This window comes from Nelumbo nucifera, chromosome 5 (assembly GCF_055504915.1).
Source record: "Nelumbo nucifera cultivar China Antique chromosome 5, China Antique-T2T, whole genome shotgun sequence".
Classification (NCBI taxonomy): domain Eukaryota; kingdom Viridiplantae; phylum Streptophyta; class Magnoliopsida; order Proteales; family Nelumbonaceae; genus Nelumbo; species Nelumbo nucifera.
In genome coordinates this window covers 75,089,684-75,233,862 of record NC_142653.1, presented here as the reverse complement: position 1 = coordinate 75,233,862, position 144,179 = coordinate 75,089,684, and the positions used below count along the sequence as shown (strand labels likewise).

Here is a 144,179-nt window from a genome sequence, read left to right as displayed (position 1 = left end):
CAAAGTGTTGAAAAATATACAATGTTGCTAGATGAACCTGGTGATCCACCTAGAGCCAGTACATTCATTGCTGAAAAATTACATGTAAATATTGATAGTTGGGTTGAAGAACAATGCACCCAAATGGATATTGATGAAACACAATCTGCTGATGATAATGATAGAAATGATAGTCATAATAGTGATGGTGGTGATGATGGAGGTGGCAATGATGAGGAAGGTGGTGGTGGTGGTGGTGGTTATAGTGAAATTCAATATACACCACAAAGAGGCAATGTTGATAATGATAATAGAATTGTATTTACTGGAGAACAATATTTTGATCATGCCACACAAGACCAAGATCATTCTAACAGTAGAAGTAGATAACCAAATCATAATCATGAAAGGCGATCTCATTATTATGATAAAATGATGCAAGACTTTAGTAGTATGAGTTTGTTTTCATCAACTTTGGGATATGATTCATATGGTTATGGTTATGGTTATAATTCATATGGACATGATAGTTCTTACCAGTCTATAGTTAGTTATTGGCTCTTTGATTCTGGTCCTTCTGAGGGATATGGTGATAGTGGTAGTGTATCTTCACGTGGATTCAAAACATAATACATCCCTCAAGAGAGATATCAACAAATTTTGAATGAATTCAGAGATTATGATCGCAATTTTATGAGTTGGGACCAATATTGCAATTACATTAGAAACAGGCATAACATTGAGATTAGCCACCTTGACCCTGATTATCAGCCTCCACGTAGCTCCATGTGGTATTAATGCTAGCTATGTTGTTAAATGATTAAGCCTTTTTATTATCTTCTTAATAATTTTATTTATATGCAATATTTTCTCATTTTTATTTATATATTTTTAGGTCAAGAAAAGTTTCAAATTGTTATATTGAATTCACTTGGGTTGCAGATATTGAACTTCAAAGGTATAATATTATTTTATATAATCTTTGTTTCTTTGTAATTGAAGTGTTTAATAATAAATTTTTAATAAATTAAAACTATGAACATTGTTTGGTAAAATTTGCAATCTTATTATGACATGTACATGATTTAGAGTTAATGTTTATTGTTGGTTATAAGGTTTTTCTTCTTTTAACTTATTAAACTATGCATTTTCCATATGTTTATACCTTATTTATATATAATTCATCTTTAAATTTGATGTTATTAATGTATTTATATGTTTTTTATGCATTTTTAAAATGTATCCAAGCGTTTCTGCTTAAGTCGTGCATATCCATGAGTATCCATATCCGTATCTGTATCCATATCCATATCCGTATCCGATTTATTCTATACGATATGCGACACCGATACTTTAATCCTTGGTTATCACTACAAATGCCCAACAAATTTCCTATCTTGGTCTAAGATAATGGATGCGAGAACCCTATGTAGTCTCACCACTTCCTAGATCACCAATTGGTTCATGTAAAAAGCATTGTCGGCCTTTTGGAAAGGAATGAAGTGAGCCATCTTGGAGACCCTATCAACCATAACTAAAATGCTATTGACATTGTGCCAAGTTTTGGGAGATTGAAGATGAAGCCCATACTGATGCTAGACTAGGGGTGAGAAGGTGTAGTTAGTGGATAGTACTACCTAACATTAGAGGGTTCATTAATAGTTGTTTGGAAAATCATGTAATGCTTGGCAAATCTATCTATTTCTTGCTTCAGCTTCAGCTAATAGTTTTGCTTGGCAATCAGGGTGTAGGTCTTATCTTACCCAAAGTGCCACTCATTATGAATCTCCTATAAGATTAACAACTGCCAGGTACAATTAGGGACACACAACTAGTTATTCTTGAATAAATAGTCATTATGAAAACGAAAGCCATTATGTTCTCCATTACAAATGGATTGAAATTTTGAAGAAAAATAGAGTTATCTACATACATCCCGTTAAAATAATCAAAACCAAGCACTTTTATCTGGGATGTCACAATTAGAAACACCCTCCTACTGAGAGTGATAGCAACCTTGTTCTACTCTTTGAATTTATGCTTCAAAGAGAAGGTGAACTCATATATGTAATTTGTGCACTTACAAGGCCATACATTGAAATGGCTTTACAAGTTTAGATGCTTGAAGGCTTTGAGTGCTAGGATAAAGTGAAGAAAGAACTCTACATCATAGGTATTGTAGTTAAGCTAGGTACTATCAACTTACTACTGAAGTAAGCAATAGGGTTCTTAATCTACATCAAAACTACTCCAATATCAACATTGGACACATAGCAGTCGAGCTTAAATAGGACATTGAAGTTGGATAGTGCAAGGGCAAGGGCGCTAGTGAGCTTCTCCTTGATCTTGCAAAATTCTACTTATGCTGCTACCTTGGTCTACTAGAACTTCTCCTTGATCTTCATGCAAACTATGATTGGGGCCATGATGGTGCTAAAGTCTCACATAAATTGCCTATAGAAGGATGTGAGACCAAGGAAATTCTGAACCTCATATGAGCTATTTGGGGCAAGTAATTACAGATTGGTGCAACTTTAGACTTGTCCACTTTGATTCCCTCAGATGAGAGTTCAAAATTAAGGAATATTATATTTGGTTTAATAAATGAGAACTTCTTCAAATTTACAAAGAAATTCTCTCTACTTAGAACATAAAAATCTTCACACAAATGCTGCGTTGTGTTCAGTGATACTCCTACTATATATAAGGATAGCATTAAAAGTAAAAAATAACAAATTTCACTAGAAAATGCTTCAAAAGTTGAGTCATTTCCCTCATAAAAGTTGATGGTGAATTGGACAACCCGAATGACATAACTAGCCATTCATACAGTCCTTTTTTGGTCTTGAAGGCTATCTTCATTCAGCACTTGGTCTAATACCGATATGAGGGTAACCGTTGTTCACATAAATCTTAGTGAACATTGTGGCTTGGCTAAGTTGATCTAGCATCTCCTCCAATTGAGATATGGGGAATCGATACTTAATTGTTATCTTGTTTGTGGCATGGCAATTGGCACACTATAATCCCATCTTTCTTGGGAATGAGCAAGGTGGGGATGTGGCATGGGCTATGGTTGGGCTGAACACGTCCCTTCTTGTATAGGTCAATGATTTGTCATTGTAGCTTTGCATGTTCTCGAGGGCTAGGTCTGTAGTGGGGTTAGTTGCGTAGGGTTGCTATAGGAACAAAATTAGTCTGATGTTAAATATCTTCTTATAAAGGGAAAGTCCGTCAGGTAACTCTTTGAGGAAGAGGTTTGTGTAATCACTAATGAGAGGTTGGATGAGCATGGGGATTGCTAGGGTGGCCTCATTGGGTAGGGGGGGGGGGGGGTTGCTAGCAGGGCCTACATCAATCCCTCCTTGGCCCCACTCTCAAACACCTTGCAAGACATTGGAGTGAATGTGACCCTAGAGGTTCTCTATTGATCTTGCTAAGGTCACAAGGCTTGATCATCTATTTCACACCTTCCTTAATGTAACTATAGGTTTTCAATAGCCCATCGTGTATAACACTCTTGTCATACTACCACAATCTCCCTAACAGGAGATGACATACATCTATGTATATTATGTCAAACCAAACCCGTCAATATATGACTTACCCATAGTGATACCTATCTAATACTACCTCGTGACTTTTACTTTAGGTCCTTTCAGCCAATGGAGAGAGTATGACTTGGGATGTGTACAGCTGCCTCTATTGATCATGACATTGCACACCTTGCCTCTAATGGGACAAGTAGATATGAAGATGTTGGTGCAACCAATTTTCCTCCTTTCGAGGTGCAATAGGCTCTAACAAATGACCAAAGCCTCTCCTTCCAAATCATAATCCATGAACTCAACATTCTCCTCTACATCATAAAGGGTCATTGTGTCAGGGTTCTACATCATCATAATTGACCCAATTTAATTTGTAATTGTTGGTTGTATGTTCTATCTTGTTACATTTGAAATAGTGAACACTCTTCTATGAGGTCAAAGGTGTAGAGTGCTTAAGAGGCCATTGGGCCCATAGCTTCTCCACTCTTTTCATGAATTGTTGAGTGTTGAAGATGTAGTAGAAACTATAGCTAAATAGACAAACTCTGGTAGTAGTCAAGGGAAATAAACTTTCTCTTCACTTTAGCTTGCATGGCTTCCTAGGTTGTCGCACCAGGTGAGGGTTCGACCTCGTAGATTAAGAGCCACAAGGGAAGGCTTCTTGTCTTATAGGACCATATTGTAATCAAAGAACTTTTCAACACTCCTTGGCTAGTTAACAAGGTCTTCATAGTGTATCATACCAATAAACTCAATAATCCTGTACTTCTTGGTACCAATGGCCTTACCCAAGAGGGGGTGAATTGGCTATAGCTTAAAACTATGGATGTGTTGTGCTCAAAAACCCTTCCCCAAAAAATTGAATCTAAGCCTTCTTGGTATTTTAAAACAAGATGCAACGGAATAAAGGCTTAATTAGTGTATTTAGTAGCTAATCATGAAAATGCTCTCAATGATTAACTTTACTATTGAATGAATAACTATAACTTCAAAACAAATCAATAGCATAATAGCAAATGCTACAGAGGCTAGCAATTAAATAAATATAAAATAATAAGCTCAAATAACTACTTGAAAGTAGATAACAATAGAAAGTAGGGTTTCCAATGGATTAGGTCTAGGTCAAGAAAGGGTAGAACTAGAACTGACTTAACAAGAAATATCAAGGTCTCAAAACCAAACTATACCCTATAGGCTCTATAATTTTAGACCCAGAATCAAATCAAACCATTGAAACAACTAGGTCTAGCCTAATAAACTCAATTATAATAAACCTACTAAAAATATAATACAGGGTAGAACTGGTCCCAAACCGGTAATAATCAAGAAAGTAGATTATAGACCAAAACCAACCCATTGGTATAGAGCCTAGAACCAGAATCGACCCAACAATTTTAGGTCCATCGGGTTAAATACAACCCATCAACAACCTTAGCTAAAAGTAAATATAACAATGAATTAGATGAGTTGTTGTGAGGTTAGTGGTAATACAATTAAATGAAGAATACACAATAAATGTAAGTAACTACAAAATGTAAATGATAGTTGAAAATAAATAGACAAAAATGTAAATGGCAATTGCACTAAAAGTGTGTGTTGAATTTAACAGCTAGCAAGTATGGACCGACAAATAGGTAGCTGTGACATTAGCTACTCAAAGATAATCAACTTGTGATTCAAGTAGTTGCAAGACTACTAATGGAACCTTAAGGACAGATTTAACTGTTCAAAGTAATTGATATAGTTGAACAATAAATAGAACAATAACAATAAGCAACTACAAATGTAAAATAGTTAAATATAAATGGCTAGCATTGGTGAAAAAATACCCAAACGATTGAACCAATAAGTTAGTGTAGTTAGTAAAGTTAGTGAGGTTTGTATCACAAGAATTGTGCCAAGAAATCTGTATCTTGCACATCAAAAGTATGATGAACTAAATAATGTGCAATGCCTACAAAAGTAACTGAAGAAGTTAGTAATGTTAGTAGCCAAGTAACTGCATAAACTTGAAAGAAAATAAAGAAAGATAAGACAAATAAAGCATGGATACAAGGCACATAATATTTATAGAGATTCAATAGAAACCATTGCCTATGTCTTCTACCTCAGACCATCTCTAAGGATTTCCACTAACTAGTTGGACTTATGGGCACTAACAAAAGCCATACAACTAGCAAGACTCTTGGGGTGCTTGCAAAACCTTAAACCAGTAGGGCTTGTGGGTCCCTGCAATACCTTACACCAAAAGAACTTGTGAGTGCATACAATACTTTACAGTTGGACTTTCACCTGCACGTGCCAACAGTACCTTGGTGGTGTTCAAACTAGAACACCTTCTTGAACTCAAATATTGTTATAAGTAAGAAAAAAGTAGTATAATACAATAAGCCTCTAGAATAGTTGGGTATAAAGAATATATAACTCAAAATATATTCAATTACAAGACTTATTCTTAGGATTCTCAAGTCCAATAAGAGACTCTCAATACATAGGTGAGACTGTATGACCACAAAGGTTTATCAGCTTCTCTTACCTCTAAAACTATTGAACCATAGAAATTTCTTTAAAGAATAAAAGACTCTTGCTAACTTGCTCTCTACTAAAATAACTAAAGACTATTTTCACTAAAAGCACAAGGCATTTCTCTTCTTTTTTTTTTCTTATTGGTGTATAAAGATAAGGACTTTATTTGTTGAGGTCTAGAGATTAAGTGACCATTTTCTAGCCGTTAGAGGGTTCTTTTCATTCTTAGTAATGATTCAAATATTCTCCAACATGATAGATGGCTTACCAATGATAGAAATAACAGTTTAAACCTTTAAATGGTCAAATTTCTTCAAAGCAATCGGCTACCAAATTTTTGTAGTCGTCTACTAGATTAGGGATAAGCCTTTTTATCTCTTCTAGTTGATTGGTTGCTCCTATTAGTCGATTGATATCAACTTGAACTCAGTCCATCTAGGTTAGTTAATTATGCATTTTTGGGTAGTCAACTATTACACATGGTATTTTTATGCCTTTGGTGTCATAGGTGGTCAACTATGTGTTTTAGGATTTTTAACAATGTCTCACAATTTGGAAAATCATGCCTCGACTATCATAACCAGTGAGTTATACATTTCTGAATAGTCAACTATGTCTATTAGGCATGCATATAATGCCTCGATTCTCATAGTTAATTGACTATACATTTCGAAGTAGTCGACTATATTATTAAGCTTGGGCAATCTTACCTTATAGATATCCTAATACTTAGAAACTTTGGAAATATTCATCTAAAGGTTTGGAGATTCTTCCTTTGGCTTTCAAAATAGACATTTTAAGATTAGAATAACTAATTTAAGTCTAGAAAAACATAGGAACAAAACCTATTCTAACCATTGGTCTCTAAGTTAGCCTAAATCAAGTTTGGCCTTGTTGAGCATCATAGAGAGTGCATCTTGTGCAACTAATTACATCAAAATCCTAGAAAATGACACTTTTAAGAACAACTTGATGTAGTCTTTGTCTTTGATGAATTGTTGTAACAGTTAACCTTTTAAGTAGCTCCAGACCTTTTGAGTTTTATAGTTTCCTTATTATGCTTAAATTTTCTTGGAGCATCCTCATTGGAGAGATGTGTTGTTGGTGATGAGAGCATAGGGCTCAATCAATTGAATTAGTTAAAACTTCCACCTCTTCATGTTTGGTAGTAAACTTGCTTTAATGTAATTGAGGCTCATAAAGATTACTTAAGATAGTTGTATACTTAATTACACCATTAGTACTCTTAAACTTGCTTTAATGTAATTGAGGCTCATAAAGATTACTTAAGATAGTTGTATACTTAATTACACCATTAGTACTCTTCATAACTTTGTTATCATCAAAACACATAGGGTTAATAGCACTTGATTCCACCATCCCAATGTCAAGGCATAGGTCTCTCAATGGCTACATGACATCTGGGGTGACAACATTCTTGTTCAGGTAACTCCTTGGCAGATCCTATCAATTAAGGCTTCATCATACTTATCTACACGAGGTCAATGGGGTGAATGAGACAAGAAAGGGAGTGGGAGTAGGAGAGCACTACTAAAATTACTCTTGTCATAAAGCTCAAGGACCAAGTTGGCGAGGTCTTAGACCTGAGTTGAAATTTGGTCTAATCTACTGTCATTGTTAGTGGTGCAGTGCTCAAGGTCCCGTATTTGAGGGCTATTCCTCTACAAGCCTCAAATAGAGTTATCTTCAGTACCATTTCCTTCACGCCTAGATGCCATAAACTTCAATATCAAATGGTGCAGCTAGTAGTTTCTAAATGGATTCAGTCTCTCCTAAAACAATTGGTGACAACTTACATTGTGACAATCATGACTAAAGTGGTTGGGCAACACCAAACCTTATGGTTTTGCTACTCATTGAGGGAAGTGACCTTAGTCTCTACACACATATGGGATGTAAGGATTTGGTCTCTGTAGCTCTATAGCAAGTGCAACAAGAGGGAAGAAAAGGATAAATAAACTTGAATTATTCAATTCAACCTTAACCTTACAATGATTAGACACTTAAAAGTAGGGTTGTTCACGGGTCGAGTTGGGTCGGTTTACTAGTGCTTTTTCAACCGACCCGACCTGGTCAGGTTACCTAAAGATTTAACTGAAATTGATCCTCTATTAAGTAAAATTGACCTGGTTGGTTTGAGTCGGTTTGGATTGGTTTGGGTCAGTTTGGGTTTCAACCGACCCCAAGCTTGCACATGAACTCAAAGTGCATATTTTCTGGAAATATATTTAAAACTGAAAAATATATTTAAAACCAAAATATATATACAAATACATCGGAATATATATTTTCTAATTTTTGGACATATATGTTTCGGAAATAAGTAACTAAAAAATTAATGTTAAAAATAAGTGACTAAGTTAGTAGGTAACTAGAAAGAAGTAGGATAGAGACAACCTAGTTAGATGACTTGGTTTGGCTTGGTTCAGTTTCGGTCTTCATCACACATGAAAACCAAAACTGAACCAAATTATCGATTTATCCATCATTACAACCCAAAACCGACCAGTGGTGAAGAAAAACTAACTGACTCAAGTTGGGTCAAGCCAGGTTGGTCGGTTTGGTTAGTTTGAATTTGTTTGTGAGCAGCCCTGCTTAAAAGCTCAAAATCAAAACTAGCGGCTTGGCAAGATCAGTCATGTAATTTGGTTGTTAAGATTCTATTGGTCACAACATGATCATAGCTTGTGGGTTGATTTCGCTATGGCTAAGGGCTAGGGGTCAACTTCAATACTTTAACAATATAAGAATCACTTTGTTTTTTTTTTTTGGTTTAATTTATTCTTAGGGTTCATTTGGTTCTTAAGAATGGGAATATTCTCTAATATTTCCCCTCTTTTTTTTTGTTTTGTAGTGATAGGTCAGAAAGAGGGGGATTTCAAATCGCAAAACCAAGGACATGTAATTGCACCAAAACAAGGTTTCAAGTATAGATATGATACACATGATAGGGGCGTGCCTTATCTGTATCCATGGCCATGGATATAGGATACAACATGACTAGGTATGTATCCCATGAATTTTGCATATTGACATGATACGTTTTTGTATCAGGCCATATCATGCTATATCAATGGATATGGTCCAATATGCACCAATATTAGTGAATAACAGTCTGTGTTGGGCCATATCATGCCTAGTTTGACGAAATTGTATATTAACCACTTTTGAATTGTTTTTCAACTTTAATAAAAACTAAAGATTATATTTATAAAAAATAAAATAACTTGTTTAAGATTTAATTTTCCCAAAAATGTTAGTAAAAGACTAAGAATTATAAAATCATTTTCCAACAAAATAAAAAAAAAACTAAAAATTATAAAATCTGAAATAAAGTTATAATTATAAAAACTAAAATAAATGATTTAAGATTAATTTTCCATGAAATTTATTAAAAAAATGGTTTATTTTATCTACCTTAAATGATTTATATTTTTATTTTACAATTACATGTAAAATAAAACAACATATGTTACAAATAAAAACATATTTACTATTTGAAAAATATAGTAATTATTATATAAAAATTGAAATAGGGTGAAAATTATTGTATGATGTTTACATGTTCTAGAATTCTGCTATTGTTTATGTAGAGAAATAGCTAGTTAGTTTGTGGTCCCACTTATTTATTATTTCTTCTTCATCTCCCCCTCTGATTTCTCTCTTTTTCTCTTATTTCCTTGTTTTGTTTTTACTAAGACAGATTTGATTACCATTGGTTATAGCTAACTTTGTATTAGAGCCAGTTTTGGATGAAGAAGTGTTCTCATGTGGACTTAATCCAACTAGCTACATGAGAATTTTCTTTGGGAGGAGGTTAAAACTTTAATTCCTACTTATTGGAGGTCATTGGAGAGTGCTAGTGGCGCCCCAGGTGTGAGAACTTGGAGATTATCCAATGACTAGGAAGTGTGAGAGAAAATAGGTCAAGTTCGTGATTTAGGGTTTAAATCTATGATTGAAGGTAGTGCTTAGATTTTGGGTAGTTTTCACACTACTATTAAGATCACACCTATTAGAAGCATTTTGAATCCTTTGGGGGGAGAGGTTATCAATTTTAGGCTTTGTCTTGGGCTAATCCTAGGGTTTCCTCTAGGGAGTAATCAACCACTAGTTTCTAACAAGTTTTTTTTTATCAATTTGTTTTCTTTTTCTTGGGTTCCTAAAAGAGTTTCTAGGTTGTTTTCAGTTTTGGAGGTTGTTGAACAGCTCTTGAAGGGATTGGTTTGTGTGGAAAGGAGTGGAATTGTACAATTTTCTCCTAGTCTGTGAGTCACTTAGGGTGTGTACGACATGGAGGGAATGAATCCAAATCATAAGTAGTACTTGTGGGGGCTGGAAGTGTTGTAGATAGCAATTCTTTTCAGATTATGACAGTAAAATTTGATGAAACAAATTATTTGGAGTGGGTTCAATTGGTCATGATGGCTATTGGAGTTGGATGAAGAGGAAATCTAACATATGTTACATGAGACACAAAGACTAGCAAAGGAAGATCCACCACATGCTAAGTGGGTTTAAGAAAACTATCTAGTTATGACTTAGTTGTGCAATTCCATGAAGCCCCATATTAGCAGAAATTATCTTTGGACAAAAACAACTAAAAAGATTTGGAGTTAATATGAAAGAAACTTATCCTCAAACCCTTAATGTCGTTAAACCCTATGAACCTTGAAAACATTATTGCATGAGATTAATCACTTAGAGATAATTGAATGGGAGAACTAGAAAGATGCAATAACATACAGAAAATTAGTTGAGACAAATAAAGTATTTGAATTTCTTTCCAGATTAAATTCAAATTATGACATTGTGAGACAACACAACTCCTTAATTACTAGAGTTAGTGTTACCTTATCCCACGCTTACTATGAGAAAAGTAGGAGGAAGGTAATGTTATAGATTCAATCTATGTAATCAACTTTAGAAGTTGTAAATCCAAAACTTGAAGGTGATAAGGAGAAGGAGGTGAAGAAGGAAGAAAAGAGGAAAGTGTTTTGTGACTATTATAAGAAACCAAAACAAACTTGGAACACTTTTTAGCGTCTCCACCCTTACTTTATCTTCGCAAGGCTCAAGAATAAGAATGGGAATGCCAATGCAATTGTTACTATAGAAGCTCCATCTACATCCAACACAAGGTCCAATTCTTTCGATGCCTTAGTTGTAGCCAGAGATACCTCAAGCTAGATGGAGAGTGATGTTGATATTACTGGCCAATCTTGGTCATTTACTATACCTCCTACTCCTACTTCATCTTTTGCACACTCAGGTACAAAGGCTACTACCTATCATGCCTCAGCCCTATGTAATGCTAATGTTTTTTGGATTATAGATTCGGGTGCATTTAATCATATGACTAGTTTGTTAACTTTATTTTCCTCTTATTGTTTGTCCTCTATAGAGACAAAGTATTTATTGCTAATGGCTCTCTTGTTCCTATTTATAGCAAGGGAGACATTAAAGTATATGCCCATAAACTCAATACTAATATACTTTCAATTAGTAGTATCACTAAAAATCAGAATTGTTCAATGACTTTTTCTATGATCATTGTGTCTTCTAAGATCTAGCAACAAGAAAAGTAATTAGGATTGACATGAGACAAATGAAATCTACTTGCTTGAGCATCCACATAGGAAGAATATATAAACAAGTTGGGAAGTCTTTTGTGTCTTAGTCTATGAATTAGATTATGCTTTAGCATAATTGGTTGGGTCATTTATCTTTTGAGTCTTTAAAGAGTCTTTTTCATACTTTATTTGAATTAGTTTAAGATATTTAGGAACCATACCATATCACTGCTATAAGAGGGTACATATATATATATTGTTATTCATTGATGATTATTCTCATTTTTCAAGGGCTTATCTTATAAGTTCTTGAGATAGAGTACTCTCTGACTCATGCCCTTCACTAAATGGTCTTGTTTCATTTTGAAATCAAAATAAAAAATCTCAGATCTGATAATACTAAGGAGTACTTTGCAAAGCCCTTGGCCTCATATCTTTTTAAGTATAGGATATCCATTAGAGTACCTATCCTCATACACCTCAACAGAATGGAGTAGATGAGAGAAAGAATAGACACATCTTGGAAGTTACTAGGAGCATCGTGATGAATTCTAATGTTCTTATACATTTCTAGGGGGATGCCACTCACATAGGTATCTATCTCATTAATAGGGTTTCTTCAGAGGTTTTAAACATAAAATCTCCCTTTATCCTATTGTATCCTAATAAGGACTAGTTCACTATAACTCTCAAGACTTTTGGATACACTTTCTTTGTCCAAATCCTTGGACCTAACCATTAAATTTGATCATAAGTCAACAAAATGTATTTTTCTTGAGTATGCATAAAATCAAAAGGGGTATTGCTATTATGATATTATCTCTAGAAATAGTTTTGTGTCTATGGATGCTACTATTTTAAGGATGCCCCTTATATCCCAAGTTCATTTCAATGGGAGAGTGATGAATAGGGCATTTTTTCCTAGGAAGTTTCATTGCCTATTGCAATCATTGAAGAGAAGTGTAATGAGGGGAATTATCAAAAGTGCAAAGAGTTAAGGGTGTTTCACAAATGATGGTGGAGGTAGGTTGGTTCCAGCAATGACCAGCTAGGTTGGTTCTATCATTATTATTTCTTTTATATTGTGGTCCCCTTCTCTCATTCTTTTGTCTTCTACTTCTTCTTCTTCTCTGATTTCTTTCTCTTTTTATTTTTCTTTCTTGCTATTTTCTTACTAAAACAAATCTTATTACCATTGGTTACAACCAATATACCTTATTCATAGATAATTCAGTTTTAGATTTAGTGTTATTATTTATATGAATTGTATGCATTTATATCTTTCATCTGTGTCCATGCACTTCCAAAGTGGATCTGCATTTGTATCCATATCTGAGTTGTTTGATACAATACCCGATACCGATATTTTGATCATTGCACCAAAATGGTGCAACTCTGGTGGGCAAAGAAAATCGAAAAACTCATGTGAATTAATTTATTAAGTCCTATGGGAGCCCTCCCTCTTTCCATGTTAGACTATCAACAACCTCCTCCAACAATTGGATCTCTAGAGCCAATTTCCACGTTTCTAGGCAAACAAGGTGATATTTGTAACTTCCATGTTCTTGTGATTTGACGAATGGTGGTGGCCTTTATTTTCCGATCGGTGACTGATATGTATAGTCACCTTGATTGCCATGGATTCTAGCAACGTTGGCTATTATCCAACTTTATACCATGTGTAGTGTTATTTTTACATTTTTATGCCATGCAACTGAGATTTCCCCAAAATGAACTTCCCAAAGCAAACTCTTATTCATTTTCTTCTATGGAATCAGGTAACCATGGAATTAGTCAATGAAATTTTGGTTTCCATTGACCAAAAAACCCATATTCTATTTTTAGATTTATGTGGGGATCATGGAAAAGTTATTTTCCTATATATCACTTACCTGGATAAGTGATACCCATCTCCTACGTGGATAAGTAACTTTCCCACCTCAGGGAAAAGTTGCCAACACTTGGATGGGACAAAATTGCCCCTTTTAATAATGAATTTTTATGATTAAAACCGTTAGTCTTATTTACCTAGGAAATAAAAGAACATGGGTAAATGCACTTACTTGGATAAGTGTTTCCTAGGAACCACTTACCTGGATAAGTTCATTTCCTCAAGCAAATAACTTACTGAAAAGCAAACGAGACCTTTATATTTTCCAACATCCTTTCCTTGCATCTCAATAGTATGGTACTTTCGAACAGGCATTCGTATGGTTTCCATCCATGGGTTATGGTGACCTAGGTGTTCTCCAACCATATATAATGATTTTTCCTTCCTTTATTTTATGATACACATATTTTTCTTCCTGAAAAATGATTGTTTTGACTTATTCATACTACTTTCTAGATTTTCCTACTCTTGGGTGTTTTTCTTTATTGATCAATAGTTAGAACCCATGCACACAAGCTTTGTTAAGAACTGAAGTAAAATAAGCCGCATTATATTTCCAATTGAATTGAAGATCAATTAAATAAAGCAAGGCATAAAGAGTCAATATGACATTCTTAATTGGGTCACATATTATTTTATTTTTATGTATTTTTATAGCATTTCACTTTATTTTCTTATTTATCGTTTTTATTATTATTATTATTATTATTATTATTAATGGTTATGCTTTTTTGAGCATTACATGTTTGATGATTGTTTGTGATTATTATATAGTTTTTTTTATGTATTTATATATGTGAGATGATGGCCTCTTATATGGCCCAATCACAAAGACTGATTTCAGTCTCAATCTTGTCCCCAAAATGACACTGAACATGGCCCAATTTCAGGGACTTGAATTCTGATTTGAACCCTAACTTTCAGTCCCATATGTCTCAAAATGTTGCCCTTTTATGGCCCAATTACAGGGGCTGTCTTCAGCCCATATAATAGCCAATAATGGGGATGCTTTCTGCCCCCATTTTGAATACAAAAACATACCCAATGAATATCAAACGCATATTAAATTTTCTAATAAACAAACATTGGAAAATATATTTTTCCACATATTTAGAAAATGTCAGAAAATAAAATTTTTCTTTCCCATCAAATCCTTTCTCATCCCATTCTTTTCCAACCCAATTTTATGAGGAACCAAGCAAACCCATAACTCGCAGATCGATGAGTCAATTAGTTGTGCATTGAATATTACTTCTACAAGCCTTTTCTATAAAGTTGAAAGAATGCCGCAATCCTTCATTAAAAAATAAAAAGTAAAAAATAAAAACCAAAACCAAACAAATGATTCTTTTCTTTCTTTTTCACAAGTCTTTCTATCATAGCTGATGCATGAAAAGATTCCCCTTCACTATTCTGTTTGTCAGGTAGCGTAAGGATTGTGTGAGAGGACATTAATCTCTCCAATACTGACCGATTCAATGGTTTTAATTAGGCGCTTTCAAATCAGCATCTTTATTTGTTGGAGACATTCAGTGAGGATATCTTACTTGGTCCTGTGATTTTGCATGGTCTACGTTTCTACTTTTTGTGGGCAATCTTAACAGGAAATGGATGAGATATCCTGGCGGGATATGGATATGTGATTTTCTCTCATCAACAAAAATTTAGCTTTGCAGCCGCAGACAAACATATGTAAAGCTCCGTGCCCTCAGGATACTACTGGTTACTGAATACAGAGAAATCTTCTTGCAACTTTGTATTGAGAATATTTTCCTATGAAATAAAGTATATAAGTACGGAGATATTTTCAAAGCCGAACTCTTTCCTAGGATTGAATGTTTGTTATCACAGGAACCTCAGAAATGTAATTCCTTTTGCAGAGGCTGAACAGAACAAGAGATTACAGGACGAATACAGAAAGCAGATCTAACTAGTTGGATCAGCTATATTTATATCTGGGTCATAGGTTTGAGTCATTAACAAGTTGATAAATAGGTCCAAGTGAAGCTGCAAAATAATAATATGACCCCCTTCATTTTTTGTGTTTTGAAGAGGGACTGGGGGGGAGGAAGTTGGTCAATGCCTCGATGGGATTGTGGTTTCTATTGACCAAGTTACCCATGTTCTTATTTTAGAAACATATGGGACCCATAAAAATTTTGATTTTTCGAGGTATCACTTAACATGGTAAGTTGAGTTCCTAAGTAGATTAAAAATGGTCAAAACTGTCCCCACATGATACATTTACTAGGGTAAATTAAACAAAAAAGAACATTGATAAGTACATCTATCGGAAAAAACACAGCAGTGTACATACACACACACATGTATATATATATAGCCGTCTAGACATTTTCTCCTCTTTTTGAATTTTTTTATTTTTTTTATTCCATGTCAATTTTAAAACAACCAATGAGATGCTCTTCCTTCCCATAAAAAATTACCTAAAATCTCTCTCTCTCTCTCTCTCTCTCTCCCCTATTCACGTTCCCAATAACCTAACTAATATCCTCTCCTAAAATTTCTCCTAAACTACCTCTCCCATTATTCTAACTTTCTCCTAAATTATCTCTAATTCCTATTTATCCTCTCCACCACTTTTTATCTATATCCATCTAAAGAAAGTTTAAATTAAAAAATTTAAAAACTATTTAAATGTTCTAATGAAATTATATAATAACATTAAAATATTTATTAAAAACACAAAAAATAACTATAACAGATTTACTAATAATCATATTATTAACACTTTTATATTTTACTTTTTATCTATATCTATCTAAAGAAAGTTTGAATTAAAAAATTTTAAAAATATTTAAGTATTATAATAAAATTGTATAACAACATGAAAATATTTATTAAAAACACAAAAAATAACTACAATATATTTAATAATAGTCAAATAATAAAAATTTTAAATTAAAAAACAAAATATCATTTAAATATTTCAATAACTAAATATCTTGAATAAAAAACATTAAAATAGCTAAATAATTAAAACAAAATATTTAGTATTTTGTAATAACTTTAAAATAAATAAAACTCAAATAACAAAAAAATTTAAATATTTTATATATTGTTTAAATATTTCAATACCTAAATATTGCAAATAACGGAATATTTAACATAACTAGCTTCTAAATAGTTAAAATAACGAAATTATGTAATAAATTTAAAAAATTCTAAAAAGTAGAATAATAATTATAACATAATATTCAATTTAATATTTTACAAAGTTAATAACGGAATTATGTAATAATAGTATAAATTATAATTTTATGGATTATTAAATTCAATAAGTAATTAGTATTTTAAAATTTAAATAATATTATTTAAATAACTAAATAATTTTTTAAATAACTAATTTCACTATATAATTAATAATTATAGAAAATAAATGTCAAAAAAATAATATTTATTAACAATAATTTAAAAATCCTAATCTATATTCATTATATATTTATATATACTAAAATTAATATTTATTATATATTTAGTAATAATTTATTGTTTTTTGTGATAAATATATTTTAAATAATTATGTATAAATTATATTTTTGTTTTGTTATTCAATAAAAAAATCAATAAATGTTGGAGATTAAACTAGTGTTACTTAACTTTTTAAATTTAATTTATTGTACATATTGTATTTATTGTATTTTTGTTTTATTTTATTGATTAATATTTATTAGAGATTAAACTATTATTCAAGATTACACTATTTATTAAACAATATAATATATTTTTATATTTTTGTAATTATTATATTTTTATTAGTTATTTAATACATTTTTGTTGTCAATATATTTTCAATAATTGTGTACTTTTGCTATAAATTTTCAATAATTATTGGTGATTAAACTATTGTTATTTATTAGATATTAATTTAGCTTAAATTAGAAGTGTTCGATTGGTTCGGTTTGGTTGTAAGATGTGTGGCCAGCCAAATGACTTGTCAAGTTGGGGAGTTTGTCACCCGAAACCAACTTACCATTAGTGAAAACAAGCCTACTCAGGTTGTATAGGTTTAGGCAAATTTTCAATTTGGTCAATTGGTTCAAAAGATTCAAACTTAAAAATTAAATTTATGATATAAAATATTTTAGACTAAGAAATATGAGAAGTTTTCCACTTTCTTGTATTAAAAAAATTATATTAACAACATAAAAGATTAATATATCAGGTCGTTCGATTTTGGTTGGTTTACAAATGGCCAAAGCGAAACTGATTCAACCTGGTCAAGTTGGGAAATTATTGAACCAAAGCCAATCAAAAATACTAGAAAAGCAACCAACTAGGGTCGTGTTGGCGGATTGGTTAATTTCATCAGTTTGATGAACAACCTTAGCTGAAATTTACTATTGTTATTTTTGTATTATAAAAAAATTATTAAAAATAGTATAAAAAATATAAATAATTATTAATTATTTAAAAAGTTAAAAATATAAAAAAGTATACTCTTATGTGTTTTTATTGTTTAAACTTTCGTTTAACAAATCCATGCATTGTCCGGGTCCCCGCTAGTTATACAAGTAAATCTAGTGTTCTATAAAGAAAAAAAAAAGGGAAGGAATACCAAATTAGGCCATTGCCGAAAACTGAAGAAACAAGGAGGCATTAGGCCCAGAAAGCCCATAAGCCTGGCCAGGCCTGGGCTTATAAATTAGACCCAAGGTGCAGGCTAGCCTGGACCCAGGCCTAGGTTGAGGCCCTCATAATTGGTTTCAAGCGCAGCTTGGGCCCAACCCAGCCCATGATTACCCCCAATTTAAAACATTTTTTCCTTTGTTAGGGAAAATTTAACTTCAATGATCAAGTAGCTAAAACATTATTACACTTCTACTCGTCTAAATGGCATTACCGCAATTTGCATCACACTTTTCTCTATTTACTCAAACTTTTAAAACCAAGGTTATACTATAAATCCACCAAAAACTCAACCCGATACCACCATCTTCAAAAGGAAGATAGTAAATGAGCAAAAACCTAAAAAAAAAAAAGAAGTAAACAACCAGTAATATAGTATTTTGTATAGAAAGATTAACAGTTCATTTTGATGGTTTTCTTTCAATTTTCAATAGGAAACACAACCAGTAAATTCCAACCGGCTATGATGATCTGAATGATAAAATAAAGAAATTTTGTATCTCACATTTAAGCCTCCATCAATTTAATCAAACCCCATAACCTAAATCACCAAAATCTAAGCATCATACTATGTCAATGAGAATTAGAGAAGATAAAACACTTTTGTTGTCTGTTGATAATCAAATAAGGATCATACTATGTATCCATCTATCTATCTATATACACACACATACACTAAAATAAGGAAATTTTATTCCTTGTCATTTTTATAAACAACAAATAGATAAAGAAAGAGAGAGGTGTTTTTCCAATGTATAGCCATGCCATGTGACACCACAATCCCCTTTACTAGAGCCCCACACTAATTCCCCTCTATTCTCTCTCCTCCACTTTCCCATAAAAAAGGCATTATTTTAAAAAACTCTATCTCCAAAAGAACACAACTATTATTCTCTCAAATTCCCTCTAATTTCTATTTATCCTCTCCCCTATTATCTCATCTACATCTATTTAAAGAAAGCTTGAATTAAAATATTTAAAAATTATTTAACTATTATAATGAAAGTATATAATAACTTTAAAATATTTATTAAAACGTAAAGATAAATATAATAGATTTGACATTATTTAGATTATTAATAATTTAATATTTTTACAAAATTTATGATGAAATTATGTAATAATAATATAAATTATAATTTTATGGACTATTAAATTTAAAAGCTAAACAATATTTTAATACTTTAAATAATAAACATGTTTAAATTTTATTTAGATAATACAATTTAAAAAATAAAACAATTAAAATATTATTTAAATACTTCAAAAACTAAGTATTTTAAATAGCAATATATTAGAAATAGCTAATCAATTATATAACACAATATTTAATATTATGTAATACTTTTAACTTAAAAAAATTTATAAAACAAAACTTTTAAACATTTTAAATGTTATCTAAATATTTTAAATAACAAAGTTTTCACGTATCTAAGTTTTAAATATTTAAAATAAAAAATTTATAAAAAAAATGTTATTATAGTAGATTTTATAATATTCAAATTTATAGTAATTTTATATTTCGCAATATTAATAATAAAATTATGTAGTAACAATATAAACTAAATTTTAAATATCAAAAAATTTAATATCTAAATCATATTTTAAATATTATGTAAATAAAAAATAGATCAAACAACGGAATTATGTAATAATTTAAAAAAAATTATTAAAAACACAAAGGCAATTATAATATATTTAAGAATATTTGATAATAAGAATATAAAATATAAATAAGTTAAAATATTATTGAAATAATGAAAATAGATTAAATAATTTATAGGTATTGAAGCTTCCAAATAACAAAAATGTGTAATAATTTTCAAAAAAAAAATAAAATACTTTTTTAGAAAAATTAATATTTATTAATAATAGTTTTAAAATCTTTATCTATATCTATTATTTATTTACATATACTAATATTTATTGTATTCTTATGATAAATATATTTTCAATAATTATGTATAAATCTATAACCTAAGTATCCTTATATTTGAAGTTTATGGATGTCTCAAGAATGCAAAGGACATGGAGATCACTATTCGACATTTGTCCATACATGAATTAAGCATTAGGTCATAATTTCCCATGTGCCTCCAGGAAAAACTATTGCTTCTTCTAAAGTCTATATTTTGAAGCACCAAAATAAATATGATAATTAGTAAATCTCATTAGTGATAAAACTGTTGAAGCATCAGCCCTTCCAATTATAATTTACAAAACAAACTAGAGAGATGGAAGTACCCTGTATATACTAAGTCAAAGTGTGTCTTGTAAGCCTATAATTAATTAATTAGATACCACAAATTCATAATGATTGATGTTATGTGCATAATGCATATACCTCTAGCTTATTGTACAAATTCTACTAAATCTAAAATCTAAAATGGTTTATCACCTTAGGCTTTTAAGTTTTTCCAATTTTTGGTCTGACGACTACTTCCAACATTTATAACTCACTCCCCAATAATAAGGCTTATGGATTTATCCTTCCAATATGGATTCTCAGCACAAATTATAATATGGAATCGAGTTTGACCCAAAAATGTCACAAAACAACCATTTTCTAGCCGCACCCAAAGTTAGGTGTCAACCAACTTTTTTAGAATTCTCAGATACGCCACGATCAAGCGCCCAACTTCCTATATTTATAACTTCTGGTTTGATTAATTGTTTTGCAAGTGTAACTTGGCATTATGAATATTTCATGACATTTATCAATTAGATACAAAATTTGACCATTTCTGTCACCAAATAACCCATTTTTGGTGGCCTAAAATTGGCTAATCGCCATATATCTTTTTCTAATTTCTCAAGTTCAACATGTCTAAGATGCCGACTTCCAATAATCATAACTTTCAATCCAGAAGTCCAAATGAGGAATTTTGCCTACTGTTTCAAAGAGCTCACAAAAAGGTATTATAGTTAGAATAAAAACTTGGCCAAAAACATTGTCAGAGGGCTAGTTTCTGGTGGCCTAAACTTGGATTTGTTGGGATCCTAATGGCATGGGGTTCCTATCAAAATCATTTTTCTTTCTTAGGAAGTGGTTGAAAACTGGATGTCCGACGAAAAAAACTTCTTCTTGGTTTATATCTAACCTTAAAATGAAAGAGAAAGCAAAACTCAATGATTTAAAGAAAAAAAAAAAAAAAAACTTACCTCGATTGATTGTAGCAGAGAACTCAATCTAATTCAGTCCCTCTTTGAGTCTCCAAGACCTGACTTCATCCTTCATTTGATAGAAAAGAGAAAATGAGTTTTTACATTTGAAAGAAGACTCCTACATTCAAGACTAAACATCTAGGTTTGGTCTTTGTGTTTTTTTTTTTTTTGTTAAAAAGTCCCTCCAAGATATAAAATTACAAGGTAACCCCAGATACCCTAACTAAGGTGGCATTTGATAACATTTTTAAGACCTCTGAAGTCTGAAAATGTTGTTTTTCAAACGTCACCTATGTTTGGGTTGATTCTGAAAATTCAGATCTGAAATGTATTTTTAGATCTGAATTTGTAAGAGGCAAGCCAATGACTTAAGGATGTTTTTCAAACTATGTTAAAAGACAAAAATGCCCATCTTTGATTTCCCTCACCCTCTCTCTCTCTCTCTCTCTCTCTCTTTCTCTCCCTGTCTTCTTGCCACCGTTGCTGCAAAGAGTTGTAGCAGCGTTCGATTTCCCTCACCCTCTCCCTTTGCCTCTCTCTCTCTCCCACCCCTTGTCTTCCCGCCACTACAACTCTCAATAGTGGTGTTTCCCTCTCCCTCTCCTTCTTCCTCTCTCTCTCTCTCTCTCCCCCTATCTTCCCACCACCACTGCAACTATCAACAACGACATTCGAATTTTATTCTTAATAATTTTTTATTATTTTAATTCTTAATAATTTATTTTTAATTTGTTAATTTATAAGTATTTCAAATTTTATTCTTATTATAATAAGTTATTTTTTTATAATTTTTATTTGTATTAATTATTAATTATTAAATAGTTTAATAGGTTTAATTTAATAATTTGATAATTATTAAATATTTTCATTGTTTCATGGACTTTATTACTATTTTTGTTATTATTTTAACTTTTAATAATTTATTTTTAATTTATAAATTTATATATTTTTTTCATTTTTATTCTTGTTTTAATAATTTTTTATTTTTTTTATAATTTATCATAATTTGTTCATATTTTTCAATATTATTTTGAATTTAATAAATTATATTTTATGAGTAATACAAATTGAACTCAAATTACCAAATAGTATGTTCTAGGGGTAAAATAGTAAAATTAAGGAATTTCAGATGCTGAAGGTTTGATTCAACACAAACAACCTTTTCTGTTCAAAGCCTCTAAAAAGTCAAAAAGCATGTATATCTCTTTTCAGATTTCAGACGCCATTAATATCTTTTTAACTTTTCATATTTATCAAACGCCACCTAATTAATTTTTTTTAATATATTACAATTCGTTTATAATGTCCACACACAAATCTTTAATATTTGGGGTTTTTACCGTTCAATCCACACCAAGGTGGAGCCACTACTAGACTAGGGTGGACTGAATCCTGCCGGTGGATTGATGCCAAATTCACAGGCAGATGTGATTTATAGGAGGGGGGGGGGGGCTACTAATAGACTAGAAGGGGGCTGCAAATTCAATTTCTGAGGGGGATTGCAGTCCAAAAATCCCTTAATATTTCCCTTACAACTGACTGCGGGTACAAGCCTCTGAGCAGCCCCTCATTCTAGCAGTTATGGGTAGTATCCATTAGGTCGACAACCATTCAAAGTTGACATCAATGGGGCCACTCCACTGAGATTCTTTACACAATTGAAATCCACTGATCCTCTAAGCATCAATATATACTTTCACCATTTCCAACCCTCTAAAAAGGCAAAACCAACCCCTGCTATGTACTTCTCTACCCACACTCATACTACACCATCCCAAAAGCAACCGTTAAGATGAAGTCAACAAGATGCTTAGTTAAGATGAAGTCAAATTTTGAAATACTTAGTTAAGATGAAGTCAACAAGAAGGAACCTTAGCATTAAGGAAAGTTCCAATTTTGAAATACTTAGTTAAGATGAAGTCAACAAGATGCTTGAATTCTTCATGATTCTCCAAAGCTTGTTTAGCTAACAAAGCTTTATTAAAGCTAACTGTGTTTTTGCAAATTGTACTCCATTGAATCCATTGAATCATTCTACTTTGACTAGAGTGACCCCACCAAAACATTCTTTCTAGTTTAGAGATGCAAAATTAAACAAACAGATTCAGTCAAAGAAAACAGGACATGGAATTAAAACATGCACTAGCAAAGTAGAAGACACAAATTTAAATAGCACCTCCTTACTTTCTTGGGTTAGGGTTTGTTGCCTCTACCATTGGACCCTCCTTGCAACCCTTTCTCAATCTAGTTCACATCTCCTCTCCACAAGGGGCCACCCCACATCGTCCCACAGCACATCCCTGCCATGTACTGCGAACATCTTCCGATGATAACATCATCGGATCTGATACTATCATCGGGAAATGCTCCCATTACACGGCGGAGATGTGATGTGAGACATTGTAGGGTGGCCCCTTCTGGGAAGGAGATGTGATCTCTTCTCAATCAGGTATCCAAAAGGACTATTTGACCTTTATTTGCAGCTTAGGAGGAGGACCAAGATAAATACTCGGGTGAGAAACCTTCATAAATCCAAAGTTTACTCCATCAATTAATCTTAAAATAACTATAATCATTTCTTAATTAATCTACTTTCAAATTTATGAATTAGTTATAAAATTTTTATTTAACTTTTCTTATTTCATTATTTCAAATTTCATAACTTTCTACTTAATAATTTTAAATTTTATTTAAATTATATTCATTTCAATGCCTTAGAATTTTGCTAACTAATTTTAAAATTAATTATATTCATCTATTACTTAAACTTTTATTTTTGTTAATTACTTATAAAAATATTTTCTTTTTTTATTTCATTTATATATAACTTTTTTGCTTCCTTTACTTGGTTTATGATTGAATAGTAATAAAATTGTGGCTGGGGAAAACAGTGCAAGAATAACAATTTTCATAAGCAAGACTAAAGCAAATTGAGTGAGGCACCAAGGGCATTATACCCAACCCAATAATAGATGGTGTTTTTGGTAAAACCCAAAAATAAATAGAGTCTGACGGAAAAGGTATTTTCTCAAAGGGGGGTTTTATTTCATAAACCATATCAGCCTAGAGCCTACCGACATTACATCTGTACTCTTCTACTCCACTAAGTACTCAGACGTAGGGAGGAACTCCTCGCGCCGATGCATATCCGGTCTGCCAACTGCCAAGATGTGCTTCAGCTTCCTTATCAAAGGATGTACTGACAGTTATTGGTGCCCTTGTAAAGGCATCTAGGTTTTTAAAATCAGACCGGGCAGGGTACCGTTCTCTGGGGACCCGTTCCTGGGTCAAACGGCCCAACCATTCGGTTTGAATAGACGGTCCATTCTGATTAAATAAAATAAAAAATGGCTAAAAACTGTTGTTTAGGTTGACAGTTCAACTGCCTGAATCAGTGGGTTACTGACCAAATCAATGAATCATCCGATCCAATCCGATTTTGAAAACCATGAGAGAGAAAGGGCCTTCATACCGTCTCAGCAGTCAGCAAGGTCTTATGCACCTTTTTTAAGGTCTTGAATTGTTGTGGCAATAATTTAACCATTACCTCAATTAGTCACCTCTTCTTATCTGAACATTTCTTCGTCTACTTGGACAAATTAATATGCCTTCAGCCTTCTCATCATCTCATGCCATGCCTTCACAAAGAGGGTTACTATCCAATAGCCAGAATATTGTATGGTGAAAGGGGTTATTGTCTTTAGGGGTGGATTCAAGCCAAGTTGAGCCGAATAGTATGAGGTTCGAGCTCGGCTCAAGACTGTTCTACAAGGTTTGAGTTCGAGTTCGAGCTCAGTTCGAGCCAGAACCTTAAGCTTGAGCTTTGCTCTAGTAAAAAATTCATAAGCTCAAGCTCGATTCTGAGAAAAAATTATATATAAAAATATTTTTTATTTGATATTTAAAAAAATAAGAATTATAATAATTAATAATTATAATATTTTTATTATATATATTATTTTCTATAATGTTATTATATATATATATATATATATATATTTTCGAGCCGACTCGCGAGCCTCACAAGCCGAACTCTAATAGGCTCGAGTTTGAACTCGATTGAAACTGAATTGAGCCGAGCTTTTCACGAGCCAAGCTCAAACAGCTCATGAAAAACGTGGCTCGTTGCCACTCCTAATTGTCCTATAGACGGTTCAAATGGATTACGGTGGGGTGGGTGGATCCCCTCTGCTAGTTGTAAGAAAACTGAGCCACATCAGCTTAGACCAATCCTGTTGGTTGGCACTCACAAAGTGCCCAAAACAGAATTATAGAAAGGCATTGACCCACACTATCTGTCCATCTGCTTGTGGATGGAAGCTAGTTGAAGGATTGATATCTGACCCCATTAACTTAAGGGATCCATCCAGAAGTGTTTTGTGAAGCATGGGTCATGATCACTAATGATAGCCTAGAGCAAGCCCCAATACTTCACAATGTGCTTTTGAAATAGTCAGATTATCTCCTCAGCTATGCAATTGAACCTGGAGAACAAATATACTATCACCATGATGGAGCCATACCTTTTGATTTAGGTAGGGCAGATATTAAGGAGCCGTTTGACAAGTCTTTTTGAGAAGATTTTATAGTAGTTCTGACAGTCAAAATACGTATTGAGCTTTTGCATTAAGATCTGAATAGCCTAAAGCCCGTTTAATTAAAGTGAGTACATATTTCCATGTGAAGATGAATAGAAAAAAAAATTAAAAAAAAAAGCATAAAAGCTCCATTTGGAGTTTCTCGAAAAATCACCGGTTTTGAGCTTCTCATGCCTTTTTCGGTGTGTTGGCTTTTCATGGCTAGATTTACCACGAACCAAACAAATAAGACCAAATTGCAATCTGTTGGGCTTGTAAATAGCCGACAGAGCACACAGAAAGACGTGCCAAAATGCCTGCCCTTATGCACCGTGCCCCTTTACTAAGAGGCTGCTACCTCTGTTTTTGAAAGGCTTATGCCTAACCACCTTGCGCCTCACTTGGTGAGGCGTAACCTTTGTCTAAAAAGCAATAAAACTGAAAAATAAAATAAAATAATATAAATTAGTTATAATATTTCTTAAAATTTAAGAAAATTAATTATTTAGTGTTTGTAAATAAAATAAACCAATTTGTACTAAAAATTTCACATAATACTTCTTTTAAACCAAAAGTATGCCATTTCTTCTAAGAGACTACTGCCTCTATTTTTGAGAGGCTTACGCCTCACCACCTTGTGCCTCAAATTGGTGAGGCATAAGCCTCGTATAAGAACCATTAAAACTGAAGAAAAAAGAAAAATTTAAATTAGTTCTAATATTTCTTAAAATTTAAGAAAATTGATTATTTAGTTGTTTATAAATAAAATAAACAAATATGTACTAAAAAATTTTACATAATGTTTCTTTTAAATGTCATTTGTTTTCTCTTTATTACTAAACGTACACGTCAAAATAAGGTTTCTTTTTCCTAAATCTAATTACAATAATAAAAATTCCCTTCCGATGGACCCCCTTTAACTAGTTTTAATTCTTCATTGGTTGTAAATTAAATTATATGAAATAAATGGGTAATTTTATTTAGGTAAATTATTGCCATAAAGCATATGATTGATTTTGAGACAAAAAATAAATATAAATATAAAAAATGTTATAAAATAAATAAACTGTACCCTTAATGCATAAAATATTATAAATAATTTTAGTATGCATGTATATATTAACTAATTTAGATAAATAGAGTTATAAACATAAAATAAAATAGAAAAAATTAAAAAAAAAACATTAGGTTCATATTAAAAAGAATATGTATGTAATAAAAAATATATAAATTGGCTATATGCATACATATGTACAAGATCAAGTGTTCCTTGATCTTGGATAGCATGGTTCCTTGGAGTTGAGTAATGATGGCAAATAAGCCTTACTTAGGGCTACAAGCTCTACTTTCTTTCTCAAAGCATCAACAAATTTATTATCCCAACTCGGTTTATACTCCAAGGCCATGTCAAATTCTACGAGAAAATATTGCCACCTTTCTTGCTCTAGAATAAGTTTCTTTTGTGAATAGAACGGTATAGTGTGTGTATACATGTACACATATACGGCTCGGATCGGATCGGCGCATGTGTGTGAAAAGCACCTCCAACCCCTCCTCACATGCATGTGAACATATATAGCGCTTTCCTCCTATGGGTTCCTACTCATAGATAGAGCAAGTCTATAGATATACTTAAACTCAACTCCCTTTCCAAGCAATGTGGGATAAAGAGTATTCCCATGCATTTAAATGAGGAAAGAGGAAAAGACAAAACTCATAGAGTACAAGGGAGGGAGGAGAGATTCTTAAAATGTTGAATCACCCTCCAATAATCCCCTACAAGATTCAAAATTACAAGAAGATTGAGAAATCTGAGCATCACAGTAAGAAAAAGTATTCATGGTGATGTCTTTAGGACTTCAATCAACACTTAGGTATGACAGGCTTGTTACAGAGTATGAGTGGAGTCAAACTCCTTCAACATTTCCTCTTTGTCGTAACTAGCAAACCTGCCAACCAACTCAACTCACCAGTTCTTTAGTGGTTCTTTTGCTTTTGGAACATTCCGGCCTTATTCCCCTCTTGGAATCATGAATGTTTTAGATCTCTCTTAGAAGCGGCCACACTCCACACTCACTTAGGTCAATTATTTAGCATGCACTGCACACACTATTCTTAATTGATTAAGAGCCTTAGGCTCAACCTCCTCAAATTGCAATGAGCACTATCTTACTTCGGCATTTGAAATGGGACACAAAATGATAGTGCTTTCTCAAGTCATCTAGCGACTCATTTTTACCCATTCAACATATTTTCAGGGATCTCCTTCCACATAGGTTGGGTGTTCATCATTAATGACTTATGTAATAGGCTTCGGCCCCATTCCTACCGATGTCTCATACACCACTTTAGAAGTTTGTGTTTTGGTTAACGAATATAAAAGGTTCTTCTTAGAGCTCACAAAATCCAAAGTGATTGTACCTTCGTTGAGGTATTGTCTTACCAGGTTATGCCTTAAGCGGATATGTCGCCTTTTACTGTTGTAAGTTTTATTCTTGGCTATGGCTATTGCTACTTAGCTATCACAATGGAGAGATATAGACGGAATCAGTCATGGCTAAAGTGGTATATCTGCCTATTAGTTCCTTAGCCACTCTGCCTTAGACCCTACCAATTCTAACGCAATGAATTTGACCTCCATTGTTGAGCTAGTATTACATGACTGCTTTACCAAATTCCACGATATTGCTCCTCCACGTAGGATAGAAACATATCCATGGGTAGAAGTACTATCCTTTGAATCTGAAATCCAATTCGCATCAGTAAAGCCTTCTAAAACAAGAGGAAAACTTGAGTAGTGTAAACCAAAATTTATATTACCTTTTAAATATTTTAATAACCTTATTAGAGCTTCCCAATGTTCATTTTTTATATTATGTATGCTGACTTAATTTTCCAATAGCTATAGCTATATCTGGTCTTGTGCAATTCATTAAATAAACAAATATCCAATTATACTTTTATACTCCTTTTGTGAAACAGGTTCTCCAAATATTTTCTTAAGTGAATACTATAGTCAATAGGTGTTTTAACAGTCATAGTGTCCAAATTTTCTAAGAATATTCTCTACATAGTGTGATTGGGAGAGAATAAAATTTTCTTGTTGTTTATGGATTTTAATCCCCAAGATTACATTAGCCTCACCCAAGTCTTTTATATCAAATTTGAACATTAGAAATTGTTTTGTTTCTTTTACTACCTCTAGACTTGTTCCCATTAATTACCTTGCATACTTTATTTTCTTGTCTTGGTATTATGAAGCCTTCAAGTTGCTTAATATATATTTCTACCTCTAATTCCCCATTTAAGAAAGTTGTTTTAACATTCATTTGATGAACTACCCGTTTGTAAATGGATGTTATCGTAAACAAGACTCTAATTGTATTTAACCTTGCAACCAGGGAATAAGTGTCAAAGAATTCTATATCTTTCTTTTGTATAAACCCTTTAGAAATTAATTTGGCCTTCAATTTATCTATTGTACCATCTGGTTTCAATTTTTTCTTAAAAATCCATTTACAATCTAATGCCTTAGTTCCAAGAGGGAGATCTACAAGTTCCCAAATGTGATTAGTGACTAAAGAGTCTATTTCACTTTTTATAGCTTCTTTCTAAAATACTACATCATGCGAGGTTACGGCTTCCTGATAGGTTACTAGGTCATTGTCCACCAAAAATGTAAACATTCCATCACCCAAGTTTGTTTCTTTCATTTGTCTTTAATTTCTCCTTAAGTCTGGTTCTTAATTCCAAGACTTAGTGTTTTCTTGACTAAGTGAAATACTGGTTCCTTGAGCATTCAATTATTCTTGGTTTTTGTTATGGATTTAGAAAGTTCCCTATTTATTGTTTCTTTTCTCCATGGAAAAATGTGTTCAAATAATTCTGCATCTCAAGACTTAATTATTGTGTTGTTCTCTACAACATTATCAATTATTTTAATTACAAAGAACCGATAAGCCACATTGTTTTAGGTTCAGGTTTCCAACCTTTGCTAAGTAACCCCAAACTTTTAGGTAGTTTAAACTAGGTTTCTTGTTATGTTGTAATTCAAATGGTATTTGTCATTTGTTCTTGGGTGGTATTCTATTATATAAATGACAAACTATTAGGATTGCTTCCCCCACAAGTTTAAAGGTGCACTTGAATTTATAAGCATAGCATTCGTCGTTTCTTTTAATGTTCTTTTAAGTCTTTCTGCAACTCCATTAAATTCAGGTTGATAAGGGGTTGTGGTTTCATATATGATTCCATTTTCTTCAAAGAATTTCCTAATGGTCTCGTCATCATATTCAGTCCCTTTATCTATTCTAAGTCTTTATTTTCTTTCCTAACTGATTTTCTACTTCAGTCTTGTAAGTTATAAAAGCTTGTTCAACCTCATCTTTTGATCTAACTAAGACTACTTTTGCATATGTAGAAAAGTCATCTGTGAAAGTTATATAATATCTTTTTCTTCCTCTAGCTTCATGATATTTAAGGTCTCCTAAATCAGTGTGTATAAGTTGCAATAATTCAGTTTCTCTTTGTATATTTTATGAGGTTTCTTAGTGCATTTTACTTCTATACATACTTGGCATTTTTCATTTGTAAAATCAATAGAAACATTCAAAACTCCTAATTTACATAATCGTTTTAAATAAGGAGCACTACGTTGTCCTAATATAACATGCCAAATATCAAATGACTCAACAATATAAGCAGAAGAATAAGCATTCTTATTCATGATAATATCATAAATGTTTAGTATAAATAGTCCACCAGCATTGTATCCATTTCCAATAAATACATTATTTTTAGTTAACAAGGCCTCATCTGCTTCAAATGTGAGTTTCAGTCCTACTTTGTTGAGAAGTATTCCCGACACCAAATTTCATATGATCTTTAGCACGAGCAGCACATCATTTAGCATTAAGATTTTTCCCTAAAATCAATTTTAGGAGCGCATTTCCTTTACCAATGACCTTCGAAGTTTATGAGTTTCACATGAAAACTTGTTCTCCCTCAGACTGAGTTGTGTAGTCAAAGGAGCTACGGTCCCCACATATGTGCTTAGTGGCACCTGTGTCCAATACCCACTCCTTCGGTTTATCAACCAAGTGTGCCTCAGTTACCATGGCTGCAATTATATCCTCAATCAAATTGACCTTTGGTTTCCCAGAGCCTTTCTCCTTTCGGTACCGGTAGTCTTTCTTGTAATGCCCGGGTTTGCCACATACATATCATTTTCCTTTCATTTGTTGCTTCTTGAATTTCTTGTCATTTTTCACATTAGATTCCTCTTGAATTTTGTAGTCGTATCCTCAACTTTCTTTTTCTCATCCTCATCTTTCTTTTTGTTCTTTTCTTCTATTTTGCTCCTGACCATTACTTGGTACAAAGTAGTGTCCTTCTCTTATGCTTCATACTTGTTTTGAAATCATTCTATGTATGTGGCAATTTCTCTATGAGAGAACCGACAATAAATTCATCTGATAGTATAATGCCTTCCTTTCCTTGTTCCCCTACAAGTACCTGAAACTCATCTATTTGGGCAGACACGTCCATATCTTCTTTCATGGTAAAATGCAAGAAATTGGCAATCACATATTTTTTATTCTAGCATTTTCCAGAGCATACTTGATGTCTAATGCATTCCAAATTTCATAGACAAAGGTATAGGAAGAGTAGAAATTGTACAATTTATTGGACAAGCAATTGAGGATATGGTTTTTGCAGAGGTGTTCAACAGTAATCCAGTGTTTTGCAACAACAGAATGGGTTGGTTCCTTCATGTTCAGTGGGTTCAGTTCAGTCAAAGCAGAAGCTACCCCTAACTGCTCTAAGGCAAACAGATAGCGTTGTCTCCAACGCTTGTAGTTGGTTCCATTGAAAGGTTCTATCTTAGAGAAATCGAGAACTATTGATAGTATTTGGTTCCCCATGAAGGGGTTAGCAGAGATAGGTTCCATAAATTCAGTTTTAAGATTGTTGGAAAATAACAAAGAAGGCAAAATGGAACTTATCAATAATCACTTTCCAAACCGAGAACTTGCAGGACTATATTGTTGTAGAACTATGAATCTGAGAAATTGTAGAGATAATGAGGGTTGATTAGTTTCACTTGGTCACTCTCCTTAAAACCACATTTTCCCCCTACAATATAGCTGGGTGATTGCAAATCGGTCGCCAAGATAAAATAGCCCACATGCCACTAGTAGGCGTGCACTTACTTACCAGACCTCCACGAACCATAAAGAATGATGCTCAGAGAAGAACAATCAACTGAGAAGAAAAGATTGTGTTTAGTGCACTTGGTGTGTGTTTCTGCGTCAACCAACACACCTTTTATAGAGTGTTATCAATCACTCGAATGGACACATAAGTGTCCTTTCAGAGAGATGTCTCTTCAGAATAGTGTACCTGTTCGAAGAGACACAAATAAGAAAAGACACAAAACAGAAAACGAAAATGTTTATAAATAAATTTTGAAATTCAAAAGTCAAACTAGTCAAAACCAAAATGATTCGGTGTAGCGTGCGTATGCATGTACATGTACCTGTACCTATACCCCATCCTGACCAAGCCCGATTCGACTCGACGCATGCATGTGAAAAGAACCCCCAACCCCCCCTCACATGCATGTGAACATCTATAGTGCTTTCCTCCTATGGGTCCCTACCCATAGAAAGAGCAAGTCTATAGATATACTCAAACTCAAATCGCTTCCCAAGCAATGTGGGACAAGGAGTTTTCCCATGCATTCAAAGGAGGGAAGATGAATGGACAAAACTCAAAGAGTACAAAGGAGGGAGGAGAGATTCTTGAAATTTTGAATATCCCTCTAACAGGTGATCATCTCTTTCTCTTGTATTGTGTATCACTATTCTGTATCATTCAACTTTCTACTTTTATAGGCAATAAGGTTACCTTCTTGTATATAAGCACACTACTTATGGCTAAGTCTGAGGCATTAGTGTAGACTTCATAAGGCTTTTGATGGTTTGGAAGGTGTAGTATGGGCTCCTGCATGATAGCCTTCTTTAAGTCTTCAAAAGATTCTTGGCGCCCACCCAAAGTACCCCTTTATGAAGTGCCTATAATAGTGATGGTCTTTGTCCCACACCTAGTTATCTAAATTGTCTTTTGTACCCCAATTTATCAAACAAGTTTGTAATTAAAGGAATAGGGTATTTGTTCTTGATGATTGCCTTGTTAAGTGTTGAAAGTAGGATTTCCATTTGTTTGTTCAAAGTCAAATATACTTGATTTTACATTCTCTTTAATAATAAAAATTATACTTTTTCATGAGGCATTGATTTATGTAGTTATGATTCTCTATAACTGTTATATCCATAGGCAATATTGTAGGGCATCCAATTAATAGCTGAGTTATATCAAAGGTGATCTAGATAGCCCTAGTTCCTTATAGGCCCAAAGCATTCTAACTACAAGTAAATTTGAACCACTCACTTTAAAGGTTGGCATATAGATAGTTTCAATTAGGTAGAGTGGTGAAATCTCATCAATTGAAGTAAGGCTTCAAATTACCATGTACGTGTGATCTAGGATCACATTGATATGGTTCAGTTTAGAAATTGATTCATGAAAGGACTTATCTATCACTATTAGTTGGATGAATCTCTCTTATGAAAACTCTCTTTAGTGCTTAAACACGAGGAGTTCTAGGATTATAGGATTATGATCAACCACTTTGATATAGAATGAGGTCGATTGCTAATAACCAACGACTATAATACTCCATATGTTGGGTGTCTATGAATTCATAGACAAGAGAAGAGTGTTAATGCCAAGTAGTTGATCCAAATTGGGACTGATGAGGCTAAGAGTCCATGGGGCTCTAGAAAAGGAATCTAAATGACACTAGAATTCTACACAAGTCCTTGAGTAACATTGGAATGAGTATAGGAGAATTCTAGCTAGACTGGGATTCTTAGGGAGGAATCCTTGTTGTTGTAGGACTTTAGTATTTGACTCTCATAAGCCTCTAAGTTGAATATGGGAAGAGTCCTTGTCGCATTAGGACTCACAAGAAAGTTTTTAGGGCTTACAGTATCTTGCTTGATTTAAGAATCTTTGGTAATATCAATAAAGGAACCATTAGTAGAACAATTATCCACTTACATTGTTGACAAGTTCCTATTAATATTCCAATCCATCATATAATCCACCAAAGCATTAGGCTCCATTTGGTTGGCAAGAAGATTTGGGTGAGATGGGATGGGATGAGAAAGTGTGAAATTTTTGCTTTCCATCATTTGGTTATGCAAGGGAAAATAGTAGGAATTTCCTATTCCCATGTTTAGTTGTTTTACGGGGAAATAATTGAGAGAAAAATGCTTGGTGATAAAGAAAAAAATTATTATAATTCAGGGTCCATTTGGTTTATAGATAGAACCGGAATCAAATCCTTCGAAGTCAAAATCGGAATGGTCTATTCCCATAGTCTGTTTGGTTTAAATAGGAATGGGAAATGGGTATCGGAATCAAGTGGACTAAGATTTCATTACAAATAGGAGGGGAGAGAATGGCCATTCCCTCAAATGGGGGAATGCCATTCCACCAGGAATGGGAATAGGATTCCAATTTCGACCAACCAAATAGTTGAAATCAGAATGGCCCATTCGGATTCCGATTCCAGACCCCTATTCCTATGAACCAAATGGGCCCTTATTCTTGACTATCCAAACTCTATGAAATTGCAGATGTAGAAGCTTGGCTTCCCATACAACACATATTAAAAATTACATATGGAAAACAGTAAACAATCAAAGTGCAAAAAACCCAACATTTTCAATGAGAAAATCTTCGCAAGCTTACCACATTGGAGCTACTATCATAAAAGGCTGAAGCTTATCAAAAACTTAAGAACTATGGTAGGTAAAACTTTGTAGAGACAATTTGACAATGACAGCTAATGTAATGGCCTCAAGACCCTTATATAGCAACATTCAAAAGATGTAAAACACCGAAGCAAATAACAAAATAGCATATTTCAAGAGAATAGCAAAAAGAATAATGTAGACAAGTTGCTCTACAAACGTGTGCAATTTCAGGTTGTGATTACTAAAGATTGTATTCTTGTTCCAATTGTAGAGGAATCTTGGTGATGAGGGAGGCAAAGGCATCATCGTTGGAGGGCTTACTCCATTGGGCCTTCTAGTACTGATGATCTACTAGACCATGCATTCTTCCAGCTTCTGAGCCATGATAGCAAATAATTGCTCTTCATATTCTTCGACCACAACTTCTAGTTTCCGACATTAAACAAACCTTGTGTTTTCCCCAAAATACAAAAAAAAATGACAAAATTCAACAAAATGTAGCAGAAAAATAAGAAATTTTGAATCTCTCCTCTCCTCATTCTCTTTTTTATGATTCTCACAAGCTACAGAATCAATACAGAAACAATGCACAAAGCAAATCCAAACTAGAGAGAGTTCTTGTAAAATGGTTTGTTATGATAGATTTTAAGGAGATTAGTTTGGTATTTGATCGATCAAACTTGGTGGCACCTTGAACGTTTGAAGGTGGATGCAGAAGACAGAGGAGCTTTGTGTCTATCAACGTAATGTAGGCATATGCGGTTAGTACGCTAGACACTAACATGTGGTGTCGCCCAAGGGTACCCTTGCCATTCTACACTCCTCTAAGGGCAATAGGGTAACTCCCGCAACATGCCACTATGGGGCATTTATTACAGGCACCATGTTCTTGGTGCATTTACTCCCGACTCACTTATGAAGGGGTAGTGGTCGACCAACACCTCATTCGCTCCCCTCCACGTGATCGCAATTCACGGGATGGTTACTTGCTACTCATCACTCCTCTCCCAAGCAACTCCAATGATAAAAGGGGCATCACAACTAAAGGTACACTTATGCATACTTGAGCTAGCACCTACTCTCTTATTGTGACCTTGGCTTTCCTTTGAGCCCTCAACTAACTTAATCATTGGAGTCTTCGCCCCTGGGAACACTCCCAGGGCCTCTAGCGTCTTTTTACTCTTAACAGATAGGACCCACAACCTTTGGACCTCAAAAAGTACTAATCTACCCTCGACTCCAGATTTGGAAGCAACAATTAGCGCTACCTATGGGATCGACTTAATATCTTCCCCTTAAAGAACTCTAAAATCCCCTTTCACATTTCCAACAATGGTTGACAACCAAGACAATATCCTAGCTGCTTAAAACTTGGTCACACACGAGCAGTTCAATGTTGTACTTCAATGACTAGACCATTTGGCCTAGCAGTTGGGTGAATTATGGTGCCCGAAAATAGGCCTTCCACAAAATAGCTGCCCCACTAGGGGCTATGAACAACACGACAAAAGATTTGCCCCTGCCTCAGTAAGCCAACAACAAGGCGAACGCGATGGAGGGGACCCCTCGGAGTTGGAGGGTAGTAGCCATTGGGTAAGTAGACACCGTTCTAACACCTCCAGAATTCCTCTTAGATAAGGTGCAAACCATCCAGGTTCCCATGGCCATGATGTTCCGAATGATCGCCAAGATCACCACGCAATCTGTAACGCCTCCAACCACAATAAGGGCGACAATAGGTGTACAAGCAACAACAGCCCCCCTTATTGGTCGGGAGTTGGCCGATGCCATGCCTCTCCCCCATAAGTCTTGGACCTTTGCGATCACTTGAACGATCGTCGTGCTCATAAATCTGAGGACCTAACCGACTAGAAATACTCTAGGAATCGCTTAGACTTCTCCCAAGTGAAGGAGGCCCGTGAATAGGCCAAGATCTCAATGCCTCAAAATTAACTGATGTCTTGGAGACCCTCAAGCACACACCAATGCCATCCAAGACATAATCAGGTAGGTTAAGGAGGGCAAGGGTAATGCCTACACTAGTCAACCCAACTCATCTAGTCGAATAAAGGCTTTTACTAACTCCATTACCTCAGAGCCGCTCCCGGTGAACTTCAAGGTGCCCACTCTCAAGACATACGATGGAAGTATGGACCTGGAGGACAACCAAAAGAGATTTTGAGCTATAATGCTCCTTCATGGGTATTCTGATGCCTTGATGTGCAGGGCCTTTCAAGCCACATTCAAACGAGCCACATGTGGATGGTTTTTTGCGCTCCCCCCTCGATCCATCAATTCTTGGGACCAGTTCGTAGACCTTTTCTTGGCCCATGAACACATGAAGTGATTCAAATAGGAGGAACTTGAGGTTAAAGACCTTGACCCTTCGGTATCCATGGTTGCCACCATCAACAGCCTGTGCTCGGGACCTCTCAGGTCTCAATTGGTCCATTTCCAAGACAACACCTCGGAACAAGGTCGAGTTCCTTAAAAAGGTGCAGAAGTACATTATGGTAGAGGAAGTCAAGGAAAACAAGTGTATGCAAAATCAAGAAGTTGGCCTTAGTGAGAAGATAAGAAAAGATAGAGATAAGCCAAATAACGGCCCTAAATGGTAAGAACGGTGACAAGAAGCCGCCAACACTGTCATTTGACAAACACTCCACTGAACGCTTCCCAAACCCATATCCTAATGCAAGTAGGGAAGTAGTACATAAAATGGCCCACCAAGTTGAAAAGAAACCGTAGGAGGCGGAATCATAAAAAATACTACAAATACCACCTTGGCATAGGCCACGACACCAAAGACAGCTACAAGCTCAAAAAGGAGATCGAGTCCCTCATTTGACAAAGACATCTAAATGATTATGTCAACAGTGAAGTATCAGCATCATCGTCAGCACCAACACTAGTCGATCCCTACCCTAGTTGAACCTTGGCAGAGTCATTGAGGTCATTTCCAGTGGCTCAGCTCCGGGAGGTGTTACCACCTTGTCTAGAAAAGTCTACACCCGACAATTAAACATTGAGCATAGGACACCAAATAAACATAGGCCGGAGGAACTCATCTCCTTCTCCAATGATGATTTGAGAGGGGTCTCCACACCCCATGATGATACATTGGTGGTTTCAATGATAATTGCCAATTATGAAGTAAGAAGGATCCTCATAGACAACGGCTCCTCGGTCGATGTTCCATTCTATGAGGATTTCGAGAAGATGCAGTTGACCCCAAACCGATTACAGCCCATCAATGTGCCATTGGTTAGGTTCTCTGGGGCGGCCATAAGACCAGAAGCAAGAATACCCTACCTATCACAAAAGGGATGAAACCTCACATTGCCACTAAGATTATAGAGTTCTTGGTCATGAAAGTTAATTCACCCTACAACGCAATCATTGGTCAACCAACCCTTCATGCACTCAAGGTCGTCATATCTTCATACCACCTCGCTATGAAGTTCCCCATGGAGCACGGCATAGGGATGGTCAGAGCAAACTAGTAGGCCACTAAATAACTTTTTTAGCAATGGATGGAGGCTTTGTGGAGAAAGCAAAATGGAGGTCAGCTTTGAGGGTAGAGGCCAAAGATTTTCTCTTTGAAGAAATACGGATCAAAGGAAGAATGTGACTGAAAATAAGAGAACAGAAGAGGGCTACGGTTCTTGTGGAAGGCTCAGACATGATTGTCTAGGTGAAGGAATATGTCTTTGATGCAGCAACTAAAGGGAAACAGACAAAATGGAAAGAAAAGTCCTCAGAGTCAGGTAGGAGGTATGTGATGGAGAACAAGGGGAATGCAAAGGGTGCATTCATATCTCTCACTAAATATTTTTCTAAAGGAAGGAAGAAGATGGTTTGCTTCCCTCAAGGGAAGAATGGCAAAGGATGGATAAAGATAGTTGGGATACTAATAAAATTCCAAAATAGATGGGAATTGGAAAAAAAAAAAGAACTATCGGAAATTGGTGAAAGGGAACTAAGACCAGAAACTATAAGATAGATCATGTATAAGGAAGAGGTACTAGAAAAGAAATTTTTAACCATGGCAAACAGTAGGTGGGATCCTTCCTGGATAGCATGTGGAACAGCAGGAAAATGGGAAAGAACACTAGTGATTGAAGTTGGAGGATTGGTGACAGATTGGTGGAAAGTTGCAGAACTACTGAAGCTCAAATTCTGGGGATCTTTTCAGTCTATAAATGGCCTTTTTCTTCAAATTCGAAAGTGTTCTTAATGGAAGATAATGTTACTGTCCGAGTGGTTGGGCTGCCATTCCATCTCTGGAATCAAGAAACTGCAAGCTCAATTGCTTTGTTGTGTGGAGCTCGCCTTGATGGTGTCTTCTGGGGAGATCTGCGAAGTGCAACCATTCTACTAGGTGGAGTAAAACCAGAAGATATACCGAGGAAGGTGACTGTAATTGTGGATGAACTGTTCTTACCAGTTTGGTTAGTGTCCTCCATTGAAGCTAACCTGTGGAGGGATGCAAGGCAGGAGAAAGACGAAAAGGTGGAGAAAATGGAGTTACGTAGTAGCTTGAAGTTGGTTGGAGAAAAGAGACAAGAAAGTTTCACTAAAATGGAAACTCTACCTTTAGGCAGTCTAAAAGATTTGGATCAGGAGACTATTAGGAAACGTGTGACACAAGATAAAGGTTTGACAACCAACAGAACCTTTGCTCAGGTAGTTGCTTGTGGCACCAAACAAAATATATTGAATGATTCAAATGAAGGGTGGGCAAAGGTAGTGGTAGCCTCAGGAATATGCACAGGAGTTCAACCAGCAGGCCCATCTCTAAATTGTAATTTTGGGCCCAATAGGCCCAAAAAGTTAAGTGGGCTATGCTTAAAAGACCCAAGAGTGAGGGGCGCGTGACAAGGTTGGCTCCTCAGGTAGACAGTAAAATCCGTATACCATCATCTTCCTCAAGCCCTTTCTCTCGTTCAAACAGTTCAATGAAGGTCTCCAGCTCGTTACAGCGGAGACCCTCGAAGAAGATGCTGCATAAGGAACAGGAACACCGTAACCCCAGGAGTGTGAAGAGCAACGAGGTTTTCGACTTTGATTCGGAAAGATTGACAGACGATAAAGAACTTTCTAATTCCAATTCAAATTTGGAAGAAACCATTAGCTTGGGAAGTATCGACCTCCAAAAGCCAAGAGATATATTGGAAGAGGGTAGCCTAAACACTAAACTGTTATTCCTAGAGGCGACGGATTCGCAAGATTCTGGAAATATCAAAACGCAAAGAAGAGTGAGCCTTAGTAGCGGAGAACAGATCTTTCCCAAATTGGGTATGCTATACAAAAGACAAGTGGAGTTGGGAACACTGAAAGAGGTAAGGCAGAGTGCATCCCAGCCAATAAATGAGTCCATTCCATATGTGCAGCCTAGTCAGGACATCAGGCCAGAGAGACAGGAATAAAACTTGGAGCCTTACCTAAGGATTCATGTAGAGGAAAAGAGAAGTGAAGTTTCTATGACTGTAGGAGGTGAGTAAGTATTGGTTGTACCTAGTCCTGACTCCAAGAATTGATACCCAAGCCACACCATAATAGTCTTTAGCAATCAACCACTGAATTAGATACTGCAGAAACCCTAGACCTCAGGTCAGTTGACTAAATGAACTATAGAGTTGTCAGAATTTAACATCCACTACCAGCTAAGGCTTATAGTCAAGACACATGTGCCCTAGAACAGGAAGAGCCTTGGCCCTCTTTGACTTTGTATGTGGACGGATCCTCCAACACTAGGGTGAGTAGAGCTGCTCTCAAATTGGAATAAGCACTTTGGTTTGGCTTTCCTACTTCAAACAATGAAACCGAATATGAGGCCTTGCTTGTTAGTCTCCAGTTGGCCAAAGACCTCAGAGTTGAGCACAGTGAAGTCTTCAGTGATTCATAATTGGTTGTGAACCAAGTGAACGGAGAATACGAGACCAAAGAACCCAACATGGCCAAATATCTAAGCAAAGTGCAAGATTTAGTCAGACAATTCCAACATTTCACTTTGCATCAAGTGCCACGTCTAGAGAACTCCCGAGCCAATGTCCTTTCCAAGGTAGCTAGCTCCTCAGGGTCAGCCCTCGGCCACACCATGCACATGGAAAATTTGGAATATTCTAGCACCGAAGAGAAGCAAGTGTGTGCAATTTAGGTTGAGCCTTGTTGGATGGGCCCTATAAATGCCTAGTTGTGGCATTAACAACTGCTAGAAGACAAAAAATGAAGAATGAAGAGTCAGACGACAATCGGCACAATATGTCATATTAGAAGACAAGCTATACAAAAGATCCTTCACATTGACTTACCACAAATGCCTACGTGTAGACGAGGGTGAATATGTATTAAAATAAATCCACGAAGGCATTTGCAACATCTAGGGGGTAGGGCTCTTGCACACAAAGCACTAAGACAAGGATATTTTTGGGCTTCCATATAAAAGAATGCAATTCAGCTAGTTCAAAAATATGACCTATGCCCACAACACTCCAACATATCCCATCAGCCTACCATGACCATCTCGACTTTCAGAAACCCTTGGTCCTTTGCCAAATGAGGGTTGGACATACTTGGTCCCCTCCCTCTAGCTGCGAGGAATAGAAGACACCTCATCGTGGTAGTGGACCTCGACCAACTTTTGAACCTAAGAGAAGAGATCCAACTGATCAATGTCAAAGTTTGGGAAGAACTTCAACACATGGACCTTGCAGTCTTCAAATCCCTCCAGATATGCCTGAGAAGTGAAATGAGCAAAATCTCTTTGGTGCTCATTTGAGGCCTTGTAGTCAGAAAGAGACTTGGTTGTCAACTCCTCGATCTTTTGCTCCATTGAATAAAGGGCTGACATCATGTCCCTCTCCATCTCCCACTTGGCCATGACCTCAGCCTTCTTACAATGCTTGTGCTCCTCGCGAGCCTTGGCCTCAGTTGATTCAGATGCCGCCTAGGCCTCAATAGTCTGGCACTTGGATCGATCAACTTCCTCTTGCACATGCTTCAACTGTTGAATTAGAACCTCCACCTTATCGTAAAGGCTAATGGAATAGGAGACCATCTGCAAAAGAACACAAATCAGACACAATATAAGTCTTGACTTAATTAAATCACAAATTAAAGAGGCTACGACACCTACCTCGTATGCCTTATCCAACAACGAGTCATAGACAAAGTTAGTGGAATGTTGGGTACATGATTGGAGATCTCTATGAAGGATCATTCCTACTACAAGTTGCTAGCCAATGCCGGTGATAGATAGACTGTTCCTTTCCTATACATTCCAGTTTGGCCAAAATACCTATCGTTTAATGAATGGTTCATCATCTAGGGCGTCAAAGGTGGAAGGAGCAACTTGTCGAGACCCGCCAAAAGGTCCCTCAGCCCAACAATCCCTTACTGCCAATTTCTTCACATCCCTCAGGTCTCTCCCTCCTTCAACAGGCCACTTTTGTGCAACTATTTCTTCTTAGCGGCCTCGGCCTCATCCCTTGTCCTCGCCACCTCCCCCTTTGTCTACCTTCAAGGCGTGCCCTTGGCCACACCCTTCTTTATAGTCCTCCTTGAAGCGGATGCCTGCACTAACAAGAGTGCCTTCTAGAAGCTTGCTTAAGTCCATGATCTATTAAGTTTACTTACCATGCTTTCCTGACCTGTAGCAATGAAGCCTTGCGGTTGCTGCATATAGATATCTTCAGTAAGATCCCCATTCAGGAATGCAGTTTTGACATCCATCTGCCAAATCTCATAATCATGGTATAATGCTACAGCTAGCAAGATCCTAATGGATTTAAGCATGGCCACAGGCGAAAAAGTTTCCTCATAATTGATGCCCTCATTCTGAGTGTACCCTTTCGCCACTAGACGAGCTTTGAAGGTCTCAACCCTACCATCGGGGTCCTTCTTCCTCTTGTAAATTCATTTACAACCGATTGCTTTTACCTCGGAGGGCGGATCTACTAGAGTCCAGACTCCATTGGTCTCCATTGAGTCCATCTCTGCTCTCATGGCCTCCACCCACTTCTGGGAGTCTATGTCCAACATAGCTTCCGCATAAGTCACGAGATCCTCTTCACTAGTCAAGGATTCCAACAGGTAACTATCCGGGTCATAACCATAACGGACTGGTGGCCTGGATACCCGAGTGGATCTTCTAGGTTGGTCATTACCTGGAACTTGTGGGACATTTCTCACTGCTCCTGAGCTCTCCTCATCAAGAACAACTTCCTGACGATGGGTGTCTAGGGTGTAATCGGTTTCCAAGAATTGCGCATTTCGATTGCAGAACACTCTCTGCTCACTTGGGTCATAGAATAGGTAACCTATAGAGCCTTTTGGGTAGCCTACAAATAGGCAACGGCTGGTCTTGGATTCCAACTTGTCTACACTCGTTCTTTTAACGTGTGTTGGACAACCCCAAATCTTCAAGAGTCTGACACTTGGTTTCTTTCCGATCCAAAGTTCATATGGAGTATTCGGAACCGATTTGGTTGGAACCCGATTCAGCACGTAAATCGCAGTCTCTAATGCGTAACCCCAAAAGGATGTGGGTAACTCTGAGTGTATGAGAAACGACCGGACCATATCCAATAAGGTCTTATTCCTCCTCTCTGAAAAACCGTTAAGTTGTGGCGTAGCAGGAGGAGCTAATTTTGATACCATCCCATTGTCCTTTAACTAGTCCCTGAATTCGTCAGAGAGATACTCGCCACCTCGATGTGATCGGAGGGCTTTAATTTCTCTCCCTAACTGTTTCTCGACCTCTTGTCTGAACTCTTTGAACTTGTGTCTCATTAGGTACACATAACCATATCGTGAAAAATCATCTGTGAAAGTGATGAAATACATGTGTTGATTCTGTGTCCTAACACTCAGGGGACCACATACATCAGTATGTATTAGGTCAAGTGTGTTTGTACATCTTTCAGGCTTACCGTTAAATGGCCGATTCGTCATCTTGCCTTGTAGGCAAGGCTCACAGGTGGGAAGATCCTCTACAGTTAGAAAATCAAAATGATCATCCTTTACCAACCTTGTGATTCGGTCAACACCGATGTGGCCAAGTCGGTAATGCCACAGACACGTGGGATTAACTGTATCACGGGCTCTTTTCTTGGGGATTTTAGCCGACGTAGTTTCGGTTATGTTAGTTTCTAGAGAATGATGCAGAACATAGAAACCGTTCTCCAGTTCGCCATATGCGATGAATCTGTTATTTCTTTTAATAGTAATCGTATTACTAAAGAAGACAGAATAACCATCTGCATACAGTTTTGAGACAAAAATCAAATTTCTCCTTAAATTCAGTACATAAAGACAATCTTTCAGTACAATTGTTCCTTTCTCTAAAAAGTAACTCCACGGTTCCTATGGCCGCGGCTGCAACAGTTGCAGTAGTCCCCAAGTAGAGTGTGACTTCTTCTTCACTCAACCTTCTGCTTACCTTGAACCCCTGCAGTGAGTTACACTTATGAGTTGAAGCCCCGGAGTCAATACACCAGGACGTAGAAGCTACCAATAAATTGGTTTCTATAACACAAGTTTCGAAATTACCTTTCTTGGATTCCAGGTAGGCAGGACAGTTCCTTTTCCAGTGGCCAGTCTTCTTGCAAAAATGACAGGCATCTGATGCCTTGTCCTTCCTCTGTTTCTTGGGTTTGGCAGTCTTCTTCTAGGGCTTTCTCTTAGCTTTCCTTTTCTTGCCCGATTTGCCAGTTTCAACAACCATGGCAATGGACTCATCCTTTTTAATCAATTCTTCGGCCCTCTGCAACATATGGCTGAGTTCCTGCAAGCTAACTCATCCTTGTAATTCATGATGAATGGATTAAAGGATGGAGGCAGAGAGTTGAGAATAGCATCGATCTGTGTTACCAGATCCAGCCCGGATCCAAGAGCCTCCAGTTCGTTGATATAGTCCATCATCTAGAGACAATGGTCGGGTGTAACTTTCTAGTTTTGTCCATCAATCTCCAAGGTCCAGGGCAATTCTGGAAATCTGGTCCAATTCAAAGATTCAATTAATCCTACACTGTATGTGCCTAGGGTCTCACCCTAGCAGCTGAGACAGGCCACCCCAACTGACTTGGTGGCACCACAGGGTCAGCCTTATCAGGATAGGTCTCCCCAGACCGACCCACTGGCTGTGAACATTCTAAACTAACACGAGTCTCATTAAGCGTCCAGTTTAAGGGTATTACACAGAAACATACCAAGGGAACATGAATCAAATATGCACTTTTATTCATTTACAATAAACTCATAAAATACATCATTCTGATTGAAGCTAAGGGCATACAAAACTGTCTAACAAATATTTTGTTTAACCATTGAAAGTCGATACTTATATAAAATTATCAAGGTGGAATGGTTTTTCCTCGAGGTATCTTAATCAAAATGGTAATTAGCAACACACATTTTCCCATCAACCTTTTTCTATTCTTTCACTAAAACACGTTGCCCTATTTTCTTTATAAAGCCCCTTTCGACAAGCCTTGTTGTGGTCATGCAAATGACTCATCCCATAGTGACTATTGCCCTTAGTATTTTATGACAATAATTACACGCCACCTTATACTCCCTATTTACTTTTATCTTTTTAAAGTAATTCTAAATAATGATGTCATTCTTTTTGTTTTTACCAACAATAGGACATGAGGATAGGTTGAATCATCATTCATGCTTTGAGAATTACTTTGTTCGGGAGATTCAATAGGTGACTCGCTTGAGGAACCAATTGGGATCAAGGAATCATGAACCTTGATTGAAGAATTGATTGCTTCCAATAGGGAATGCGACAAGAGAGGACCTCTCCCTCAGCTGCAAGGAACAGTGTTGCACTCTCTACTCAGATGGATCCCGGGAATTAAAACATTTTATAAACATTTTGAAACCGTAATATTTATGTATATCTTTATATAAATATATTCTGCAAAACAAATTTCAACGATTGAAATCGACTACCAGCAGTCTTGGTTTCCATTAGAGAGAGTGCATCATCGATCATTACCTTTGTTCGACAAAGGGGTTGATCCTGTCACTATGATCACCCACTTAGATGAATTCTCAAACTATCCCAACATACCCAGGTTTTGACCTCCTCTAAGGATCTCACTGATTGACATATCAAAGACAGCCCAATCCGACACCTAGTGCAGTATCATAATCGAGTCTAGGGGTCAGGTGTAACATTCTAGTTTTGTCCATCAATCTCCAAGGTCCAGGGCAATACTGGAAATCTGGCCCAGTTCAGGGTTTCAAATAAACCTACACTGCATGTACCTCGGGTCTCACCCAGGCAGCCGAGACAGGCTACCCCAACACTTGGCGGCACATCAGTGTCAGCCTTGGCAAGATAAATCTCCCCAGAATTATCCAACGATTGTGAACGATCTAAACTAACACGAGTCTCATAAGTGTCCAGTTTAACGGCATACACTGTCTAACAACTCCCACTTGCACTTAGGTCCAATCTGGTATAAGTCGGAGTCCCATGCTTTCCACGTGTTTCTCAAACACTTTTTGTGTGAGTGGCTTAGTCAATGGGTCTGCTAAATTCTCCGCTGATGCTACCCTCTGAATCATGACGTCCCCTCTACCAACAATCTCACGCAGTACATGGTACTTCCTCTCGATGTGCTTTGACATCGAGTGGGCTCGTGGCTCCTTAGTCTGAGCGATAGCTCCATTGTTGTCACACAACAACAGGATGGGTGATGTGCTAGATGCAACTACACCCAGTTCGTGAACAAACTTTTTCATCAACACAGCTTCTTTGGCAACTTCACTTGCGGCAATGTATTCGGCTTCGGTTGTGGAATCTGCCGTGGACCCCTGTTTGCTACTTTTCCAGCAAATAGCACATGATCATATCGTGAAAACGTACCCAGATGTAGACTTTTAATCATCCGGATCCGACTAAAAATCGCCATCAGTATACCCTTGGATCTGTAGTGAGCAGCCATCGACTACCAAAAAAAACTCTTTTGTCCTTCGAAGATACTTAAGTATATTTTTCACAGCGGTCCAATGCTCTTGCCCTGGGTTGGCCTGGAATCTACTTACCACAGTCACTGCCTAAGCAATGTCAGGATGAGTGCGCAGTATGGCATACATGATGCTCCCTACGGCTGAGGCATAGGGAACGTCCTTCATGCCCTCAATCTCCTCATAAGTCTTGGGAGACATCTTCTTGGAGAGAGTGATTCCATGCCTGAAAGGAACATTTCCCTTTTTGGAATTCTCCATGTTGTATCTCTTGACTATTTTGTCAATGTAAGCAAATTGGAATAATCTTATTATCCTCTTCGATCTATCTCTATAGAGTCGAAGACCTAGTATATAGAAGGCTTCTCCAGGATCTTTCATGGAGAATTGCTGTGAAAGCCATACTTTCACCGTATTCAACATTCCTACATCATTCCCAATGAGTAGAATGTCGTCTACATAGAGAACCAAGAAAGTAACCTTGTCCTCACTGGACTTCATGTAAACACAGGGCTCAACCGGATTCTACTCAAAGTCAAACCTTTTCACAATAGAGTCAAACCAGATGTTCCAACTCCTAGAAGCTTGCTTAAGTTCATATATGGATCTATTTAATTTACATATCATGTGTTCCTGACCCGCAACTATGAAACTTTTTGGTTGTTACATGTAGATATGTTTAGTAAGATCTCCATTCAGGAACGCAGTTTTGACATCCATTTGCCAAATCTCGTAGTCATGGTATGCTGCTATAGCTAATAAGATCCAAATGGATTTCAGAATGGCCACGGGCGAAAAGGTTTCCTCATAATTGATGCCCTCTTTCTGAGTATACCCTTTCGCCACCAGACGAGCTTTGTAGGTCTCAACCTTACCATCGGGGCCCTTCTTCCTCTTATAAATCCATTTGCAACCAATTGCTTTTACCCCGGGGGGTGGATCTACTAAAGTCTAGACTCCATTGGTCTCCATTGAGTCCATCTCAACTCTCATTGCATCTACCCACTTCAAAGAATCTATGTCCAACATAACTTCCACATAAGTCACGGGATCCTCCTCACTAGTCATAGCTTCCACCAAGTAAGTATCCTGGTCATAGCCAAAACAGACTGGTGGCCTGGAAACCCAGGTAGATTTTCTAGGTTGGCCAATACCTGGAACCTGTGGGACACCTCCCACAGATCCTGAGCTCTCTTCATCAAGAACTATTTCCTGACGATGGTTGTTCAACATTTAATCATCCTCCAAGAAATGGGCATTCCGACTATAGAATACCTTCTGTTCTCCTGGGTCATAGAATAGGTAACCCACAGAGCCTTTGGGGTAGCCTACAAATAGGCAACTACTGGTCTTGGAATCTAAATCTTCAAATGTCTGACACTTGGTTTCTTTCCGGTCCAAAGTTCATATAGAGTATTTGGAACCGATTTGGCTGGAACCTAATTCAGCACGTATATTACAGTTTCTAATGTGAAACCCAAAAAGGATGTGGGCAACTTTGAGTGCACGAGAAATGACCAGACCATATCCAATAAGGTCATATTTCTCCTCTCTGAAACACCGTTAAGCTGTGGTGTAGCAGGAGGAGTTAAGTATGATATTATCCCGTTGACCTTCAAGTAGTCCCTGAATTCGTCAGAGAGATACTCACCACCTCGATCCGATCGAAGGGTCTTAATTTCTCTCTCTAACTGTTTCTCGACCTCTTGTCTGAACTCTTTGAACTTTTCAAATGATTCAGACTTGTGTCTCATTAAGTACATGTAACCATACTGAGAATAATCATCAGTAAATGTAATGAAATACACGTGCTGGTTACGAGTCCTAACACTCAGGGGACCACATACATCAGTATGTATAAGGTCAAGTGTGCTTGTACATCTTTCAGGCTTACCGTTAAATGGTCATTTCGTCATCTTACCCTGAAGACAAGGCACACAAGTGGGAAGATCTTCTACAGTTAGAAAATCCAAAGGACCATCCTTTACCAATCTTGTGATACGATCAATGCTGATATGGCCAAGTCAGTAATGCCACAGTCACGTGGAATTAACTGTATCACGGATTCTTTTCTTGGGGATATCAGTCGACGTAGTTTCAGCTATGTTAGTTTCTAGAGAAGGATGGAGAACATAGAGACCATTCTCAAGTTCTCCGTATGCGATAAATCTGTTGTTTCTTTTAATAGTAATCGTATTAGTAAGAAGACAGAATATCCATCCGCACACAGTTTTGAAACAGAAATCAAATTTCTTCTCAAATTTTGTACATAAAGACAATCTTTCAGTATAATCGATTATTCTCTAAAAATTAATTCTACGGTTCCTATGGCCGCAGCTGCAACACTTGCAGAAGTCCCCAAGTAAAGAGTTACTTCTCCGTCATTCAGCCTTCTGCTTAACTTGAACCCCTGCAGTGAATTACACGCATGAGTTGAAGCCCTAGAGTCAATACACTAGGACGCAGAAGTTACCAACAAATTGATTTCTATGACACAGGATTCGAAATTACCTTTCTTGGATTTCAGGTATTGAGGACAATTCCTCTTCCAGTGGCCGGTCTGCTTACAAAAATGACAGGCATCTGATGCCTTGTCTTTCCTCTATTTCTTGGGTTTGGTGGCCATCTTCTGGGGCTTTCTCTTTGCCCTCCTTTTCTTGCCCTTCTTGCCAGCTTCAACAAGCATGGCTAGGGGCACATCCTTCTTGATCAGTTCTTCGGCCCTCTGCAACATATTGTTGAGTTCCTGAACGCTGACATTCAGCTTATTCATGTTATAGTTCATGATGAACGGATTAAATGACGGAGGCAAAGAATTGAGAATGGCGTCTATTTGGGTCACATGATCCAACCCGGATCCAAGAGCCTCAAGCTCATTGATGTAGCCTATCATCCGAAAACAATGGTCATGAATTTGCTGGCCCTTAGACATTTGTGCGGTCATGAACTGTTTCAAGACCTTTTGCCGAGTAGAATGATTCTGCTCTTCGAAATGTCCAGGGAGGCAATGATATTGCATCGGGCGAGGGAGTTTTTCTCCTCCCATTCTTGATAGTCCCTTCTCCTGGCCTCAGAAACCCTATCTCTCAGACGCTCCGGGACAGGATTCTTAGTCACCTTATCCAATTTTTCAGAGGTCAAGACCAGCATTAGGTTACGATACCAGTCGGCATATTTTGGGCCCTTATACTTATTGTCGTCCAAAAGCTTTGCAAATTGTCCGTTTGTCATTTTCTGATAAAAAGGCAAACATTAATCCACAACCTAATTTGATTCATGTTATCTACATAGATATGGCTTTTAATCTATCTTTCATTCTCATTTAATCATCTCTGAGATTTCCCTCCTATCTCAATGACAGAGACTGTGAATTGTCTCTGGAAATGTGGGAAATCGCATAGGGTGCAAGCGTGGCGGAAAATACTCATGCGTTATAAAGCAAAAAAATCAAGGACTTATGATGTTTCAAAGTGGCGAAAAATTTATATAATATAAAACAGAGAAATCAGTAATTTATGGTGTGCAAAAGAGGAGGGTGGATGAATTGGTATGGGTAATTCGAAAGGTGGTGGGATGACCGACGCTATTTCTCCGGCTTCTATCCACTACATATACAATTCGTCGCATGTGGGGATGTTTGTGGGTAATAACATGGCAAGTTCCCTCTTGCTACTGAGTCAATGCAGTTCAAACCTCTTTTTCATCTTCTGCTCAAACTTTTGGAAGTCCACCAAATCCCCTGATATATCATCCAACACCGGGATCAACTATCGGTTGCCAAATTGATGGTGTCATCGGAAAGGCACATATGGAACATCCCCAAATAAGCCAGCTAACACCATGCTATGTCGGTATTTAGAGGCCAGCCTTGGTTGTTCACAGTCAGATTGCATTGATTGTCCCGTCTTCCAAACCAACTCCTCCTCCGGATATTCGCTGATCATCTTGAGGTAACCCTTCTGAGTCGGACAAGAGGGTTGTGGGTCAGTGTGTATGATATCAGAGTCATGATATCGGGTCCATTTTACAGGGCCCTTGAATTTTGCCGGGGAGGGTAGGTGCAAGAGTAGCCACAATTGTAATAACTGCAAAGACCCTAGAAACGGCCAACTGCTTTTAACATGTAGCAAGGACAAGGCTCTTAGAAATTGTGCTAACACCATGGGCACCATGGTAGGCCTCTTCTCAATTGGTTGTTGGAATTGCTCCACCACTTTGGCCACTGCCGCGTGCACTCGATGTTGGTCGATGGGGAAAAGCATATGCCCTGCAATGGCCATGAGCAAAGCATTCCTTTGACCTTCGGCTTCCATCTTGAGGGGCCGATCTGGATTTTGGGTTCTACTTCTTTGCAGTAAGAAATCTAAGCTAACTGATCATTCATCTGGCATATCGATGCTTGTTTTCTTACATCGTAAGAATGTTTCCAACTCAACATGGTAATTTGACTTCAAGTAAGGGAAGATGATCTGATCCTTAAGTGGCATGTACAACAAGAATGCAATCTCCTCCAATGTGGGACACAACTGATGTTTACCAAAACGGAATACCATGGAGTTGGGATCCCAATGTTGAAAGGCTGCTTTAAGTAAATGGCCAATCGAGTATGATGCGAGCCAAACCCAAAACATTAGAGAGAGAGAGAGGTAAATGACAATTAATGCACGTTGGGCAAAGGATTCTTTAAATTCTCTTTAGGAAAAATTCACCATTATAGTATATAATCTTGCCCATCTGCCCTTTTCTTCTCTTTCCATTTATTTTTTCTTTTTTCTCTTTTTTTTTATATTTGAAGCCTTTATTGGATTATATATTATTTTTATTTGTAGTTATAAATTTATTTCTTTTTTAATTGTTCATTGTTCTCTCTCACTCTTTCTTTGAATTTTTATTATTTCTTGAAAATTTTGATTTTTTGTCTTTCTTTTTTTTTGGAATTTTTTCTTTTTTTTTAAGAATTTTAATTTTAGTTTTAATTTTTATTCCTTTATATTTCCCTTCCCTTCTTTTTTGATCCTTTTCCCTTTTTTTTCTTTTTCCTTTTTTAATTTTCTTATTTTGGTTGTTTCTCTCTCTTTTTCATTCTTCATCTTTTTTATTATTATTATTACCTTTAGATTTTTTATTCATGATTTTCTTACTATTTAATTAATAACATTGTTTATCCTTTCTTTGTTTTTGGATTTTTAATTCTTGATTAAATTAAACTGATTTCTCCCTTTTTTTACTTTGTATTTTTTTTATTCTTTTTTATTTTATTTTTGATTTTTACTTTTTCTATAATTAATTTTGCAAAAGAAATGTGATTGATTGATTTGTTTTCTCTTTTATTTTTTACTTATTATTATTAATTTTATTTTTTTTAGATTCTTATTTTTCTATTTTACATTTCTTTATTTGTTACAAATTCACACTAGTTTTTTTTTTGAATTTTTTATTTTTTTATTTATTTTTACTCTTTTTAATATATTTGTGCCATTATTAGTCTTTCTTCATTATCCAAAACAAACATGCAGAGTTTTTCTTACTTAAATTATCATTTTTTTATTTTCTTTATAATTTCCCTCTTCTCCTTTTTCTTATATTTTTTCTTCTTTTTCTCCTTTTTTTAACATTTTTTTTTCATTTTGAATGCACATCTATATATATTTTTTGAATTCCTTATTTCATTAGCTATTATCTTGATTTTTCATTTTTTTTGTTTTCTCTTTGTTTTTAAATTGTTTGTTTTTGTTTTTTTTTCTTTTTTTTACAACTTATTTTTGGATTTCAAGAAATTTGTTATTTTACCCCTTTTATATATTTTCTCTTTTTCAACTTTTTTCTTTTTTCTTACTTAAAAACTCACACTTTAATTTTTCTCTTTTTTGATCTATTGATCTAACATTTTATATTTTTTAACTCTTTATTTGATTTTGATTTTTTTATGATGGGAATTTCGATTTTTCTTTTCTTTTTTTATTATAATTTTTTGTTTTTCTTTTTATTACCCCTTTTTTCTCTTTTTTATTTTTGTTTTGGAGATTTTGGATTTTTTTTATTTGTCCATTTTTGTTTGTTTTTTTATGTGTTTTTGTGCTTACCTAAACCTTACTACCCCTTTTTCATTCCAATGTTTTTTTTTTACCCTTTTTCTTATTTTTTATTTTTTTCTCTATTGTTTTTTATTTGTAATTTTATATTTTTTGACCTTTTTATTTTTATTTATTTTTTTGGATATTTTGATTGTTTTAAATAATTTAAGTTTTATTCTTTTCTTTCTTTTTTCTTTTTCTTTTCCTTTTCTATTTTTCTCTTTTTTTGGATTTTTCAATTTTTATTTTTTTTATTTTCTTGAAGGTATATTTGTACCTAACCTTCCTACTCTTTTTTTAATTTTTTTCTTTTTTTATTTTTTTGAATTTTTGGTTTTACAATTATTTTTTATCTACACATATCTTAATGTCCTACACCTATTTTATTTTTAATGACTCTTGACATTTTATCTATTTTTTTGTTTTGCTTTTATATTTTTTTATTTTATGTTACTATTTTAATGTGGCCCCAAAAGGGGTTTGCAAGCAAGAAAATTAGGTGGCTGACATCCTAAATGACTAGGCTGACATGTGGGATGTGATGCATGAGGGGAGGGTTGACACCTAGACTCAAAAGGCTCCAACAAGGTTATCAGCCTTCAAACCTCCACCCATTGGATAATGGGCTTCTTAGGTTGGTGGATGGTTGAGAACCATCGGCGTAGCCAGTAGGTACTTAGATCCTGTGGCTAAAGCTTCTGACCCTCTCCTAATAAGAGAATAGGATCCTAGAATCTAATGCAAGATTATGTGCAAAATGTGTATAAGCATATAGAGAAATAGCATATATAAAGCAGTAAACAACTATGAAATAAGCATCAATAGATAAACAATTATTATTCTAACAGATAAACAAGCAATATATACCAAAAATGGCAATAAAGCCAAACGGGCCCCACCTTTCATCCAAGATCTCCCTAGCAGAGTCGCCAATCTGTGAGCGTCGGAAAATGACTCACTTGCCACTTGGGCTAGAAATGAAGTCGCCACCTATCAGCTATGGAAATGGAGGTGATGGGACCTCCAAGAATAGCGTTAAAAACTACTTCATTTTAATAATGACTCCAATAGCCCGAGGCACCGGCTAAACCAGTCTGGGTAAGCCTTCGAATGGGAGAGGGGAGGGGTTAGGCACCTCCCGAGTCCAATAGGTGGAGCCCACATGGGGAACTAAGAACAAATATGTATAAAACAAAGGAAGAAAAAAAGAAATCTAACAATTCTGCATTAGTTAAAGGACTAAATCATACTATCAAACGAAAATAGTCCAAAAAAAAATAACAGCCTGCCATTACTATAGAGAACCTACAATATTTGTCACTCCGCGTGCTGAACAGATTGGAATAAAAAAAAAAATTATCGAATTCAAGATTATGTAAACAACAACCAAAAATATAAGAAAAATAAAAAGAAATACACAAAGGAGAATAAGAGAGATAAAAAACGAAAGATAACTCAGAGAATATGAAATAGTCATACGAACAATTTGCTATTCGGTAACCACTTCTTTGCAGCAAATTAAAACTATCTATGCCGAATTAAAACTGTTTGCAAAATTGCTATCCATAGTCTGGTGAAATGCAACAAAGAAGGGGACGGTTTGGCAAAACATAAGCTACAGACATACTGATAGTTTGGCGAAATTCATTAGATAAGATTTAAACACAACGAGACCAACACAGTAATAGAGAACATACTAGAAAGTAAGATTTATACTAAGATAATCAAAGATAAATTCCAAAAATAAAATTAACGAAGGAGAGTACGAATATAGCTAAAAAGAAAAAAAAAAAAAAAACAGGAAAGATTCATGCAAGGAAGAGATTAGCATTGCGGGGAAACAGATAAGCAGTTCGGCATCAAAGAGGAGAACAGACAACCATGTTCAAAGCTAATAATCGAACTGGGAAGGATTCGGAAGGGTACATGAGCTTACAAGGTATCGGCTCTTCGCCTTCCTCATCCCTTCAACCATAAATGGATACAGTAATAAAAAAAAATAATTAAACGAAAGAAAATGAGAGAAACGGTCGAGAAGAGGTTACCAGATTGCGCTGGCTCCCATGACGTCGCCGAATACTACAATTACTGGCCGAACTTTGGTGGGAGGAAGGATGGTCTGCTTCTGGTTGTGAAGAAACCAGATTGTCTGGCACGTCAAACACGGATGTTGCACAGGGATTCAGTCTGACTCCTTAGTTTGGCGTTGACGGTGTGATAGATGACAATCGAAACTAGCAATGACGACCGAAATGCTTTTCAAAACAGTAGGAACTAGAGGAAGAGAGAAGGGGTGCGTCGATGGTGGGAGAGCTTCTGCCTCACCGCCACTGTGTTGCCGATTCTGGCGAGAAAATAAAAGAACAAGAAGGATGGAGAGTAAAGGGAAGACTAGGAAAGATGGAGAAGAAGAGAGGGCTAGGCAAAAACGTAGGAGAAAATTATCTCCGTTGCTCGCTGTGCCGCTGGTTCGAACGAAAAAAAAAATAGGGAAAAGACTGAACGGAGAAGAAAGTAAGAAGAGGGAGGAAAGAGGCGAAAACTGAGGAAAGAAGGATGAAGAAGAGAGAAAATCGGGCAAAAGCACAGGGGAACAGGGGTCGTCATTGCTTACTCCGCCGCTGATTCGAACAGAGAAGACAATGAACAGTCTCTCCTTCCTCCTCTCTCGATTAGGTTAAATGATAGTCATCCTTCTGTTTTTTACATGAGGGTGGGGACTATTCTATAATTTCTGAGAAAATTGGGGTGTTTTGGTAATTTTAAGTAGGTTGAGTTAAGCCGGGTCTAGGAGGGTCAAACCGGGGTTTCAGATGAATGGCTAAGATTTTGAGTCAGGAATGGAGGGTTGAGATGGGTCTGACTACAAATGGGGTTCTATGTGTAAAGGGCTAGTGATATTAGCTGAAATGGAATCTTTTTAGATGAAAAGGCAAACAGGGGTAGTTTCGAATGAAATTTCGTAGGACGGGGTTTTTAGACATCTGGGTTGATTGGCGGGGTCAGATTTTTAGACATCTAGGTTGATTGGTGTGGTCAAATTGGCTCGACTGGCCCAGATTGGGTAGATCTGGAAAGGGTTCGATTTGGTTAATTTAAGGGCTCGAAATGAAAATCTTTGTGTGATAAAGGGGAAAATAAAGGTAGTTTTGGGTGAAATTTCACAGTGTACGGTTTCTGGGCAGTCTGATGTGATTGGTAAGGTTAAATTGGGCCTACTGGGCCTGAATTGGGCGGATCTGGAATCCAGTCAATCTGGAGCCTTAAAATGGAATCTTGGTACAGTTGAAGGGTATTCAGAGTTGTTTGGAGATGAAATTTTACAGGTCAGTATTTGGAGGTGTTTGGGATCTGATGATAAGGTTTAATCAGTCTTAGAGGCTCAAGATTATAGGAATTTGGGTCAATGAGATGTTTTAGAGTGGAATTTTGGTTTGATAGAGGTACAAATGAGGGAATCTAGGGTTGGAACTTCGTAGGCAGGTGTTTTGGTGTGTCTTGACTCTAAAGTTGTGGTCTGATCGGTTCGGGTGTGTTAAGATCAAGGTAATCTGGGTTCTGAGTATTTAGGCTAATGAGGGAGATCAAAATAGAATCTTCATTTGATAAGTGGGTAAATAGGGGAATATTGAATTGAAATTTTATGGGTAGGTGCTTTGGAAGATCATGGGTCTGATGGTTGTGTCAGACCTATTGGTTGAGGTGTAAGTAGGGGTCGATTGGGGCCATCGGTTTCGTATCGAACAGGTTTAACGGTGGATCTAAGGGCTCTCGGGGAGAAACTTTATTTTTTTTTTGGGTTTTTTGGTGTTTTGAAGAGGTCAGAAGGGTCTGATCGAGTGTTTGGAGTGAATTGAAGGCTCAGGTGGCATACCGAGCAAAAATTGGGTGCTAATAGTTGCCCCTCTTTCTTGTGAGGTAGGAAACTACAAAACAACAAAAACCAAAAGAAGCACACAGAGATTTTTGCGAATGGCAGCTTGGAAGAGGGCAAGACGAGGAAGGAGGAGGGAAACGAAAGAGAACTCCCATGCAGCATCGTTTCATCATGTTCAGGCCATTTTATTCTTGGCAAAGTGAACATTCCTATGTATCAAGAACCTTCGGAATCAGGGTACATTTGCCATAAAGAAAGAAGAAGAAAAAAATGAATAAATTAAAAAGAATGATGAAGGCTTGGTTAAAATTTCGATGTGCAAGTGTGGCAGAAAATACTCATGTGTTATAAAGCGAAGAAATCAATGACTTATGATGTGCCAAAGTGGCGGAAAATTTATGTGTCATCCAACCAAGATCTCACCCCTGACACATGGCTACGAGAGAACCCATAAAGAGATGTAGCCAACACATGCTATGTTAGAATCCTTAAGAAAAAGAAAATTTTATGTCTAGAGGATCTCGCTATACACGTGGCGAAACCCTAATGGTGTTCATTTGATAGCTAACGTAAAGACAAAGATCCCCTTTGCTAATAGGAGAAGTCCTCTTTTGTACTCATCTCCTTATAGCATCAGGATCACCCCTATAAAAAGGAAAGAGAAGGCAAACCGCGACACAAGAGTTATAAGAATTCACTAGTCGAAGCCCCTTAGCCTATTCCTCCCCCCCGTTCTCTACAACCACTCATCTCCCTCCTTCTCTCTTCACGGCCATTCCCCATGGACTTTCGGGAACTAGACCAACTGCTCAGAGTCCATGGATATTACAACTCCAGCATAAGCCTTTAATTGGATAATTAAATAGTCTAAAAATGGTTCAGTCTGACCTAGGTTCAAGTTGAATCAACCTTGTTAATGTACTCTTATAATTATATTGTCTTATATTAGCCTATTCTCAACTTTGCTGTCCATAATGTGTTGGTAAGTTCAAAACTTATACAATAATGACACAAAATCATAATTATGTTGCAAGTTTGATATCTAGATCTTACACATTTGGATTTGGTCATGAATTTTCTGGTCCACAAACTCATAAGTTAGGCATGGCAATGTGAGTTTACACATTCGCAAGTTTTGGACAATGACCAGTATTTGGATCTAGCATTTTTACCAATTTAGCAACTATTAACCTGTAAAATTGAAACTATATATATAAGAAATTAGCCACCAAAATTCTATAGAACTTCCACAAAAATAAATAAATAAAATAAAATAACCCCTAAAATTTGGGAAATTTTTAAATAAGAAGTTGGAATCCAAATTTTCTAAAAATGATAAGCAATTCATCCCCAAAATTTTCTAAAAAATTTAAGCAATTCAGCCCCCAAGGTCCAACTCCTAGTAGTAGGAAAATTGAACTATTAAGTGATGTAAAGTTGTTTGTAAATATGCACGAAGTCATTTACAAAACTTTGTGTGTTATATAGAGTGAATGACAATGATGGATTGTTGGAAAAATGGGGTTACAAAACTTTGAGGAGAAGCTTTGAGGCATGTCTAAAGACACTGCATTTAGAACGTTATTTGCCCCCACCCAGTTTTACTAGGTTTGTTGTGGAGTTACAGGCAAATTTGTTGCCAGGATACAACAAAGTCTTGGGCAATAATCTACAACCAGCAAAATTGAAAAGTCTTCAAAGAAACCTTGTGTAAGATAGTAGCAAATCGAATTAAGAGAGACGATAGTGAACACTCATAGTCTACAACCAAACCGAAACAATTCATGAACACTCATAATTTCAGATAAATTAATAGTCTCGTCTCTGATAAATAACAATAGTTTAATCTCCAATAATTATTTAAAATTTATAACAAAAATACACAACTATTGAAAATATATTGATAATGAAAAAATACAATAAATGCAAAAATAAAATAAATACTTAAAATATATTAAATTAGTCAACAAAAAGTATAATCTCTAATAAATATTAATCAATAAGTTATAACAAAAATACAATAAGTTAAATTTAAAATTTTCAATAATAGTAGTTTAATCTCCAATAATATTTGAAAATTTTCTGTTAAATAACAAAACAAAATAAATTTATACATAACCATTGCAAATACATTTATCACAAAAAACAATAAATAATTACTGAAATACAATAAATATTAATTTTAGTATATGTAACTATATAATAAATATAGATTAAGATTTTAAAATTATTATTAATAAATATTATTTTTTTTGAAAGTTATTTTCTTGAATTATTACTTGATATAAATGAAATTAGTTATTTACAATATCAGTAAAATATTAAATTATTAGTAATTTCAATATTATGTTATAATTATTTCTATTTTTCAGAATTTTTATAAATTTATTACATAATTTATTTATTTTAACTATTTGAAATCTAGTTATGTTAAATATTTAGTTATTTGAATAATTAAATAATATGTAAAACATTTAAATTTTAAAAAATGAATTATTTATTGAATTTAATTATCCATGAAATCATAATTTATACAATTATTACATAATTTCATTATTAATTTTGTAATATATTAAATTATTCTTAATTCCAATATTATGTTATAATAATCTTTCTACTTTGAAGAAATTTTTTAAATTTATTACATAATTTTGTTATTTTAACTATTTAAAATCTAGTTATGATAAATATTTAGTTATTTAAATATTTAAATAGTCTATAAAATATTTAATTTTTTTTTTTGTTATTTGAATTTTATTTATTTAAATCTATTACATATTATTAAATATTTGAAAAACATTTAAATTGGTAAGCCAGAAGAAACATAATTTAAATTGTTAGAACATAATTTCTTGATTTATTTTGTAAAAGTATAAATTTATTTTTTGTCCTTCTAATAAATATTTTAAAGTTATTATATAATTTCGTGATTTATTTTTAATCCCAACTTTATTTAGATAGATGTAGATAAAAAGTAGGGGAGAGGATAAATTAGAATTACAGATAATTTTGGAGATAAATAAGAATTAGAGATAATATAGAAGATAAATAGGAATTATAGAAGAGATTCTTTAGGATAAATTTTAGGGAATAGATTATTTAAGTTATTGAGAATGTGCATTGCATTGATTGTTTAAAAAATAACATGGAATTAAAAAATCAAAAAAAAGGAGAAAATTTATAGAAAAAAAAAAAAAAATATATATATATATATATATATATATATATATATATATATATTAAAACATTGCAAGGAAGAAATTTTCTCTTTTTTTTGATTTTTTGATTTTTTTAATCCTTGTCATTTTTTAAACAACCAATGAGATGCACTTTCCCATAGCCTAAATAATCTCTTCTCCAAAAATTTCTCCTAAACTACCTCCCCACTATCCCACACTTCTCTAATATTATCTCTAATTCCTATTTATCTTCTAAATTATCTTTAATTCCTATTTATCTCAAAAATGATCTCTAATTTAGTAAAGAGTTCCTCTCCTAAATTATATCTAATTCTTATTTATCCATTCCCCTACTTTTTATCTATATTTATCTAAAGAAAGTTTGGATTAAAAAGTTAGGAATTATTTAAATATTCTAACAAAATTATATAATAATTTAAAAATATTTATTAAAAACACAAAATAATATTTTTTTATTTTTTTCAAAATATATCACAAAATTATGTACTAACAATTAAAATTATGTTTTCTCGAATTATCAATTTAAATGTTTTTTAAATATTTAATAATATGTAATAGCTTTAAATAAATAAAATTCAAATAACAAAAAAACTTTAAATATTTTATAGATTATTTAAATATTTATCATAACTATTTGGTCAACCAAATTGACTTGGTCAAGTTGGGGAGTTGGTCAGTTGAAACCGATTGACCTTTTGTGAAAACCGACCCACTCAAGTTGTATCGGTTTTCACAAAAGGTTAGTCCGTTCAAAAGATTGAAACTTAAAAATTTAATTTAATTTTAAAAATTATAGTGCAATTATTAAAAAATAAATTTAAAATTTATATTTATGAAATAAAACATTTTAGACTAAGAAATATGGAAAATTTCTTACTTTTTCATATTAAAAATTATATTTAATATATATGTCTATGGTTAGGTTGTTAGATTTTAGGCGGTTTACAAATGGCCAAAGTGAAACTAATCGAACTTGGTCAAGTTGGGAAATTTTTTAACCAAAGCCGACCTAAAATACTAAAAAACCGACCAACTCGGGTCAAGTTGATTGGGTTGGTCGGTTTCATAAGTTTGATGAATAAACCTAACTAAAATTAATTATCGTTATTTTTGTATTATAAAAATTTATTAAAAGTAGTATACACAATATGAATACTTATTAATTATTTAGAAAGTTGAAAATATAAAACAATTGTATACTCTTATGTGCTTATATTAGGGTCATTTACTAGAACACACCTTATAGTTTTACATATTTACTTAAACCTACCTTATAATTTTCATTTTACTAAAACATCCCATATATTTTACAACTTATTTACTTAATCAACATTTCCTCATGGAGTGTTTGTTTTGCCATTAAGCCCATGATTTTTTATTCCAAAAATACCCTTAACACTTTTTTATATACAAAAAACAAAATTGGCCAAATATAGCCAATAGAGTGGTTGTCTGTGTCTTATTAAAGGCAAAATTGGTATTTTTATTTCTATTTTCTTTTGATTAAATTTATTAAAATGAACATTAGGGTCAACACTGTTATTTTCCACTATCATCTAATGAAAGATTGATTAAATCCATTGCAAATTATAAGTGGTGTTTTAGTAAAATGCCAACTATAGGTAGATTTTGATAAATCCATGAAATTATAAAGGTATTTTAGTAAATAACTCTTTGTATTATTTATCTTTCGCTTAATAAATCCCGTGTATCGCACGAATCCTTGCTAGTGTTGATATATAAAAGTCAGTTTTTTTTTTATTTTTTTGCCAATATCAAATTAGGGCCTTATTATTTGGATTTGACATGAATTAATCTCTACTAAATCTAACCCGTTGACATTGCAACATTCAAATATTTGTATATTTAGGTTTGATGGTACTTAGATATACTAAATATGGGACCATTGGGCTTGGACTCAATAACTTTTTTCATTTAATCGGATTGGATCAAGTTTACAGGTTGAGCCAAACCTATAGAAGACTTGGCCTGTTGAGTGTTGACATCACCATCCAACAACATTGAACTGCAAACCCCTTTAATGTGACTCATTAGGAATTTACTAAAATGCAAAGGTTAAACCATGTCACATATGAGCTATTTGTTCACGTTCTAAATATATTCTAGTTGGATTTCATTGTTGTGGTTGCGTTTGAAATGGCATGAAATAATGGATTCAGAATAAAGAAGCAGAATATCTCGCCACTTACCACGATACAGCAGAAAAGAGGAGAAAGGACTTAAAAGCCAGCAAATTCCCTATGTTGGTAGAATCCAAATCCTTTATCAATAAATAAAATATTTATGACACACTTGCAAGTAGACCCTTTTGTGAAACTCTTCTAATAAGAGGCATGAAAATGTCTATAATATGAATGCAATTATTATAACTATTTTAGTTAGTGTTTATAGAAAAAATAATAAGAATTTTATAAAGAATAAAAAAAGAGAATTTTAAGTTGCGTTTTTACTTTTGAGTGATTGATATAAAAGGAAAAATTTGGAAAATAAATCAATTCAAAGAAGAGATGGAAATGCTTATGCTAGCGATTGATATGAAAAGAAAATTCGAAAAATAAACATTTTGGTCAAAAATAACTTCATGTATTTTGGATATTTCCATGCTTTATTTTAGAGGATTCTAACAAAGAGATCTACTTGCAACTATATCAGAAATTTCAGGGGAGGTGATTGCAATTACCAAACTTCAGGGGAGGTTTCAACAACAACCAAAAACTCCAGGGGATGTTTTCAGCAATATATTCTAAAATAAAATAAAATAAAGGCAAACCCAAATCCATTCCCAAATGCTCCATTAAGAGTGCAAATACAAATATGTTCGATGTAAAACCTTATATGATGATATTTTTAAACTTATACATATTTGTATTTTTATATTCTCTCTCATCCCAAACTCAATCATAAGGCTGATCATTTCATTTCTTCACCATCGGGCAGGCATTTTACTTAGTTTATAATTCACATCGTTGAATTTAAGAAAGAACTAGTGAGCCCCGTGTGATGCACACGACGGAGAACCCCTTCTTGTCCCTCACCTCGTAACACTGTCCTTGTCCCATCCCCAATTGTGGGATGGGTTTGGGGTGACGCACCCACTCCCAATCAGAGATGGGGGAATCCCCAATTTTACAAATAGGATTATGGGAATTTGGGGGTATTTAAGGAATTAGATTATGACAATTTGAAGGTACTTTATAAATGGAATTATGGGATCCTATGATTATAAGAATAGGAGGGAAACTTAGAGATATTTAAAAAATTAATATTAAATCTAGGGATATTTTACTAATTTACCATTGGGTTTGGGGAATTATATGCAAACCATGTCCTTGATTTGGGACAAAAAATATTTTCCCTGTCCTTGCCCCGTCCTTGTTTAAGATTCAAGAAAACTCGCCCCATTTGGGGTATGACAAGGTAAAGCCCCAATTTTACAAGGAAAATTGTCATCCCTACAATTCTAATAATCCTCTATAAGTAATTAACTAATAGTAAATTAAAAAACAATAAATTATAATATTTTATGATAATTTCCAAAAATTATTGAAATTGTTGCTGATTAGCAGTAGTGTATGTAGCTATTTACAATACCAATAAATTAATATGAATTCATGTAAATTATTTACTTTTTAAGCCTAAATTATTTATCGATGGTGCGCAATCTACTGCTCCCTGTTGGAGAACAACTCAGATGACGGGTTCACTAGTTGGGCTAGCCGAGCTACAAGAAAACTGTTAGAGTACCTAGGGTAGGCATTCCAATGCTTAAGTTAGTGATGAGTGTATTGAGAGAGTTGGAAAGTGAGAAATCAAGAGAGTCGTGGGAGCTAAATTGCGCGTACCTTGTCCGGTTGATGGGATGCCTTTATATAGGTGTAGGTAGTCATAAACTTCATGTAGTGCGTCCGAGATCTCTTGGAGAACATGACTTACCGGCCCACCTCACTTGGAGGTAGTTTCATGCTCGGAGTCAGTTTCCGCATAAAGCGATAGAGCATATCCGGTTACCTTTGAAGTGGGCGGGCGTGAGCCAACCCCATTGGTGAAGCGATGTGATTTCGAAGGATTCATAGATGATAAGTTGCACAAAGTGGAGGCCGGTTGCCATTCATGCCTTAGTTGGGTCAATGGGACCTTAGGGGGAGGTCGCCCCTCATGCCAAGGTCTTTGGATCAGTCTTGAGATCGCCGACCTGATCCCCCAAGGTATCTACAGGATGGCCCTATGCCAAGGTAGCGCCGAAACACTCAAGGGTCTACGAAGTGTATCCGAGGTGGATTCCATCATTTTGGCAAAATCAAGTCACTGCCTATGTGGAAAGAGGTGTTATGCAACGGTTCGGAAGTGCTACATGGCATGATGTCACTAAAGGGCCAAATTATCCCTCATCAATTACTATTAGTCAAAGTAAATGTAATAATAGTAAATTAATGTAATTATGGTAAATTATTTAATTTTAATTAAAAGTAAACCATTTGTTGTTAATTAATGTAAAACCAAATATGATCAAAGTCAACCAAGCGGCCTAGACTGGTGTTGATAGATTGAATAATTTTCCTAAATTGTTTAATAATTATTTATTGAAATAAAAATAATGGATTGTTATTTAAATAATTATGAAACAATTTTTGATAGATTAATTTCCTAATGTAATTTTCCTAAACTTTTTAATAATTATTTAGTTAAATAATAATAGTGGATTATTATTTAAATAGTTTTGGAGAGTATTTTTTTTTGTAGATTAATTTCCTAATTTTTTTTAATTATTATTTATTTAAAAGATACTTATGGATTAGTAGTTAAAGAGTTTCCCTAAGTTATTTGACAATTGCTAACTATAATTATTGATTTTATAGAAATTAGTAAATTATTCTAACTAGTAATATATTTTATCAATAAATAATTATTTTAAAATTTTAAAAAATGTTAAATTACAATGATTAATGTAATTGCACTAAATGTGAAATTTGAACATTTATTAATTAACAAAAAATTATTAAATAATGGATTGTTTATTAATTTTTGGTAGATTATTTTATAAAATTATTTAATTTTTTAAAATAATGGATTATTTCTGAAAAAAAATATTTCATAATTTTTGGTAGATTATTTTCTAAAAATTTTCAATAATTTTCATAACTAGTGGATTATTTAACAATAGATTATTATTTAAGAGAGTAAATTATTATTTGCTAAATAATTACTGAATTACTATTTAATAATCATTGATTTACTATTACTAATTACTAAAATACTAAACATGTGCTGAAATTACTAAAATACAAAACGTGTGCTGAAGTTAGTGATTTTCATTTGAAGTTGGTGAAGTTAATTAAAAACTAATTATTAACACCAGCCCGTGCATTCACATGGTCTCCTTTTTTTTTCAAATATTGGGTGGGATCTTGGCTGTTGTATCCATGACGTGACGAATAAATCACATTCTTAACCTGGTTTTACTCCAATGGTAGTTCAAGCAAAGTGCGACACTAGTAGTGTCAACAGTATTCGAAAATTTGAATTTGAATTCGATATTCAAAATAATCATATTGAATTTGGATAAGTCGGATATCTAATTGGTCGAATTTGGATATTTTATTCATATCGAATAGTTAATTGGATTCGAATTCAGATATGACAGTTCAATAAATCTGAATTCGACCAATTATTTAATTGTTATATATAATATATAAAATATTTAAATGTTTTATATAATTTATATGTAATAATTAAATTATATAAATAATTTATATACCATATGTTTTATATAAATAAAATATTTATTATATATATTAATTTCCTAAAATAATCAATTGGTCGAATTCAATTCAAATATTTGAATATTTAATCAAATTCAAATTTAAATATTAATTTTCAATATCCATTGAATATCGGGCTTTTTATTTGAATTTGAATTCATATATTATATGGTCTCATTCAAATTTGATCCGTTTATACCCCCACGTGACATAGGACCTATCTATGGATGGTTTGAATGGCAAGAAATTGTGGTTGATTGCTAAAACAACGCAAGCGACCAATAGTTCTCACAAAACCGGCATTCAATGGTCGGTGGTCTTATAATTATGGGGTGAATGCTCCCCTGCTACTACACCAGCATCCAATACTTCTAATACTTCTTGGAAAACTGACCATTTCGATGTGAATGGTCGGTGGTATTTAATGTTGAAAAATCTCCTTTTTTTTTCTGTAAAGATCGGTGTTCTTTATACAATTTCAAACTCTGAAGGTTGGTGATCAGAAAAACATATCGGATTTTTCTAAACTTGTAAACGTCGATGCTCCGTCACTATCAAACCGATTGAAGCAATCAAGCCGATTCAAGTTTCAAGAATACATTTTGTAGGAAATAGTTTTCTCCGGTTGAAAAAAAAAAAAAAACATAATAGCAGGAAGGAAATTGAGTATGTCATGATTTCTGATAGTAGCATGAAAGTGGGAAACTCAAAAGTCGACAATGTACGTCTCATATAATGAGAGAGGGAGGAATAAATTCTTTAAGAGAAGATTTGAAAAATAAAATAAAACTTATTTTTAAATTGCAGTTAGAAATAAAAGAAAAGCAACTGGTTAAATCCTTGAAAGATCCAAAAACCCAACTGGAAATAGCAAAGTTCCAAACAAAGTTGGAAAAAGAAATACGCGTTGAGATTTCCAGTGCATTTTGGCTTATTAAAAGGCATGGAGTAAGCCTTCTTTATGAGGAAGAGTTTAATGAAACAAAAATTCTCACTAAAGTCATACCAATTCAGATGAATAGTAGATTATTAGATATTTATAAGAAATAAATTCAATAACTATTAGCAAAAGGTCTAATTGGACCAAGTAAGTCCCCTTGGAGCTGCCTCTAATAAACAGGTTATATGACAGAAATATTTTCTAAATTCGACCTAAAATCAGGTATTAGCAAATCCAAATAAATTGTTTCTTTTGAGGCACTATGAATGGAATGTTATGCCTTTCAAATAAAAAAATGGCCCATCTGAATTACAGAGAATTATGAATGAGATTTTTATTCTTTATACTCAATTCATTATAGTCTATATAAACGATGTATTAGTATACTCTATGTCTTTGAAATCTCATTGGAAACACTTCAATATATTTCTAAAAATCATGAGAGAAAATGGCTTGCCTGCTTCAACTAAGAATATGAAACTGTTTTAAATAGAAGTAAGATTTTTGGGATATCAAATATCCAATGGGAAAATAACCCTTATTCAAAGAGTGATAGAGTTTATAGGTAAATTTCCTAATGAAATTAAGGATAGAACCCAACTCCAAAGATTTTTAAGTAGTCTTAACTATGTAGCAGACTACTACAAAGACTTGGCTAGAGACCGACAACTTATCTAAAAAAGACTAAAGAAAAATCATCTAAAGTGAAATGATCAGTTCACTCAAATAATGAGAAGAATAAAGTAGAGGGTAAAAACCTTTTCATTTCTCAATATCCCTCGTCTAGAAATCCCCAAGATTGTGGAAACCGATGCGCGAAATTGGATATGGAGGAATCTTAAAGCAACATAAGAATGGAAAAGATGAAATCATTTGTTTCACCTCTAGAACCTAGAAAAAAAACATTATATTGTCAAAAATGAGATGCTAAGCATTGCTTTATGCATTTCAAAATTTAAAGGAGATTTGATAAATCAACATTTTACATTTTACTTTGCAAATTGATTGTAAATCTGAAAAAGAAATTCTTGAAAATGACATTAAAAATTTGGTTTCAAAATAGATTTTTGTTAGATGGCAAGCTATCTTATCAATTTCTGATTTTGAAATTAAGTATATTAAAGGATCTGGCAATGCTTTGCTAGACTTTTTGACCAAGGAATTCCTCCAAGGAAATCTAATTAAAGACTTCTTGCCAAACTTTTTAATATTAATTTTTTATTATTTGAATAAAATTTAAATTGAATAATACAGAAAATCATAATTTATATATCATTAGTACATAATGATTTTACAAAAATATAAAATTATTAATAATACAAATATCATTAAATATATTAGAATGATTTTTTTTGTGTTGTAATAAATATCTTAAATTTATTATATAATTTTGCGAGAATATTTAAATAATTTTTAATTTAAAATTTCTTTATATAGATATAGATAAAAAGTGGGAGAGAGGATAGATAGGAATTAGAGATAATTTAGGAGAGAAACCCTCTACTAAAATAGAGATAATTTTGGAAAGAAACTCTATTAGAAATAATTTATTTACAGCAAAAAAATAGAGATAATTTAGGTGATAAATAAGCATTAGATATAATTTAAAAGATAAATAAGAATTAGAGATAATTTAGGAGAAAGTGGGATGGTAGTTTAGGAAAAATTTTAGGAGATCATCTCATTAGTATAATTTAGGTGATAAATTAAAAAATACCTAACAAAAATTAATCAAAACTAAAACTACTTTCAATTGAGAATTAGCATAGCCCCGTACATGACACAGTCCCATTTTTTTAAAAGTGCTTTTTTTAACCCGGAAAACCTAATGTAAAAAGTCGCCTACTTCAACTTGCTTCTGCTAGTTTGCCAATAAAGATCTACTTGTTTAAAGAAAGAAAAGGACCATCTTCGCATCTTTACATTCGGCAAATCGGTCGATCGGCAGCATTAGGTTGGGTCTCCTGCAGTGGCGGTGGTTGTGATAACATGATGGCGCCACCGGCGGGTGAGGGAGGAGCAGCGCAGACAAGAGGGCCAGGTCGAGGGCAAGCGCAACAGCAGCAGCCAGGGTTTGGGCAGACGCTGACGGGAATAATTAGGATCGCTGTGTTTTGGTACTTCGCTTCCAAATTCTTCTCTCCCAAGCGAGGACCCTCTGAGCCATCTCAGCTGATGTCAAATCTCTTCAACAAGGCTGAACCCTTGGTTAGTCTTTCTCTCGCTCTGTTCACACTCTTTACACTGACCCTCTTCTATCAAGAGAGTAAAAGGGAAATTAGGTTTCTCAGACCCTAATATCTATATGAATCCTTATGTTTGGTTATTTTTCTTGTAGAAGTATTATGGTGATATTTAGTTATTGTAGTAGAGGCCTTATTCTCTACTTCAACAGTTCATCAGTTCAATACATGAATCGTATTTTTACCTTCAGTTTGCATTGTCTGTGCTAACAAATCAGCTACGATCTTCTATGGGACAAAAACCACGTAAATACGTTTGCAATTTAATACAGTATTACTGTAGAAGCTTGGCTTTTTGCAAGAATTAGTTGAAACTTGAATAATTGGAATGGCGCCCGATTGTTTGGAAGGGTATTTGAACTAAGTTATAATACAGATCGGATATTGCAACTCTGAAACTAAAATATAAAATGTCAAAATGATGCATTTCAGATGCTTTTATTGGGTCGTTGGTAGCTTGTGAATGCAAGCACCTTGCTTTATATGGCCAGACACCCCATATCTAGCTATATAACCATTTTATGTTTTTTCAAGTTTCACCGAATAGTGTCTATAGCTCAAAATAGTCATTATTGTTTTAATCGCAGTTCATCAACTGCCTAGAGAACCCAGGAACTATGGTTTTCTTTAATTATTTAACAATTTAGGCAAATTTTCCTTTGTCTTTACATAACAAAAGGTATCTTGTTTTTTTGGTTCCATATGGTTATAGCATAAATTGATTGCCATTCTCTTGGATCAACGTGGGTTTGCTTTGTGTTTTCATATTAACTTTTTTTTTTAATTGAAATATTCATGTTTTTTTCTTTATGGTTATGTTCTTCTTCCTTGATTTCTTATCATAGTTATACATCAAACTATATATTGATTATTCTATTTGTAACAGGACATGTGGGTTTATCTATCTGAAAATGAAAAGTTTAATGACTTCACTAATGAGGGTGCACTCATTTGGCATGAGGCAAATATTCCATATGCTGTTTGGGGGCCAGGTTCTAGTAGGTTCTATTCCTTGAAGTATGTCCCATCAGAGGTATTGGCAAAAAATGCTGCAACTGATGTTATCTATAAACTTCCATATATTTCTTCTTTCCTCTTTATGTTTTTGTTTTTCCTTTTGATTTCATAAAAGTGGCATGTCAACATAGTTGAGTGGCTCAGTTATCTTATCAATTGTGTTTCTTCTAAAATGATGAATGCCGTGTCATTTGTTGTAGGCTGTGAAAAACAACGGGAGTCTCTATGCTCATGCTTTCTTTGCACGTTCTGGTTATCCTCCAGACCCCAAGGATCCTGAGTATCAGCCTTATGCTGCCTTTGGGAGGACACATTGTATGTATTCCTTTAAATGGTCACTTGTTCCTTTTAGTAATTAATAGCAATCATATTGCATTATCATTTAATACACACTCATAAATTCATCCCCCTTGGTTTCAGCTGTTGTGACATACTTACCTAAGTCAAAAGCTGATAAAAGGAAAAGTTTGTTAGGGAATTCCAAAGGCTCTGAAGAAGTTGAAGTACCTCCTGAGGTTTGTTTTATGTTTTATTTTTATACACATGGTGGTTACTGTCTGTTTGATACTTTTGCTACAAATGCATTTAATATTTTTGTTTTATGTGCATACTGAGTTCATTAATATTTTTGATTGATTAACTTATGGCCGGATTTTAAATTAGAGGAAAAAAGGTTAGGGTTTAAACATGTTCCCTGTCATTTTTTCATGAATATGAATTTCAGTCTGGGTAATACTGATCCAAAAATTTTCTATTTGGGTAGTGATTGGCAAATTCCTCTTTCCAATATTCAGGGAATAGCCCTGTTTAAAGTGTTTTTATGAAAAGATAAAAGAGCATGGTTTTATGGCAATCCCAAGGTAGTGGTTACCTTGCTGGAATACAGTAAACAAGGATCTTGGAAATACTGTTAGTACTTAAAATAAATAAGAACTCTAGAAGTAGAACTGGAAAGATCTCCAATTGTTATTACCTAAACTCCAGACTTCTGTTGGGAAGTGTTTCTTGGCAAGATCAACACCTGTAATGTACTCCAAGAAAAGAAGTCCAAATAAGTGCCTTTCTCCTTAAATTTGCATTCTTTGCAAAGCAAGCAATGAGACTACCTACTTACTAATCGCCTGCTCTTTTGTGAATTGTATTTGGAGGAAGGTTTGCTCCCTCTTCAGTTGTAGGTTAGAAGAACCCCAAAATGTGGCAAGCTTGTTTAGTCCTAACTTCTTGAGGCACCCTGAAAAAAGAGGTAGAATACTGTGGAGGGCAGCAAGAGCAGCAATATTATGGGTTGTGAGGGAAGAGAGGAATGGAAGAATTTTCAAAGAAAAATGCAACGCTGTGGAGGAGATAGTTTAACATATAAAGATAAAAGTTGCATAACGGGTTAAAACTTTGGAGGACTATGATGAATACTCAGTTGATGATGTGCTGAGAGCTTGGGGTGACGTGGCACACTCTTAAAAAGAAAAAGATAAGGCTATTGTGGAGTGGAAACCACTGGTAGCTCCAAAGGTGAAGCTGAGCTTTGATGGAAGCTCCACGGGCAATCTGGGCCTGACAATAATCAGGGAATTTTTAGGGATGTAGATGTTGCAGTCAGGGCATTGTATTTAGGTCCAATTGGAGTTGGTGATTCTATTAAATCTGAGACAATGGCACTATTGTTGGGGCTGAGAATAGTTCAACAATTGGGGGTCCTTCAATTGGAATTGGAGGAGACTCCAAACTAGTCATTTTTGGCTAAGGAACATTACTTCAGGAGCATGGCCATATGGATAAACGCTAAGGGAACTTGGTACATTGGCTATGAAAGTTGGAGCTACTTTTAATTGGGTAAAAAGAGCAGCAAATGGTATGGCAGATTCTTTGGCCAAGCAAGGAGTCAATAGGGATCAACTCTTTTGGGATGAATTGTAATTGGGAAGGCATACACAAAAAGAGTGTCTGGGAAAATTCCAGCTTCTTTGTAATTATTTTATGTTAAGTTAATAAAATCTCTTATTGCTGATAGAAGAAAGAACTGGAAGTCCAGTGGACTTTTAGGTCAGCAAATGCTTTAGTTGAAGCCATGGCTAGACAAGGGGTAAATAGGGAACAATTGTAATTGGTCATTTTATAATAAGGTCTGTAATGCAAGGCAGGGAAAAGGTGGCACTCACCAGCCTCACTGACAGGGTGCTTTGACAGATCATGCATTATATGTAACTAAGTCTTTTCTACCAATTAATAAAATTCATGTTACCCATCAAAAAAGGAGATAGATCAGAATAAATGGCATTGAGTCAAATGGAAACCTTTAAATCACCAGGAACTAAAGATCAACTTTGATGCATTGAGAGGCAGTACTGCAGGAAGCAACTGTGGGTTGTGTTGCAAGAAATTAGTATGGAGAAACAATCAAATGGAAGTCAAAGCAATTAAGAAAAAACATAATAAATGTTGTAGAAGCATGGGTGGCTAGAGAAGCTCATATAATGGTCAAGGAAAGTGTATGTACAAGGATTTGGATTGAGGGGAACTCAAGAATCGCCATCAATTGCCTAAACAAGAAGGCTTATTCACCTTGGAACATCAACATTATCAAGGATTTGGTTGAATCTGGTCTCCCTTTTTTTTTGATAATTGAAATAATTTTATTAATCAGCAATAGACAATAGTACAAAGTCCCCAAGGAAAGGCACGAGTTGCAACCTCTCCGGGCTAGTTAAGTACAGATTTCCAAATTAATAACAACTTACATAGAAGCACAAAAAAGATCTTCCCTATAAACCCCCTGTTTGGCTAAAGCATCAGCCAAAGAATTAGCAGACCTACTAACCCATTTTACCTCAACTCTCATATTGCTGGTTAACCACTTTACTTTTTTGATGAGATCTTTGTAGCCCCAAATGGTGGTATCCAAATTTAGGAGCCACCTTGTTACCACCTGAGAGTCCCCTTCAACTAGGAGATGCTCCATACCAAGCTGGTTGGCGATCTGAATTCCTTGTACTGCAGCAAGGATTTCTGCCCTTATGGAATCCTCCACTCCCACCGGTCCTGAGAATAAGGAAATTATGTTGCTGTCCTTATTTCTCAGGATACCCCCTATACCTGAAGGCCCTGGGTTGCCTTGGCTGCTTCTATCAAAGTTCAGCTTGATGACACCTTCCAAAGGCGGAATCCATTCTAACAGAATTCTATCCTTCTTTGTTGAAGTGTTAGCTATTACTAGCCAATTCCTCCACAAGTCATCAAAGGAGAAGTGATCAAAGATGTCCACAGTTTTCAGCCAGCTTGATGACACCTTCCAAAGGCGGAATCCATTCTGACAGAATTCTATCCTTCTTTGTTGAAGTGTTAGCTATTACTAGCCAATTCCTCCACAAGTCATCAAAGGAGAAGTCATCAAAGATGTCCACAGTTTTCAGCCAATGGATTGCTCTTGTTAGGATACAATCCTTCATTTCATCTAACCCTCTTTCATTCTCTAAGAAAATTCTTGCATTCCTTTCCTTCCAAAGAGTCTACAGAGTGGCTGCCCTGACACATTTCCACATGACCTTACCTCTTCTAGTGTGCCAAACAAAGACAGATGGGTTGAATAACAAGTTTAAATCAGAAGTCATAGACCACCTACCTCCAAATAAACAAAGGCTCCACCTCCAGATAGCTGCTGTAGCAAAGGAACAGGAGATCAGCAAATGGAAACAGTCCTCATTCTCGGCTTTACACAAGGAACACCAATTTGGGGAAAGACAAAGCAAGGGTCTCTTTTTCTGTAAGTTTTCCAAAGTATTGATTCTCCCATAGAAGACTTCCCAGCAGAATACAACAATTTTTGGGGGAATAGGTCGTGCTCAGACTTTTTTGACAGGGAATTCTTGGGAAAAGGGGTTAGAACTAAGGGATTTTAGAAAAGAAGAGCAAGTAAAAGTACCTTTTGGAAGAGGAGTCCAAACCCTTTGATCAGAAGAAGTGGGGTCCAAGCAAACGGATTCTAGTAAACGAATTAGCTCATTAACACAATTCGACTCACCACCCCTTAATCCTCTACGAAACCCAAAGTCCCAGTTTAAAGATAAGGGGTGTAACGGGCTCGGGAGAAAAGTTGCAATTGGCTCAAGTTTGTGAAGGGAAATGGAATAGAGCGAGGGGAAACAATCTTTGAGGGGTTGAGTACCCTCCCAAATATCCTGTAGAACAGAATAGCATTAGCAGAACAAGCATCTCACCTGATGAATCTGAGGAAGCGAGGGAGAATACCATGTATAGCCTTCCAAGGTGTAGTAAGGGTAGCTCGGCGAGATATCCCGGAATCCCAACAATTTCCTGCACAACCATGAATGCTTGCCACCACCTCATGCCATAATCTCTCTCTCTCTCTCTCTCTCTCTCTCTCGGGGCCATCTCCATAGCCACTTCCCTAGAAGGACTACATTCTTCAGCACTATGTTCCCTATCCCTAAACACCCTTCTTCCTTTGGTTTGTTAACTATCTCCCATCTGATCAAGTGATCCTTTTTCACCTCTCCTGGTTCCCATAGAAAGTCCCTCATTCTTTTCTCTAGTTTCTTAGCCTCCCTTGGAGGAATCCTGAACACTGAAAGGAAGTAGGTTTGAAGGTTGGCAAGTGTAGGTTGGAATCTGGTCTCCCTTCCCTTATGGCCTTTTCATTTGTGCCTCCTTTTTCAACCTTCTTGTCCATTCAGACTCTTTGGAGTGAACTTACTGGTGAAGGAAATTTGTTGTAAACCTATCCCTCCCCTCCTAAAGTACAAGCTTTGTGTTGGGAAGTATTCCTCGGAAAGATTAACACTTGTGATGTGTTGCAAAAAAGAAGGCTTAACAAGTGCCTCTCTCCTCACATGTGTATTCTTTACAAGGCTAGTGGTAGGGCCTTTCCTTGTTTATTAATCTCCTGCTCTTTTGTGTCTTGCATTTGGGCTCTCTTTGGTTGCAAATGGGTTCCCCCTTGTTTAACCCCAACTTCCTGAGACAAAAGAAAAAAAAAGTGGGAGGGCAGTAAGAGAAGCATTGGTTTGAACGATTTGTGGAAAAAAAGAAACCAAAGGATCTTTATTGAAAATAGTAGATATAAGGAGGAACCGATTGAAGTCATAACAGTTAGGAAGATGCGTTGGGTAAAAACCTTGGAGCTCTTTCGAGAATTCTCAACCAATGTCGTCAAGGACATGGGCTGAAGTGGCACAAACAGAAAGACATAAGGACAATGTGGGAATAGAATGGAAGCCTTCAGCTGCAAATAAGCTGAAGTTGAACTTTGATGGCAGTTTTGTGGGCAATCCGGGAAGGGCAGGCATAGGGAGTTGTATTTAGAAATCCCCAAGGAGTGGTAGTGAATTTGTATTCAGGACCAATTGTCTATGAAGGCTCGGTTAAGGCTGAAATAATAGCTCTATTACAAGGAATGAAACTAGCACTATAGCTTGGTGTTGGGGATTTGGAAATTGAAGGAGATTCACAACTAGTCATTGGACTCATTTACTGAACCAAGCAAGTCAACTCAGCACCTTGGAACTATAGACATGCTTTCAAGTTTCAACTAAGTTCATCTGGGTATGAAAAACTGCAAATGGGATGGCAGATATATTAGAAAAACAAGGATTTGATAGGCCTCATTTATTTTGGGCAAAATTGTAGTCCAATGTAACTAGGGCTGGTGGGAATGCTCTAATGGTTGTACTAAGTTTCTGATTTAATTAATCAATGAAATTCCTTTGCTGATTAAAAAAGAAAAACAACAACATTCAAGGATAGCTTGTGAGGCTGGTTATTAAAGGATTAAAGCTGGATAGCTAAATTTGTTCATAGAGTAAGTAGTCTTAATTCTAGTTGTATCTTTCCTTAACAATGGATATGGCATTAAATAGAATGGAATGGTGAAACAGGATTCATGTAGCCGACCCTGTATAGTTGGGATAAGTCTTAGATGATGATGATGATTAGTAGCATCTTTCCTTTAGATGGATTGATGTATGTAAATTTAATTTACGTTTAGGGGATGGCTACAATTATTCTGAAAATCGTAATCATATCGTAAATTGTAAAGAGGTTTGAATCGAATCGTATCGTAAATCATAAGATTTGTTCTGATTTTTCTAAAAGTTGTCAAACAAATATAAGAATACCTAAACCCCTCAAAAATTAGGAAAAAGAATGACTTTGTACTAATTTTTAGCCTATAGTCGTAACATAAATAGATAGTAGTACTGTAGTAGTAGACTGGTAGTGAGTCTGACCCATTGCTCCACTTTCAAAAAGTCATATTTCAATAGATGCCATTGGTATGATCAAGTTCAACTCCAATTTTAAGCAATAAAAAACTATTTTCTTAATTGTATTGCTATTTGATGTGATCATATAATTATATGTTGTAGAGAACACTGATGTGGGCCCCACTGCAGTGGTCCCCACTGTGTTCGTAGGACAGCATGTGTAGTTATTTGTTTCAGTTATAGTAGTGTCAGTTTGAGTCAGTTTGTTAATTCAGTTGTTATTTATTTCAGCTTTATTTACTTTATTTATTATGTAAGTACTAAGGGCAGATGTGTCCTTTCCATTGTGTATTAAACATAACCTATAAATAATAAGAAAGTGGTGGCGGTAGATCTGTTAGAATCTGTTCCTCCTTTCAACCACTTGTGTTCTCCTGTTCCTCTTCTATTCTCTCTTCTTTCTCTCACTTTTCTTCTATTTTGTAAACCTAAAACCTATTAGGATTCAAGACTGATTACAATCTTGATCTTCTACTTGGTATCAGAGCCTATCTAGGGCTTCTCATGTGTGTCTAGTCCAGCCAACCACATGAGAACTAGCTAGGGTTGGAAGCTTTGAAGAAGTATTCGGTGGCTGAATCTTGGAGATTACCAGAAGAGGTTTGCAGCAGTTGAAGACTTGCCCCGGTTTGCAGAGAGTTGGTAATCAGGAAGAAGCAGCGAAGGTTAGGGTTCAGGTAATCCTAGAAGACAGTAAACCGAAAGTACATAAGTGTTTTTTTTATTGAGTTTCAGAGACTGCAATCAGTCGAGATAAGTTAAACCTGTCTAGAAGGAGGGGCCGAACTGTGTTCCAGTTTGTTTCTAGGGTTTGACTTGCCGAACTGTGTTTAAGTTCGTTTCTAGGGTTTGACTGTTGGGCCGAACCCCCCCTCTCAGAGGTGATTAGTTTTTAGGGTTTCATATTGCCCTACGATAAGTCCCACTTGTGTGGACTGTTTGGAGAGTGCAGCTGCGCACTTTTTTCAGACCTACAGTTGAAACCCTAATTTTGCTCTCGCAACAGTGGGCCCCATAGTAGTGATTTCAGAAAATAACATCTCAGATTGACAGGTTGCATATACTGTGATAGGCGATTGTTTTCAGATCAGATTTTGGATCAAATCAGATAAGATCAGATCAAATTTCAGATCAGATCAGATTTCATATCAGTTTTGTGTTGGTTTCAGATCAGATTTCAGACCTGCTTGTTTTACTCTGTTTCCTGGTACATCAGTAGTGGCTCTAACAGTTTGTAGCCACTGATTCTTGATCAAAGATGGAGTTTAAGGGTTAGGGAGAAAGTAGTTTTGGAAACAACAGTTTTGGTGGTGTATCTGAAACCGGGTTTCAGATTACAACTATGAGATTTGATGGGTCAAATTACTTGGAGTGGGCTCAATCAACCATGATGGCTATTGGAGGAAGGGGAAAACTGGGTTACCTCTTGGGAGATGTGAAAGAACCTTCCAAGGAGGACCCAACATACACCAAGTGGGTTCAAGAGAACTATTTGGTTATGGCATGGCTGTGTAATTCTATGCAGCCACATATCAGTCGAAATTTCTTGTGGGCAAAGACAACCAAAGAGATATGGGATGTTGTGAAAGAAACCTATTCCCAACCCCTTAATGTTGCCAGAGCCTATGAACTGAAGTGTGAGGTGAACAACCTTAAACAAGGAGAGAAGCCAGTTTCTGTCTACTTCTCTATCTTGAAATCCTTGTGGCATGAGATTGACCATCTAGAGACCCTTGAGTGGGAGAGTCCCAAAGATGCACAAACTCACAGAAAGCAAGTCGAGACGAATAGGGTATTTGAGTTTCTGGCTGGTTTGGATTCAGATTATGACATTGTGCGACAACAGATATTGACAAGAGATAGTGTAACCCTTTCTCAAGCATACTCCCTGGTGCATAGTGAAGAGACCAGGAGGAAAGTCATGATGCAGCCTCAGCCCTCTTTCCTAGCCTTGACAGCTATTAAACCTAAGCCAGGGGGTGACTCAGAAAGGGACCGGAAGAAGGAAGATAAACGTGATCTGGTATGTGAACATTGCAAGAAACCCAAGCACACAAAAGATACTTGTTGGAAGCTACATCCTCACTTGGTCCCAGCAAAACTAAGAAATAAGAAGGGTAATGCTCATGTGGCTGTGAACACTGATTCAGCATCCTCATCAGGCACATCCCTAGAGACTTTAGCTGCTGTTCGGGCTGCCCTCAAACAGTTGGAAAAGGAAGTTGGGAGTTCAACTCAACCATCTCAGTCACCATCAGCTCCTGCCACATCTGCATTTGCACATTCAGGTACTCGAGCCTCAGCTTACCATGCTTCAGCTCTAGGTAATACTGACCACTGCTGGGTAATAGATTCAGGTGCATCTGACCATATGACTAGCTTGCCATCTTTGTTCACTTCTTATCACTTGTCCTCTGGCCGAGATATAGTGTCCGTTGCTGATGGCTCTCTTGTTCCCATTTCGGGCAAGGTGGACATCAAGCTGTCGGATACCATCTCTTTATCTTCTCTCTTGCATGTTCCTAAACTTGATACTAACCTGCTTTCAGTTAGTAGTATTACCAAACACATGAACTGTTCAGTAACCTTTTTCCCTGACCGATGTGTTTTTCAGGATTTGGAGATGAGAAAGGTGATTGGGACTGGCCGTGAGACGAACGGGATCTATCTGCTTGGAGAGAGTTCTCGTCGGGAGGAGTCAATGGACAAGAAGTCTTTTGTTTCCCAATCTATGAGTTTGGTTATACTTTGGCATAACCGATTAGGTCATTTGTCTTTTAAGTCTTTGAAAAGTCTGTTTCTTGCTTTATTTGAGTCTGTTGAGTTATCAAAGTTGAGGTGTGAGAGTTGTGAGTTTGCCAAACATTGTAGAACCTCTTATTCTTTAAGTAATAAAAGGAGTAATTCCTTTTTTGATATTGTGCATACTGATGTTTGGGGGCCATATCATATCTCTTCGATGGGTGGGTACAGATATTTTCTACTGTTTGTTGATGACCATACCCGGTTTTCTTGGGTCTATCTTATGCGCTCTCGGGATGAGGTTCTTGCTCTGACCCAAAACTTCCATCAGATGGTTCTCACTCAGTTTGGGACCAAAATCAAAGTCCTTAGATCTGATAATGCAAAGGAATACTTTGCTCAACCATTGACCTCCTACCTTCTTAGCCATGGAGTTATTCACCAGAGCACTTGCCCTTATACACCATAGCAGAACGATGTTGCTGAAAGGAAGAATAGGCATATCTTGGAGGTGGCTAGAAGCATTATGTTTACCTCCAATGTACCTATTCGCTTTTGGGGTGATGCTATCCTCACGACAGTTTATCTCATTAATCGAGTTCCTTCCCGGGTTCTTGATATGAGAACCCCCTTTTCCCTTCTATACCCAGACGAGGAGTTGTTCATTGTTCCCCTTAAAACCTTTGGTTGTACCTGTTTCGTTCAGCTTCTCGGGCCTCATCATTTCAAGTTTGAACCTAAGGCCTCCAAATGCATTTTCCTTGGTTATGCACAAACTCAAAAGGGCTCTTGCTGCTATGATCCGGTTTCAGGGAAACGGTTTGTCTCCATGGATGTCACCTTCTTTGAGGAGACACCCTATTATCCTAGGGTTTCTCCTCAGGGGGAGAGCAGTGAGAGTGGAAGTGGGGCTGTTCCTTTACCTATTCCATTGGATGATGAAGGTTGTAGTGGTGAGGGTGGTCAGAGGGAGACGGAGTTGAGAGTCTATCACAGGCGATGCAGGCAAGTTGATCCCAGTCATCGGAAGTCCTGACTAGCTCCAGATCCTTCTGCGGCTCCAGATCCAGAGCCTACTGAGATACCCCTCACTGTTGCCACTTCCTCTCTTGTGGATGACCTTGATCTCCATATTGCCATTCGCAAAGGGAAATGACATTGCACCACTTCTACAACTCACAGCATCTCACAGTTCTTATCCTATGATCGTCTGTCTCCATCTTACCGGTTCTATCTTACTTCCATTGCCGATGTCCCTATTCCAAGAACAGTGCAAGAAGCCTTATCAGTTGCAGAATGGAAAGATGCAATGCAAGTTGAAATGGATGCCCCGTTGAAGAATAATACTTGGGCACTGGTTGACTTACCAAAAGGAAAGAAACCGGTGGGATGCAGATGGGTGTTCACTGTGAAACATAATGCTGATGGCTCTATCGAAAGGTACAAAGTCCGGCTGGTTGCAAAGGGGTTCACTCAGACTTATGGTATAGACTACTTGGAGACCTTTGCCCCAGTAGCCAAGATGACTACCATCCGAGTTCTGTTATCCCTTGCAGCAAATCATTCTTGGCCCTTGTTTCAGATGGATGTTAAAAATGCTTTTCTGAATGGAGATTTACAGGAAGAGGTTTACATGCAGTTGCCTCCTGGATTCTAAGATATTGAGACAGGTAAGAAGGTTTGCCGACTAAACAAGGCATTGTATGGTTTGAAGCAGTCACCTAGAGATTGGTTTGATAGGTTCAGATTAGTCCTTGGAAAGTTTGGTTTTGTACAGGCTCAGTCAGATCATACACTATTCATCAAGAGGGTGGAGTCCTCTCTAACACTACTTGCAGTATATGTTGATGATATTGTGGTGACAGGAAATGACAATCATGAGATTGAGTCCCTCAAACAGCTCCTTCATCAAGAGTTTGAGGTGAAAGATCTTGGTGCACTACGGTACTTTTTGGGTATTGAGGTTGCTAGATCCAAGCAGGGGATTTTTATCTCTCAGAGAAAATATGTTCTAGATCTGTTGGCAGAAATTGGAAAGTTGGGGGTTAAGCCAGCTGATACACCCATCGAACAAAATCACAAGATTAGTGCAGAGGGCGAGGAGCCTCTTGAAGACAAAGTTATGTTCCAACGGTTGGTTGGAAAGCTCCTATATCTCTGCCTCACTCGGCCGGATATCAGCTATGCAGTTAGTGTTGTTAGCCAGTACATGCACTCCCCTAGAACTTCTCATCTTCTTGCGGCAGAGAGAATATTAGCATACTTGAAGAGATGCCCGGGTAGAGGTATACTGCTCAAGAACAATAATCACATGAGGGTGGAAGTCTATACAGATGCCGATTGGGCTGGGAGTGTTGATGACAGAAGGTCTACCTCTGGATATTGTGCCCTTGTGGGAGGTAACCTTGTCTCTTGGAGGAGTAAGAAGCAGAGTGTTGTTTCCCGCTCCAGTGCTGAAGCGGAATACAGGTCAATGGCTAATGGAGTGGCTGAAATCTTATGGCTGAGGTCACTACTTGAAGAGTTGGGTATTGACTATGAAAAGCCCTTAATGTTGTATTGTGATAATCAGGCAGCTATTAATATAGCCCACAACCCAGTGCAGCATGGCAGAACTAAACACATCGAAGTTGATCGACATTTTGTGCGAGAAAGGGTCACATCACAAGAAGTGTGTTTTCCGTACATCACATCTAATATTGCAGCTTGCGGATATCCTCACCAAAGCTGTACCAAGGAAGAAGTTAGAGACAGACCTATCCAAGTTAGGAATGATAGATATCTACTCCCAACTTGAGGGGGAGTGTAGAGAACACTGATGTGGGCCCCATTGCAGTGGTCCCCACTGTGTTCGTAGGACAGCATGTGTAGTTATTTGTTTCAGTTATAGTAGTGTCAGTTTGTTAATTCAGTTGTTATTTATTTCAGCTTTATTTACTTTATTTATTATGTAAGTACTAAGGGCAGATGTGTCCTTTCCATTGTGTACTAAACATAACCTATAAATAATAAGAAAGTGGCGGCGACAAATCTGTTAGAATCTGTTCCTCCTTTCAACCACTTGTGTTCTCCTGTTCCTCTTCTATTCTCTCTTTTTTCCCTCACTTTTCTTCTATTTTGTAAACCTAAAACCTATTAGGATTCAAGACTGATTACAGTCTTGATCTTCTACTTATATATATGAACTTTACATGGCATCGTGTTCATGTCTTCACTCTTCATTCCCAAGGCTCAACAAAAAAGAACTAAAAGGTTATCTAATTTTCTAATTCCTAATGTTTCGTCTTTCAAGTTTCAATAATTTAAGCCAAATCATCAATACAAGAACATGATAATCAAGGTTCAAAGTATCGGAAACGCCAAGTTTATCGGAAAGGCAATTTTAAGAAACGTATCGGGATACGCCTTGGATACACATGCGTATCGGAGAAAAGCTAAGATACACATAGATACGCTTGGAAACACTATAAATACTTGAATAAATCATAAAAATACATCAACAACACTAAATATAAGACCTCAATGAGGTGTATATACATTAAATTAATATATTTTAATGGTTTTATGAAGAAATATATTGTAGTTAATTATAATTTTATTAAAAATCCTATGCTTAACTATAATTTATAAATTATAATTCTTAAGTTTTAATGTTTTATGGGATTGGAAAAACTGAACTCTTCTTTCCAACCATAAAACATGCATTAGCACAACTTCTAAGTGAAAATATAATCAATAATTATTTATTATTTATTTTAAAAAATTATAAAAAATAAATAAACAATATATAATATATTAAGAAAATAGTTATTAAAGAAGAAATTTCAATTGCTTTATGGATATGATAGATCATCCATAGAATTATAGTATATTCAATCATTGTGATCAAATGATAAAATATAATTAATTATTATTTATTTTTTAATTCTGAAAATATAAAAAATAAAAAAATACTAGAGAAGAAATTTCAATTGCTCTATGGATATGATAGATAAATCCATAGATCTAAAACATATTTAGTCTTTATAGGCAGAAAAAAAATTAAATTTTTAAATTTTTTATTAATTTATATTTTCCCCAAATATCTTCATGAAATTTCCATAAATTTATTAATAACACAAAAAAATTATGATTTTGAATGTAAGAAATGTAGATCAACATAAATTTAAACATTCAAGAAAAAAAGAAATCAGAAGATATTATAAAAAATTGAAAAAACTTACCTATTTTTGCCATATTTTTTCAAAATTTGAAAAGTTTTCTAAAAACTTAACAATTCACACTTGTTTCTTGCAAATTTTTGCAAATCTAGCACTCTAGGAATTTAGGAAAGAGGTTTTGAGTTTTAGAGTCATTTGGGGGATGAAAGAAGGCTTATTTCAGGGAAAAGAAGCTTGCTTTTCCCCTTTATTTATTTTTTTTCAGTTTTTGGCTGTATCTTATTCGTCGATATGCTACTGATACACCCCAATACACCCTCGATTCGCCCCTATACGCCCCTGATACGGCCTGATGTGGGTCCGATACGCATGAAAAAAAGACGAGACGTCTGATTTCCATGCGTATCCCGTATATGTTTTTCAAAGATATGATACAATACGCCCTGTATTGGGCGTATCGTATCGAAATTTTAAACCTTGATGATAATTTGAGTCTTTTCAAGTTTTAAGTTTCAATAATTTGAGTCTCATACACATCCAAGAACATGCTAATTCAACAAAATACACACATTAAATCATCAATACAAGAATACAATAGTGAACCAATGCAATTAAAGAAATTAAATTCTGAAATCTAATAATTGTTTTGGTAACTAATACCATTGCATAACTGGGCATAACTCATAAGCACATTCCATTGACATAAACTGCTAAAACCACAGAGATGCTATATGGACAAGTATAGTAAATTACAAATTTAACCAAATTATAAGCCTAACCATATCCACTAAGCCAGCATAAATAAAAACTTACAGACTGAAGCTAACAAAGTAATCCTCACTGATCAACAAGGAATATAGAGTATTTTTTTTAATCAACAACACAGAAAAGATTAATTAAATTAACAGAATGTGTAAAAAAGAAATTGTGGGTAGACAAAAAGTCCACATAAACCCCATTAATTACAATACAGACCCCAACTTTTAACCCAGCAAAAAAATTCATTAGTTACAGACAAGCCCCAAAAGACCCAAACAGCTATAATATAGCCCAGAACAGAGATTGCCTTTGGACTTCTTGCTTGGCTAGACCATCAGGCATTGGCTATGCTATTAGCTGACCTCCTAATCCATCTTATGTGAATTTCCATATCTTTAGAAGCCTGCTTAAAGCACCTGAACTCATTTCTTAATCCCCAGATTGCTCCTTCCTCTTTTTTTCAGCCAGTTTACAACTACTTTTGAGTCCCCTTCAATAATCAACCTATTAATCCCCAACTCTTTAGCTTCTCAACACCAAACACTGCTGCCCTGATGCCTTCAATACTGAATTCACCACATCACCATGCTGGATAGGGCCTAAGAACATGGCAATGGTATTTCCATTCTCCTCTCTTGTTACCCCACCAATGCCTGATGGGCCAGGGTTTCCCAAACAGCTACCATCAAAGTTTAGTTTCTTCCATCCAACATCTGGAGGGGGCCTTAATTCAGTTACAATAGGTCTTCTAGAAGCAATATATGCGATTGTTACCCATTTTCTGAAGAAATCTTCTGTCTTAAAATCTGCAAATATTTTCAAAGTTTTCACCGAATGTGCCACCCTTATAGCTATCACTTCAATAACAGCATCTCTACCTCTTCCTTATCATCAAATATCCTCAGATTTCTTTCCTCCCAGACTGTCCAAGCCACTGCTGCTCTAGTGCATTTTCCCATCACTTTGCCTCTCTTTTTAGAGCACTTGAAAATGTTGGAACTAAAAAGACCTTCCAGATCAGCAGGAGGATTCCATCTGCAACCAACCAGAGAGGAAAACCACTCCCAAATAAAGTTAGCAAAAGGACTGGAGATAAAGAGGTGAAAAGCTGTCTCACCATTCAACTTACATAAGGAGCACCAGTTTGGGGACCAACACTACTTTGGTCTTTTTCTCTGAAGCAAGTCACAAGTGTTGGTGGAACATGGAAAACTTCCCAATAGAAAGCACTGACTTTAGGAGGATTGGGTTGAGAGAAAATGCCCTTAACAGGGAAAGGAGAGGAGGAGGTGGCAACAAGAGAGTTCAAGAAAGATTTGCAAGAAAAAGAACCTGATTGATTGAGGGCCTAGACTCTAGAATCTGAAACACTATCCCCCAAAACTATTGAATTCAACAAGTTAACCAAGGTAGAGATACTAGAGATTTCAGATTCTCTTAGATTTCTAGTAAAACCAAATTTCAACTCAAGTTTGAAGAGGAAGAAGAAGAGCTGATAAATTCACTAATAGGTTTTATCCTTGACTCTGGAAAGAGCAAAGAGGGAAGGGAAGGCCCCTGACAAGGGGGGTCCCCAATCCAGATGTCCTCCCAGAATCTGATTTTCTGACCCAAAGCCAAGTCATATACTCATACCTTATATGGGAAGAAACAAAGGAAGAGTGTCGTGGATGGCCTTCCAAGGTGCAGCCAAGGTAGCTCTCTGTAGGCAGCTCGCATCCCAACCGTTGCTTGATTGCCCATGGATACTTGAAATTACTCTAGTCCTCAATTTCTCATTTTCTTTGGGGAACCTCCAAAGCCATTTGCTCAATAGAGCTACATTCTTTAGTTTTACATTTCCAATTCCCAAACCCCCTTCACCTTTTAATTGCTTCACCTTCTTCCACCTAATCAAATGATCATTTTTCCCTTCCCCAGGCTCCCACAAAAAATCCCTCATAATTTTCTCAATTATTCTTATCAGGGTTTGGGGCATTCTAAAAACCGACATGTAGTAGACTGGAAGATTTGCCAAGGTGGATTTGATCAATGTGATTCTCCCTCCCAAAGAAATATAATTCCTCTTCCAACTTGCCAATGTTTTTTCAAACGTTTCAACTATTAGGTTCTAAAAACTGACCGATTGAGGGTTTCCACCAAGGGGTAATCCCAGATATCACAAAGGCCAATCTTCAGTCTCACAACCCAACAATGCAGCCAAATCTCTCAACTCACTCTCTTCCAAATTGATGCCAACCACTAGACTCTTAGACCGATTGATTCTCAAGTTGGAGATCCTTTCAAACAAGTTTGACAACTAATTTCAGGTTTTCCACATCTTCACTGCTCTTCCCTTCATAGAAAATCAAGGTATCATCTGCAAACTGCAAATGTGAGACCAAAATTCAATCTCTCCTAACTGACCAGCCTTTGATTAGTTGCATAGAGTTAGCTTTTGGAATCAGTTTACTCAAGACCATAGCTACCAAAGTAAAAAGAAAGGGAGAGAGTGGATCTCCTTGTCTAAGGCCTCTAGCCCCTTCAATGCAATTAGTTGCAGTTCCATTCATTAGAACGGAATAGTGACTTGTTTGCATGCATCCCATAGTTTTTAAGGCGCTAAGGCGAGGCTAGGCGACAGGGGGCGCCTTGTCACCTAGTCGCCTAGGCGATGGATTTTTATTTTTTTTTGAAGTAAAACCATATATCCAAGGTGGAAGAAGGAAGAAGGTATGCTGCTGAAAGAACAGTTCACTTGCTTCCTTGAAGGGATTCCTTCAATGCAATTAGCTTCAGGGATTCCTGGAGGGAGCGAAGAGAACATTAAGAACAACAGAATGGAAGTGTAGTCTTGTGGAAGAAGGAAGAAGGTATGCTGCTGAAAGAAGAGAAAACAACAAGGGAAGATTTGTGGGTATCTATGAATATTATGGAAATGGTATGAAACAGTTCACTTGCTTCCTTGAAGGGAGAGAAACATCGGGTTGGGATAAGCTAATACAAGCAATGTAGGATTTTCTGGTGTTAGTGTATGAAAGACGAAGTTCTCCAATCAGAAAGGAAGAGGGTCAGAAGAAGCTTGAAGAGAAGATGGAATTAACAGACTGGAAGGAAACACAAAATAAGGGAACCAACACAGACAAGGATGTTCAGATTGATGCAAGGTTAGGGTCAATGAGAATGTGGATCAATAAAGGCAAAACAGAATGGGAGAACAAATTAGTGTTATCCATGAGTATGGATGTTACAGATTGGAAAGCCCTGGGTGAAGAGATTCAACAAATTTTGAAGGTATTAGAAAGACTGCAGATTATTCCTATTGATGGCAGAAGGCTGTGATCCTATTGTGGGAACTCGAAGCAGCAGGTCAGAAATTCAATGGGCAGATGTGAAACTTTTGCTCAGGCTTTAATGAGATTATAAGTTGGGGATGTGACAGATTCAAATTCAAACAAAGGGCCTGGGGTGGGGACAAATGGGGGAGGAGTAAATTCTGGTGGGCCTTCGAATGGTTCGGCCCAGTCACAAGAAAACTTAAATAGGTTGGCCCAGTCACAAGAAAACTTAAAGAGGCACGTGACTTTAGTAGAGAATGGGGGGCTGCTGTGCTGAAAAGGCCTGGCCCTTTAAGAGCTGTTGGACAAATTAAGCCTAGCCCATTAAGAAGGACGTCATGTGATCACTTAAGTGATCATGTGACTACAAAAAGAGGTCGACCTTTGGTGGACCATTGTTTGGGTGTATCATCGTCCCAAATTGTTGTAGCAGCGGCGAATTTTACCTCCAGACGCAACTCTCCAGCTGCAGGCTCGATGAGAAGCTCTAGTTTGGGGCTTGCTTGGGTGCTGAAACTGGTTTCCTACTCTACTAGTCCAGAGAAGCTGAATCCCAGGTACAATAGAACAAAGAACAGAGATGAAACTTCAGGTTCAGGGTGGGTAAGTTTGGAAGACAGTACGGAAGGAGAAAACTCTGGAGGTTTTAGCCTTGGAAGTATTCAAAGCAAATGCCACTCTCGACTTGGGGAAGGAGCAGAAGATGGCGTGAAACTACTGTTTGATGAAGATCTTTCTACTACTCTTCCTAGACTCTTAATCCAGCCTGACAAAGGGGAAGGAAGATTAGGTACCACCTCGGGGGAAGTAAAATCTAGAACAAAGAATAGCGGAGTTCTGTTCCCACGGCTAACTATCTAGAGGGTGATTATGAAGGTAATACCTCTGACTTTAGCTCAATGATTGGGGTTAAAGGGTCGCCAAATCCTCCCGTAATTCCTATCTATTTACAAAAGTCTCCTTTGAACCAGATTTTTGTTGCTACTAATGTTTCTTCTAGTCCTGTGTTTGTTGTGCCTATAGGGGAGACTAACCCAACCATGCAGTCTGCTAATCAGAATGACCAAGTACAGGAAACAGAGGTGATAGGAGAGTTATTTTCAGAAAATGTAGACATGGAAGTCGGGAATAGAATTTGGGAGCTGATTATGGAACTGCTTAGAATTCAGGTGGAGGAAGAGATGGCTGGACAAATTGAATGGGATGAGGAGGGTGACACTCCTAATCCTATTGTTGAAGAGGAAGTAAAGGGTGATGGTAGATTAAATGTAGAAGCTGGGTCAAAAAAACAAAAGGGGAAAATAAAGAAAAAGGGTCGAAAGAGGAGAAAGAGAAGCTAGAGGAGTCTAGTTCTAAAGGAGCTGGTGTAAAAAAGCAGAGAAAGAAAAAATTAAGTGAGGTGGAAAGGCTAAGATGTGAGGTGGATTATGATAAAGGGAGTGTTGCAAAAAAGGAGAAGAAGCGGCGAGTGGTTTGTTTGGTTAAAGGGTATTTTGTCGCGGTCTCCATGAAATTGATCAGCTGGAATGTAAGAGGGTTTGGAAGCTCAAGAAAAAGAGGAGTGATTATGGATTTGTTGCGAAGAGAAAAACCAGATATTGTGTTGATTCAAGAATCTAAATTGTCTGATATAGATAGGATTTGGTAGGAAGTATTTGGTCAGCAAGAGACATAAGTTGGGCATACGCACAATCTTGGTGGGCTTCAGGGGGAATTATAAATTTGTGGAAAAATGCAGAGATGGAGTGTAGTTAGGAGTTAATTGGGAGGTATTCAATGTCCATCAAGTTGAAGAGGAGGATGGATGATTGGGAATGGGTTTTAACTAACGTGTATGGACCCACCTCTTATAAGGAAAGGGAGGGACTTTGGGAGGAGTTAACAGTAGTGAGAGGTCTATGGGAGGGACCCTGGTGTTTGGGAGGAGATTTTATTGTCATAAGATTTTTGAGTGAATCAAACAACCCAAATCACCGAATTATAATGAGTATGAGGAAGTTTAACCTCTTCATAGAGAGCATTGAGTTGCAGGATTTACCTATTCAGAGGGAAAATTATACTTGGTCAAATATTCAAGAGGTTCCCACTTGTTGTAAGTTGGACATATTCCTATTCACAACTGACTGGGAAGTGGCTTGGTGGGGCTTAGTAGTTACAACTCTGCCAAGACCTGTTTAAGACCACTACCCAATAAGTTTGACCCAATAGAGATTGGGGGGTGGCCCCTGCCATTTTAGGTTTGAGAATATGTGGCTTCTGCACCTTGAATTCTTGCCAAAATTGAAGGAGTGGTGGGAGGAAGATCAAATGGATTTCAGAGGGAAGGGTTATAGATTTTATAAGAAATTTCAATTGTTGAAAGCAAGAATTAAGTTGTAGAATAAAGAGAGTTTTGGAAAGATTAAAGAAAGAAACAAGGAAATTCTAGGCAGAATAGAGGAGCTAGATGGTGAGGAAGCTGAGAGAAGTTTGAGTTCAGAAGAGAGGAGAGAGAGATGGGGATTGAAGAAGGAGTTGGAAGACATCCTAAGAAAAGAGGAGGTTACTTGGAGGCAAGAATCTAGATGTCAATGGCTCAGGGAAGGGGATGGCAATACTAGTTTTTTCCATATGTTGGCAAATGGGAGGAGGAAAAACTTAGTGTTGAAATTGGAATGGAATGGGCAAGTATTAATGAGAGATGAGGACATAGCCCAAGCCTTTGTGAATCATTTCAAAACACTCTATGAGAGTCCAATGAGGTCTGGAGAATACTTAGAGGACCTGGACTGGAGGGTTTAAAAAATGCAGTCTTCTCGATGGCTAGATGTAAAGCCCCATGACTTGATGGTTTTATGATGGCTTTCTATCAAGGTTGTTGGGAAATAATTGAGGGTGACTTGATGGAGGTGTTTGATGAGTTCTATGAGAGGGGCAAATTTAACTCAGGTGCAAATGCAACCTTCATCGCTTTGATACCAAAGAAAGTGGATGCAATCCAGCTGAAGGATTTTAGGTCCATAAGTCTGATAGGTAGCATGTACAAAATCATTTCCAAGGTTTTAGCCCTAAGAATAAAATATGTTCTTCCCTCGATGATTTCTCCAAATCAAGGGGCTTTTGTATTTGGGAGACAAATAATTTATCAAATCCTTATTGCCAATGAATGTGTAGAGGTTAGAAGAAGGAATAACAAAAGGGACTGGATTGCAAGTTGGATTTAGAGAAAGCCTATGACATGGTGGATTGGGAGTTTCTATTGGAGATTCTTAACCGTAGGGGTTTTGTAGAGAGATGGTGTAAATGGGTGAAGGGATGCATTACTTCATGTCATTTTTCAATTTTGGTAAATGGAGCAGCAAGAGATTTTTTTTCTTGCCAAAAGGGGCCTAAGACAAGGAGATCCTCTATCTTTATTCCTCTTTACTCTGGTAACTGATGTGTTGAGTGAGTTGATCATAAGGGACGATGCCAACAATATGATTAGAGGCTGGAGAGTTGGAAGGGATGAAGTGGTGGTTAGACATTTACAATTTGCAAATGACATTATTATGTTTTGTGATGGGAAAACAGAAGAACTCATGAACCTAAAAAGGATATTCCATAAATTCGAGAGGATCTCTAACCTAAAGATTAATTGGGGCAAGAGTTGTGTGGCAGGAGTAAACTTAGGGAGTGAAGAGGTGATTCGATTAGCTGGAATGTTGGGGGTGTGAGGTAGGAGATTGGCCATTACAATATCTGGGAGTACCTTTGGGAGGAAATCCTAATATGGATAGTTTTTGGTATCCAGTGATTGAGAGATTTACAAAGAGACTTGTGAATTGGAAGAAAAACTACATTTCTTTGAGAGGTAGGATAACCCTGATAAAGTCAATGTTGGCTAATTTACCTATGTACTTCCTATCTACCTTTAGGATACCGGTGAAAGTAGCAAACCAGCTAGAGAAGATTATAAGGGACTTCCTTTGGGAACCAAGAGACACCAAAAGAGACCACCGAGTGAAGTGGGAGGTGGTTTCTAGAAGAAAGAGATGAAGGGGGACTAGGAATAGGGAATCTTAGGCTAAGAAATACAACATTATTGGGGAAATGGTCGTGGAGATTGCCTTTGGAACAAGACAGACTTTGGCCTAGAGTGATTATTAGCATTCATGGATTGGCAGACAATGGTTGGCATGTAGGAGTCGACCCCAGGCTTCCCGGTGCTCTCCTTGGAAATCTATTCATGGTATTTTACCTTCATTCTTTTCTTATGTCAAATTTGATGCTTGTGCAAGAAATAAGGTCATGTTTTGGGAAGATGCTTGGGTTGGAGACATTCCCCTCAATGAAAGGTTCCCTGCTATTATTTATTCACTTTCTGAAAATAAAAGAAAAGTGTTCTCTTCAGTTTTTACTGATAACTCTTGAGACTTGGGTTTGAGGAGAGGTCTAAGGGAGTCGGAAATGGCAATGGTGGATGAATTAATTAAACTTCTAGGGTCAACTTACCTGGATCAATCTTGTGTGGACAGTAGAATTTGGAAACCTTCCCCTTCTGGTGTGTTCACTTGCTCTTCCTTTTTTGATATCCTCATTTTTTTTGATCAGTAACAACAAACTTTCATTAATTTATAAGTCAATTAAGATACACAGGTGGGGGAGGTAAACCCTCTTACCACCCCCAACAATAATTACATAGTAGCCCAAAACAAATGATTTCTTTCCACCTGCTGTTTGGCCAAAGTATCTGCAAATGAATTAGCACATCTTTTAACCCACTGAACCTACACATCCATTCCTTGGGTTAGCTACTTGAACTGTCTTTTTTCATTAATGTAAGCCCATAACCCATCGTTTTCCTTCTTTACCCAACCAATTACCACTTGCGAATCACCTTCAATAATCAACTTATTTATATTCAACTCCTTAGCTACTTGAATTGTCTTTTTTCATTAATGTAAGCCCATAACCCGTCGTTTTCCTTCTTTACCCAACCAATTACCACTTGCGAATCACCTTCAATAATCAACTTATTTATATTCAACTCCTTAGCCCTTTTCACCTCCTCTAGGAGATCCTGAATCTCTGCTCTCAAAGAGTCTCCAAATCCAATGGCTCTAGAAAAAAAGAGCTATCACTGAACCTGTCTCTGTTCTAAACACACCAACAATCCCTGATGGCCCTGGGTTTCCTTCACTGCTCCCATCAAAGTTGAGTTTGATAAAGCCTTCCATCGGAGGGGTCCACATCGGACATATATTCAGTTTACTGGGAGCCGAGACAACTATCTCCTGCCAATTATTCATGATGGTCTCTATTGAAACATCCTCAAAGATATTCATTGTTTTTACCCATTGTGCTACCCTCAATGAAACTACTTCTATAATTGTGTCCCTAGTTCTTTCTCTTTCAGCGAATATCCTTTGGGTCCTTTCCTCCCAAATCGTCCAACAAACTGCTGCCTTAGTGCACCTCCACAAGATTTTTCCCCTCTTTTTGATTTGGCGATCAATTGCATAGGTGAAGAGGCTACGAGTGCACAATGGAGGAGTCCACCTGCAACCAAATAAAGAGAGAAACCACTCCCAAATAGAAGAAATAAAAGGGCAAGATATAAGTAAATGAGAACAAGACTCACCATCAGCTTTACAAAGGGTACACCAGTGTGGGGATAGGCACCAAAAAGGCTTCTCTCTTTGGAGAAGATCGCAGGTTTTGATATCCTCATTCAATCATCAAACCCTGTAAGGAGCTTTCCTTCAAAGGAGATTTGGTGTAGCTTGTACCCCCAAAAGTTCAGGCTTTTTGTTGGGAGGTGGTTATCTAAAAAATCAATATTCTAGATATGTTGCAAAGAAAATGGCCAAATGTTTGCCTATCACCCCATGTTTGTAGCCTCTACTTGGGATTTGGTGAGACGATCACACACCTATTGATTTCTTGTCCTTTTGTATGTTTTATTTGGACTTGGTTCTCTTCTATCTTTGGTTGTAGGTGGACACCTCCCCCAGATGTGGCAAGCCTTTTTGATCCACGCTTTTTCAAGCAACTGAAGAGGCGTGGAAGATTAATGTGGAGAGCCACAAGAGCAGCTATCTCATGGTCAGTTCGGGAAGAAAGGAATAATAGAATCTTTAAAGGTGTGGAGAAATCCAAGGAGGCAATTGTAGAAAGAATAATTGTTATGATTATTCATTGGTTGAAAACATTGGATTTGTTTAAAGACTTCTCAGATGAAGACATTTACAGGAATTGGGAAGTGGTGGCTTCTACAACTTCCATGAAACCTATTGTGCAGGAATTATGGTCCCCACCAACACAACAAAGAGTGGAATTGAACTTTGATGGGAGTTCAAGAGGTAACCCGGGCCCTTCAGGTATTGGAGGAGTTTTCAGAGATGAGAATGGTAGAATTGTGGCTTTGTTCTCAGGACCAATAGGAGTGGGGGACTCATTGAGAGCGGAGGTGATGACCTTGCTTCAAGGTGTAAGATATGCTAAACAGTTAGGGTTACACCAAATTGAGATTGAGGGAGATTCTAAATTGTTGATTGAGCGGCTGCAATCTGGTAAGTTGGGAGCCTGGATTTATAGACAACCCATAAGGAAAATCCACAATATAACAAGGGAGATTGGTGCATGCTTCAAATGGACAAGGAGATCAGCTAATGGTTTAGCTGACACGTTGGCTAAACAAGGGATTGCGAGGGAGAGTATGTTCTGGGCAGTTTTGTAAGAAAAGATAACTGGGGGCTCAACACCTACTTAGGGGTTGGCAGGTGTACTTAACTGGAAAGTTATTTAATGAAGTTACCGTTTCCAATAAAAAAAATAAAAAAATATAGGGGCTGAATCCCTACTTTTGTTATAGGAAAAGAAGAAAAGAAAAGGTGGAAGAAGAAGAAGATCTATAAGAAGAAAATGTGTTGATTAGACAAAATTTTAAGTTCTTCCCTTGCTTATTGGTTCAAGTTCTGAAATCTTTGAGGATTCAATCAAGGATCAAAACTTTGATACAATACACCCCATATTGAGTGTATTGTATTGTATCTTTGGTGCCTCAATACACGTTTACAAGTGTTTTCGGGAACCCATTTTTTAATATATATATATATATATCCTTGCGCCTCAACCCAGGTGTGCGCCTTTTGAAAAGTTGGCGCTTTTTTGCTTTTTTTTGAACATAACGGCTGGGCTAGGGGCTCCGAGAACCCCCAATTGGGTAATGTTGTTCGTTCATTCATTCTAATAAAATGTCTTCTTGAAAAGCAATTAAAACTATAAAATCCTTATTTTTTGTGTGAAAACTAAGAACTTAAGACCTAACGTGGACTTGTTTGGGCTTGCCTCGAGGGGCGTGGCACAAAGCCGGCTTGTAGAATCAGGAATGTAATATGTTTTACATTACGTTAGTTAAGTGAAGTACTACAATTGAGTGAAAAAAGAGATTAGAGGTTTTACATGCTTGAAAATGTTTTATATGTTTGGTTTTATTTTTAAATTCTCATTTGAGTATGCTTTACATCTTATGTTTATGTATTTTAATTTTAGACAATAGGTTTTTTAAAACATTATTTTTAAATTTTAGTTTATTTTTTTATTAATATTATGTTTAATATTTTTTGAATTTTTGGCATTTTTTGGAATTTTCTGTCATGTTTTTTGATTTTTAGCTTTTTTTTTTTTATTTTCGCACCTTGCTTCAAAAATGCGTGTGGCTCGCCTTGCCCCTCAGGCACAAATTGACCCCTGCGCCTTTTTTGCGCCTTGCGCTTTGAAAACATTGATCTGCTTACACCATAAGTCCCCAAAACCACACCTTCTCCTTATAGTGATAAAAAAGTCCCAGTCCACAAGATCATAGGCTTTTTCCAGGTCCAACTTGATTGCCACTCCCTTCCTCTTTAACCTTTTTTGAGCCTCCACACACTCAATTGCAATTATAATTTGATCAATAATTTGTCTATCTTGGATGAATGCCCCTTGGTATTGGGAGATGAGAGAGGGGAGCACCTTTTTAAGCCTAAGAGAAAGTATGTTGGCAATTACCTTATAAATATTGGTCACTAAGCGTATAGGTCTGAAGTCTCCTGGCAATTACCTTGCTTCTTTGGGATCAAAGCTAAGAAAGTTGAGTTCATCCCTGGACTGATTACTCCCCTTCTATGGAATTCCCTGAACACTTTCATCAAGTCATTCTTAGTCATCTCCCAACAATCTTGATAGAAGGCCATAGTGAAACCATTAGCCCATCTCCCAACAATCTTGATAGAAGGCCATAGTGAAACCATTAGCCTCAGGAGCCTTAGATCTATCCATAGACAAAATGGCTTCATTAACTTCACTTTCCTCAAACCTCTTCTCCAAGGCTATCACTTGATTTTCTTCCAAGCTTCCCCCTTCCAATTCTCCCAAACCCCATCTCTCAGTGATTGGTATACCAAATATTGATCTGAAGTGATCAGCAACGGTTTTAGTAATTTCTTCTTGATTTTTAATTTCAGCCCCCTCCCCCTCACACTACTAAAGAAGAAATTGAGTTCTTTCTCTTTTCTGCCATTTGCTAAAGCGTGAAAGAACTTAGTGTTGCCATCACCTTCTTTAATCCATCTCTCTCTTGATTTTTGCTTCTAGTTAATCTCCTCTCTCAACATGGTATCCTCTAATTCCTACTTTAGAGGCCATCTTCTTTCTCTATCATGACCTTTTAACACACCTTGGAGCTCTTTCTTGTCAATCTCCTCAATTTGTGAAACCAGGCTGCCTTTTTTCTCTTCCAATCTTTCGAACTTCACCCCGTTCCATTCTTTAATTTCCCCTTTTAATCTTTGCAGCCTTTTCAGAAACTTTTGCCCTTCACATATAGGTTGTGGCACATGGGGATCCCACCTCTCCTTCACCTTCTTAAAATCTGGATGGGTGAGCCACATGTTCTCAAACCTAAACGGAGAAGGGCTTCCCTCAATGGTTTTTTGAAACAAGCAGATTGGCCAATGATCTGATGCGACTCTGGGTAATGACTTTCCCCTCAAATCCTTCCAATGTTCTTCCCAATCGAGAGACATTAAAAACCTATCCAGTCTTGAGCAAATCAGGTTAGCCTGGAGATTGGACCAAGTGAAACAGGATTGACCTAGTGGGAAGTCTTAATTCAAAATCCTAAATAAAGCTGTTGAATTTCTCCATACTCGAGGTAATTCTTTGTCTTCCTCCAATCGATTCATCCACATATCTTATCACATTAAAATCACCTCCTAAACACCAAGGGCCTTCCCATAGACCTCTAACATTTGCCAATTCTTCTCACATCATATTCCTTTCTCTATAGGAATTTGGTCCAGAAACATTGGTTAGGACTCAATCAAAACCATCCTGATTATTCTTCAACACCATTGAGACTGAAAATCTTCCCACTAGCTCTTCACAACAAGAGAACATATCTTCCTTCTAGACTGTTATGATTCCCCTGAAGCACCCCAAGTTGGTGCATAGCACCATTGACAAACTCCTGATCCACTTCCTATCAACCTCCTGAATCTTGGACCCCTGGATCAGAATTATATCTGACTTTTCTTTCTTAAACATCTCCTTAGTCAACCTCCTTATTGTGGCACTTCCTAGCCCCCTAACATTCCAGCTGATGATCTTCATTGAACTAATTGAAAACCCAAAAATACCCTTTCTTCCTAAAAGCCTCATTTCCTCCTTCTCCCCTAGCACTAAACTCTTTTTCCCCTTCAACATCGTTACTTAATTTCTCCACTTCATTCATTTTTTTTTCTTTCTTTTTCCACCCCCTTTTTTCGAACAATCTCCTCATCTGTTTTTTCTGGGTTAAAACCCATTCTATTGGTGAAATTCATCAGCTGGTCCTCTTCCATGTGCATCTTCCCTCCTGCAAAAACATCTTCCTGCCCACTACTTTTTTCCTTTTCTTTAATCAGATTAGTTTCATTCTTCCTCATATCTCTTTCTTCTTTGCCCTTCTTCCCTCCTCTCTGTACTCTTCCTCCCTCCTATTTCCCCTAGGAGAAACTTCCCTCCCTCCAAACAGACTTTGGATCCCCAGCCAGAAGTTCCCTTTCCACACTTTCAGCATAGTTATTCAAATCCATGGGCTTAATCATATTAGGGACAGGGAATGAACCATCTGCAGGGGTTACCATCTACCATAGGAGGGAGCAAATCAACAACAATAGGTGTTTCAACGACCACACCACCTTGACTCTGGCCTGGGGTTGCAAGCATCAGGAAAATCTGTTTGGGGAAGACACATGGTTTCTGTAACCTGATCAGAATTTGAAGGTGTTTCCTTTGAAGCTTTACAGATCCCCTGCTCAGTCACCATCTGAACATCCTGCTTCAGCTGTTCACAAGAGTGGGATTTCCTAACCAAGAGGGCACAGGAAGGACCTTGTTGATCCTGGATGTGGTTTAGGACATTCTGAAAGCCTGAGCTTTGTCGGCACCCTTCATCCTCACAAGACTTCTACAGAGGTTTGTCGAAGGAAGGCCTCTCTATGTTCATAGTATCACTGACCTTGTTTGCTGCAAACAAGGCACCAATGCAGTAATCCACTTCAAAACCCAAACAGATTTATATTTTGTCCCATCCACACTCTCAATACTGGATTCTTCATCAAAGGAGCACTCTTCCTTGGAATCACTGCAATCAATCTACTGCCCATCGTCATCTTCATCGCTCTGAATCTCTTTTGGTCTAGCATACTTGGGGTTAGGCTTGTCCTGCCAAGAAGGGTAGCATCTCGCCCACTGCAAATTTGGCAGCCCCTTTTGACAGCTACTGTCAGGGATTGATGGGGACGATGATACACCCAAATTAGCATCCCCCATTGATTCACTACCACTTCTACACGTGACGTTTAACTTGTCACCTGCATTTACTTTAAAGCTTGGCCCGACCCCTTGGTTAAGCTCCGGTCTGGAGTTTTTATTTCCCAAAGACTCCCCCTTTAAGATGTCCACGTAGGACACATGTCCCTCCCTTTGAAATTCAAACTAATTTGAAAACCCGATTAATAAAGGTAATTTGGAGCCTAAATTAATCGAGCCCTGCGATTTAGTTTCCTTTGGGGGAAACCCAAGTCTGACGTCTGAAGCTTCCTGTCTTGTTGTGCCATGTGGCCTTTGTCTTGCCATGTGAGCATCGTCTTCTCTCCTTGCACACTCCCAGAGTGTTGATTCAACTTCCTACACAACCCATACTTGTCTCCACCTTTCGTTGGAGAAAACTTCAAGCAATCTTGGTATCTTCTCCGACTTAGCATCTCGAATACTAGGCCTGTAAATGGATCGAATTCGAATTGAATCAGGCTAGATTCAAATTCGAAACGGATTATAAAAAACAATATTTGAATTCGATTCGCTATCCGATGGATATCAAATGTTTAAATTTGAATTCGAATTTGATTATTAAATCGAATATTCGATTCGATTCGAGTTCGATCGATATGAGGCCTAGACTGAGTTTGCAAAGAAAAACAAGTGATTAGCTTGAGAAAAGAGGCAGGAGATTGATAGCGGCAGTCGTGGGTTCCCGGTGGTGCGAATGCAATGGTAGTGAGCAGTGTTGGCTGGTGATGCTGGACTGTTGTAGCACGATGGCCGGTGATGCTGGACAGTTGAGGGCCTTGAGGCGTTGAGCTTGAGCTTGAGCAGCGGTGAAGGAAATGGTAGTGACCGGTGCTCGATTGCTATCACTGATGCTTTCGTAGGTGTTTACAGCTTGCAAATAGAAAAGACAGAGGGAGAGGAAGAGAAGAGGAGTGCTACTATGCGAATAGAAAAGACAGAGGGAGAGAGAGAGGAAGAGAAGAGGAGGAAGAAATTAAAAGCGGGAGAGGAAACTGGTTTCTGGTTTATATCAAAAATAAAATAAAAATAGGAGAGGAAAGGATGATTGGACGAGAGAGAGAGAGAGAGAGAGAGAGAGAGAGCGAGAGAGAGAGAGGTTTATCGAGAATGACAGTAGATGATATAATTGTAGCTGTCAACTTTTTTCTGATGGACTCGACATGACCCCTCTTTATGACTTTAACCTTTATATTTTATTATATTTATTAATATATCATAAATGTATATAATTAATCGAATTCGAATTTTTACCGAATCGGATCAACACGAATTCGATAATCTAATCGATAAAATGTATAAATTCGAATTCGACCGTTAAAGTTATCGAACCATTCAAATTTGATTCAATTACGTCGGATATTGAATTCGGAATCGAATTATCGGATAACGTTTACACCCCTATTGAATACATAAGGTTGCTGCACGAAGGTTAGAGAGATCCACCTCTTGTAACGAAACACCTAGTGTAGCAATCTGGAGAAAGACCTCCTTTGCCCAAAGATTGAATGGAAGTCCCAATACTTCCAAACTGATGGTATCACCGTCGACCTCCAACTAATTCCAGGAAGGGCACCAGTTCTCCACCACTGTTGTCCCTTCTCTTGTGGTAATTCGAATTAAATTTTCTACATTATTTGCCATACCGCTGCCGTTCACCAAAGGGGTGAAGGATTGCCTTTTCCGTTGCCGGCAAAACTTTGACTATGTCCTGTAACACTCCATCCCAGTCCAACACTTTTTTAGTTAACATGATCACCTTCCTTCTCCAATCCTCCAGACTCCCTTCGGCTACTATTCTTGAACAGATGGCGTTTCCGCATATACCTCCCAAGTCTAGCAGCTTCTCCTTGACACCAATGTTTCCAGAGGATTGTTGCAGATCTGGTGATACCGTTGGTTTTACACTGTGTGTGTTGTCCCTCCAACCAAAGTCATTCAAATTCATCAAAAGTCTTTGCCACCTTCAACTACCCCTGTTTTCCTTTCCTGATGGGAAAGCAAATAACCTGCCTTTTACCCAAGCCAAAAAATTCAATCAACAGAATAAACTCTCCTTTATCATTTTTCGTTTTCCACTAAAAACTTCTTCCTCTACAAACTAAGTTCTCCCTTCCACCCTGTCTCTGTGATGGTGAACAGATTACCATCGAGGAAACCTTTAAACCATCCTGCCGCCTCTGTTTAAGACCATCACAACCCTTTTGTCTTCTCTGATTTTGAGTGTTGAGCCTCCACCAATTTCTTCAAACAAGAAACTAAATCAATTATTGCAACTTCACATTCTAGGAATATAGAGTTCTTTAGTGTTTCGGTGCAATATCATTGCCTCCAACCATTTATAAACAAAAGGTAACCTAACAAGAAGAACAACCAACTTAAAAATTAAACTAGGACACATAGATAAAATGAAACATCTTACAAAAGAGAAAGGTAAAAGAGGATGAAGCCCGTCTTTTTATACAATAAATACTGTGAGATTGGGGGTTAACGGTTTTAGAACTCATCCTCATTAGACTAACTTTCAATTATCAGGCTGAAAAAAGTATCGGTGGTTCAAAACACACGATATACAATTTTTTGGTATCACACTTGTTGATATTTTAAACCTTGGCTAGTATATCAAGTAAGGATAATTACTTCTTGAAGCATCATGAATTTGTTAATGGGTAGATGACCATTGGCATGGTACATCAATTTTTTGTTTACTCTGATGTTTGCACTATTTGTCTTATTATCAATTGTTAATTAGATGCTTGGACTATTCCTTTTTATCACCACTTGTTCCTGTTGTTTTTTCTATTTTTTCTTTATTAGGCTTCAATGCCTGTGTATGCTTTTTCTTATATTTTAATACATTTTATTTTTTCTATCAAGAAAAAAAATCTCCATGTCTATCAATCATCTTCCTTAATTAGTTTTCTGTTTTTTTTTTCTAATTATTTTATGTATCCCTGAAGATACTTGTTTGTTATTGCAGGTGAACGAAGAAACACAAGATGATTCTAAAGATGATGGGCCTACAGAATGGGTTTCATTTTGGAAGCCAAATATTACAATCAATTTGGTCGACGACTTTACAGGGTATATTTGATTACAATGTTCAGTTTTGTTCTTCATTGGATTTAGGAACTTATAATTAGCAAGGATATATGTTTAACATAATAGACTAGCAATCACTGGTGTCATATATATATATATATATATTATCAGTCTTGAAGAGATCCTCATGTGGCTAACCCAGTAGTTGAAACTGTCTTCCAATGAGCATGGAAGCATTCTGCATTGTCCTCAATGATAATTGGGATTCTGCCATTGCAATGTTTTTATCCAACAATGGGACTGTAATTACTATGGGATTTTTTATGGTTTACATGTATGGCAAATGGAGAAGAGAGACTGCTGATCCTTGTCTGGTTGGTAACAGAACCATTTACTATAGAAAGGGGATTGTGTAAGCTGAATCCAAAGAAAGAAAGAGCCTGAAATTTAAGCCAAAGCAGCCCATCTACGGTTGTTAGGATTTAACTATATAGAGTTTTTCTTTTTGATGGATCAGAGTTAGCCTTGATATTATGACATTGTCAAACTTTGAATGGTTGAACCACAGTCTCAATGTTTTTTATTTTTTCATAAGTAACCATAGTGTCTATGTTGGGAACCTTAGCTTTAACCACAGGACTATCAGTGTAGTGCTTGATTCTAAATTACAATTAGGTTGACAGAGATGTGTTTGAATAAATCCACACCATTTTTGCATAGTATGGTTCTTGCAAACAATAATTTTTCTTCAAGGATTTTCCCAATAATTACTTTTTCTATGGTTACCAACTTACCATTTGTGCTCGATATTCTTTCTTTCCTTGGGGAATCCCTTGGGTGGTTTGTTGTCGAGGGTATTTTTTTCTGTGTCATTGCGTGATTCTGCTGTTTCCATGGAATTATACTTCTCAGGTTCTTTGTGATCACTAGAATCCAAGCACTTGTGACTGTACACCACTCTCTTGAAGGGATACAAGGGGCAGGTTTCAACTTTCAAGGGTGCTAGGCGCATTTATCACACTGTACACCATTCCAAGTTCACCCTGTTCCTGTTGTGCCTCAATTTTTTGTAAGAAGGTTAATGGATGATGAAGGTAGTTACTCTGAGGATTAAAGTGTTGAGAGTGTTGATCTAAATCTAAGTGGCAAGATGGGTTAGGATACACAATACACCCTCAACGCAGAGCTGTTTTTCTTAGAGGATGATGAAAAGGAAGATAAAACTGATCAGGGAGAAAGCTGAATTGAAGCTCTACAATACACACTGGTTGTGGAGAGCAGTAGTAAGAAAATGCAAATAGACGAACTAAGCAGACTCTCAGATGAGGGCGGGGGCGGGGAACAAGCTCAAATCTTGATTGAATGCAGGGTGTATGCAAAGAGATAGACAAGGAAAGCCAAATGCCTAGTAGGGAGATATCAAGTGAGGATGAGAAACAGCACTCCAAGGGCTGTTTGAGTGTCAATGACCTCATGAAGTACCTAATAAGCAATTTTTTTTTGATAGGTAATGGAATTTTATTAAGACTAAAATCTTACATCAAAGTATAACAATACAAGCAGCCCAACAGATGTGTGAGGTGTGGCCACCATAACAGAAACAATATTACAATTCAACCAGAAACTGGTTGGTGGAGAGTATCCATGGCTGTTCTGAAACTGGTTGGGTTTCTGGAGTATCTCGACAGGCTCGACTCACTACACCTTGGAAGGCAATCTCTAGTGTTTTTCCAAAATTCCTCCAGTCAGTAAGGTATGATGTTTGCTCAGGTACTTCAGTGCTTTTTGGGAAGATGTCTGGGTGGGCAATCAACCCCGAAAAGATCTTTTTTCCTCCGTTTACTCCATTTCCCTTTATAAGAGAGTGCCTATTTCTAGGTTTCTTTCCCTCCTTGATAACCTTGTTGTCTCCAATTTGGGATTTTGGGTTTCGTAGAGGTCTAAGAGATGAGGAATGTGCTTGCATGTCAGAGCTTTTATCTTTATTGGAGGCTATTTGCTTGGATCCTCTAAAGCCAGATAGTAGAATCTGGACTTTGGTACCAAGTGGCTCCTATACATGTGTCAAGTTCCTTTGTTCTTCTCCACCCCCTTCCCAGTGAAGGAAATTTGGTCCAGGTCCATTCCCCCAGAATAACTTCTTTTTGTTGGGAAGTATATCACAGTAAGATTAATACTGTGGATAACTTGTATAAGAAGAGACCTTTATTGTACTTGAACCCAGATTGGTACACAATGTGTAAAGTACAAAACGAGGACTGTTACCACTTACTAATATCTTGTTCCTTTGCTACAGATGTGTGGAATTGGGTTTTCTCTTTATTTGGCTGCAGGTAGAACCTGACTCCTAATGTAAATATGCTCTTTGATATGTCAATTCTTGGATGGCCAACGATGAGAGGGAAGCTTATGTGGAAATGCATAAGAGCAGCCACGGTTTGGACCATCTGGGAAGAAGAAAAACAAAAGAGTCCTGAGGAAGTTAAGGAATGCATTCTGACAAGAACCATCCTATGGATGAACACCTCAGAACTGTTTGTAGACTTTTCCTGTGAAATATTCAAAGGAGTTGGGCAGCGGTGGCATCAATATCTCCAAAGAAGTCCAGATTACAAGCAAGGTGGACTCCTCCAAAAGGGGTAATTAAGTTGAATTTTGAGGGCCTTAAAGAATTGGTGGAATCTTGAGGGATAAGAACAACATTCTTATTTCCTTATTCTCTGGTCCAGTAGGGGTGGGTGACTCAACAAGAGCTCAGTTACTAGCCAGCTGTACAAGGTTTACAGATTGCAAGCCAACTTGGAGTGGAAAATCTGGTAGTTGAAGGAGAATCCAGATACTGTCACTTGGGTTTACAGAGATCTGAGTTACTAGCCAGCTGTACAAGGTTTACAGATTGCAAGCCAACTTGGAGTGGAAAATCTGGTAGTTGAAGGAGAATCCGGACACTGTCACTTGGGTTTACAGAGATCTTCTGAGGAAAGTAAAGTGGATTACAGGAAGCATGACAGTCAATTTCTAATGGGTCAGCATACCAGCTGATGCTTTGTCAGACTCTTTGGCTAAGTAAGGGGTTTCTCGGGTATCTTTGTATTGGGCTAATTTATAATTTCATAGTGCTTGGGTCTGTACTCCTACCCCTTTGAGGAGGCAGCATCTCGTGCCTCCTCCAACGCTGATTGTACTTCTCAGTCTTCCCTTTTTCTCTCTTTAATAAAATTGCCTAATCATTCATAAAAAATAATTGTAAGAAGCCCAAAGACACTAAGGACTGGTGTTGGAAGCTGAATTCACATCAAAAGCCTAAGAAGTTTAAGACAACAAAAAAAGGAAATACACATCTTGCTACTAAGGGAGTTGATTGCCCATCTCTTAGTGTTTCGGCTCCTTCACATGATTGCTCCGATGTGAAGGAGAAGCTTAGGAGTTAGGAGCATACTGACTAAACTTGAGAAATGTCTTGTGGTGGGGGGGACTCATGTAATTTTTACAATGGCTTAATTACAACTCAGTGGGCCCATGGACATATGGAAATGTCTTGAGAGGGTTAAAACATCTGTTGATGGACAGATGGAGTTGAGAATAGACCACAATTGGATTTCAAGATCAGCTGACAGTATGGCTATTGCTTTAGAATGATGAGGAATTTGCTGTTTGAGGGAATTGAGTGATAAAAGAGGTGAGAGTAGCAGGTGCTAGCACAAATCTGTGGTGCTTGGCACATCTTGCATTATCATTTTTTAACATAAATAGACACACATGCACAAACATAAACATACATATTTGGCCATTATCGTGATATGGTACATACATACACATAAACATATATGGATATTATCCATTCTTGTGAGATGTCTTTTTGATAAAGGTACTAATTGTTGTGAATTCTTTGCAGATATCCCCACAATGCTATTCCACCGAATATTGCTCCTTGTATCCTTTTCTTTTAATGTTAGTGATTTATGGTTAATTGGAAAATGTTACTCTGCCTAGCTTTTATTGCAACTTTTATCTATTTAACATAGGTAAGTGTGCCATGTTCAAACATTCTGACCTCAACAAAATTGGGTAGCCTAAGATATACCTAGGACATTTGAGGCTGATAGTGCCTTGGCGGTAATCCTGGGGCAAGTATGCCCAACAGCCCAAGTTGATTGCATAGTACCAAGTTGCCAACTATTTGATTCTTGTGGCTAAATTGTGGTTCATAAAGTTGATCGCATGGGTAACATTGCTCCAAATTTACATGCCCTGTGTTATAAAATGAAATGGACTAACGATAGGCATGGTAGAAATGGAAATGCTTAGATGGATGAATGGCAAAACGAGAATGGTCAGGGTTAGATATGAAGTAACCCCTACTCCTAGATACAAAGGAACCTAGGAGTAGCCCCAATATTTGATTAAATGAGAGAAAGCAAAATGAGATTGTTTGACAAGCATAGAAGACCATCCACAACAACCATTAGAAGTGATCTGTTACAAGTTGAAGGGGCTAGAAGAGCTAGATGCAGATCAACAAGGAGTTGGGTGGAAGTAGTAAGAAATGATTTAATTGCCCATAATTTAACGATGGATATGACATTGAATAAAATGGAGTGGCAAAGCAGGATTAATATAGCCAACCCCATATAGTTGGGACAAGGCTTAAATGATGATGATGAAAAATACCAAATCAAACTAATTGTATACTTTTTGTATATGTACTGTGTAAATGTTTGTAAATGTATGGAAACTATTTTGTTGTGTTTTTGAGGTATAATCAGACATGGCAACATAAATTCAAGTATTTTTTCCCTTCTTTTATTAATATTTTTGCATGTCTTCAGGGAAAATCCGTATCACCTATGTTGTCAGTATTCCAGTTTTTGATTGCATGGTTTACTTGTTAAAACATGGTTTATGATAAATCTTTAGTTAACATTCCATCTTTAAGTACATATTTCTGTTCTTGTGTTGATGATCATCACATGGAGTTTCTTGACGTAAGATTGCAGATTTGAATGTCAACCCTAAAACATTGAACTACTATCCTACAGTTTTTTTCAATGAGTTTTGGTTACTTAGAGACAAGCTAATACCAATCAATGAGACAGTAACAGAATTACCACTACATTTGGAGGTGGGTCCCATAAGTATGACAAAGTGGCAATTATTCCTACAAATTGATCAATCATTCCAGATTCACCGTAATTATGGAAGCATGCTTGAAGGAGAGGCTGATGAACTTAAGGTACAATTTATATCACTTGTTAATGTTCTATTTATGTTTGGCATACAAGTAAGCAGCAGTTGTAGGTTTTTCTCTTAATTTATTCATACTTGCAGTACTGCATGAAAACTTGAGCTGAAGTGGTCAGCACTCTAGTTGGATGCTTCTATTCCATGTAAATATGGTTAAGATTGGATAGAATAAAACCTGAGAATAGAGAAATCTTGGGAGAATGTAGGTGGGTGAGAAGAATTTTATTGTTCTTAGCCTCTTAACTCTTATGTTCAGTGGAAACTTGTAGTCTGTCCCACTTAGCAGGCACGTGATACGTTTATATTTCTAACATGAAGTACAATTACAATTTTTTTGAAGATAAATTAAACAGAAAATTCATTAAATAAGAAAGAAAAGAGATGCAATATGGCAGGTGACAAGCATCATCACCCACAAATACAAAGAACATACAACAAAACAAAAGAAGGGAAGAACAAATAAATACAAAATGCTCTTGCTTCAACTAACAAACACTCAAAGAAATCCAAAATTTAGAACAATCCAAAATTTCTCCCTCTATTTGTTATTAAAGATTCTTATATTTCTTTTTTTCCGCAGCTCCCAACAGACTGCAAAAGGCACAGACTCCATCTAAATTTTCACTTTTTTTGCCCCAATAATCCCTGGCCACTTTTCAAAGATCTCCTTAGGAGACTGAGGGTCCCATCCTTGTTGAAGAGACGACCATATGCAACTGACAAACGCAGTCAACCATCAAATGCATCACATCTTCTGATTCCATCTTGCAAAGGATGCACCTGTTTGCCAAATAGAGACCTCTTTTCTTCAAATGATCTTGGGTAAGAATGCTGTTCCTTGCAACCAACCACGCAAATGCTTCACCTCTAGGAGGAATCGGATTGCCCCATATGCAACTGACAAACGCAGTCAACCATCAAATGCATCACATCTTCTGATTCCATCTTGCAAAGGATGCACCTGTTTGCCAAATAGAGACCTCTTTTCTTCAAATGATCTTGGGTAAGAATGCTGTTCCTTGCAACCAACCACGCAAATGCTTCACCTCTAGGAGGAATCGGATTGCCCCACATGCCTCCAATGTGATGTTTTTCCACTTGATTTCAAGCCAGAACACTATAGAAATGTTCAACTATAAATCTGCCATTTCTACTCTCCTTCATCTCGCATCTGAGCTCTCTGGATGAATCATCATCTCTTGGAGTCTAGACAGCAGCACCTCACATTCTAACACCTCTCTATCAAGGAGATAACTGATGAATCTAGGACACCAGCACCTCTTTCTGCCTCCATTGAAAGCATTGGGCAATAGTGATATCCTTTCTGCTCAACCTATATAATCTTGGACAAACTTCACACAATTTCCCCACCTTTAACCACTCATCCTCCTAGAATTTTATCCTTGATCCATCCCACACCTTCCACGAAACACAACTACTGAAGCTTGAAATTTCATGATCCCTTTCCAAACACTCACTCTGTCAGCTCAGGTAACCTCCCTCCCTCAAATCCCACCCAAGATTCACCACCCCATATGTATGGACAATTACAATTTTGTCTGTACATAAAATTATGAAATAGGACGAACAAGAATGTCTTTAACAAGAGAAGACCAAATTACACCACAATTCCACACACTCCATAAACTCTAAAACTGCTTAAAATAGACCATATATGTCAAACAGCTCCAACTTGTTAATGGGGTGAAAGACACACTTGCAATACCATAAATTGAAGATGTGGTACCATCAGCAAGGGTAACAGACGTAGATGTTAATGTATGATACAAGCAATATAACACACCTGGGATTCAGTTATATGACTTGATGCCCCAAAGTCAATGACTTCGGTGGAAGGATGAGACTTTTGAGAAGCGAGACAAATGGAGGGCACTTAGTTCATGTCATGAAGGTTATTCATTGCCTAAAGGATGGACTTCTAGGGGTGGGGCCTTGTAATAAATTTAAAAGAGTTTATAAGAAGAAGGGGTGAAGATGAAATAGGTTTTTCATCACCTAAAGTTGGTTCATTCATTCATCCTAATAAAATGTCTTCTTAAAAAGCAAGTAAAACTATAAAATCATTATTTTTTGTGTGAAAACTAAGAATTTAAGTGCTAACGTGGACTTGTTTAGGCTTGCCTCGAGGGGCGTGGCACAAAGGCGGCTCGTAGAATCAGGAATGTAATATGTTTTACATTACATTAACTACGTGAAGTAATGCAATTGAGTGAAAAAAGAGATTAGAGGTTTTAAATGCTTGAAAATGTTTTATATGTTTGATTTTATTTTTAAATTCTCATTTGAATATGCTTTACATAATTACATCTTATGTTTATGTATTTTAATTTTAGATAATAGGTTTTTTAAAACATTATTTTAAAATTTAAATTAAAATTTTTTATTAATATTATGCTTGGTATCTTTTTTGACTTTTTGGCATTTTTTTTAATTTTCTGACATTTTTTTTGATTTTTTAGTATTTTTTTTTTATAATTTTGTGCCTTGCTTCAAAAAGGCGTGTGCCTCACCTTGCGACTTGCGCCTCAGGCGCAAATTGACCCCTACACCTTTTTTGTGCCTTGCGCTTTTAAAACACTGGCTCAGTGTATGAGGCTCCTACTAATGCACAGTTTGGGGAGGGATAGATGTATACAACCTTACCCTTGCACATATAGAGAGGCTGTTTCCAAGGGGGTGAAGACCAAATACAAAAATAAAAATCAGAATGATGATGAGAGAAGTAATTTTGAAGACAAAGTTAGTAAGATTAAAAAGAGTGAGCTAGAAAAGAGTTTTGATTCTCAAGGCGAAGGAGATAAAATGGTTGTGAAAGAACTGGAGGAAGGGAGCAAAGTAAGGGAAGAGGATGGTATAGAGGGAGAGTTATGATTTGGAAAAAGTTGTTGAAACAGAGGTTCAAGTAATTAAAATGTTAGGGGTTGTTGGCCTAGGGAAGAGAGAAATTTGCAAAAAAAAAAGTTAATGGAACTGGAAAAGAAATACATTATGCCTTATTGTTTGTTGATTAATTGTTAGTTTGAGGATTTGATTTTCGGGGAACGATTTTTGGTGTTGGTTATATGGGTTTAAGCTGTCTGGTAGTTTTGAGAGGAGTGTTTGGTGAGGTTGCTTGTTGTTTGAAAGACTGGGCAGTGGCTCAATTTTGTACTTTAAAAGACCATAAAACCAACATTAAGAGCCTCCTTTGAAATCCTTCAAATTTTGGAATTAGAAGCATCCAAACTATTATCTTTTTCTCACACAAAAATGCAAATTCATCTCCTTTTCAATGTATTATTTCAGAGATCCCTTTTTTTTCTTTCATTCCACACATTCCAACATATGACAGTAGGAACATAGCTCCAACCATTTTTGCCTTAAAAATTCCTTTCAATGTAGATCAACAAGCAGAAATGTCTTCAGGAGACCTTGGATTCACCGTATTAGGTTTGAAACAACCCAAAGACATCCCCAAAGGAGCCTTAATAAAGGAAGTTTTAAAGAAAGAAAATCCAGACATTGTTTTAATTCAGGAATCTAAACTTACGACTTTTGACAAAAGGTGGGCTGGAAGTGTGTGGAGAGTGAATGGACCGAGGTGGGTTATGAGCCCCTCCTGGGGCTCATCTGGAGGGTTAATTACTTTGTGGAAGGATGAAGTAGTGGAGGGAGTGGAAGAATTAGTGGGAAGGTTCTCAATTTCTGTCAAATTTAAGCAGGTGTCAGATGGATTTGAGTGGGTCCTTACCAATGTATATGGTCCCAATGATTACAAACAAAGGAAGGAGATTTGGGAGGAACTGGGAGATATTAGAGGTCTGTGGGAGGGGCCGTGGTGTGTGGGAGGGGATTTCAATGTGATAAGGTTCATTGAAGAGAGCAATAAGGTGAGACAAAGGTGCACTACCAGTATGAGGAAGTTCAATGAGTTCATTAATGCTTTTGAGTTAAAGGATTTGAACCTTTCTCATAATAGCTTCACTTGGTTTAATCTCCAAGCTGAACCTATCTGCTCCAAATTAGATAGATTCTTGTTCACCACAGACTGGGAGGAGCATTGGGGAGATCTGGTGTCAAGGGCTCTACCTAGAGTTACTTCTGATCATTGGCCAAAAATGATTGGTAAGTCTAATATTGGTGGTAGTGGGCCCTCTCCCTTCAGGTTTGAAAATATGTGGCTACTTCACCCGGATTTCAAAGACAAAGTGAAAACTTGGTGGAATGAAAGTAACCCGAAAGTCAATTGGGAAGGGATGAAATTCCATTGGAAGTTGAAAGAGCTCAAGGTCAAAATTAAGGAATGGAATTCTCTCCACTTTGGTAGGCTAGAAGAGAAGAAGCAGCAGTTGATAAGTAAAATAGAGGAGTTAGATGCTAAGGAAGAAAGTGGATGTTTTCGGGACCGAGATAAAGAAATGAGGTGGGAGTTAAAGAAGAGCCTGGAGGACATAATCTTCAAAGAAGAAGTAAGTTGGAGACAAAAATCTAGACACCATATCTAAGCTGGTTTATGATGGGACAGTTTTAACACAACAACAAGAGATTGTCGGGGCTTTTGTGGAACACTTTAAATCCATCTCTAGAAAGCCTCTGCAGAAGAGATTAAGGATTGAAGGGTTGGATTGGCCTAAGCTCCCTAATGAGTTGATGTTGTGGTTGGAAAGAGAGTTTGACTTGGAAGAAATCAGAGAAGCCATTTTCTCTATGGATAGATCCAACGCCCGGGCCCTGATGGCTTCACGATGGCCTTTTATCAAGATTGGTGGGAGATAAATAAGGCTGGCATTCAAGCAGTGTTCTGGGAATTCTTTGAAAGAGGTGTGATAAACCCAGGTCTGAATTCTAAAGCCATTTTCTCTATGGATAGATCCAACGCCCGGGCCCTGATGGCTTCACGATGGCCTTTTATCAAGATTGGTGGGAGATAAATAAGGCTGACATTCAAGCAGTGTTCTTGGAATTCTTTGAAAGAGGTGTGATAAACCCAGGTCTGAATTCTACTTTTATTGCTTTAATACCGAAGAAGGTTGGGGCTTCTCATCCTAAAGAGTTCAAACCCATCAGTTTGGTTAACAGCCTCTACAAGATCATTCTAAGTTGTTATCCAGAAGAATTAGAGAGGTGTTCCCCTCTATCATCTCCCATAACCAAGGTGCCTTCATGAGGAATAGACAAATTGTGGACCAAATCTTAATTGCAAATGAGAGTGTGGAAGACTACAGAAAGGGCTAGTGTGCAAATGAGAGTGTGGAAGACTACAGAAAGGGCTAGTGTGCAAATGAGAGTGGAAGACTACAGAAAGGGCTAGTGTGTAAGTTGGACTTGGAGAAGGCATATGATCTGGTTGATTGGTCTCTGTTGTTGGAAGTGCTAGAGTCTTGTGGTTTTGGGCAGAGGTGGTGCAAGTGGATTAAAGGGTGCATTAGGACTTGCCATTATTCTGTGTTAGTAAATGGCAAGGTGGTGGATCACTTTCCAACTATGCGGGGTATTAGGCAAGGGGACCCTCTCTCCCCTTTTCTCTTTACCCTAATTGTTGAAGTTCTAGGGAGGCTTATTGAGAGGGCAGACTCTAGAAATCTGATAAGTGGTTGGAGAGTGGGGAGGGATAGGGTTCTGGTTACTCACCTACAATTTGTAGATGACACAATTCTGTTTTGTGATGGAGAGGAGATTAGCTGGGTGTGCAATATGAAGATGGCGATTAGGGTCGTTTGAACAAATGACCAACCTCAAGGTAAATCTGGGTAAGAGTTGTGTGATTGGTATTAATATTAGTGAGGGAGAGGTGGAGGAAAGGGCTCGAGTGTTGGGATGTGAGATAACTCATTGGCCATTGAAGTACTTAGGGCTTCCTTTGGGAGACAATCCCAGAAAAAAGGAGCTTTTGGAATCCGGTGATTGACAGGTTCACTAAAAGTCTAGCTTCCTGGAAGAAGAACTACTTGTCTCTGGGGGGCAGGATAACACTGATTTAAGTCAACTTTGGCAAACCTTCCAGTATATTTCTTGTCGGTGTTCAGAATCCTAGAAGGAGTTTGTAGGGAGTTGGAAAATTTAATGAGGGACTTTTTATGGGAACCTGGGGAGGAGAGAAAGGACCATAGAGTTAGGTGGGATCTAGTTACAAGACCTAAAAGTGAAGGGGGACTGGGGCTGGGAAATCTGTGGAAGAAGAATGAAGCTCTTTTAGGGAAATGGTTATGGAGATGGTCCAAAGAAAAAGAAAATTTGTGGGCTAAAATAACCCTAAGTATTTCTGGGCAAGAGGCAGATGATTGGGATCCGGGACTATCATCTAGGGCTTCAAGAGCCTCCCCTTGGAAGTCGATTCATGCTGTCCTGTTGTCTTTTATTTCATTTATCAGGTACAATCTTGGTTCTGGTTTGTCTGTACTTTTTTGGGAACACACTTGGTGGGGGATTTTCCCTTGAAAGAGCAGTTTCCCTCTTTGTTTGCTCTGTCTACGTTTAAAAATGAACCAGTAGCAACATTTGCTAACTTGTCTAATTCCGCTACTGGTTGGAACTTGGGTCTCAGAAGGGCTTTCAGAGATTCTGAGTTGGAACCCATTTCAAATCTGCTTAAAATCTTGGATGAAGTAGTCCTTGAACCTTCCATTGTGGACTCCAGGGTGTGGTCTCTTGTTCCCTCGGGTATCTTCTCCTGCTCCTCCTTCTTCAAAGCATTGACACAGTCTAGTCCGGTACCCGGGCCTCCTTTTCCAGTTCGGGAAGTTTGGGGTAGCCCCATCCCTCCTAGGGTAGGTGCTTTTTGCTGGGAAGCAATCCTAGAAAAGTGTAACACTTGTGACCTACTTCAAAAGAAAAGGCCTAATTGGTGTTTATCCCCACATTGGTGCATCTTATGTAAGAAGAATGGTGAAAGCTGCTATCACTTGCTTGTCTCTTGCCCTTTTGTTTCAGATATTTGGTGTTGGTTCTTTTCTTTATTTGGTTGTAGGTGGCCCTCCCCTTCAAGTGTGCAAAGCTTGTTTAGCTCCACTCCAGTGAGGGGTCTAAAGAAGAGAGGTAAAATTTTGTGGAGATGCGCTAGAGCTGCTATTTGCTGAACGGTCTGGGAAGAAAGAAATCAAAGATTATTTCATGAAAAAGATAAAAGCAGGGATGCCCTCATAGAACTTGTATATGTCAGGGTGGCTCATTGGGTCAAGTCTTTGAAGCTTTTTGAAGCCTATTCAGTAGGAGACATCATTAGAAACTGGGAAGAAGTGGCTCGGTCAGCTTCTATGTCTAGTGGTATCAGACCTGTTTGGGCTCCACCAGACTTGGGTTTCATCAAATTGAACTTTGATGGTAGTAGTGAAGGAAATCCAGGCCCTTCAGGCATAGGTGGTATTTTGAGGAACGAAGAAGGGCAAATTATTGCTATGTTCTCAGGACCTTTAGGCTGGGGGGATTCTCTGAGAGCTGAAATCTTAGCAGTTGTAGGAGTCAAAAAGGCTAAGCAGTTGAATATTAGCAAGTTGCAGGTGGAAGGTGACTCCCAACTGACTGTTAGATGGTTGCAGATGGAAGAGTCCAGCATGTGGAAGTTCTCAAATGAAAGAAAGAAATCAAGCAACTAACTCAGAACATGACCATAAGGTTTCAATGGGCTAAGAGGAGTACCAACTCCATGGCTGACTCCTTTGCTAAACAGGGGGTGGGAAGATCTAATTTGTTTTGGGCTATTCTGTAATATGTTTTTTCGGGTTTGAAAGGGAGGGTTAAGACATTTTACCCCTCCTTTCTGGTTGTATCTTACTTATCTCTTTTAATAAAAGTGCTGTTATTGATAAAAAAAAAGAAGAAGCGCAAATGGGCTAGCTGATTCCCTTGCCAAACAAGGGATAAATAGGCAGCATCTGTTTTGGTCATCTTTGTAATATAGTATTGGTTATTAGGCTGATGTTGTAGTCTTTATTTAAGCTTGTAATGCTTTTTCACTTATTTTAATTTAATATATCATAAGTTTCATCGATAAAAAAAAAGGATCTTTGAGAAAGAGCAACCAAAGCACAGATGTAGCACATTCTCCTGCACAGTTTCACACAACCCTCAGTTGACAAAACTGAGAATGCTGACCCAACAAAAAATCTTCCCAAACAGGAAACTCTAAACTAGCCCTAAACATATCAAGGGCTTTCATCACTCAGCGAGTACTGTGGTTCTAGGTCCTGAAATGCTCTTCTAGTGTATTCTTTCCCTCCTAAAACCAAAATGGCCAACATCGTACCCAATTTGAAACCAGTTTCCACCACCTTTTCCCCATTCACCTTTTGTTTAATTTTTCAAACTCTGTCCAATTTCACTCCCTCTACCTCTTCGTCTTCATTAACTTCTTCCGAAACATCCTCTTCCCCCAACAGCACCCCTTCTTTTGCCAAAACCTCTTCTGTGATCTTCGATTAAACAAGTTTTTTTCCTTTCAGTTTTATCCTTCTAAACACTCTCTTAAATTTGCTACTTGGACCTACACTTATGAGTCCATCTTCCAGCATGGAAAAGACCTTGGTGCTGTGAATTAGATGCACAGTGTTGGTGCTCCTTGTCTTTTTTGGGTTTATTGATGAATTCGATAAGGAGTGTTGTTTCATTAACCCAAGTTTCCTTGACTTGTGGGGAAGTTTAGAAGGAAAGAAACTGAAGAATTTTATTGATAAAAAAAAAACAGAAACCGAAGAATTTTCGAAGGCAAGGCAAAAAGTAGGGATCGCGTTGTCTTCTTTAGTGGGAAGAGGCGTAAATATTGGTCTTTAGTTCTTATTTGATCCTTAATGTAGAACTGAAAGCTTTGAATTTTTGTTCTTTTGTTTTTATCTTTATAGCAGTGATCCCTCATCACCCTTTGGATGCACTTTTTTATTTACCAAAAAAATGAATGTTGAAGGAATTGCGGATGCAAGATGAAGCCCATATTTTTCACACAACTTGTTAAGATCAATTTTGAATTTTAATAGCATGGTTATCTGGACCATATTTCATTGTTAGATGAAATCTTTTCCTAATACATATATAGCACAAGGAGCTAGTCAAACTTTTTGTATTTACTGAAAAATTCTCCATATTAATTTTATTTTGGTGGTCCAGTGTAGTTCAACTTTTAGGAATTTCCATGTAGTTTAGGGACAAGGCCATGTTTTTCCCTTGCCTGTATTTATTTTTATTAATCCTTTCTTTCATTATCTGACATTTGTGTTTCTTTTCTTCTTCAGAGGGTTTTCTTGGAAGGAAACCCATATCTTTTGGCGATTACAATGGTTGTATCATTACTCCATTCTGTATTTGACTTCCTGGCTTTCAAGAATGGTAAGTGAATATGTATGTAATAAAGTTTTGATCTTTTTTCTCCTGCAATGTATGCTGATTTATTGTATATATTGTTACATTGTAGATATCCAGTTCTGGAACAAAAACAAGTCAATGGAAGGACTGTCTGCAAAGTCGGTTGTTGTGAGCTTTATATGCCAGTTGATTGTATTCCTCTATCTTCTTGACAATGATACTTCATGGATGATCCTTGCTAGTTCTGGCATTGGTTGCTGTATCGAGTTCTGGAAAATTGGTAAAGCTATGCACATAGAGGTATATTGCATCTCAAACCTTTGTGTTTTTTTTTTCTTATTTGCAAGGGTGAATCTCTTGCTCCTTATGGATGTACTTGATTTTAGCCTTAATTATCAAGCAAATTTGGATAAACATATGCCTATAGGTAGTGCTTTTATTAGCTTTCCTAAACTTAGTTTTGTCAATGAAATTTGTAAGCTCTATAATCATTTCATTAGATTTTGTGTGGTCTTTTTTTCCATCTCTTTCTCATTGGGTTGTTGCTTAAATTTTGTACACTCTATGAGCTCATTGTAGCTTGTGTAATCTTTCATTCCTAAAGAAGATATAGGAGCTTTATTTATTTGATCAATAACAGCAACTTTTATTAAGAAAACGATGATAGAAAATTACAAAAAGAAGGGAGGGGTAAAAACTCTTAACCATCCCTAAAATTAAAAATCAGATTACAACAATGCCCCAAAAAAAAATTGCTCTTCCCACCCCTTGTTTAGCCAGTGTCTGCCAGAGAGTTAGGACTCCTCTTAGCCTACTGAACCCGAATTTGCATGTTTTGAGTTAGCTGATTGATTTTCTTTTTTTCATTTGAAAACTTCCACAGACTGGACTCTTCCTTCTGCAGCCAGCTAACAGTCAGCCTAGAGTCACCTTCCACCAACAGTTTGCTGATTTTCAGCTGCTGGGCTCTTTTAATCCCTTCCAGAGCTGCCAAAATTTCAGCTCTCAATGATCCCCCCCAACCTATAGGTCCTGAGAACATGGCAATAATTCGACTTACTTCATCCCTGAAAACACCATCTATACCTGAGAGACCTGGGTTTCCTTCACTGCTTCCATCAAAGTTCAATTTAATGAACCCCAAAGCTGGTGGAGTCCAAGCTGGAGTAAGGGATGTAGTCAAGGGAGCAGACCAAGCTGGATTAAGAAGATATAGGAGCTTGACTAAACTGAGAAGTTGCATTGAAGTTTCTAGTTGAACAAGTATTCAATAATTATTTCATGATTCTGAATTTACCATGGAATCATAGTTTTCAAGGCGCCAAGGCGAGGCTAGGTGATAGGGGGGCGCCTAGTCGCCTAGGCGATGGATTTTTTTCAAGTAAAAACATGTATCCTAGAGTAGTTCCCTAGGTTCCATAATCATATTTCCTTAATAAATATCCATAGTTTTCATAAGAAAATTATAAACATCATGTTAAAGTATAGAAAATCAACATATTCCAACATAATCATGAGAAGAAAAAGAAGAAAGAAAAGAAAATTTAAAAAAATATAGGGGCTGAACCCCTATTTCTGTTGTAGGAAGATGAAAAGACAAGGTGGAAGAAGAAGAAGAAATTAGTATATAAAAACACAAAATTAGTAAAGAAAAAGAAGAAAATGTGTTGATGGGACAACATTTTATGTTCTTTCTTATTGGTTCAGGTTTTGAAGTCTTTGAGGGTTCAATACAGCATTTAGCAATGTTTGCGTTGATTAAACTCTAACAAATAAAAAAATAACAAAAAGAAATTAGTATATAAACACACAAAATGAGTATTTTAGTTTAAAAATGTCTATTTTATAATTATAACCTCAAAAAATTAAGAATATAAAAGTTTGTTATAACACGCAATAGAAAACTGCTTGGCGATTATGCGAGGCGAGACTCCAAGGGAGCCTTGTTTCCTAGGCATCACCTTTACAACTATGCATGGAATTACTATTTATTTACTCTCTTAGAAATCCTTACCAAGGATCAAAATTTCGCAACAATTAGCAGGCCACTGATATTCTAAATAAGGTTCTTTTGGGCTTTTGAACAATTTCAGGATGTAGATAGGCCTAAGACCGACCCCCAGACCAATTTTGAGAAAAAATGTAAAAAAAAAAGTTATGGTCAGTTGAAAATTGAAATATCAATACATTGAACCTTGATCCTTATCCACCGAGAAATTGATGAGTTTCCAAACTTTTTATCACAATAATTCTTTTGGAAGTTGTAATTAGGAATTACCATTTTCCAAAAAAAGTCTGAATCTGATTGAATCTGGAGGTTTTGGATTGGATTCAGATCCTACCAGGTTTCATACTGGACTTGGAATTAATATGAGTTGCTTCATTATTCTTAAAATGAAAAAAATTAGATGTTAAAAGGTAATCACTTATACTTTATAAATATAAAAATATAGAATACTAAATTTATTATTTATAAAATTTATATAATTGTATGTTGTCCATGTATGTGTGTATGGTATAATTATATAATATGTATTATATGAAATTTAATTGGACTTGGATCTTAAATTGAAGCGATGTGGTCAAGATCCTATTATGTAAATGTGACCATCCAAATCTGAAATAATATGTGTGTATGGTCAAGATCCTAGGCGATGGATTTTTTTAAGGAAAAACATGTATCCTAGGGTAGTTCCCTAGGTTCCATAGGCATATTTCCTTAATAAATATCCATAATTTTCATAAGAAAAGTATAAACTTCATGTTAAAGTATAGAAAATCAACATATTCCAACATATTCATGAGAAGAAAAAGAAGAGAGAAAAGAAAATTCGAAAAATAGGGGCTGGACCCCTATTTCTGTTCTTTCTTACTTATTGGTTCAGGTTTTGAAGTGTTTGAGGGTTCAATACAGCATTTAGCAATGTTTGTGTTGATTAAACCCTAACAAATAAGAAAACAACAAATTAAGCATTTAGCAATGTTTGTGTTGGTTCAATACAACATTTAAAAATGTATATTTTCTAATTATAACCTCAAAAAAATTAAGAATATAAAAGTTTGTTATAACACGCTATAGAAAACGGCTTGGCGATTAGGTGAAGCGAGACTCCAAGGGCGCCTTGTCGCCTAGGCATCGCCTTGACAACTATGTTGGACATCAAGACTCCATTGACAGCCCTACATGGCATGGTTGGACCCATTCACACGTTAGTGATTCTCTATTGAAAAACTAACCTTATTGGAAATTCTTTTGGTTGTATATTCAGAAATTCCTATTTCACACATCAGGCACCATATTATTATCCAGCTTACGCTTTGTTTCACCTTATTATGCATATGCAGCTTAAGTTTTGCTTGAACTCTCTATTCCCTCTTTTAAGGCCTTTGGTGCTAGCTTCTCACTATTTATCAATCGTACTTCTTTCTCTAGATTGATAGAAGTGGAAGGATACCTGTATTGAGATTTAAAGACCGGGAATCATATGCAAGAAACAAGACAAAGGAGTATGATGATCTTGCAATGAAGTATCTATCTTATGTGCTCTTTCTCTTGGTGGCATGCTTTTCTGTTTATTCTCTAATGTATGAGCGACATAAAAGTTGGTACTCTTGGATCCTTTCCTCACTTACAAGCTGTGTTTACATGTTTGGTAAGCTCTTTCACCTCTTTTTCTTTTTATTCTCTCATTTTCATTTTTTATTATACCTGTATATAAATTAAAATGTTTCATATGGAACTAGTGACATTAAAGACAAACTGACATTGGAAGCTCATTAGATCTTTTCTGGGTCCTTAGATGGTTGTTTTTCTTATATGATGCTGCACTTCTCTATCATAAGAGAAATTAACATGTTATTCCTTCTGCATATAATTTAATATGGAGATTTGGGATGGTTGTAGCTCTTTCAAAAGAGGGAAAAAAGATTTAGGATAGTTGTTATGGTTGGCAACATTATAAGAATATATATACTCTCTATGCATGCACTCTGCATGCATATGTACATACTTATGTGTATTTTACCATCACCAGTACCATTGATGCATATTGACCAGAATGGATTGATGTTTTTTGATATCGGACACCCACAGATTCAGGTTCTTTGCAGTACAATGGAGCATTTTATTTCTGTTTGTATTACATAGTTTGTCACCCTAATAGATCATAATAGAAAGTTCAAAAACAGCAATCTGATTGGAAGCCCGTGATATTAAAGAAAGAGAAAAGAAGATTTTGGAGAGAAGGAAAGAAGAAAATAATTGAGAAGAATGGGAGCAAGCCAAAATCAGATCTGGCCGCCCCTTTCATTATCTAAATACAAAGGCAAGTATACCCTTAGTAAGTTGGCTACTAATAAATAACCTAAGAAAACACTCTTTACAAGATATAAATTAATGGACCTTTGACCCAATAACTCTTAACTAAAATTTATAAACAAAAAAGTGTTATAAGTCCAATTTCAACACTTCCCCTCAAGTTGGAAATAGATGTCACAGATTCCCAACTTGCGTAGATCATGGTCAAGCTTGTTTCTTGCAATACCTTTTGTGAGAACATTAGTTAATTATAAGTTAGATTTGTTAGATGCAACATATGGTAGGCAATGTTAAGTGTTGCTTGATTATCACATTATATGTGCATCCTATCATGCTGAGTTGGGTTATAAAATGTATATCCACTTCTACATGCTTTGTCCTATCATGCTGAATTGGGATATAGGCAATGTTAAGTGTTACTTGATTATCACATTATAGCATCATAAGTTCTTCCGCTTCAATTCCAATCTCTCCTAACATGGACCTAGAGGAGCTCTAAAACACCATGTGCCATAGTTTGTATTCAGCTTGTTCACTTGACCTTGCTACAATTGATTGTTTCTTACCCTTTCATTAAACCGGGTTACCTCCTACAAGAGTGCAAATTACTAACGTAGATCTCCTGTCATCTAGGCAGTCTGCCCAATCAGCATTTATGTAAGCTTCGAAATTTAAGTGTCCATAATCAACAAACAATATGCCTCTACCTAGGTGTCCTTTCAAATAGGCAAATATCTTGTCAATAGCCTCCTAGTGTTGGAACTCGTGGAGCATGCATGTATTGACTATTTGACTTACCACACTAATGCATAAGAGATGTCTGGTCATGCAGTAAGTATAGCAACCTATCCACCAATCTCTGATATCTTCCAATATCCTTCACTAGCTCACCATCTAAAGCATTCATCTATGGTTCTGATCAATAGGTGTATTCATTGGCCTTGCCCCAAGTTTTCTTGTCTCCTGTGGTTGGTCCAAAACATACTTTCTCTGTGAAATGACGATGCCATGCTTGGACTTTGCCACCTTAAACTCTTAGTGTAGGGTCCTCTTCAAGGTATCAATCTCACTCAAGTCATTTCCTATGACTACAATATCATCCACATACACTATCGACACCGACACCAATGATCCCCTTCTCACAGAGTATGATTAGATTAAGTTTGAGTATAGCCAAATACAGTCATTGCACTCCTAGACCTGTCAAACAAAGCTTTGGGTGATTGTTTTAAACCATATAAAGACTTTTTTAATCTACATACATTTCCTTTGGCCACATGTAAAATCAGCTGGAGGGTCCATGCACACCTCCTGCAAGTCTTCGTTAAGAAAAGCATTCTTCACATCAAGTTGGAAGAGGGGCGAAGAGTAGGTAGTTGCTAGAGATAAGAGGATCCGAACTGAACTCATCCTCGCCATCGGTGCAAAGGTCTCCAAGTAGTCTATTCCAAAAGTTTGAGTGTACCCTTTTGCGACCAGCCTCGCCTTGTACCTTTCTTTACTTCCATCAGCCCTGTACTTCGTTGTATAAACCTATCTACTTCCAACCGTCTCCTTGCCATCAGGTAAGTTTACAACCTCCAATGTTTGATTTTTAATTGATCCTTCTATTTCCTCTTGCGTAGTTGTCTTCCACTCAGGTTTAGAGAGAGCCTCACCAACAAAGGTAGTGAGTTGTACACTTCCTCTTCCCTTTTTGGAGTCAATAGGGAGGTCTAGGTCATCTGCAATGGTGTTAGAAACAAGGGTAGTAATATAAATAGGAACTGAACCATCAGAGGGAGCAAGAGGCATACCTGGGTCTGTGCCAATTGAACCTGGAATCTCCAATGAGTTGATAGGGAGTGGCGTGGGTTCCTCTGTTGTAGGATCAACCTCCCTATGCTGTCGCGTAAAAAATTGAGAGGCAGGACATAGTGGAGCCGACTAAACAAGTTGGAATGGGAAGTCTAGATTGTTCACTTCTTTCCCCAAAACACTCCCCTTGAGAAGAACTCCCTAAGAAAAAGGTTGGACTCAAAGAAAGTGACGTTCATAGTGACATGGCGACTCCCTGAAACCATATCATTACAAGTACCTCTTCTTGTTTCTTGCATACCCAAGGAAAACCCACCTTTTAGCCTTAGGACCTAGCTTTGAGCAGTAAGGACCAAGAATGTGGACAAAAATACACATCCAAATAGCCTCGAAGGAACATGGAATATCTCTCCCTCAAGAAATAGAAGGCTAAACGGGGTAGTGTATCAAAGAACATTAGAGGGTACTTGATTAATCAAGAAAACTGTTATAAGAACTGCATCACCCCAATATCGAACTAGAAATGTAGAACTTACCATCATACTTCTTGCTACTTCTGCAATATGCCTATTCTTCCTTTCTATTACACCATTCTATTGTGGAGTGCATGTAAAACTGCGGGTATACACTTGAGTAATAGGGAGATCAAGATCTGAGGGGGAAGGAGCAATAGCAGGATCTGTCGACAGGTGCTGAAGTGGAGGAGGGGCCGAAACACTTCTGCGGGTATACACTTGAGTAATTGGCGGCCTCTCTGTAGTAACAGGCATATGATGTGCATCTGCAGTAGGAATGGGAGCTATGGGAAGAGTGTCCACAACCGGTACAGGAAGAGGAACCATAAAGGGAGAAGAAGAGACCCCGGCATCTGAGAAAAATGGAACTGATTCAAAGAAGGTGACATCAGAGCACACAAACGATTTATGAAATTTTGGGTTATAACACTTATACCCTTTCTGAGTCCTCGAGTAGCCAAGAAAAATACACTTCGTAGCTCGAGCATCTAGCTTGTCTACTCCAGGCCCCAAGTGTTGAACAAAACAAACACAGGCAAAGACTCTTGGGGTGAGAGGAAATGGAGACAAAGTGGGAAACAACGCGGAGAAAGGGGATTGACTTCCAAGGATTGACATGGGCACCCGATTTATCAGAAAACAAGATGTAAGAATAGCATCACTCCAAAAATTCTTTGGGATATGCATATTGATTGTCAAGGACCGAGTAGCTTCAAGAAGATGTCTATTTTTCCGTTCAGCTACACCGTTTTGTTGCGAGGTGTAGGCACAAGAAGTTTGATGAATTATTCCATGATGTTCTAGGTATTGCTGAAATGGTGAGGAGATGTATTCTTTGGCATTATCGGAGAGAAGTATTTTCATATGAACACCAAATTGAGTGCGTATTTTCAGCATGAAATTTCTGAAAAATAGAGAACAATTCACTACGGTCTTTCATAAGATAGATCCATGTCATCCTTGAAAAGTCATCAACAAAGATTACAAAATACTTAAACCCATTGTATGACACCACTTTAACTGGACCCCATACATCAGAATGAACTAAAGCAAAAGGACTTGAGACACGGCTATCAATTCTTGGACTAAATGAGACTTGATGATGTTTTCCCAACTGACATGACTCACAATCTAATGATGAAAGATGACTCAAGGAAGGAACCAGCAGTTTCAAAGCCTTGAGAGAGGGATGACCAAGTCTGTGGTGTCATTGGAGAGGAGTAAGAGACGACTGAAAAGCCACTAGGGGGCCAGCACCATCAAGGTAATACAAACCTTCTGCTTCATGCCCTCCACCAATCTTCTTCCCCGTCTTGAGATCTTGAAACACACAAGAAGAAGGATAGAAAGTTACAGAACAATTAAGGGACTTGGTTAATCTGTTAACAGACATAAGATTAAAAGGGAACTTAGGGATATATAAAACAGATGCTAAAGACAAGGAGGAGAGATCAACATCACCAACACCACAGATAGGAGATGTAGAACCATTAGCAAGTGTAATTGTTTGAGATGTGGAGGAGCGAGAAAGGGAAGAAAATACATCAAGAGTCCCAGACATATGGTCCGAGGCTCCGGAGTCAATGTTCTAGGGTGAGGCTTTGGAAGCTAAGCAAGCCATACCTGAATGGGCAAGTGTAGCGGTGTTCTGCTGAGATGTTTGAAGGAACTGCTCATATATTGCACGTGGTACACTCACCATTTCCTGCCCAGAAGCACAAGCAGATGTGGAGGGGGTTGGGTCATTTTGCTGGCTTTCAGTAATTGTGCTACTACTCTTAGACGTAGCACAATTACTGAAATCATTCAGTCAACACATCAAACACCTTGACTGCACACTGCAGGACCATTTACCATCAACACGCCAAGGCTGAAAACACTCGTCATTTTATTGAACACTTGTTCTTCATACTGTAGAACTGATTACACGCAAGGTCTAGGAGTTCACTTTTAAGCATTTAGAATCATAGATATGTCAGCCACCACGACACAACCACCACCACGCCACTGCTGTCGTGGACTTCAGCAGTCTACGACTCTTCTTTTAGCACACATATGAGCAAGAAAAAAAAAGAACATGACTGATATGCGTTTCAGTCTCACCATGCTCCACAACAACCAACTTTTTGAAGCACAAAATAGCATTCACAGTCCATTATTTGAGCACACAACAGCAGTGTTCATACCTGTCTACGTTCAGCCCTCTTTGTACACTGAATAGAGGGTCTAGTGTACCACTTCAACGACCACCACAGTACCGACCAGAGGCATTCTCACCTCCAGGCCCTCAAAACGACAACTCCTTTTTCAGCCCTTTATCGAATCTCCAATCAGGTCAGCTGAAAGATGAGAACTACTGTGAAGCTGGCGGCGAACCCAGGAAAAGGACAGCAGCAAGAAGAGAGAACACGAGATCTTATTGCTCTGATACCATGTGAATAAACTCTAGTTGATTCTAGGTCAAAGTAGAGAAGAAAGAAGAAAGAAAAGAGAAAGAAGGAGAGAAGAAGAGTATTCGGCCAAACTAGAAGAGAGAATGTAAAAATCCCACTCTCCTAGCCGACCCACTTGAATTTTATTCATAAAACTTAGAGTTACAAGAAAGACTATTTTGTCCCTCATAGAAGATGGGACACATAACTTAAACTCAGATACAATAGACCTTTCACTTTCAAGAAGATAAACCAAAATGACCAAAATACCCCTGACTCGAGCATTCTAACAACTTATATGGGATAATGTAGAATTGTACAACCATGTAATTTTCCTGTGCCTACCAGGAGGAATCTGTGTTAGGTTTTTTCTCCTCCCCAGTGGTGTACTGCAATTTCCCATGAACTCCAAATTCCACCTTATGTGATTGTGTCCATTCTAAATAATTTGTACCATTCATTTTTCAATGGGAATAATCCCAAACCCAAAAGAGTCATTGGTACTTCTTCTACCCAGACCTAGGCCATCGGTGGACTTTCTGCTCAGTACTCCAACCTTCTATTTTGATTTCATTTAGGTCATAAATAAGAAATAATCAGGTAGAAAGCTTCTAAATTTAGATCGATTTCACACACAAGGGTAGGACTTTCTGGAGGAAGAAAATCCTACCTGAAGAGAAATCCCTCCAAAGGGCTTCTGAACTGCCACCTCCCGCACTCCAGTATTAGGTCAAAAATTTCCTAATTTTGATGCCAAAATACAGATCACCCTCCTGATGACTGAACCCCACCAAAAAAATCCAATAACTGAGCAGTCTAAAGTATATCAATCAGCTCTTTATCTTCTCATGCAGTTGGCCGACCTAGGGTGCATGGAAGAACTCCAAAGAAACCTTAGTCTTGCTATGATACCAAGTAGAAAGTGCAAGAACAGCAATCTGATTAGAAACCTGTGATAGAAAAGAAAGAGAAAAGAAGATTTTGGAGAGAAGAGAAGAAGAAAAGAATTGAGAAGAATGGTATCAAGCCAAAATCAGATCTGGCAGCTCCCTTTCATTATCTTATATACTCATAAAAAATCTAAACACAAAGGCAAGAATACCCTTTGGCTACTAATAAAGAGCATAAGAAAACACTCTTGGTTAAGACAAACTAATAGGCCTTGGGCCCAATAACTCCAAGTAAACTTTATAAACAAAACAAGTGTTATCAGCCCAATCTCAACAATCACTAGCACTTGAATCCATGAATTTGATGCTCAACAAACCATGGTAGTTTATTGATAGGCCGGTGCTACCTTGCTAGCATAACAGCCATGGATGTCATGGCCCACCGTCTTTGTCCAAAAACCCCTCTTTGTGTTGTCCTCCTAGATTTGAGGTTTACATGAAATACAAGCCCCTTACTGATAAGATGATTGGAATTACTGATGTTGTGACTCAGCTAGATTGGACACAAGGATTGGGCTGTCCTGATATATAGGCACTTTTGCATTATTTGTTAGCAGGAGTTTGCGTATGTGTGTGTACATACGTACCCGTCATGATATCACACCCTTGTACATATCCAATATATTTGGCATTGAGAAAACTCTTTTAACGGTGGAATGATATGAGGACTAATAATTTAAAAGGACATGGGTAGTAGCAACAAATGATATGAGGACTAATAATTTAATGGTGGAATGTCTTCAAATAGAATGAATTGGCAAAACAGGATTCGTGTAGCCAACAACATAGTTGGGACAAGGCATGGATGATGATGATTGTGTCACTGTGGTTTTCATAAGTAAGCATGATGGCTACCCGAATATTTGTTACACATGCCATATATCAAAGTGGAAGACCATGAAACTATCCAAGTTGAGAAGATGGCAGAATTGCTGCTGATAAAAAAAAAGTTCAGAAGATGACAGAATTGCATTTCTATATGGTAACATGACACCAGAACTTTAGATTTACAACTAAGTAGTAGGAAATCATTTTTATGCTAGTTGGAGTGTATTCTGATAGATTTTTAGAACTGACACTCCAATAAGATGTTAAGATCCACTCCAGTGTTAGTCATGTCATTGATATATCCCTAGTCATGGTTTGTTTTTGTGAGGACTCTTCATTTCCCGGTCATAAATGCACAAACATGGAAAGAAAATTACAAATTGACTTCATTTTCAAATAGAGCTAAGTGGTATAGTGTTTGAGTATTGAGACAGGAGCATTACTCCACACACTCAATTTAGCTTTAATTAAAAGACTGATTATCTTATTCTGTACTTTCTTTGTAGTTTGGATGACCATGAGAACATCCTTGGGGAAATCTCTTTTGTGCTGTTTTTGTGTTTAGATGTTTGTGCATTCCTTTCACTTCAAACTGCCAAAATAATTTCGAAAGGGAACATACAATTTTTATCTCTTTTTGCTTCTTACTCATCATCTCTTTCATTTATTAAATAGAAAAGTAGACTTAGACTATAGAACAAGGATCTAAGATCTCCAAAATTTGGTTCAGGACAGAGCAAAGTGTTCAGTGCAGAACTGCATGATGTATGATTGTTATTGCTATTGATCATACAGAACTATTCATGCTTTTAGTTCCATTTCTCTTCTACTTTAACTATAGGGCTGCAACTTGGGCACGCATGGGTTGAACATTTGTGGAAATTTGAATCAATGCTGTGTAAATTCTCCAAGTTGGATACACGATTTGCACCTTATTAACCTATTTATTGTTAAGACACTTTCCTATTGCTACGGTTCAAACCATAAGGCAATCTTGAATGGGTCTGATGGACAACAAATTTGATTGCTTGAGAAAATTTCACATTTGATGGTTGGATTGCTCTAGATATGGATTGAATCTGTGTTAAAAGAAGAAATTGGGACAAGTTTCTTTGTTTTTTTTGGAAGGGGGTAGTTTGGGCTGCAACTGACCTTGGTTTGATTTTAGTGGACACTTGTGAAGCATTCTATTTATTTATTCCTGTAGTCTTGATAATGTGCAATCTTTAATAACTCGTGGTTTTTTGTCTTTTTTGGTTTCTCTCTTCTGACAGGGTTCATCATGATGTGTCCTCAATTGTTCATAAACTACAAGCTGAAGTCGGTTGCTCATCTTCCTTGGAGACAGATGACATACAAGTTCCTCAATACCATTATTGATGATCTCTTTGCCTTTGTCATAAAAATGCCAATGCTCCATAGGCTGTCTGTTTTCCGAGATGGTAAGTGAAATTAACAGCAATTTATGATGTTTCCCTAATTCTCTGTTCAACGACAATCAAATGCTATACTACTGCAGTCAGTACCAAATCACACATCTTTTTAATTGAAATAGTTTGGTACTGCTGCAGTTGTAAGGCTACGCCCTATGCTCTCTATCCTGGGCTGAGAAATTGTCCTCCACTGCTGACTTGGTGGATAATGACAAGCACAACTCATGATGCACAGAGAAATTATACCTTTGTTATTTTTGTTATGTTTTTATCAGTAACCCCTGACTTCATCCTCAGCTAGATGGCTGAGCAGCTCAACTTCATTAATCATTACAATTATTGTTGAGATTTTATTTCTCTGTGAATTTCCCATGGTTAATGCTCTATATTTATACCCTTTCTCTGCCTTGTTGATGGAGAAACATCGTTTTAAAAGCACAAGGCACAAAAAAGGTGCAAGGGTCAATTTGCGCCCGAGGCGCAAGGCGAGTTGCGCATTTTTTTAAGCAAGGTGTAAAAAATAAAAAAAAAGATGCCAAAAAATAAAAAAAAAATTATTAAACAAAATATTAGTAAAAATATAAACTTAAATTTTAAGATAAATGTTTTAAAAAATCTATTATCTAAAGTTAAAATACATAAACATAACATGTAAAGCATATTCAAGTGAGAATTTAAAAATAAAATCAAACATATAAAACATTTTCAAGCATATAAAACCCTCATTCTCTTTTTTTCTCAGTTGCATTACTTCAAGTAGCTAATGTGATGTAAAACATATTACATTCCTGATTCTATGATCCGCCTTTGTGCCACGCCCCTCGAGGCAAGCCCAAACAACTCTAGCCACTAGACACAAAAAAAAGCAAAAAAGCGTCAAATTTTCAAAAAGCGCACGCCTGGGCTGAAGCGCACGGCGCACCAGGCGTGCACCTTTTGAAAGGGCTGTGCCTAGGACCTGGGCGAGGCACCTACCCTAAAATGCGCCTCAACTGTGCGATTAGGCACACCTTTTAAATCACTGGAAAAAAGCTACAAATCCTTTTCTTTCTGGGATGGCATTTCTATTTATTCAAAAACATCATGATTCTGGAAGCAAAGAATGTTTTTCCCTGGAGGATTTATATTAAGTCCACATTTACCATTTTAATTTGTTTTCTTCCTTTATGTGTGGGCTTGTCGGGTGAGAAGGGGGGGGGAGGGTGTTGTAGTTCTGTTTGGTGTGTCCTCCACGTGTTAGTCTGTGAAGGGTAACCTAAATTTTCAATCGCTTGTATTTTTGGAGGTGTTACCATCTGCTTGAGATTACTGCACTGCAATAAGTTGAACTACTTTAACTATTCAAATCCTGCAAGGCTAGAACCAATATATCAATTAATGAGGCTTTTTTTTTGTTCATCTTGAGACTTTGTATTGTTGGGTAACGCAGTTCTACAAGTTGTGACCATTTCATTCAAGAAATAGCTTCCATTTATATGGTTTTTCTTTTGCCTACTTTTTATTAACTTTGATTTTATTCTATTACCTGCTGCAGATGTTATCTTTCTTATATATCTTTACCAGAGGTGGATTTATCCAGTGGACAAAAAACGCGTTAATGAGTTTGGCTTTGGTGGCGAAGACGATGATCAAACCTCATCCAGCACTGATGCAGCAGCTGAGAAGAAGACTAACTGAACTGGTTGTCCATATATTCTATGAAATCATACTTGTTAGCAGCAGATGTAACTGTAAAATTGAAGTAGGATAAATGTTCTCCTACATTTTGAATCTTTTTTTTTTTTATTTTGCATAATTCTTTTAATGGTTCTTAGCTGTAGTCATCCATTCTGCCGTGTGGCCTAAAAAGTGTTGGTTGAGCAGGATAGCAGCTACTGCGCAGTGGTTTGTCGACTCCATAACGTTCAAGTTTGGGCGATATTTGTGACTAAGATTATTTACGGTAGGCAACAAATTTCTGGGAGCACAGCATGTATTTCAAATGAAGTAAAAGTAAAACCAACACGGTGCATTCATTTCTTTATATCACAATTTTTTTCAGTCAACAGGCGTTATACTATGTTGCATGTACTTGTCTTGGTTTAATATGTAGTAATTTGTCGCAGCGCTTTTCAAACTGATTGTACTCTCTTCATTGTTTGCAACAAAATCTTCTGGACGATTAAATGGGTAGGCTTTTGGGTTGGTTCGACCCCATCCCAACATTGTTGGGCGATATTTGTCACTGTATTTTTGGGTTGGTTCGAATAAATGGGTAGGTTTTACTTGGAACCAACCTTGAACTGGTTTTGAAGTATCCCTATCCAATCTGTTACAGGGTAGGGTCTGGTTTCAAATTCTTGTGACCGACTCCCACCCTAGCTGGTTTTAGGGTTTAAGGGTTGAACCTATCTGAATTACCCTATGAACGGGCTTTGCAGCCGACCTTTACAAGGTAAGGTTCAGTTACAAAAATTTGGGATTTTGTCAATGGTTGTGGGTGAGTTAAGTAGCAGTGTATTTTTGTAATTAAAACAATGGACAAATCTTAGAAGAATCATAAAGACCAAAAGGGAGTTTGTGTCAAATAAATTGAGTTCAGACCTAAAAAGGAATATCCTCCAGGACTCGTTTCCTTACCGTTTTTTTTATCAGCTACCTTACCGTATGGGTCGACTGGATTGGTCTTAACATTGTTGGGATATGATTGGATTAGATGAACGTATTGGCTGTTTAATGGACTTTAAAACCAATGATAATGCCTTACAGTCAAAATATATGAAATACAGCCATTGTGCTCAGCTAATCCAAGTTGTGTTATGCTCGAGGTTTAAAATATCGTAATGTATTGGGTGATATGCACCATTCTGATAAGGAACGAATACACAGAACGTGTAAAAATCATGAGTTTCGTTTCTTTGTCTGTCCGATACAGGCTCGTTTTGTGCCGTTTCTAATTTGTATCGGTTCAAGTCCAACTTCTTAATTAATTAGTTAATTACTCTTATATATAAGGCAAATTTAAATTTTAATGTCTAATTACAATTCTCTCAATAATTCTATTATCTAGCTAACTCTCTTACTAGATTTAAATGCCCATAGCTTCACCATTAAACCACTTTAATTTGTTTGTTGTAATTATATGCATTTTAGTTTTAAGTCAATTTTGTCTTTTCTTAGTGGTGCTTATTAATAAATGCTGAAATTAATTATTAAAATTTATATACTAATAAATATTAAGATAATTATATTGGTTATTTGAAAATTGATGTATATACATTCACATTTTAGTTTTTTTTTGTTTTTTTTTTTCACATTTTAGTTATTCCATCATTTTTTTTACAGTTACTAATTATATCTCGATCTGTCACATTTTTTATAAATATTAAATCATGGTTTTTACATTTAAATGGTTTTTTTGCAATCATATAAAACTTGTAAGTATTGTTAATAATATATTTTTTATGATTTATTTGAATTTCGTAACATATTTATGTGTATCTTGATTTTTCGTCTATATCCATGCATATCCAAAGTGTATCCCGATATGTCTTTTAAAATTGTCTTTCCGGTACACCTTGTGTTTCCAATACTTTGAACCTTGTTTATGATTTTATGCTCAATGCACCTCACATTCTTTGCAACTACCTTTTGAAGGTGAATGATACCTGTTTCAGCCGCCTTACTTGCAATATAGATCTACTTATTTTATTTTGTCTACTTTTAGACATGATTTTTTTTTTCTTTTATGTATTGATATGTTTCCCTCCCATTTCCATCTAACTAGGTTTATGTGATTTTCTTTATTGGGTTTTGTGTCCTAACTTCTACTAGGGTGTTCAAATTTGGATGATAAACCATAAACCGAACCAAACGAAACTGAATAAGCTAGTTTGGTTCCGTTTTTGTTTTTATGAGTCACTTTTCAATTTCGATTCAGTTTGACTAAAATTTTGAACTGAACCGAACTAGTGCTTTTATTTAATTAAGTATATTAAATATTTAGTGTTCTATTTAATACTTTATATTTATTAATTATTATCTTTGCTATTGACCAATTTTGCAATTCCCCATTGGGCTTTGGGTCCACTATAACTTTTAATTAATAATAGTTAATTAAAACCTAAACTAATTATTAATTGTTTGTGAATAATGGCTTCGACAATTCTCTATTGGCATTGGGCTTTGGGCCTATTCTAACTTTTAATTAATAACACTTATTAATTATTAATTATTCATTAATTGATGAATATTTACCATTTATGTGGAATTAGGGCCCAATTGAACCGAAAATAGAACCAAACCGAACTGGAATCAGTTAGGGCCCGTTTGGCTCTGAACTCTAATTCGGTTCGGTTTGGTTGGAGAAAAAGGTCAAACTAAATAGTTAGTTAGGTCCTTGGTTCTAATCGAATCGAATTGAATTAACTAATTATACACACCTACTCTTGGGTACTTCCTAGATTGCCTTTTATTTATTTGAGGCCCAAAAAAGGATTTTTTTGGCAAAATTAATGGGTTCGGAAAACTACCAAAATAAAAAAAAGATCACCCGCCTCTAGAAGTATTGCACATGCATTGAGTGTGCAACCTATAATCCAATGATCGAGTCAAATAGGTCAATGGTTGAATCACACGACTTGGATGATTTTTTTTACTAGGTCAATGTTTTTTGACCAAATGGTGGATTTTAGTAGAACCGGACTTGGAATTAAGGCAAGGTGACGGTTTGAACCGTTCAATTGCCCAGGTCAACAATGGGTTGAAAACATTGGGTGCAGGGAAATGACCTTTGTGTGGGGAAGATGAACGAAGTAGTTGATAGAGTGGCCTCTCTACTGCCATCTTTTTCTTCTCTCACTTATCTCTCTCACCTCCAAGGTGTTACTACTACTGCTTGCTAGTGCAGATGCGATAAATAGACGTGAACTGACAATGGAACAACGATGTTGATGATGATTGTAGGGTTTTCTAATTACAAAGCCTTGCTGCTATGTACAATTGCAATGGCATAACATGTATCATTTTGGTTTGGCGGAATTGAAATCCCATTCCCATTCTTGCTAGAATGGTATTTCCCCATCTTAGGGAATGTTTATTCCCGGAATTGGAATCCCATTCCCATTCCTTCTGGAATGGCCTTCCCCCATCTTAGAGAATGGCTATTCCCTGCCCCTCATTTAGGAATAAAATCTCATTCCTTTTGATTTCAATTCCCATTCCCATTCCTGAGGACACATTGATTGACTCTGCCCTCGGCTATGTGTCGACGTGCCAGTGGCCTGCCAAAAGCACCTACATCATTTGCCCCCTGATAACTCTGCATTTTGATGCCTTAAGGGCATCAATTCAGGGGTATTTTCAACCTTAGAGTAGTCAAATTGTGTACTTTTCCCAGTTAATCTCAATGTTGTGACCTCTGAGCGTCTTTATGCGAATTCTGTGCAAAACTGGGAAGTTTTCATGGCTGAAATGCAGATTTTGGGAAGTTGGTGTGAAGTCTAATTGAGAGAGGGGTGTTTTTGTGAAAAACTGAAAGTAGGAGGGTGCCTCCAAGCTGCTAAACCCAATTTGGCGCCCCTTCTACTGTATTAGCATGCTCCCCACTCCTTAGCAAACCCTAGGCCGCCTTTTAACTCATTCTTTTCACTCTTAACAAACCCTAGCCGCCCCTAACTGCTAAATCCTCACATTCCATCCCTTCTAATCTCCACCATCCATTCTAGGGCACTCTCTTTTCAGCATTCTAACCCTAGGAGCTACCTAACTTCTAATCTTCACCATTCAATCTTTAGCCATTAAATTTCAGCCATACATAATATTGGGTGCCTTCTCCTTTTCTTGTTAGCCTTAGGATCAACCTAGAACCATCCTAACCCTTCATTCTAAACCCTAGGGCACTCATATTTTTTGCTAAAACCTAACTGCTGCCCCCCTCTTTCTCTCTAATCCCAGTTATATCCACCATTCTCTATAGAAAGGACCCCAGGGGCCCTGGAGAAGAGGCTGGTCAATTCACCCAGGTAAGAAGGAAGGCTGATCTTGAGAAGTTCAAGGGTAGAGGAAGATGACACTCAGGCAAGAGGAGGGGTTCCTACTTGCAGTTCGCCAACACCACTACTACCACCTCTGGATTTGAGTCCCAACCACATTTTTTTATTCAGTTTTAGAATTACTTTCTGTTCTTTAATTTCCAGTTTAATTTTTTCTTCCTGCAAATTTGTTTTTTATTAGATTTAATTTGTGTTTTATTTCTTTTCTGCATATTTGAAATTCGACCAAGTAAGACGGAAGGCTTAGCTCAAGAATTTCAAGGGTGGAAGGAGCGATTCGGAAACTACTACCTCTGATCGGATTTCTAGACATTTTTATTGTGTTTCTTTTATTTAGTTGTTTATGTCATTTATTTATTTTTATGCACTTGTTATTCTCAATACTATTCGAATTTGGTTTTAATGAATTCCATTTTTTTAATTATTTAATTTTTTATTTCTGCAACTCCCACTTGCGTTCTCTTCTCCCGGATCTAAGTACGTAATTATTTTTCCCTTGCTTCCCTGTGGATACGACCCGTTCTCACCATTTACTACATTTATAGTTGTTGTGAGAAACAAAAAAATTATAAATATTTGAACTGGTTTTCCAGAGTGATTAATGATGCGCTTCCGGACATACCAAGTTTTTGGCAACGTTGCCGGGGAAGCACAAAGAAAATTTTTTATTTACTTTTTTCTGGATTTGTTTCATTATTTTTTTCTTTTTTGTTTCATTACTTGATCTGTTATCTCAGTTTAATTCTTGTTTCTCTTTGATTATGCACGATGGAATAGCAAAAGGTGGGGTACCGGAGCATTGTGGGACTACGGGACGGAAGAGAAGAGAAGAGAAATTGGATTGCGTTTCAGGTGTAGTCGCTTCATTTTATTTTTTAATTTTCTTATTTTTATTTTTAAAATCCTTTTTTTTTGGTAGAATAGTGATTTTTGAATTTTTTTAATTAATTCTTTTTCTAGATCCGATTTATTTATTTATTTTTTGTTTTTTTTGTATTATTTTTCTTCCGTTTTGTTTCTAGATCTATTCTTCTTACTTTATTTTAATTTCTTGTTTGATTTTTTTCTTTCTTGATTAGGTTTGTGTTTTTCTTTTATTTCAGATAAAAAAAAAACAAAAAAACATCGTTTATTTTATTTTATTTATTTTTGCAGCATAATTTTCTTTTGTTTTATTTTCGGTTTAAATCTTAGATTCGTTTTTTTTTCTCTCTTTTATTTCAGATATAAAAAAAAAGAAATAAAGAAATTTTCGTTTATTTTATTTTATTTTTGCAGCATATTTTTCTTTTCGTATTAATTTTTGGATTTGTGTTTTTCTTTTATTTAAAAAAACGGAAAAATATAAAAAAAAATTTTTTAGCATAATTTTTTCTTTTGTTTATTTTATTTTCGGTTTAATTTTTTTTCTTCTTTTTATTTATCTACTTCTTGCCTAATTTTCTTTTTGATCGTTTTATTTTTAGTTTAATTTTTAGATTAGCAATTAGTTTGTAAGAATTTATTTTTAGTAGTTGTTAATTCTGTTTAGCACAATTAATTGTTGTTTTATTTTCTGTTTGCAATTATTATTTGTTGCTTTATTTAATTTCTTTTCTTTTAGTTGTTTATTTGAATAATTAATTGTTAAATAAGAAATTGCTTAAATTTTCGAATTTGAGTTTAAATTTCAAATCTGAATTTAAATTTAAATTTTAATTCGAATCTGAATTTGAATTTGAATTTGAATTTGAATTTGAATTTGAATTTGAATTTCAAATTTCGAAATTTAAATCTTAAATTTTTGAATAAAAAATTAAAAATTAATTAAAAAAATTTAAAATTTGAATATTCAAATTTAAAATTTTGGAATTTAAATTTCTAAAAATTTAAATTTTGAATTAAAAAATAAAAAGATAAAAAAAATTAGTTATTATTTTTCTTGCATTTTCATTCCAATATTTAGGGTTTTATATTCTAGAGAATAGGTTTATTTGATTGCTGAAATTATAATTGCTGAAATTATATTCTAGAGCATAGGTTTATATTCTTTTTATTTTAATTGTTCCTTTTGCTTAGTTAATTTGCTTTATTCTTTTATGTTTAATTGTTGAATTGCATTTTAGAAACAATTGTTCATACATTGTTGTTAGTTGCATTTTGTTCTGTTTATTTGGTCTTTCCGTTAATTCATTTAAGGGCATCCAACTTAAATAAGACAAAGTGGGGATTTCATCACCCTTTATTGGCCCAAAAATCACTACCATTCACGTGCGGATCACCCTAGCCCTAATTTAAAATTTGGATAGAAAGATCCTTTAGGGAAGCCTCACATTTGGTTCAAAGGTGTGTTGAATTTTAGGAGAGCTTGAAATTATTTTCCATAACTGGAGGTTGGTGTCTAAAGAAAGAGGTTAAAAGGCTAAGCCTAAGCGGGTTTTGTGGTTACTTAATTAGGTCCTTGTGAACCTAAAAGGATTCACATTGGTTGAACCATTAGTTTAGGAAACCCTAGGTCGTGTGGTTGATTTGCTTGCATTTTTTTAAAATTTAAAAATTTAAATTTTAGGAATTTAAATTTCAAATTTCAAAAAAAAAGAAAATATATCATAAAATTTTAAAAATTCAAATTTGAATTTAAATTTCAAAATCAAAATTTGAATTTAAATTTCAAGAATTTAAGTTTCAAAATCTAAATTTCAAATTTCGAATAAAAAAGAAAATAAAAAATTTTAAATTTCAAATTTTAAATTTGAGTTTAAATTGCAGAATTTAAATTTCAAAATCTAAATTTGAAATTAAAACTCAAAGTTTAAATTTCAAATTTCAAAAAAAAAAGAAGAGAAAGGGGGTTAAAGCAAAATAAGAGAAAATGAATTCAATGGCTAGAGTTTGTGGAATGAGAAATTACTTCCAACCTTAGCCACAAATAGATTGGAACCACGTGTCTCGACAACTGGACAAGATTAATGGTATGGCCCAAAGACTTGACGAAGTCCTTGCACGTCGTCAACAAAGTGGCCCATACCCAACCTTGTCATCATATCTATCATGTTTCATCTGTGCAAGCCCGACCCATTATGTCAGCCAGTGCCCTGTGGCGGGCCCATGTCAACCAGTTATTCCAAAACAAGTATATGTGGCCAATAGATTTTTCCAACCCAATGCTAACCCATTCTCTAGTCCATATAACCCTGGGTGGGAAAATCAACCCAACTTCAATTATAGGGCCCAAGTCCAAGAAAACCCCTGCTAGATATGCACTCTCAATGGTCTGAAGCCCAAATTCGTTGGGAGTACAATGATTACCCTGGGACTCAAACGGCTCAACCATGTCAAACATATAGACAATCCCAACAGTAATACCACCCATCTAACTCAATGGCCCAAAATTTTCAGAAGACACAAGTATAGAGTTCATTCCAGCAGGTGTACCCTAGGAACCAATCGGTTCAACCGTATCGGGCTTACCCACAACCTCCTCAAACCTGTACCGTCGATGGCCAATTCATGAAGCTTTAGCAGCTGATCCTAAATCAGCAGCAGTCTATCAATAGATTCGAAAGCCGAATAGAACAGCTAGCTGAAGCCAAGAAGAGGAGAGGAGTAGGGCAATTACTAAGTCAACCGGTTGTGAGTCCTAAAAATCGGCCATTGGGTTTTCCTCCACAACAAGTTCAACCACCTCCTAAGGACCCTCTTCTTAAAAATACCAAGGCTATTACAACCTTAACGGGTGAAAGGATTTTAGAGGAACTGTGTGAGAAAAAGAAAATTGAAGAAGAAAAGGAGCAGGAAGACCCTAAGTTGGGGGGATAAGAAGAAGGGAAGGGTACTTTAGAAGAAGAACCTATAGTAAACCAACCCATAGTTCCTTTTCCAACTGCACTCACAGTTGGGCTGGTGCTAAAGAACAAAGAAAGTCACAACGAGGAGAGCCAGAAAGTCCATATTAACATCCCTCTCCTTAATGCGATCCAACATATCCCAACCTATGCCAAGTTCTTGAAAGAGCAGTGTATTCAAATGATGGAGCCACAATTGACCCCACAAAAAATGATGCTCTCGGCAAATGTTAGTGCAACTCTCCTAAATCAATTCCCCTAGAACATGAAAGACCTTAGTGCTCCTCTCATAAGTTGTGTCATCACTGGAATCACCTTCGATTGGGCACTAGTGGATCTTAGGGCTAGTATTAATCTCCTTCCATCCATTTATGATTGGTTCATGATTGGTGAGTTAAAATCAATCCCAATAATTCTGCAACTCGCTGATTGGTTAGTCAACACTCCTCGAAGTGTTATTGACGATGTCATGGTTAGGGTATAGGGTTGTCACTTCCCATTGGATTTTATCCTAGACATGACCCTAATCGAGGAACTGAACCACATCTTGATAATCTTAAGATGTCCGTTTCTAGCAACGGTCTATACAATTCTCAACTGTAAATCGTGAGAAATGAACATTTCATTAGGGGAACAGAAAGTCCGGTTAAACATTTTTAGTGCCTCTAAGTATCCAAACCCAAGGGAAGATGAGTGCAAGGTGGATATAGTTGATGATCTTTTAGAGACCCTATCTACCCCGTGGTTAGCCCAATCTGAACCCTGTATGTCGTAAGATGAAAGTGAGTTGGGGAGTATAGATGGGAACAATGTGTGAATGTGTCCGGCTGAAGACGTTAAACTTAGCGCTGGTTGGGAGGCAACCCAATGTAATTTTTCTCAGTTAATTTTAGGATTAGAGTTTATTTTTGTTTTTTATTTTCTTGATTCAAGACCAGGTGGCATACCTTGAACCCTTCAGGAAAATCTATTAATTGTTCCCTTTGGCCCAAGCCCTTTTTACATTAGTCTACTTATGCCATTGGGGATAATGGCACTTAAGTTGGGGGGTAAGAAAAGAGAGAGAAAAATTGAAAAAAAAATGAGAAGCTAAGTCTTTAAATATGCAGAATTAAAATTTCATTGAAAAATTTTAAACTTTTCCAATAAACAAGATTTTCAAACAGAAAAAGTTGAGGAAACTGATAAAAGAATATTGGATTTTGTAGAAATTAGTAGCAAGTGATAGGAGCCAAAATTTGTCTTAATTGAATATTTTCGAAACCATTTAGAATTTGAAAAATACTCCCAAGTTTGCCCCTGCCAAGATAAGAATAGAAAGATGGAGAAAGTTGACAAAAATTCTTCAAGTTGTTAGAAACATTGGACTACCCTGAACAGTTATGCAAAAAAAAAAGGGGAATAAAAAGTCAATGGACACCCTAGACTTAGTAACCAGGTCTCTTCCCCTAAGTCAAGTATCGAGATTCGCATTAAACAGTAAAGAGAATGCCAAAGACAATCACCTAACACTTAGTAATCGAGTCTCTTCACCAAAGGCAAGTGTCGAGATTCACGTTAAACGGTGGAAGGTAACAATAGAAATAAGTGTGCAAATCAAGTTCACAGGTAGAAATCCATTGTAAAAGATGATAAGAAGAATGCATGTCTGATTTTAAATTCAATCTCAGCGTATCAAGACAGTCTGGAAATGGAAGAGTAAACAAGATTTTTAAGCCAAGTTTCGGTAATATTCAAAGTAAGACAATTTTACCCCTTAAGCCTAATACCGATCTATACAGAGTTTGAGAATTCTGGAATCAGGATACTTGGCTAATTTTGCTAGGGATGATCTTGAGATGGGAAGGATCTCTATGATCAGTGTAATTTTAAGGCTGCATTGCTAAGGGACTAGTAATGGTTAAGTTGGTGGGTGTGATAACTTTGCATTTTGATGCCTTAAGGGCATCAATTTAGGGGTATTTTCGGCATTAGAGTAGTCAAATTCTGTCATTTTCCTAGTTAATTTCAATGTTGTGCCCTCTAAGGGTCTCTGTGCAAAATTGAGAAGTTTTCATGGCTGAAATGCAGATTTTGGGAAGCTGGTGTGAAGTCCAGCTAAGAAAGGGGGTGTTTTTGTGAAAAACTGAAAGCAAGAGGGCGCCTCTAAGCTACTAAACCCAATTTGGCGCCCCTCCCACTGTATTAGCATGCTCCCCATGTTTTAGCAAACCTTAGGGCGCCTTTTAACCCATTCTTTTCACTCTAAACAAACCTTAGCCACCCCTAACTGGTAAATCCTCACCTTCCATCCCTTCTAATCTCCACCATCCATAATAGGTTACTCTCTTTTTAGCATTGTAATCCTAGGAGCCACCTAACTTCTAATCTTCACCTTTCAGCCTTTAGCCATTAATGAAGGGATGAGAGATCCATCATATGGATGGCTGAACCCTGCAGGTTGGTTGAGCGAAATTTCAAAAATTTCTCCGTCTCCCATGTGGGAACCACATTCCCTATTTTAGAAAACTGCATTTTCAAGGATCAAATTCATTGTAGGAGACCTTGAACCCCTGAGTCTATCACCTTGGGCTCTTAATGGGCAGATGCAAGATTAGCCCATCAGGTATTACCCTCAATGGTTTTACACTTAACCTCAGCCCATAATGATCAAACACTGCCCGACAAGAGAGGACCTCTCCCTCGGCTGCAAGGTACAATGCTGCACTCTCTACTCACATGGATCCTAGGAATTAAAACCTTTTGCAAACAATTTTGAAACCATAATATATATATATATATATATATATATATATATATATATATATATATATGTGTGTGTGTGTGTGTGTGTATATCACTATATAAATATATTTTGCAAAACAAATTTCAACGGTTGAAATCGACAGCCGGCAGTTTTGGTTTCCATCAGAGAGAGTGCACCCCCAACCATTCACTTTGTCCGACAAAGGGGCTGATCCTGTCACTATGATCACCCGCTCAGATGAATTCTCAGATTGTCCCAACATACTCAGGTTTTGACCCCCTCTAAGGATCTCACTGATTGGCATATCAAAGACAACCCAATCCAACACCTAGTGCAGTATCATATTCGAATCTAGGGGTCAGGTGTAACATTCCAGTTTTGCCCATCTATCTCCAAGGTCCAGAGCAATACTGGAATTCTAGTCTGGTTCAAGGTTTCAAGAAGACCCACACTGCATGTACCTCAGGTCTCACCCTGGCAGCTGAGACAAGCCACCCCAACCAACTTGGCGGTACATCAGTGTCAGCCTTGGCAGGATAAATCTCCCCAGATCTATCCAACGGCTGTGAAGATTCTAAACTAACACGAGTATCATAAGTGTCCAGTTTAAGGGTATTACATAGAAAGACACCATAATAACATGAATCAAATATGTACTTTATTCATTTATATTAAATGTCGTAATGTACATCGTTCTGATTGGAGCTAAGGGCATATACTGTCTAACAATTAAATCTTAGCCTCACATAATATTAGGTGCCTTCTCCTTTTCTTCTCAGCCTTTGGATCACCCTAGAACCATCCTAACCCTTCATTCTAAACCCTAGGGTGCTCATATTTTTGCTAAAACCCAGTTGTCGCCCCCCTCTTTCTCTCTAATTCCAGTTATATCCACCTTTTTCTATAAAAAGGACCCCAGGGGCCCTGTAGAAGGGGTTGGTCAATTCACCCAGGTAAAGAAGGAAGGCTGATCTTGAGAAGTTCAAGGGTAGAGGAAGAGGAGGACGCCCAGGCAAGAGGAGGGGTTCCTACTTGTAGTTCGCCAACACCACTACTGCCACCTCCGGATTTGAATCCCAACCACTTTTTTTTTTTTAGTTGTAGAATTACTTTATGTTCTTTAATTTCTAGTTTAATTTTTCCTTCCTGCAAATTTATTTTTTATTAGATTTAATTTGTGTTTTATTTATTTTCTGTAGATCCCACTTGCGTTCTCTTCTCTCGGATCTAAGTACGTAATTATTTATCCCTTGCTTCCCTGTGGATATGACCCATTCTCACCATTTACTACGTTTATAGTTGTTGCGAGAAATGAAAAAATTATAAATGTTTAAACTGGTGTTTTAGAGTCATTAACAACGCGGTTCTAGACACACCACCCCCACTCTTGAGGCCGTGGTGGAGGTCTCAACTAAGGACCTTGGCTTTGGCCAAAGAGAGTGTCATTCTTCTTGGGAGGCGCTGAGTGGCCTTTTATAGCAAGTGGGTGTGCCATGGCCTCGCACCGGACAAATTCAGGTGTCGGGTGGTGTTGCGTGCATGGCAGGTCTCGACGTTAAAGGTCTGGGCCATGCCCAAGGTGGGCATTGGGTCGCGGCCATACGCGAGACAATAACAGTGTTTCCTTGGCATCTGGTGTAGGGGGTTGGTCGTCTAGGTCAACATGATGGGGAGTCGAGATGAGACCTTAGTGGCGGAGGAAGCTTTGACGTGGGCTGGTCTTGGCTTCACTTGCCTAGGTTGGAGAATTCTTGTGGTTGACTCACTTTCTCGTTGATAAGCATCGGCTAGCTCGTGCTTTCGTAAGGATGTCGTTGAATGTCAGGGGCTTGCTGGTTGAGTAGGCCAGGAGGGTGCCTTGGCCAAGAGGGTACTCACTCTATTGCTTGGAGAATTCTTTTGTTGATAGTTGTGCTTCTGTTGTGGACATTTGAGGAGTTAATGCCCCGAGCCGGGGAGGCAAGGTTATCGGCAAGGAGGAACCGCCGACGTGTAGGTGGCGCTCGAGGTGAATCTGCCCCGAGCTGAAGGGGTGAGGTCACCAGAGAGGAGGGGTGCACGGACGCCCAGAGGGGGCCGCCGAGTTGCGGTTGTTGTCCAAGGTGATGGTGCTCCAAACTAAGGAGGTGAGGTCACCAAAGTAGAGGGTCGTGCGGGTGCCTAGAGGCGAGCAGAGATGGCCACCGAGGTGTGGAGTGCACCCGCGGTGATGAACCTTGGTGAGCCGAGGAGGCATATTTTCCGGGGAGGAGTCTGCGGTAGCTGAGGAGGCTGCCGAGGTCCAAATCTTGTCCTAAGTTGCCCGGCGTGGAATTTTTGTGTATGTTGTGCCTTTGTCGCGATTGCGTTTCTTCTGTGTAGGGGTTGGTGCCCCTTTTTGAGAGGTCACAAGTTCCAAAGATTTCATTGCTCAATAACCCATTGGCTCACGCACCCAGGTGGGTAAGGTCGAGGCCAGCTTCGCCACCAAAAAACGGAGCCCTCTTCCTTGACGAGAAGGAAAAGGTGGCACATGCCATAGCTGTGCTGGTTACCCATCCCATGGGGGACAGGGTGCATAAATCCGTGTGTGGCTGAGGTTGCAAGGGAGCCCGGCCGGTGCTGCGGACCACCCTAGTCTCAACAAGGTGGAGTTGTTCCCTTTTGCATGTCTGTTCTGTCATGAATTGAGCCGAGCGGAGGTTCAATGCCAACTCTTGAGCCTAGATAAGGACTTGGTCTCTTGGAGGGTCTCTCCGAGGTTGAATCCAAAATCAAGGGCCATCATGTTAGTTGCAGCCGAGGTCTAATAGGTCTCCTATCATAAGGGGTGAGCAGGCGTGTGACCTCCAGTGCACCGTATGCCTTTTGGCCGATGTTTGGTCCAAGCATGTAACCTTGGTGAAGGTTGTATGCCACGACCAGCCAGTCGTCCGAGGGCATGTGGCTGCCGGAGGGTCGTATGCCTTAGGTCGATGTCCTGTCTAGGCGTGTAACCTTGGCGAAGGTTGTATGCCGCAGCCAAGCGGTTGATCGAGGTGAGGGACCTAGCATCTTGGCTTATGACCTCCAAGGGTTGTGTGCCTTGGGCCGAGGTCCAGTCCGAGCGTGTAACCTTGGGGAAGGTTGTATGCTGCCGAAGGTCACTCAGTCAAGACGAGAACGTGTATGCTGAGGGTTTGAGGTGAGGTGAGAAAAACTTGCTTTATTACAAATATTTTTTATATGGTCAGCCGAAGCCGAGCTCTTGTGATTACATAGCTCGGCCTGCGGGTGCAGCTAAGGCCGAGGTGTTGATGACGAGTGACTGACTACTATCGTTGCTATTGGGGCGAGGTGATGAGGTTGGTGCCAATGTACTGCTTCAGATATCCGTGGCAGATGAGGGACTCAATCTCGTATTGGAGGTCGTAACAGTCCTCAGTGTCGTGGCTGGTGCTGCGGTGAAAAGAGCAGTATTTTGCTGGGTCTTCCCTCTTGGGGTTCCTCTTTCTCTTCCCAGGCCACTTCAAGTACTCCTCCTCTCCTATTTGCATGAGGATGTGTGCTCGGGTGGAGTTTAGTGGCGTGTATCGGTCGTAAGATGTGGCCGGCGACTTCTTGTTGTCGTCGCCACGGCTGTCTTCATGTCAGTGGTTGCCATGGTAGAGATCAGTCTCTCCATCTTGGGGCTCACTAGCCGAGGATTCCTCGGCGGTGATGTACTTTTGTGTCTTCTTCCAAAATTCTGCCTTGGTTCTGGGTGGCATCTTGGCGGCAGAGCACTTAAGGGCCGACCCAATGAGGAGGCC

The 144,179-nt window shown here is 36.9% G+C and overlaps 1 protein-coding gene across 1 annotated transcript; it reads left to right on the top strand.

The window, feature by feature from the left end:
* The first annotated feature begins 68,440 nt into the window (after positions 1-68,440).
* On the top strand, positions 68,441-129,852 carry LOC104593955 (uncharacterized). The gene is made up of 12 exons (XM_010254070.3): positions 68,441-68,816; positions 69,738-69,884; positions 70,069-70,183; positions 70,289-70,383; positions 100,938-101,041; positions 104,895-104,932; positions 105,997-106,232; positions 115,465-115,558; positions 115,644-115,834; positions 118,968-119,187; positions 127,649-127,816; positions 129,342-129,852. Exons 1-12 carry the CDS (start codon positions 68,598-68,600, stop codon positions 129,482-129,484), a joined length of 1,770 nt encoding a protein of 589 aa, XP_010252372.1. The 5' UTR covers positions 68,441-68,597; the 3' UTR covers positions 129,485-129,852.
* Positions 129,853-144,179: the final 14,327 nt, after the last annotated feature.

Coding starts and splice junctions, on each gene's coding strand:
- LOC104593955 (XM_010254070.3), top strand. CDS start 68,598: ATGATGGCGCCACCGGCGGGTGAGGGAGGAGCAGCGCAGACAAGAGGG. Junction 70,384..100,937: donor AAGTTGAAGTACCTCCTGAG/GTTTGTTTTATG, acceptor TTGTTATTGCAG/GTGAACGAAGAAACACAAGA. Junction 104,933..105,996: donor TCCACCGAATATTGCTCCTT/GTATCCTTTTCT, acceptor GTAAGATTGCAG/ATTTGAATGTCAACCCTAAA.